This window comes from Salmo salar, chromosome ssa11 (assembly GCF_905237065.1).
Source record: "Salmo salar chromosome ssa11, Ssal_v3.1, whole genome shotgun sequence".
NCBI lineage: Eukaryota > Metazoa > Chordata > Actinopteri > Salmoniformes > Salmonidae > Salmo > Salmo salar.
Window position 1 is genome coordinate 94,822,889 of NC_059452.1, and position 144,179 is coordinate 94,967,067.

A 144,179-nucleotide genomic window follows, 5' to 3' on the forward strand; every position below is an offset into this window, starting at 1 on the left:
TTGCACTGAGAGTAAAGATGTCTATATCCTGGACCCTGAGGCCTTCACCATCCTCTCCAAGGTATGTTCAATACATAAAGAGGAATTTACAATGACAGATCAATCATTGGTTCGATGTGATATGGGAGGAAGAGCGTGACAGTTGCTAGTGTAAGAGGGGCATTTGCTTCAATTCCATATGCAGATTTGTATGAGACTTAACTTTTTTGTTGTTGAATTATCCAGGTTCAGTCATGTTGTTGAATTCATATGGTTTACTCTCCCAAGTCCCTCTGTTGACATCCATGTTCTTGTTGCCACAGATGTCCGTCCCTAGTGCTCCCACTCAAATGGATGTGACTGGTCAGTTTGATGTGGAGTTCCGGATCACTGTGGCCTGTCGCAATGGGAATATCTACATCCTCCGCAGGTATGGCAACCACTGACCAAAAAATACCTTTGTCTCTATCCTTTACAGACAGACTTTACAGTATGTTGCCTGTAAAAATTAATCTGGCAATGTTTTGTTTAGAATCCAATTAATACAGTCCCATTTTACCACATTCTTGCCAGGATAAGCCTTTTATATATCCTGTGCACATGCCAGCAAGTTTAGGAGTGGGAGCATGTGGGAAGTAGGGGTGCTGGGGCACCCCTGAAAAATCTGGAGAATATAATATATACAATACATTTAAAAAATCCTCACAAAGTAGTGGGTCTTTACTAGTCCAATATTAGTGGAAGGATATAGCTGTCTGTAGCACGGGTCATTTCTCATTTTTTACTACACTTAGAGTATCTTCATTATGATACCGATAGAAATAATAGCAATATATATTTTCAAAAACATGTGAGTCTTGTGTTCATATTTCACAACCTCCGCAGGTTTTTGGAGTTGCTTATACGCAATCGAGCAAAATAATAGGCCTACACTTGATTTAGGCTGCATTGTTGCATGCTGAATGTTTCTGATCGCTGATAGATCAACACTTGATTTAGGCTGCATTGTTGCATGCTGAATGTTTCTGATCGCTGATAGATCAACACTTGATTTAGGCTGTATTGCTGAATGTTTCTGATCGATGATAGATCAACACTTGATTTAGGCTGCATTGTTGCATGCTGAATGTTTCTGATCGATGATAGATCAACACTTGATTTAGGCTGCATTGTTGCATGCTGAATGTTTCTGATCGATGATAGATCAACACTTGATTTAGGCTGTATTGCTGAATGTTTCTGATCGATGATAGATCAACACTTGATTTAGGCTGCATTGTTGCATGCTGAATGTTTCTGATCGATGATAGAGCAACACTTGATTTAGGTTGCATGCTGAATGTTTCTGATCGATGATAGATGACCCAACTAATAGATGAACTACCACATCTACTTATTTGTCCAGTCAGAGAATTAACCAAATATCCACATGGAGATTCAGTGAAACAACCACATTGATTGATTAAGACAAGTCACAGGCTTTTTGGTTGGGAGTAGGCCTAGGTTACTAAGTGGCTACAAGTGAAAGGCAAAATAATCCACTTGTTAATTAAACTACATACAGTAACATGCTGGCAAAATGTTCTGCTCAGTGTTATTAAATGAGTCAACTAGACAAGAGGATCATGAGCAGCACTCATCTCAGCTAACATTTCAACAGTCTAATTGTAGCCTAATATCCAAACAGAGATTTAGTGAAAAGAAAAATGTGACAAATGTTTATCAAGAGTCCCCACACTTGTCTCAAAGCAACGCAAAACGGTGCTAAAATTGTTGAACACACGTTGGGTTAGCCTACTTTATTCCAATATTTTAGTCATTCAGTTATATTTATTCCCACACTAATTATTTCTGGAGCCATCCAGTTGTGGTTCAGAAAACGGTGCATGCGGTGGGCAATCCAAAGAGATGGGTGAAGTGACATGCCTCACAAAGTTTACAACTGCCAGGATGGTAATAACGGGCGCTGCCTAGCAACCATCAAGAGCTCAAGAGCGTAATGCATGCCAATTCCACCTCAGCATTACTAAGTTGTAGGCAGAACTTTACCTCAATCATGACTAGGTCGGTTTGCGGAAATAAAAGTTTCTGCTTTGATACCGACAATACTTTTGAGATGTAAAGAAAAGGTGGGAAAATGTCTTGGTTTGAAAGTTGTATATGTTTTGAGGATGAAATCACACATTGGCCTGTCATAGGGACGGTCCTCCCCAAGAACTTGAAGTTTAAAAGCATTACATCTGGCCTGAGTGTATTACTGCCAGCCAATGTTTCTTTTCAGAGGAAATAGCTGTGTTTGTGCTCTGTGTTTGCAGGGACTCCCCCAAGCCCAAGTACTGTATTGAGCTGTCTTCTCACCCTGTGGGGCTGGTGAGGATGGGGAAGAGTGTGGTGGTGGGATGTGCCCAGGAGACACTGCAGGGCTTCACACAGAAGGTAGGTAGCACCCTCTCTCACCTACACTCAGTCAATTCAGTAGAAACTACAGCTGTGTGACGTGATAGTTGGAAGAGGCCTGTGTGTGTGTCTTGTCCTGTCCTCTGTGTCCAGGGGAAGAAGCTGTGGACGGCTTGCCTGCCAGCCCCTGTCACTACCATGGGTGTGATGGACCTCCCCACCAGGGGCTTCCAGGCAGTGTTAGTGGGCCTGGCTAACTGTGAGGTCCACCTCTACAGAGACAAAAACCTCATCAGCACCATCAAGACTCCGGTAAGACACCATGGCTAGACAGGCCAATAGGTTACCAATAGGTTAGTATCTACTTGGTTCTGATGAAACACTCTTTAGAAACAGGTTCCCATGCTTATTTCCTGCTTGTTTTAGTTTTGTCTGGACTTGGCACACACAGAAAAATATGGCAATGTTTTTGGAAAGATGATTTAGGTTTGTACGCCACTGCCATGATTAGTTGTGACTGTCAGTCCTCTGTGTTCCAGGATGTAGTGACCAGCATTTGTTTTGGGAGATATGGACGAGAAGACGGAACCCTTATAATGACCACCAAAGGTACAGATCACCTGTTCATTTAGGATGGAATCTTGGGATTGGAGGTCTTGTTTAAAAGAGAGTCCTCTAGTCTAGGATGCTCAGTACAATGGACAGATGTTGAAATGAAGTCCCCTGCCTGATTTCAGTGTGTGTCCCTGTGTTTTGTAGGAGGTGGTCTGATAGTAAAGATCCTGAAGAGGACAGCTGTGTTTGATGACAGGGACTCTGCCCCAGGTCCCCCTCTGGCACAAAGCATCCGTCTCAATATCCCCAAGAAGACCAAGCTGTACGTGGACCAAACTATGAGGGAACGGGAGAATGCTGTGGGTACGTATGTCCAACCAGAACTGTAGTCTAGCCTGGCCAGTGGCCACCACCTCCAGACTAAACAATGGTTTGCTTGTTTCTCTGCAGTTTTGGAGAGAGTTTTGAGGTCTTGGGTTCGTGGGTCAGTTTTTTTAAATGTTTGGTTTGGGCCATGTGTTTTCCAGCAATGCACAGGGCCTTCCAGATGGACCTGAGTCGTCTGCGTCTGGCTGCAGCGAGGGCCTACGTAAAAGCCCTGGAGTCCAGCCTTACACCCATGTCCTCCAGCCTGTCTGAGCCTCTCAAGATGAACGCAGTGGTGAGTCTGATGTCCTGGTGTCTGAGGGAATGTCAGTGTCTCGAGTAGAATCACAGCCACGGTTTAGCACACAGTCAGAACTCCTGGTTGGGTCTATCATCCTGTCTGTGTTTTAGGTGCAGGGCCTGGGCCCATCCTTCAAGCTAACTCTGAACATCCAGAACACAGCCGCATGCCGTCCTGTCATGAACTTGGCCATCAGCTTTCTGTATGACGAGAGCCTGTATAGTATGAGGACAGCCTTCTTCAAGGTGACCTTCCTTTTAACCCATCATATATCGTCACATGACCAGTGATATTTACTGTACACCTCACTAATGTCGCTGGGTAGTTTCTATACATTTTATATACAGGTATATCTCACTGGTCACCCCCAAAGCCAATTTCTCCTTTAGCCGCCTTTCCTTCCAGTTCTCTGCTGCCAATGACTGGAACGAACTGCAAAAATCACTGAAGCTGGAGACTCATATCTCCCTCACTAACTTTAAGCATCAGCTGTCAGAGCAGCTCACAGATCACTGCACCTGTACATAGCCCATCTGTAAATAGCCCATCCCCATACTTTATTTATTTATCTTGCTCTTTTGCACCCCAGTATCTCTACTTGCACATCAATCATTCCAGTGTTTAATTGCTATATTGTAATTACTTCGCCACCATGGCCTATTTATTGCCTTACCTCTCTTATCTTACCTCATTTGCACACACTGTGTATATATACTTTTTCTACTGTATTATTGATTGTATGTTTGTTTACTCCATGTGTAACTCTGTTGTATGTGTTGAACTGCTTTGCTTTATTCTTGGCCAGGTCGCAGTTGTAAATGAGAACTTGTTCTCAACTGGCCTACCTGGTTAAATAAATAAAATGTTTTTTGTTCACTTTGGCGTGTAGCCTGAATATTATTGAATGTGTTCACTCTCCACAGATCCCCCTACTGGTTCCTGGGCTCAACTATCCTATTGACACATTTGTGGAGTGCCTGAGTGATAAAGGAATCTCTGACATCATTAAAGTAGGCATTTTATTTCTCTGTTACTCTATTTTTCCATTAGGGGACTTCACTGTGTAGCCATTTCAGTGCCTCCTTGAACATAAAACCTGTGAAAGTAGAAGGTAAGCTGTTGTTGACACACGTTGTGTAATTACAGGTATTTGTGCTGCGAGAGGGCAAGAGTGCACCTCTGCTGACTGCCCATATCAACATGCCCGTCAGTGAGGGACTGGCACTCAACTGAGAGGGAGAGAGAGCGAGCAGCATCTTTAGGCCCTGGGCTGGCCTCTATGTTCGCACCCTGTGCTTCTAGCGCCCTCTAGTGGCAGGGCTGACTCAAGGTTACTGGGACGTTAACAGGATCAGCTTGTGTTGGCCCCAGAGGTGGTTAAAAGCCATGTGTAGCATACGTACTGTAGGACAGGAAGTAGGGCTATTTGTCCTTAGAGGGAACTCCATAGAGAAATGGGTTTACAATCACAGGATTTAAAATCCAAACATAAGTGAAATGGTAAGCTGTGTGTTGGTGGATAGAGATGTCAGGACCATTATGGTAGTTATGAATACAAGTGTATAAAGTCATTCTATTTATATATAAATCAGTATTATTTATTGCTCTTTAAAGTTTGTTAAACAATTGCTGGAAAAAAACAAGATGTGCTGCTAATTTGTTAATGTTCAGATCATGACAGATGTTCAGATCATTCATTGCACTTTATTTTCAAAAATGAAAGATACCAAAAATCCATACATTCCTGAGAAGTGCAGCAGTATCCAGAAAGAGTTGGCTTTTCAAACACTTTTTAAATGTCTTATTTTCACTCCACATTTCAAGGCATTTTTGTTATTGAGGTTAGAAATCTGTTTATTATTCTCTTCAAACTAAGGCTTTACATTTATTGACTTGTCAGAATATAAATCCAACAACTTGTTTAAAAATTAAAATCACTAATCACTGTTTATTTAATTTTTTTTATAAAATGAAAGTCAAGCACCGGCAACATTCAAAAGCATTTGTGTTCTCCTCTACCTGTTTTAGAACCACAACAAGTCACATTTAAGACAATATTCTATGGCCGTTGTGATGCGTAGTTGGAGTCGGGGTGACGCCACCAACACAAGCAGTAGCAGGCCAGCGCCATCCATCTGTCTAGGCAAACATGGTGAGGGAGATCCACTGAAGGAAAGAGAGCAAAGACTTCAACACGTTTAACAGCTTAAAGTAGTCACACTTTGATGACACCACTAAAACATTGATAAAGAAAGGAACTGTTGTGTCTGGGCTCAAAAGCAGTGTTTGATGTTAACACTCCACAAGCTGCTCTCCCTCAAAAGAAGGCCGTGTTTCTGATAGTGGTGACATACCTGGAAGAAGCTGAAGGAAACCACCCCATCTACATCAGTGTCCATTTCTTTAAAGGTCTCTAGAATGGTGAACAGAGAGCGGTTTGTTCAGTCTACTGGTGTTAGTAGCATGATGACATTATCACTGCTGTATTCAAGGTGAAATCCACTCACTGAACATGGTCTCCAGACGGATGAGACAGTTGACAAAGTTATCAAAGTCCACGTTCAGGTCTTCCTTTGCGTAGCGTAGGATGATGAGTTGGAATAAGTGGTTTGTCAATTTGAAGCCTGATGTAGAGAAAAGGAGAGTGGGTGAACAGCACATCAAACAGCTCTTATGATCTCTCACCTAGACAACTAGTCTTGTCAGCAAAACTATTTTAGGCTTTTTGCCTGCTTACAACAAAGGGGTAGCTTGTCATGGTAGTACTAGGTAGAGACTGGTCTCCTGTTGGATGAAGTGTCCAGGGGCTGAGCTGGTCATGTTATTGTGCACTTAAAAGGCCTCTAGTCAATACGTGTTGCAGAAGTTCAACGTTACAGTTTGATTTAAATGCAATGTTCTCACGTTAGAGGAGACTGCATTCACAGTAAACGCACAGTAAACTGCACTGGTTATATTATTGTGCTTTATACATTTTGTGAGGATGCTACTAGAACAGGAATAAAATGGTACCAGATGATTCCAGTGCCATCCGCATTTCATAAGAGCTCATGGTGCCAGATTTATCCAGGTCAAACTTCCTAAACACAGTCTGACGTGGTGGAGGAGAGGGAGAGAAGAGTGGAGAGATGTTATTTACAAATGTTGGCAACAGCAAGCATGGTGTGGAAATCATACCCAACAATAGCTTGGAAATCTCAGAGGTCTATTTAGAAGAGTAGGACATGTTTGACTCACCAGGTACCGTTTGATCTTCTCCCACAGCACATGGAACTCTGTCAAGCCCAGCTTCCCGGTGCCGGTGGTCTGTCAAATAAATGTCAAGGACAGACAGGGGAATAAAGAGGAAGCACAGTGATAGTTGACACACATCAGGGTGGGTATGAAGAAGGTGTAATTAAGGATACATCCATGAGAGTTATCATGCAACGACACGCCTCCTTCCCAAAGCCGTCTGTCTTCAGGTCCTTATCTGTGACACAAAAAGTGACAGTGAACACACCATACAAGTCTTACCTCACATGCCTTTTCCCTTTAACCAAAAGAGATGCCAGTATAACAGACTCACGCTTGCTGATGATTCTGTTTAGGATGGTTTGAAGCTTGGAGGCACTGATCTCTGCTTCCTGTGAGAATAAAATAAAGTAAGAAAGGACTACAAGTACCATGTATCCCGTCAAAAATGTAGTTCTCTCACCGCTCCAGCGAGCTGTCTGAAGAGACCCTTGAAGCCTGCATCAATCTGGCTCTCGTCCAGCTCTACCTGCAGCAGACACACAGAGACACTTTGGCTTTTCTGTCATCATTAAAACTGTGGTATACTGATGAGTCAATAGATTAATATTGGTTTGAATTAGTTCAAAATCATTTCTCACCTCCTCAGGCAGATCAGCTGTGATGTCATCATCCAATTCCCTGTTAGGAGAGGATCAAGTCTTTAGCCAGTTTCATTGACTTGAGCTTTTCATATGTCTCTCTCCCTCTGTCGTACCCACCCCACACCACCATTCACTCACTGGGAGTCAGCTGGCTTTTCAGAGAACACCCTGAGCACAAAGTCTCCGTCCTTCTGGGGCTCGAAGGTGGAGGGGACGACGATATACTCTCCCTGGGGCAGGCAGAAGCGGGTGCTGACCTCTCTCAGGTTGATGAAGAGCTCCGACCGGGCACTGGAGCTATGGGTCAGGAAGAAGTCCCTCTTTAGATGCACCCCGGCCTGACCTGTAAACTGTCCAGGAGAGAGGAGGAGAGGAAAGGAACAGCAAAAGGAGAGAAGGAAAGAGGATCATAGGAGATAGTACAGAAATGAGAGGACCAATATTTGTGGGTAGAGATTGCTGTTATGGTCTCATGCAGAGATGGACTCCTAGCATTACCAGAATATGTCATACCTCTTCTGGAACCTAGAAGAGAGAAAGAAAGGTATTTAAGTCACAGCATTTGTACAGATTCTTAACTTCACTGTTACCAAATACAAATAATTACTGAAGTAAATATCTTGCCTCATAGATGGTGAATCCAATGGTCTCCATGTCTTTCCCCTCACGCCGTTGCCGACGACGATCCTTCTGCATCAGCGCCACTAGGAAGCTGCAACCTGATTGGCCATCTGTGTCTGGGTGCTGAAGGGCCACTTTGAATTGAGGGTTGAGCCAGAACGTTGCTGTAGAAAAAACATAAAAACCCTAATCTATTACTCCTTGTCCCCCTTCTCTCTCAATTCATTATCCTAATGTACCTGGGTAGTTCCTGCAGCCCCCTGCAGTGCTGCCTCTCCTCCACTCTCCAGGGTAGAGCGCTGAGCTCCACTTCTTCACTTGGCTGGCCTGCAGGGCGTCTGCTGTCAGATTACAGATCTCCAAACGGCTGAACTCACGCAGAAAGTCACGGAATGACATCCTGTGTGGGAGGGTTTATGGGAAAGGCAGAGAGACTGGTTTTGAGGGTACTATTAGCTTAATATTGTGTTAGGATAAAAATATAAAATATTTAAAAACTCTTGACAAACTACTTACCAGAACTCGCCATCTTCACTACGGTTGTACAATCTAGCTCTGACCGATGGGTCAACTCCAGCCCACTCTCTTGAACTGAAACCACAAAGAAAGACTGACATATTTCTTAAAATACATGTCACCAGCCCAAGTTGACTCAAGATTGAACTTTTCCTGAACTAACTCTTACCCAATTTTCCTCCACCTCATTCCCCTCTAGTTATCTCACCTCTTATCTCTCCCTCCCCCTCTTCTCTCACTTGTCACTCCAGGCTCCGGTCCACTCCATCTCTCCCCAGGGGTTCCTGATCCGCAGGAGCTTGGTGGGACTTCCTTTAAACTCCACCTAGCCAATAAGCATGAGGTGCTGTCTGTTATAAAACTATATGTGTATTGTTAATCAAAACTTTAATTAGCCAGGTCATTCTCTCACCTCCTCCACACCTGTCACAGAGTAGGCATGGCCTTTAACCAGCTTCTTGAATGTCATCGCCTCCATCTCGAAAACACCAGAGATCTGAAAGAATTAGAGAATTATTTTGTACAGGATCTATATCGCACAAACAAGTTGTTTCTTAAAGAAAAGTGTGTGTTTGTGTGGTATGTGTCTGTTTATGTAGAAGGCCAGCATCCCGGAGTCGCCTCTTCACTGTTGACGTTGAGACTGGTGTTTTGCGGGTACTATTTAATGAAGATGCCAATTGAGGACTTGTGAGGCATCTGTTTCTCAAACTAGACACTCTAATGTACTTGTCCTCTTGCTCAGTTGTGCACCGGGGCCTCCCACTCCTCTTTCTATTCTGGTTAGAGCCAGTTTGCTCTGTTCTGTGAAGGGAGTAGTATGCAGCGTTGTACGAGATCTTTAGTTTCTTGGCAATTTCTCGCATGGAATAGCCTTCATTTCTCAGAACAAGAATAGGCTGACGAGTTTCAGAAGAAAGTTCTTTGTTTCTGGCCATTTTGAGCCTGTAATCAAACCCACAAATCCTGATGCTCCAGATCTCAACTAGTCTAAAGGCCAGTTTTGTTGCTTCTTTTCTTTAATCAGAACAACAGTTTTCATCTGTGCTCACATCATTGCAAAAGGGTTTTCTTATGATCAATTAGCATTTTATAATGATAAACTTGAATTAGCTAACACAACGTGCCATTGGAACACAGGAGTGATGGTTGCTGATAATGGGCCTCTGTACGCCTATGTAGATATTCCATAAAAAATCTGCCGTTTCTAGCTACAATAGTCATTTACAACATTACCAATGTCTACACTGTATTTCTGATCAATCTGATATTATTTTAGTGGCCAATTTTTTTTTGCTTTTCTTTCAAAAACAAGGACATTTCTAAGTGACCCCAAACTCTTGAATGGTAGTGTATGTGAATGCGTTTTAACTATACTTGTGGGGATCAGAAGTCCCCACAAGAATAATAAACAAACACAAATTTGACCATCTGGGGACATTTTGTTAGTCCCCACAAGGTCAAATGCTATTTCTAGGGGGTTAAGGTTAGAATTAGGGTTAGGGTTAGAATTAGGTTTAGGGTTAGAAGCTAGGGTTAAGGTTAGTTTTTCAGTTTAGGGTTAGGTTTAGGGGTTAGGGAAAATAGGATTTTGAATGGGACTGAATTGTGTGTCCCCACAAGGTTAGTTATACTGTGCGTGCGTGCGTGCGTGTGGTGTGTGTTGCTAACATCTATGGAGCATCCCAGCAGGGAACCTCGCTCCACTGCTCTACTGATTATGCTGAACAGGTCTGGATGGGCCTTCTTCAGCTCAAACATCTCTGTCACGCCCCCTGTGAAGTCCTCAAACCCCTCCGATGTACTGCCCCCTGAGAGGGCCTCGTAACAGCCATTGAGCCTGCAACACAGAGAGACAGTTGCATCTCGTAGCAGCCATACAGTTCTGTTATAACAATTTGCTATGTTGTGTCTGTACAGTAAATTGTCTTTCTCTCGCCATCCATTGTCCTTACTTTGCGTAGGCCTTCTCCAGCAGGGCGCTCCAGAACTCAGCCCCCTCTGCTGAGTGGAGAAACAGCAGCTTCCCATCCTTCACTGGCAGCCTGTCATCAATCACCACATCCACCCACTCCCCAAACTGCCAGAACTACACACCAGGTGCACATGGGAAACGAGCAAAACTGCTACAAAATACTATTTGCCATACACACCATATAAATGCAGTAATGTACAACTTCTGTGATTTAAGGATGGTTGTGTTTATTATGCTGCATTCAATGCTGGGAGAGGCTCTGCTGCAGAACTTTCTGCATACTGCAGTGCACAGAGTCAGGTTGCCAGGGACAGAGAAGATTGCTTGGCAACAAGACAATTGCAGTTCAACTGACTCCCCAGAGTGTTTGTCCAAAACCAAAGAGGTAAAACAACCGCTGTGCTCTTTCAGTTATGAGTGTATTGCCTCTGGTGCTAAGTGAGTGCCCCAGATCTTTATCCCTTGTCCCTCTCTTTGGGTGGCATGCTAAAGGGCTAGGCTGGCTGGTGGGCTGTGGGACTGGCCTGGTGCTCCCTGTAGGAATCTGGCAGCAGGGTCCTTCAGCAGCCCTTCCCTGCTTTTCTGAGTGACACGCTTTTTACGTCCACCTATAAATACTGGCAGTAAATATAGCAGCATGCATGCAGCCTGTGGGGACAAGACTGACTGGAGGAGTTGGGGGATGTGGGGCAGTGGCACTCCCAACACTGTGCTGGGTAGTGGGGAATTTAGGGTGGAGGGCCAGATCAGTTACAGTAGCTAGTGTATTGTAAAGGTCTGTGCATTTGGGTGTACTGTCTACTGAAATAAAGGGCATTAAGTCACAGCAGACAAACTGGATATTGAGCTGGAGATGGGTCAAATATTTCAATATGTAGGAAAACAGGAGTAGCTCTGGACAGGACAGATATAGCCGGGTAAAAGTGGCAAGGACTGATAGGAGTGGTACGGTGGAAGGTAGTGAAGTGTAGAAGTACCTGGAAGTGAAAGATCCCAGCATACTGTTGGTGGAAGCTCTGCCCATGGGGCACCACCCGATGTAGTAGAGTCTCATTCAGTGTGAGTGAAGCAATCGCTGCCAGCAGCCAACAGTCACCTGGCCCACAAAATATACCACATGACATTACTTTAGGTGTGCCTAAATAACTTAGCTATGATAATCAAATCATGGTTTGAGAAAAGTAGGGGTATTGTCATCATGCAAGTCTCCGTCTCTCTGTTTATCTATCAGTTCATGTCCTTTCGTCACCATTGCATATAAGAGTCCCAAAGCCCAGCTTAATAGCACAGTAGGGCAGAGGTTGGGCACATTGTGGGCAATCTGAACTCACCCAGAGCTCCCTGGCAGACGTCTGTGCGCGTGGCTCCGTCTACGATGAAGTGAGGGTCAGAGCAGAACTCCTGAGGAACACAGAGAGAGTTTCTACGGGTGAGACAAGTATCAAGATGGATAGGAGCATCTCTGCCGTAGAAAGTCAAACCTGCAGATGTATCTTTCCCTCACCGTGGGGCGCATCCATCGGACCCCCTGTGTCTTTGTCGAGCGTGACCCCAGCTCCTTGAAGCCCAGCGACGAGATCTGAGCAGGGAATGCATCATCCTCAAACAGCCGTCTGCTCTGCAGACTGTGGGACCGGAGATATTCAAAGTCTTGGCCTAAGAACTTCAGGGCCTTGTCATTCTGACCGATGCCCTCATTGCGGTCCCACTGGCTCCTCAAACGAGCAGCCACTCCAGAGGCAAACACACGTTCAATAACCTGCTCCCTCACCTGCTCCATAGCCTGCTCCCCAACTCCACTCAACAAACAGCTGAATAAGGCAAACATGTATAATATGTTATAATTGATGAGACAGTGCTTACACACACTCACACACACACACACATTCACACAGAGAGAGAGAGTAACAAAACAGTTATACTCATATTATAGTTAATGTATTTTTTAATTAACACGTTGGGTAAATCTCAGGCAAATCCTATAAAGAAGTGTTCACCACTTATTGACTGAATGCATCAGATTATTGATAACAAAAGCGACTCAATGCATTTTTGCGAGTGTACGAACACAAATGCATCCATCCATTCCTATTTGTCATATATTACAAAAACAATATATATTTTTTAAATACCTTACAGACGTGTTTACGCCGAGATTTTTTGACCGCCACTGTTAAATGCCTCGCCGTGCTTCATTGAACTAAAAGCTGGGTTGGTTTTCTGGCTGCCACTCAGATTCTCCCACCGACTGTCCCATGGAAGATTCCTCTAGGCCTGCGCAAAGCATTTTGCATTACTCAGCACATATCTTTCGAATTCAACAAAAGAAAACGTGTTTGATGAGAGGTACTTTTCCATACACACACCAAATTATATTATATAGCCCAAGTATATTGTAAGATATGAGGTGCAATTTAGCAGGTGGCCTAACTTGATTTGAAACGCATTTGTCAGTCGAATTAATCTAATTAAGGACACTGAATAAGCATGGACCATGTAAAGATATGAAGTCGTTTTAATGTACACGTTTCTGTGAATCCCCTCTTTGCTGTTTACAACAGAACTTCACAAATAGTCTGGCATCAGCTGAGTTGTTTTACTGGAACAATGCCTCCATCTAGTGGCAATAGATCAGTCATACAGTAACACGAAAAACCAAGTAGGATCTACACTGTAAAATGTTATTGTTATTTTGACACAATAAATCTAACAGTAAAGTACCATATTAATTATTTACAGTAAATTGCTCTAAATAGCAATGTACTCTGTGTGATTTTAGCCGTAAATAGTGCATGACAACGTACATTCTAAAGATGTACACTCCTACTCATATAGGCCTACTGGTTGAAAATGGCAAATTTGGGCCTAATTTGGAATATTTCTTTTATTTTACTTGGCAAGTCAGTTAAGAACAAATTCTTATTTTCAAGGACGGCCTAGGAACGACAGATTTTTACCTTGTCAGCTGGGGGATTGGATCTTGCAACCTTTTGGTTACTAGTCCAACGCTGTAACCACTAGGCTACCTGCCCCCCCAAGCAGCGTGTCTGAACAGTAACGTACTATAAATGACGTCAGAGCTCAGGCAGTGTTTCACAACTCTATGGGTTTTGACTGACTGACAGCAGTTCTGAATTTGTGCAGCGCGCGATAAGAAGATCTCTCCTATCCCTTCTGGTAATTGGACAACTTTTGCAAACGTTTTCTTGTCTGAGTGAGGGAAATGCTGTAAATTAAAATGACTTGATATATTTTGAAAGATGAGACGTTGAAGAATAATAACTAACGCTTTGATGTCATACAAGCAAGCCTTCACATTTCCATATCATAAAACCCATGTCATATACAGTGTCAACGTTTATGATCACTATGTTTGATGCACAGTTACAAGACGACATGGTATCACCCTGGGTTGTTATGAACAAATTAACAAATAAGCCTATGATTGTTTATTGTGAAGAACATTTGCAGCAGCACACGCACCTGAATGCACTCATGACTCCTTTCTGTGCGCACCATAATTACGATTTTTTTCTTTGAATTGCCTTGTGAAAGCCCAAAACTGTAAGATCTTATTTTATAACTTAGCTAGTGATGTTGCCAATAGAAGAACATTTAAAAGCATGCCCACCTGACCCAGGTTGATTTATAATGGAACGGTTTTGGATTGCGTAAACAACAACAGTAATTGTGTGATGGCGGGGATGCAGGGCTGTGTTGTAAACAAAACAACTACAAGTGTGTTTGCTCTAGTTCCTCAACAGCACAGCTAGGAGAACTCCTTATAGTTGAAGACTCTTCTTTGAGTCATAAAAGTGCATTGAAATGACCTAGGAACTGTGCACACTGTGGAGAGGTGTGTGACCACTTGGAGACACCAGTTAGTCTTCTCACTCAAACCCTTGTATTTGTTTTGTTTTATGTTGCCCTACCCCATATTTTCCAGGAATAGTATTATCATGTTGCTGAATGTATCCAGAGTATTTTGTTATCAACAAATGCGTTGAAAAGTACAGTAAATGCACATAAAAACATAAAAACAACAGTGTAATGTTTGGATTCAGTCTTGTGTCAGGTGAACTGTTGTGTCATCACCTTTGGTCTAATAATTTCCCCATTAGCTCCAAACGGTTCCCTTTCAATTGCTACCATGGTTATGCATATTCTTTAAATATTTCTTCTATAAGAAACATTTCAATTTAGCCCTATCCATATAGGCCAATTCCAACAAGTGTAAAGGGAAGTACAGTACATTACTGTAACCACACATCATTATGGGATGGGCAACTGGCAACTTTTTCAACATTCTGAGTGATTGGATGGAGTGACATCAAGGTCTGAAGTGAACAAACCAAACAAGGTGTGTCCATTTATTTATATGATTTACAAAACGAATTACACTGAATATTACTCTGTTATGGAAAATTGTGATTTATACAGTAAATGTGTACATTTATCAACACTAAAATACTGTAAAGCATTATTCTGCAGCATACTCAAAATGATGGTGCACTGTGGGAAAATGAAATAATTGCTGTATTTCGAAAAATACTGTAATTCCACCCCACAGTACCGTACCCTATTTTTGGAGTGCCAATGACCTTTTGAACACTAGTTATTGTGTGGTATTGTTGTGTCTGGCTTATTAACATATTTTGAGGCGTGCGTTGTAACAGGCTACATTTGTGCCACCCGTTACTGAGAGTGCTATACCAATTTACTGTAGGTGTACTGTAGCTGTGCCACAACAATTACATGTGTATAGGGGACAGATTGGAGTGGCAGCAAGTCTCAAACCATTAGGGATAGTTCACCCAAATTACACAATTATCCTGTAAGCAGTCTATGGACAAGGTATGACAGCAATCCATGCTTTGGTTTACTTTCTCTGGCACTGTTTCCAAATCATCAAAAAGTATCTAAAATTGATTGTGAAGTGCACCAAAGTAACTTATAGATGATTTGAACATGATGTGCAGAAAATGCTAATATCGGTCCCATGACTTGAATGGGATTTGTGCCAACAAATGCTAAAACATTAGCATTTGGAAACAGTGCCAAGGAAACTAAACCAAAGCATGGATTGCTGTCATACCTTGTACATAGACTGCTTACAGGGTAAGGAAACCAATGTGTCATCTTGTAATTTGGGTGAACTATTCCTTTAATGGATCAGTATTTGCCATGTCTTTTGGTCTGTTTTACCCTGTAGTCACTGCCAGTTTTTAAGCCTTTGTTAAGGCCTCTCGAAGTGTGTTAGAGACCTCAGCAAAGGCTTCCAAACTGGCATTCATTGATATTCTGTAATATGTAAAAACATGACCTACAAGCCAACCTGCTTGCACCAAACAGGCTTATATTTTGGGTTCTAGTGGGGTATGACAGTTGAACTAAGCTCATGAACAGTTATAAGTTATATTCTTCAAGAATCAATGGGTTTATATCATCAATTTAAAAGTTAAAAAATGCATGTAGCAATCGCAGATTGCCCCTTATATAGGAAGAGAACATTCAACTCTATAAGGAAAAACAACATTTGGAGGACCATGGTCATGAAGAAGCATCATGAGGTGCAAAATCACGACTGACCAGGATGTAAAGGCTCCAAATCAACATATCCCTGAGCAGTTGGGCAGGCAGGGTGCCATAGACAGCTGCTCCTAAACCCCACAGGAAGACAACATGCTGTCAGAATAAATAATTATACAGCACATACTGAGTAGAAGCAACATAAACGATTGGCTAATTATTACTTCTGCCTACGTGCGCCTACAGAGTACAGACTGCTGCTGAGCCGGGCCTACACTTCCATTATGAATAACAGATTATGGCAATGTTACATTTATGAATATTGTTAAATGTATTACTCTTCTTTTTAAAATAGCAGTTTGTATTGATTTGGGTGAATTCACTATTCTAAAACCTTGACCTTGTGTAACCTCCTATACCAAGACATGATGTACTCAGGGATACGTCCTCTGCTGATACCTACTAAGCCTCCTGATGTATTCACTACAGTGCTACAAACAACACTAGTGTGACTGTCACATAGCTAGCCTGTCAAACTAAAGATTACTTTACCATCTAGTTAAATCTCTCTTACTACACTGTAAGATCCATTACAAGTTTAAGGTAAGCAATAGCTGAAGGAACCCAGAGTAATCAGGTTTGTCATTCCAGTACATATTGTCTGCAGATGTGTTCTCTTGCATCTCCCAGTATCAGGTTACACTGAATGTAACAGAGATCTACCATCGGATGCACAATGAGAACCAAGTAGAACAAAAGGCATGTAACTCAATAGAAGCTAGGCTACTCTTGGTGGCAGTTCATTACAATCCAGGTTACTACCACATTCATCCCTGTCACTCTGAACATGCTACAGCTTATTCTGTCGGTGCTTGTAGAAGCTTGTAGTTCTTAGCTCACATTATATTATTTTTATCGTCTGTATATTCTATTTATCGTCTGTATAGTCTATTTATCGTCTGTATATCCTATTTATCGTCTGTCTGTATATCCTGTTTATCGTCTTTATATCCTATTTATCGTTTGTATATCCTATTTATTGTCTGTATATCATGTTTATCGTCTGTATATCCTATTTATCGTTTGTATATCCTATTTATTGTCTGTATATCATGTTTATCGTCTGTATATTCTGTTTATCAACTCAAATTGTATTAATCACATGCGCCGAATACAACAGTGAAATGCTTACTTACAAGCCCCTAACCAACAATGTAGTTTAAAAAATACAAATAAGAATAAAAAATGAAAGGAAAAAGTAATTAAAGAGCAGCAGTAAAATAACAATAGCGAGACTATATACAGGGGGTAACGGTACAGAGTCAATATGCGGGGGCACTGGTTAGTCGGGGTAATTGAGGTAATATGTACATGTAGGTAGAGTTATTAAAGTGACTCTACATAGATAACAGAGAGTAGCAGCGGGGTAAAAGTAAAGTGTGTGTGTGTGTGGGGGGGGGGGTAATGAAAATAGTCTGTGTAGCCATTTGATTAGATGGGGGTAGAAGCTGTTTAGAAGCCTCTTGGATCTAGACTTGGTGCTCCGATACCGCTTGCCATGCAGTAGCAGAGAGAACAGTCTAAGACTAGGGTAGCTGGAGTCTTTCACAATTTTTAGGGCCTTCCTCTGACACCGCCTGGTATAGAGGTCCTGGATGGCAGGAAGCTTGGCCCCAGTGATGTACTGGGCCGTACGCACTACCCTCTGTAGTGCCTTGCGGTCAGAGGCCGAGCAGTTGCCATACCAGGCAGGATGCTCTCAATGGTGCAGCTGAAGAACCTTTTGAGGATCTGAGGATCTATGCCAAATCTTTTCAATCTCCTGAGAGGGAATAGGTTTTGTCGTGCTCTCTTGACGACTGTCTTGGTGTACTTGGACCATGTTAGTTTGTTGGTGATTTGGACACCAAGGAACTTGAAGCTCTCAACCTGCTCCACTACAGCCCCGTCGATGAGAATGGGGGTGTGCTCGGACTTCCTTTTCCTGTAGTCCACAATCATCTTCTTTGTCTTGATTACGCTGAGGCTTTGTTCTTGTCCTGGTACCACATGGCCAGGTCTCTGACCTCCTCCCTATAGGCTGTCTCGTCTTTGTTTGTGATCAAGCCTACCACTGTTGTGTCATCAGCAAACTTAATGATGGTGTTGGAGTCATGCCTGGCTGTGCAGTCATGAGTGAACAGGGAGTACAGGAGGGGACTGAGCACGCACCCCTGAGGGGCCCCTGTGTTGAGGAGCCGCGTGGCGGATGTGTGGTTGCCTACCCTTACCACCTGGGGGCGGCCCATCCGGAAGTCCAGGATCCAGTTGCAGAGGGAGGTGTTTAGTCCCAGGGTCTTTAGCTTATTGATGAGTTTTGACGGCACAATGGTGTTGAACGCTGAGCTGTAGTCAATAAATAGCATTCTCACGTAGGTGTACCTTTTGTCAAGGTGGGAAAGGGCAGTGTGGAGTGCAATAGAGATTGCATCATCTGTGGATCTGTTAGGGCGGTATGCAAATTGGAGTGGGTCTAGGGTTTCTGGGATAATGGTGTTGATGTGAGCCATTACCAGCCTTTCAAAGCACTTCATGGCTACGGACGTGAGTGCTACGGGTCGGTAGTCATTTAGGCAGGTTACCTTAGTGTTCTTGGGCACAAGGACTATGGTGGTCTGCTTAAAACATGTTGGTATTACAGACTTGGACAGGGAGAGGTTGAAAATATCAGTGAAGACACTTGCCAGTTGGTCAGCGCATGCTTACAGTACACATTTTTACATTACATTTTAGTCATTTAGCAGACGCTCTTATCCAGAGCGACTTACAGTAGTGAATGCATACATTTCATACATTTTTTTTTTTTTTTCCTGTGCTGGTCCTGGTGCACGTCCTGGTAATCTGTCTGGCCCTGCGGCCTTGTGAATGTTGACCTGTTTAAAGGTCTTACTCACATTGGCTAAGGAGAGCGTGATCACACAGTCTGCATATCCTGTTTATCGTCTGGATATCCTGTTTATCGTCTGTATATTCTGTTTATTGTCAGTATATCCTGTTTATCGTTTGTATATCCTGTTTATCGTCTGTCTGTATATCCTGTTTATTGTCTGTATATCCTGTTTATCGTCTGTCTGTATATCCTGTTTATCGTCTGTATATCCTGTTTATCGTCTGTCTGTGTATCCTATTTATCGTCTGTATATCGTGTTTATCGTCTGTCTGTATATCCTTTTTATCATCTGTATATCCTTGTTATCATCTGTATATCCTGTTTATCATCTGTCTGTATATCTTATTTGTCGTCTGTCTGTATAACCTGTTTATCGTTTGTGTATCCTGTTTATCGTCTGCATATCCTGTTTATCGTCTGTCTGTATATCCTGTTTTTCGTCTGTATATCCTGTTTATCGTCTGTCTGTATATCCTTTTTATCATCTGTATATCCTGTTTATTGTCTGTGTTTATATCATGTTTATCATCTGTATATCCTATTGTCAGTACATCCTGTTTATCATCAGTATATCCTGTTTATCATATGTCTGTATATCCTATTTATCATCTGGATATCGTGTTTTTTGTCTATATATCCTGTTTATCGTCTGTATGTCCTATTTATCGTCTGTATATCCTGTTTATTGTCTGTATATCCTGTTTATCGTCTGTATATCCTGTTTATCGTCTGTATATCCTATTTATCGTCTGTATATCCTATTTATCGTCTGTATGTCCTATTTATCGTCTGTATATCCTGTTTATCGTCTGTATGTCCTATTTATCGTCTGTATATACTGTTTATCGTCTGTATATCCAGTTTATCATCTGTACATCCTGTTTATTGTCTGTATATCCTGTTTATCGTCCGTCTGTATATTCTGTTTATTGTGGCAGCACCATTTCAACAAGTCAAATTCATATATGCAAATGTGTTTGGCAAATAAAGGTGATTCTGATCAGATAAAGTAAGTTTTGCGTTTCCGGATCATTCATTTTCTTAATCTAACACAGCCACTGCTTTAAAGTTCCACAATCACATACATGTTGGCTATCTCAACCTTATAACCAATAAATATCCTAATCAGATTTGTAGGTTTCTGTATGCATATTTATTCAGTCTATTGGGTGAAACCATGTTTTATTAAAATGACATGAAACATGAGACAACAAGATGTCTACGGGGTCATAATGAGCATTGTAAGATGTAGGCTATAATGAACGAGTAGGATACACTGATGTTCCAATGGGATGACTCTGCTGGCATCATGCCTCCTCTCCTTTCCCTAGTTTGGGTGGCTGCTCTGAGACGCTGGCGTTACGATAATAGCTCTCTGTGCGGGCGTGTGAGAGAGAGAGAACGCACGCACGCAAACCATTTGCACCTGCTCTGACGCCCTAACTCTCACATTATTATTCTTGAGAGGAACTGTTGTCAGGACTGGAGTGCATCTTTAACGAGAGGCGTAGCTATTCAGTTGTGCTCCCCGGAGGACAAATTTCCGCTTCCTGCTATGAAAAACATCGAACTTGTGACCTAATCGCATCAAATGTGGGCTGCAGAACAGAAAAGCAAGCAAGGAGTAATGGAATTCTGTATATGAAAGCGCAATTTAAAGCATCCGAGTGTGCTGAAAATATCGGTATGCACAAGTCGGGAAGCTGAATGAAAGCAGGTATTTTTCAACCACATCTAAAACACCTTCAGTATGTCGGAGAGAGGGGGTCTCCCGCGGACTGGGGGCACACCATCTCCACATATGCAGCCGCCCAAGACAGTAACGATCTCCCCGAACCGTCCGGTTCAAATGAACCTGTATGCAACCTGGGAAATTGATCGCTCATCTCCAAGCTGTGTGCCCAGGTATGGCCGCCTTAAAACTATGGCTAGACGTTTTGAAGTGCCCTGATAACATCTGATTCTGACAGTCAAGGTTTTCAATCGTAATCAGATGACATTATTATAAAGAAGTTGCTACAGAGTATCGGCTTCTGCGGTCAGATGTAGTCTAGGTTTAGGTTTACTGTTGAATCAGTGAGACGAGGACACCTGTTTCCCCACCATGAGAGAAGTTATGTAGACCTAGGTAGAATACAAGTACAACAAATTAATGAGTTAATGAAAATAACATCAAATAATAATATTATTAAAGTTTAAGTAACAGCCGAGGCCTATTTCTGTATTTGCTTTTGAATAATGCAACTTGCAGTGCTGCAATTGACTGTAAATATGAATATTCAGGTGACTTGCCTGGTTAAATAAAAATGACTGCAAAGTGTAGTAGTCACATTGATATATTTCGCCTGTAGTGGTAGGCTGCTGGTAGGGAATATTAGGGAGTGTCTTTAAAGGGGAAATCCGAAGTTGAAACCATAACAAAGTGAACATTGTAACGCCATTGTTTTGGAAAACAGCAAATTCATAGACCGCTATGGATGCAAGGACTATATCATCCATGAGAACACAATTCTAGGTTTAAATATGTTTTGAGGCTATACAGTGTTTGTTCACAATTACATTGTTTACAAACAATAGAATAAACAGGCTTATATTTTGGGTTCTGATAGAATATGACAGTTGAGATAAGCTCACGAGGAATTTAAGTTATATTCTTCAAAACAAGAATCAATGGGTATATACTGTACAGTGCATTTGTAAAGTATTCAGACCCCTTGACTTTTTTCACATTTTGTTTCTCTTACAGCCTTATTCTAAAATTGATGAGGGATTTTTTTTATCAATCTACACGCAATACCCCATAATGACATAGCAAAAATTTATTTTTTTAGAAATGTTTGCTAATTTTATTACAAAAAAAAAAACTTTCTTACATAAGTATTCAGACCCTTTGGTATGAGACTCGAAACTGAGCTCAGGTGCATCCTGTTTGCATTGATCATCCTTGATGTTTCTACAACTTGATTGGAGTCCACCTGTGGTAAATTCAGTTGCTTGGACATGATTTGGAAAGGCAGACACCTGTCTATCTATATAAGGTCCCTCCAGTTGACAGTGCATGTCAGCAAAAACCAAGCCATGAGGTCGAAGGAAATGCTAAACAGGATTGTGTCAAGGCATAGATCTGGGAAAAGGTACCAAAACATTTCTGCAGCATTGAATGTCTTCAAGAACATTAGTGGCCTCCATCATTCTTAAATGGAAGAAGTTTGGACCCACCGAGACTCTTCCTAGAGCTGGCGCCTGGCCAAATTGAGCAATCGGGGGAGAAAGGCCTTGGTCAGGGAGGTGACCAAGAACCCAATGGTCACTCTGAGAGAGCTCCAGAGTTCCTCTGTGGAGATGGGAGAACCTTCCAGAAGGACAACCATCTCTGCAGCACTCCACCAATCAGGACTTTATGGTAGAGTGGTCAGACGGAAGCCACTCCTCAGTAAAAGGCACATGATAGCCCGCTTGGAGTTTGCCAAAAAGCACCTAAAGGACTCTCAGACCACGAGAAACAAGATTCTCTGGTCGGATGAAACCAAGATTGAACTCTTTGGCCTGAATGCCAAGTGTCACGTCTGGAGGAAACCTGGCACCATCCCTACTGTGAAGTATGGTAGTGGCAGCATCATGCTGTGGGGATGTTTTTCAGCGGGAGGGACTGGGATACTAGTCAGGATAGAGGGAAAGATGAACGGAGCAAAGTACAGAGAGATACTTGATGAAAATCTGCTCCAGAGCGTTCAGTACCTCAGACTGGGGCGAAGGTTCACCTTCCAATAGGAGTTATGACCCTAAGCTCACAGCCAGACAACACAGGAGTGGCTTCGGGACAAGTCTCGGGACAAGTCTCTGAATGTCCTTGAGTGGCCCTAACCCTAGCCCAGACATCTCTGGAAAGACCTGAAAATAGCTGTGCAGCGACGCTCCCCATCCAACCTGACAGAACTTGAGAGGATCTGCAGAGAAGAATGGGAGAAACTCCCCAAAAGCAGGTGTTCTAAGCTTCATACTGTGGTTGTTAATTTCTTTACTATCAAACGAGGAGAGACAAACTTATCACACCAGTCAGAGTTATACTTAAACTAAATCTTTAATAATAAGAGCTTTACAATAGCAATGACTTGTCAACGATTCACCATTTTCTAATGATCCGTTGAGAGTGACAACACAATGGCTACTGAGATCTTTTATAGCAAAGATCCACCCCCTAGTCGACATAACAAACCACAGATATTCGGAACAGTTCACAAAGTGAGACTTTATAAATGAGAAAGGAGTATCTCGTAGCCAGATAGCATTCGCTATAAATTATCGTTCAGTTTGGTCCCTAAGACGAGGTTCTAATCTCGTTCCTGGTACTTCATAGCACAAAAACACCAACTCATCCAATGGCAAAACTCAATTGTCAACTCTAGATACTCCCATTTCAAGTAAAACCCCTTCTTGACTCCACTCCTGGACATGCTCACTAAGGGGAGTGAGCCTGTAGGTCATACACTATCCCAGGATAAGTGCAACATCAGAGAGGACATACAATGGTTCCAGACACTGCCATACCCCCCCCCCCCAATGCCAAAGGAGGGAGTGACTTGCGCACAGACATTGTGGAGACAAGTAATTGGTTTCCCATTAATCACGCCATCCCTACACATGGTTTAAGAATAGGTAAAGACACATTCACATATGAAGACAATGTTCCATCCTGTCCTCTTCCCTTTCTGATATTCTGCATAGCACCAGAGACATGTAAAAGACAAGCCTGACCTCTCCCCTCTCTGGGCCCCAGGTGAGGGAAAAACTGCAACTGCCAACACCAGAGTCCGAAGGGATACATTCTAATAACAAGTATATCACATAAGCATATTATGCAGATAAGACATCTTAATTATATGTTACCCAACTAATTCTGATTCATCCACCACAATACCCAAGAACACTTGAGGCTGTAATCGCTGCCAAATGTGCTTCAACAAAGTACTGAGTATAGGGTCTGAATACTTATGTAAATGTGATTTATTTCTAATAAATTAGCAAACATTTCTAAACCTGTTTTTGCTTTGTCATTGTGGGCTATTGTGTGTAGATTGATGAGAGAAAAAAAACGATTGAGAATTTGTCTTTGGCATGGTAATCCATTTTAGAGTAAGGCTGTAACGTAACCAAATGTGGAAAAGGTCAAGGGGTCTGAATGCACTGTATATCGTTGATTTAAAAGGCTAGAAGTGTATATAGAAATGGCAGATCAACCCTTTTTAAAGGAAGAGGACATTCAACTGTGTAATGAAAAACAATGTTTGGAGGACCATGAAGAAGGAGTCCAAGATCGTAACTGACCAGGATGTAAAGGCTCCAAATCAACATATCCCTGAGCAGTTGGGCAGGCAGGGTGCCATAGACAGCTGCTCCTAAACCGCACAGGAAGACAACATGCTGTCAGAATAAATAATTATACAGCACATACTGAGTAGAAGCAACATAAACGATTGGCTAATTATTACTTCTGCCTACATGTATACGCCTACAGACTGTTGCTAAGCAGGGCCTACGCGTCCATTACGACGTCTAACAGATTATTTAAATGTTACCAATGCTACAAATTTCTCTGATACTGCTTTTTGTCTTGTAGCAATAGAGAAGAGGGGGTAGGAGTGGGGGTTGTGTGTGGATTGTAGAAGGACCCCTCTGAAGGGTCAATGCTGTCTGCGGGGTTGCTCTCTGGCAGGGAAAATGGAGAGAGGATGTGGGTGGATTTGAAGAAGAGCTGGATGAAAATGATTTGTTTCTCTTAAAGTGGTCCATACACTCTGTATAGTATGTTGAAATGTTTTTCTTTCTTTCATGTATAGAACCTTGAAGCTGGGCTTTTGGCCAAGACTTGATGCTGGGGTAACTCTTGTTTCCTCCCTAGTTCTGATTCTCAGTAAAGTCTGAATTTAAAGGAGAATGCACCTCATCATATGTTATCTATTTGTACAAATGCAATTAAGAAGGAGCCTGGGTGGCGTATCACTTTTGAGCTATTTCTATTTAGCCTCCAGTGCCATGTCTTTGGCATGGTTTTTAGTAAATATATCAATTATTACCCAGACATCTCCTAACCCAATCAGCTGTTCACTGGTAACCCTCACCAGTCTCTCGTCTGTCTGTCTCTCTCGTCTGTCTCTCTCTCTCTCTAATGTTTTAGGGAGTGGATAGGCCTGGGCTTCTAATGCATTTAAAATATAATTAGGGAGGAACAGCAGATCCTGTAAGGGTTTTGATGAAGGGTCAAAGCGTAGTCTATTTTTAACACAAGTCACCCGCTCCTATTATCTAATCCCAATCTGTGTGAAGTCCGGTCAAGTTCTGCACCTAGGACCCAAGTTAAAAAAAACATGTTTCATTGTCAAAGACTAGACTGATACTTTCTTCCCTCATGTAGTTGGTTCAGACTAAACAGATAAAGATGAATATCCCCTTTTCTCCAAACCCAGGCTCTTCACTGTTACCCTGAAGAAGCTGCTGATGCTTCAGGAGCTGGACAGAGACCTAACCTCTGTTGTCATAGCAGTCAAACTCCAGGTGATGCTCTTCACATTCCCCCTTTCCTTCCACAAAGTATACATAGATGTACAGTAGTAGGATGTTTTGCAGAAGTACTTTCTTTAGTGTTTATCACTCTACACAAGTGACTAGTCAGAACTTGTTGATCCATGGGTAATATATGCAGGAGATGTGTAACGTGTATGGAATATCCTCTTAGGGATCAAAGCGCATTTTACGTTCCAATGAGATCCTGTTGGCATCGGCTGGACTTACTGAGACTGATCTTCAGCTGACGTTCTCCTTGCAAGTGAGTTACCCTGGGGGTTTTGCACAGACCGTTATGCAAATGGTGTGTGGACAAGAGGCAGATGCTTTTTAAAATTTCCAAAGACTATATTTCCAGTGCCTCTCTGATTCTGTCAACCTCACCATCTTTACTTCCTCCAGTATCCACATTTTTTGAAACGAGATGCCAACAGACTGCAGATCATGTTGCAGAGGAGGAAGAGGTACAAGAACCGCACCATCCTGGGCTATAAGACACTGGCACTGGGCCTCATCAACATGGCAGAGGTAAGAGGGCTTCACCTCACCCCAGCTGTTAGCTGCCATGATTATGATCATTCAGGCTTTTGTTTGTATAAAACGCCATCCTGCATCTACTCCACTGTCTCTTTCATCTCCTGTCGTTTCCCTCTCTCCCCCTCTTTTGCAATTGTTACCCCCCATTGTCTCTCTCTCTTCTCCCCCCACCTCCTCCCCAGGTGATGCAGCATCCCAGTGAGGGAGCCCGTGTGTTGGCTCTCCACACCACAGTGAAGGACACAGCTGTGACTGTGGCTGAGATAAGGGTCTACTCGCTCTCCAGCCAGCCCATCGACCATGAGGTGTCCAAGGCCAAACTGTCAGGTAAGGTAAGGGAGACCCAAAGAGAGCATAGGGGACAAACTGTAGGGAAGTAAGGCCTTCAACATGGACCCAGAAATGTTTTTAACATTGGGCAATGTGCTTGTATAGAATTGTTTGTATCCACAATGTCAGTGTATTGAACAGTTCAACATGTAGGTACCAGTACCACACCATGGACAGTCAGTGGAATCATCCAATCAGCCACTGCCTTACCCGCGTAACACCAGGTTTAACCATCCAATCAGCCACTGCCTTACTCGCGTAACACCAGGTTTAACCATCCAATCAGCCACTGCCTTACCCGCGTAACACCAGGTTTAACCATCTAATCAGCCACTGCCTTACCCGCGTAACACCAGGTTTAACCATCCAATCAGCCACTGCCTTACTCGCGTAACACCAGGTTTAACCATCCAATCAGCCACTGCCTTACCCGCGTAACACCAGGTTTAACCATCTAATCAGCCACTGCCTTACCCGCGTAACACCAGGTTTAACCATCTAATCAGCCACTGCCTTACCCGCGTAACACCAGGTTTAACCATCCAATCAGCCACTGCCTTACCCGCGTAACACCAGGTTTAACCATCTAATCAGCCACTGCCTTACCCGCGTAACACCAGGTTTAACCATCTAATCAGCCACTGCCTTACCCGCGTAACACCAGGTTTAACCATCCAATCAGCCACTGCCTTACTCGCGTAACACCAGGTTTAACCATCCAATCAGCCACTGCCTTACCCGCGTAACACCAGGTTTAACCATCTAATCAGCCACTGCCTTACCCGCGTAACACCAGGTTTAACCATCCAATCAGCCACTGCCTTACCCGCGTAACACCAGGTTTACATACTATTCTCATCATAATGTATTCACGTCCCCTCCCCCTTCCCCTCATCTCCTTATCCTACACCTATACATTACGTACCTCTTCTCTGGCTCCCTGTAACTCACAGACCGCTCCCCTGACATTGACAACTACTCGGAGGAAGAGAGCTATTCATCAGAGCAGGACGGGAGTGATGACCCTGCTCACATCCAGGTGAGGAAGAGAGGAGGAGGGAGAGGAGGAAGCGAAGGAGAGGGCAGGGACGGGTTTGGATGGGGTGTCTGTCCAGTTTGATGGAGTGTCTGTCCAGTTTGAGCACTAAGTTGATCCTCCCTCTGTTTCAGTATCTGTTCGACGAAGAAGATGACATGAGGAAGAAGAAGCACAGACGCAAACTCACCTCTGCAGCCTCCATCACCAGAGGTCATGTAAGCATTCAGTCTACTGATCTGTCTGTCTCTGCTGATGTGACTACCTGGCACTCTTCTAGTCTCACCGTTTCATATCTACGTGTTCCTTTAACCCGGCAGCCCAACATCAAGCAGAAGTTTGTGGCCTTGTTGAAGAGGTTTAAAGTGTCTGATGAGGTGGACTTTGGCCTGAAGCACGTGTCCCAAGAGCACATCCGTGATGTGGAGGAGGACCTGGATGAGCTCTATGACAGTCTAGAGATGTACAACCCCAGTGACAGCGGCCCAGAGATGGAGGAGACAGACAGCATCCTCAGCACACCCAAACCCAAGCTCAGGTTATGATACACTGGACTTATCTGTAGCTAACAGATGTATGTTCTCACAAACATCCACCTAACAGAACTCTGGTGACCTCTACTCTCTCTGACCGTCCAGGCCCTTCTTTGAGGGCATATCCCAGTCCAGCTCGCAGACCGAGTTTGGCAGTCTGAACAGCAGGTGCAGTCTGCCCAAAGACACCCTGAGCCCAGTGAGTACAGTTGGAGCATGAGTACAGTTGGAGCATGAGTACAGTTGGAGCATGAGTACAGTTGGAGCATGAGCACAGTTGGAGCATGAGCACAGTTGGAGCATGAGCACAGTTGGAGCATGAGCACAGTTGGAGCATGAGCACAGTTGGAGCATGAGCACAGTTGGAGCATGAGCACAGTTGGAGCATGAGCACAGTTGGAGCGGAGCATGAGCACAGTTGGAGCAGAGCATGAGCACAGTTGGAGCAGAGTTAGAGCACAGGTAGAGTTGGAGCACAGTTGGAGCACGAGTACAGTATAGTTGGAGCGGAGTAGGGTAGAGTACAGGTAGAGTACAGTATAGTTGGAGCGGAATACAGGTAGAGTACAGGTAGAGTTGGAGTACAGGTAGAGTACGGGTAGAGTACAGGTAGAGTACGAGTAGAGTACAGGTAGAGTAGAGCACAGTTAGAGTTGGAGTACAAGTAGAGTACAGGTAGAGTACAGGTAGAGTAGAGCACAGTTAGAGTTGGAGTACAGGTAGAGTACGAGTAGAGTAGAGTACAGGTAGTTAGAGTACAGTTAGAGTTGGAGTACAGGTAGAGTACGAGTAGAGTACAGGTAGAGTAGAGCACAGTTAGTTGGAGCAGAGTAGGGTAGAGTACAGGTAGTTGGAGTACAGTTAGAGTTGGAGTACAGGTAGAGTACGAGTAGAGTACATGTAGAGTAGAGGTAGAGTTGGAGCGGAATACAGGTAGAGTACAGTTGGAGTGGAGTACAGTTAGCTGGCCATCTAAGTCCACTCCCAATGACCACTGTTTTCCTGCTGTCTGACCACTGTTTTCCTGCTGTCTGACCACTGTTTTCCTGCTGTCTGACCACTGTTTCCCTGCTGTCTGACCACTGTTTCCCTGCTGTCTGACCACTGTTTCCCTGCTGTCTGACTTGCAGCAAGGAGATCAGCCCCAATCAGGCAGGATGAACCGCACTCGCTCCCGCAACCTGGATGACTCTAAGACAGACACCCAGGTGAGACCCTCCAACTTCCCACACACACACTCTTTTTATCTGCTCTCTTATTCTCCCTCTCTCATTGGTGTCCTGTGCATTTCAGTTTTATGTGTTGCTGGCTGGCTGGCTGGCTGGCTGGCTGGCTGGCTGTCTTGGTTGTCTGTCTGGCTATCTGTTGTAGTGATGTGCAGTTCGCAAACAATTTTTTTTTTTTTTCTACTGGACTCTTGTCATGATTCATTTTTTTGGAGTGACTTTCATTATAGTAGTTTGATTTTCTAGTCGTACAGCAGGGTTAATACACGCTCCTCCGGCAGCGGCTCCAGAGACCTGCTCATACCACCAGCTGTCTGGCATAGACGCGCAGGAAAAGAGATCATGAGCATAGAGAAGAAAAATCCATGTTTAGAACTGATCATTGATCGCATGGTGCAAGAATGACTTCAAAGAATTGATTATTGAATGTTATGATGGACACAGCTTTGTAAAACCGAAACATACACAGCCTCTGCTCAACGAGAACGTGATAACAAATCTTTTGGGGGGCTGCAATTTGCATTCCACCAGGAGTCTAGACCTTGTTTTAAATGCATCTAGAAATAATCTGATCTGAATGCCTTACAATCAACAAATGTACATTGTTTAAAGTCTCCGTCACAAATGACAGCTCCGATAAAGCCCCCTATGGTGAACAACGTGAACGAGAGGCTCGTAGTTCATGGTTCGCCGGTAGGGGTCCTACATGCTCTGGATGTTAATGACTCAAATAAACGAAATGAGTCGAAAAGACCTGAGTCAGTAACGAGAGCCGAACTTCCCATCACTAGTCTGTTGGTTTGTTTAGGAGCTGATTGATCCGAAGGAGTTACTGGAGACAACCGCCTGCATCACGGTCTCTGTCCCAGAGAAGCTACCCAGGACCCCGACGAGGGAACTGAGGAGCAGCAACAGTGAGAGCCACACCACCATGCCCTCCCCCAGGTCAGTCTAAAAGCTTCCACATGCTTCGGTTCGCTGGCGCCTAAAACCCAACGAGTGGGCTCGCATACTCCCTTAAAAGACCTTCGCTTGAAAAATGTGAAAAAAGTGTCAATAGTACTGTTTGTCCATCAAGAAATCTGTCATTCATTTTGAAGTTTTTGCAGAGGACATCGTAGTCGCACAATTTTACATCTAACTAAGATGTTTGGTGCAGTATTTCTTAAAAATGTGCATGAAAACGAGTCGTCTCTCGTTGAATGACAACAAAGACTTTATTGAAGAATCCCTACTGTTGACCAATGACTGATGGAGGGGCGTAGACTTTGGTTACTGAAAAACCCTTGCCGAAGACCAAAACAAACAAAGTCACAAAATGTCATCTTAATATATGCACCAAACTGTTCCAAACTGTTTTGGATGGGAAGCATGTGGAGACACACACACACACACACACACACACACACACACACACACACTACCTGTCAGTGCCACACATGCACTCCACACTTTCTGTCATAGTGTCTGTGTGGGCACTGACTGTTCATGTGCATTTCACCTGTGTGTGTGTGTGTGTGTGTGTGTGTGTGTGTGTTTCGTTCCAGGTTGGATGGTGGGCACACACCCAGGCAGAGACGTGGGACGCCAATGAAGGAGAGGCGAGCGCTGTCCAAACCACTGAGCGAACGCACCAACAGCTCTGACAGCGAGAGGTCACCAGAGCTCAGTCGCACCCCACAGGTGACTCCTAATCAGAGCCAGTTCACTAGTCCGTACCCATACTCACCCTGGAGCTAAGTCTTTTTAAATGGAGATTCTCTGTTTGCAGGGGGTGATTCTGACTGATAGTGATTCTGTTGTGTTGATAAATTTCATTGAAGCATGTGTGCGCCCAGTATGACTTGTGTGTGTGTTGGTAGGTGCCCAGGAAGGCTGTGTATGACCAGCTGAATCAGGTCTTCTCCTCAGACACTGCCCTCCCAGACAGCCTGGTCCTGGTCAACACCAGCGAATGGCAGGGACAGGTATTCTCCATTCACTCCTTCATTTCTTTCTTCAGCATTGTCCCTCACTTCTCCACTCCCTGTGGACATATTTACTTGCACATGTGTGTTAATGTGTGTCTGTATGTTTGTGTCCTGTGGTAAACGTGTGCAGTATGTGTCCGAGGTGCTACTGGCCCAGAAGCAGCCAGTAGTGTGTACCTGCTGTGGGGTGGAAATTCAGGCTGCCCTCACCACCCTCCTCACACGCATCCAGAAGTTGTGAGTAGCCAAAGAATCAATACTCGCCGGTTAAATTTCGACACACTTTTTGTGTGTTGAATTCATTGTGTAGTAATGGTGACCTATGATGAGCCTCTTCTATACATGTTCTCCAGTAACCTGACCCCTTCCTGCAGCTGTAACTGTAACTCGTCCACACCGCCGCCAGTCAAGGTGGTGGTGGCAGGGGGACAGAGCTACCTGGGGGCCATCCTACACTTCTTTGTCAGTCAGCTGGCCAACAAAACATCTGATTGGCTCAGCCTCATCCACTTCCTGGTTGTCCCCCTGGGTAAGAGAGAGACGTGTTCATCTCCTGAGAGGAGCAATATATACCATTTAACACATTGCTTGGGTCTTGAAGATCTACAATGTGACTGCTGTGAGACACGTATGGTAAATATCTAGAGTTATGTTTATGTAATGCTTATTTATAAGCCTATTCATCTGACGCATAAACAAAGATTTACAAAAACACCCACTCTCATGTTCTGATAACTCCTCCTGACAGTGAGTTGCTTCACTCATTATGCCCCATGCAGCTGAAGCGCAGTACAGTGGGCTGCTCAGTGCTTCAGTACAGTGGGCTGCTCAGTGCTGCAGTACAGTGGGCTGCTCAGTGCTGCAGTACAGTGGGCTGCTCAGTGCTGCAGTACAGTGGGCTGCTCAGTGCTGCAGTACAGTGGGCTGCTCAGTGCTGCAGTACAGTGGGCTGCTCAGTGCTGCAGTACTGAGAGGGTTGGATGTATGAACCGTGACTCACTGTGTGGCTACCTCTACTCTGCCTCCAGGCTGTCACCCTGTAGCCAAGCACCTGGCCTCCCTGGACCCTCGCTACAGCTCTGTGTTCCTGGACAATGCCTGGAAAGATCTGTTCAGCGGCCTGGAGCCTCCTCACTCCAGTAAATCTCTCTCTCTGTCTCTCTCTGTGTACAACACTTGTCCTACTGAGCTGGTAGTATTCAAGCATGTGCCTTTGGGATCTTGATCAACATATAAATTAGACTAGAAAACAAGTGCAAGCTGCCCCATATCTCCTTTAGCTTGGGGACAGTTGAGGTCCAGTCAGGCTTGCTCTCCCTACAGATTGACTCAGCCTTACTGTCTGTTCTCCTCCCGTTGGCTCCAGCTGCAGGCGGAGTGGACGTGGCTGGGAGGATCAGGCAGTACATCAGCAGCGTCTCTGTCACACACCAGTTGCCTATCGCTGAGGCCATGCTCACCTGCGAGTACAAGAGGTGGGTGGACTGTCCTGCGTATTTATATGGCCTTAATGTTAACCAGGAATAACATATTTTATTGGCCATTGTTTTCACCCTACCAGATATGACGAAGACTCTTACCAGAAGTTTGTTCCCTTCGTTGGGGTAAGTAAATCAGTACTGATGGGTTTTCATCGATACTGATGTTGTGAGACAGTCTATTTGGCAAATAATGCCTGTAGTCAGATTTTTTTTTTTAAGCAATGTAAAGCAACACATAATGGATATCCAAACTATTCCCAAGTCATCCCTGGAGTGTTAGGCTGATACTAACTAACTGGTCCCTGTGTGTGAGACAGGTGGTGAAAGTAGGGTTGATTGAACCGACTCTGGCGTATTCAGGTGGGTTCATATTTCTGGACAACCTATTTAAGTAAAAAGGCTTGAGGGCCAATATACCACGGCTAAGAGCTGTTCTTACACACAACACAATGCGTCGTCCCTGGATACAGTCCTTAGCCGTGGTATATTGGCCATATACCACAAACCCCCGAGGTGCCTTATTGCTATTATAAACTGGTTACCAATGTAAAAATACATGTTTTGTCATACCCGTGGTATACAGTCTGATATACCACAGCTGTCAGCCAATCAGCACTCAGGGCTCGAACCACCCAGTTTATAATGTCTGTTAATGTTTAACTTTCTCTCCCCAGACTGTCCCTGGGCAGTTTTAAGGACCGTGTTGATTTGGGCCTACAGGTGGAGACACTGAGGAGGCTGTTAGTGTTAGCTTGGCTGTTCCCTCCACCTCCCCACAATCTCATGGATCTCCCACAGGGATGACCAGAGAGGCTGTCACCCCACCCCCATCTCCCTCCCTGAGCAGCGGACTGGTGTAAGACAACCACAGCGTACAACAGTCAGACATGAACAGTTCATTACCATCCCTGCAGTAAAACCCACGTTTTTAGTACATTGTTGAACGAGTTGTTTCTTACACTCTTCCCCACTCTCTGCCTCTCGCTCTCTCTCAACCAGGAGCCCTAATATGTCCCATGGGGTGGACACCATTGGGCTGACGGTGGATTATTGGGTAGCAACATGCTCAGAGCGGAAGAAGGATGGGGAGCGGTGTGACAAGGGCTCCAAGAACACGCTGAAGAGTGCCTTCTGCTCCCTACAGGTCAGCAGGCTGCCAGGTGGGGGCTCCACTGAGAACCCGCCCCAGGCCAACACCATGGCCATGACCATGGTCACCAAGGAGAAGAACAAGAAAGGTGAGGAGAACGGCTGGACTAGGAGTAGGGAAATAGCAGTTTGTCCAGCACCTTATGTAGTGTAGAAAATGTAATAACTAACTACAATGTGAACCTTGCAATTGATACATGCTGTTAAATGTTTTGGTTTGACCCCCCCCCCCACTGTGTGTTAATCTCTTCCATATCCACAGTCTCCACCATATTCCTGGGCAAGAAGCCCAAAGAGAGGGATGTAGACTGTAAAAGCCAGGTGGTTGAGGGCATCACCAGACTCATCTGTTCTACCAAGCAGCAGCAGACCAGCCTAAAAGGTACGCTGAACCCGTCTAGGGTCAGCTTCAACATGATTGGTTGTTTTTAGGTGCTTGTAGATGGGAGTCGTGGAACTATTGGTTATTTTTCAGTGTCTGTTGACGGTGTGGAGTGGACTGATGTCAAGTTCTTCCAGCTGGCTGCCCAGTGGCCCACCCATGTGAAGTACCTACCAGTGGGGCTGTTTGGCTACAACAAGACATCCAACTAGAGGCCAACCCAGACAAGACCTCTACCTGGAGGCCAACCCAGACAAGACCTCTACCTGGAGGCCAACCCAGACAAGACCTCTACCTGGAGGCCAACCCAGACAAGACCTCTACCTGGAGGCCAACCCAGACAAGACCTCTACCTGGAGGCCAACCCAGACAAGACCTCTACCTGGAGGCCAACCCAGACAAGACCTCTACCTGGAGGCCAACCCAGACAAGACCTCTACCTGGAGGCCAACCCAGACAAGACCTCTACCTGGAGGCCAACCCAGACAAGACCTCTACCTGGAGGCCAACCCAGACAAGACCTCTACCTGGAGGCCAACCCAGACAAGACCTCTACCTGGAGGCCAACCCAGACAAGACCTCTACCTGGAGGCCAACCCAGACAAGACCTCTACCTGGAGGCCAACCCAGACAAGACCTCTACCTGGAGGCCAACCCAGACAAGACCTCTACCTGGAGGCCAGACACTTATTCTTCCTGGGCATCATATTATCAGCTGTCTAAACTGGAGGGCGCTGGACAGAAAGCCATTGACTAAGGAGAGTTGTTACATGACTACTGAGAGTTGTTACATGACTACTGAGAGTTGTTACATGACTACTGAGAGTTGTTACATGACTACTGAGAGTTGTTACATGACTAAGGAAAGTTGTTACATGACTACATGGATTGACGCCACTAAGAAGAAGCCATAATCTTTGTTATTTATTTGATGCTGGAGGGATGAGAGTTTCTCTTCTTCCTCTTGCCATGATCCTAATAGTTGGACCTGTTTTCAGAAAGCCTTACTTTCTACATTGATTCATCATTTTTCTGTGAGATACTGATACTTTTGTGTGTTTGTGTGTGTGGCACAAGCGTGTGTGTGAGAACCCCAAACTCTTGTGAATTTGTGTGCATATAGGCATGGGTTGTCATAGAAGTAAACACTTAAAACACTACAGAAATCTAAAATATTTGCAGAATTGTCTACATCAAAGCTTGTGGTGGGCAAACACGTATTTTTTATAATGGTACATGTACTATAGTGTGAGCACTGCAGATGTCCTTTTGTTACTGATATGCTTGAAATGGAGCTTTGGTGTCGTCCATCATTTTGAGGTAATCTTTAAAAAAATAATTGTCCTTTTGACCAGAATAAATAAATGATCACGACTTATACACTTGTTTTCCTATTGTTTCTTGGACTAATGGATTATTGTTTAACGATGACTCATTGTTAGAGATGGAAGACTGTCTAGTCATTTAAAGCGTACAAGACGGAAACTTGCAAGAAGTTCAAGACAAGACAATAAATGAAATGCATCCTTGTATCTACTAGTCGAAAACGTGTCTGGTGACAAGTGGGTCTTACACTGTGGGTCGAGGACACGGATGGGGTCGGATGATATCTTCAGAGCCAAACACTTCATGCTCTTGTTGAAGCCTTGCACCAGAGGCAATCCCATGACCTTTCCTTCCCACGTTATCTTCAGAAGACTAAGGGGGTGGGCTCGTTTTTTCATTTATTTTAAAAACAGGTAACCTGTTGTACCAAAGATTCAAACTACCACCAAGGATCAATGTCAAGTATCTGTTAAAGAGGAATGAGTACTGCAAAAGAGGTAGAGAAGTGTGTACGATGCATGGGTTGGGAAAATGGAAGCTATTGTATAGGTGGGAGATTATGGGCAAGCATAGCATGACCGCAACTAACAATAAGGACATCAACTCAGAACCAGGAGAACATGAGGACAGTTGAGATGCCTGTCTAGTATCCATCTGTACATTTCTCCAACTTCCTGCTCCTCACAACCAGAGCATATATTCCACATGCTACTTGGCATGCATATGACACTAACGTGATGGATTGAGCTTTTTCTCATTGTCGCTCTATATCCCATATGTCCTAATAAGGTAATGTTCTACTGGATGCTGAACCTCTCCTACAGCCTACTCTATTCTTCTCCACAGTTGGACTTGACCAGGAAGAACAATATCTAATGTAGAACTTCATCCTTTATTCTCCTCTAGCCTCAGTTCCCCCCCACGCTGTCTTGACCAGAACACACTAATACATTCATTTATCCTCCTCTAGCCTCAGTTCCCCCCACGCTGTCTTGACCAGAACACACTAATACATTCATTTATTCTCCTCTAGCCTCAGTTCCCCCCCACTGTCAAAATAATTTTCAATCTCAATTATGATAACTAACAATTTTTTTAAGCTTTGACCAATCCCCGAGGTTTGTAAGACCCTGGGTTTAATAATAATTAGGCAAAGACTGAGCTTCTGCAGAAGGTCCGTAAAGTTTATTCAGAGAACGTTCTAAAGTAAAAAAAATCTAAGATATGACATTTTATAACTCCTATTTCCCCCACCTCCTTACACACAAACAGTAGGTGGGCTGTGTCTTTCCCCACAGTCCGCAGGTCTATCCTCCCGAGATTACAGGGACCTTGACACGACTCCCTTTCCTGTCGTGAGTTCTAACCAGGTCAGGTCATGAATAGTTTAATTGCCCTCTGTATTTTCTTAGTCTCGACCAAACCTTATTGGACCTAAGTTTATCACTCTAATAATTACGTTTGAGTGGAATTCTTTAGTCATTACCTTAAACATATAAATTCCCTTATCAATCCACCCCATGACTAAATATTACACACTGATACTTCAACCGTCATATGGAATCATAAATGTTACACAAAAGCAAACAAAACCAATGCATGTATTTACATCAGATACTCATCAATGACTGTTCTAGGCCTATATCCAATTATAACTCTTCTTTTTAGGATTTTCATTATATGAACAGTCTGTCTAAACATTGAAGATAGTCTCATCCAAGATGGGCTCCTCGTGGTTGAAAGAAATGGAACCATCTACAAGGCCTGGAGGCATGAAGTTATCATCCCACTGGTCGGAGCTTGGAACCGGTCCATACCTCATCATTTGTTGCGTAATTGATGTCTCTAGAGTCCTGGTGGTTAAAACAGCATCCACACAACACCAGAACTCTCATACAGGTGAAAGCAGCTCATTACACGGTAATCATGACATTTTTCCATTTTCCAAACATACTATCGAACCACCCAGTCAGGGAGGTATCCACCCCAGAGTTCTCTGCTAACTCATGAGCTAATGTGGTTAAACCAGCCAGGGCCTTGGTCACTGATCCATATGGCGCTGTGTTATTAGGAATAAACGTACAACAATGAACCCCTATCATTCTACATACCCCGTCCTTTTCTGCCAATAACATATCGAGAGCCAGCCTATTTTGCCAGGTCATGAGGGAGGTGGCGGATAATTGGTCAGAGAACCCCTTTACTGCATCCCCGGTTTCATTCATGAATCTCTGTTGATTATAATAAATGTAATTAATCCAATCCACATTTTTTTTTATTGTCAACCACCAAAAGAACGTAGTGGTAAAGCCTTCACCTATTTGATTCATAGCTTTGTATTCATCTGGAACTTCCCTGCCAATAGCATCCATCTAGACAAAGCTACTCCCATCCTGGTCAAAACACCTCCTGTGCCTACTTTAGCCTCCTATAACTGGCCTCTGATGACTAACTCGAGCTGGTTGGACCAATAACACCGGCATGCAATTTCCTAACCCCCCTTTTGGGAGTGTATCGTATGCGTCCTTTGCTGGTACAAGCCTACCATACATCAGTTATAGGTGCTGTGAGGTTAAGAATTGAACGATTGCCTTACAGCCATTAAAATCACCTAAGTTCTCGGTGCCCTTCTTGTATCTATAACACTCAGGATTTGAGGTGGGTTGGCCAAGTACTCCAATCTGGCCAACCCAATCCCTGTAAAGTTATTTGCTTTCCGAGGGAATTGTTTCATGTTTACCTAAATCCTACATCTTGACCTTCTTTGACTCCTATTCTGTAAGTCACTCATCCTTGATGGTCAGTATTTTATATTGTTTGTCTTTTACTTCTTATCAATCATAACGGCATCATATAATTAGTACCGGTGGATCTGGATGTATCAGAAAGATTACCAAGACTATGATGCAGCTCAGAGTCCCTAATATTCCCCAAAACCGCCAACCCTCTCTTGCCCTTAGTTGGTCTGCTAGGTACCACCCCATACTCACACTTCTAGGAGCACCCACAGTGAGGAAGGGTCGGGATAGGGAATCTTCGTTAACTTTTGAAGGTATAGGGGGCAGTATTTTCATTTTCGGATGAAAAGCGTGCCCAGAGTCAAATATTTGGATAGAAAACACTGAAGTTTCTAAAACTGTTTGAATGATGTCTGTGAGTATAACAGAACTCATATGGCAGGCAAAAACCTGAGAAAAAATCCAACCAGGAAGTGACTTGTAGTTTTTCTATCTAATCCCTGTTCAAACTACAGTGTCTGTGGGGTCATTTTGCACTTCCTAATGCTTCCATTGGCTGTCAACAGCCTTTAGAAACTTGTTTCATCCGTCTACTGTTACTGGGCAGAGAATAGGAGCTCAGTCAATCAGTGGACTGCCTGGGAGCAGTGAGTTGTTTACTGCGCGGGCACGCTTGGCGTGCCGCTCCTTTTTCTTCTGTAATGAATACGCTATTGTCCGGTTGGAATATTATCGACGTTTTATGTTAAAAAGACCCTAAGAATTGATTGTAAACATCATTTGACATGTTTCTACGAACGGTAATGGAACTATTTGACTTTTTGTCTCTGGTTTTACGCTCACGCGTTATGCCTTTGGATAGTGATCTGAACGTGCGAACAAAACGGAGGTATTTGGACATAAATATGGAGTATTTCGAACAAAAATAACATTTCTTGTGGGAGTCCTGGGAGTTCATTCCGACGAAGATCAGCAAAGGTAAGGGAAGATTTATAATACTAATTCTGAGTTTAGTTGACTGCAGAACTTGGCAGGTAACTGTATAGCTTGCTTTGATGGCTGAGCTCTGTACTCAGAATATTGAAAAATGTGCTTTCGCCGTAAAGCTATTTTAAAATCTGACACAGCGGTTGCATTAAACTTCCTGCTCAAATTCACCAAGCAACAATCATCAGAAACTTAACTTTTCCTTCCAAGACTTTAAAAATAACATGTAAATCGCCAAATTTATAAAATGCATCAGTCAACTCTTTTAGAATAAAAAATATTTTTCGGTGGGCACAACTCAATCGCAATTACCTATCCGCTTATTATTAGAATTCATTAGATTTAGGTAACTGTCTCTTCTTTGATTCAGTTATTTAAATCCGACTCCATATGTTATTTCAGCAGACCATTTAGGCAACAGACAACGTATTACATCGAAATCGCCTCGCTATTATTTTGAATGAATTAGTCTTTCAATTTAAACTAAACGTTCAGTTTATATCTTAAACACTAACGACTGTATCTTTCCAGGCAAAACATACCAATAGTTGAATTACAATCAGAAACCCAGATTTTAGTCCATTGGTGCATAGGCCGGGATACGAACCCGATCCTCCCATGTGGCAGGCAAGAATTCTACCACTGAACCACCAAAGCTATTTAAATAATGAAGACTCCCCGCAAATAACCCTTTTTATAGTTGTCTGTAGTCGTAAAATCAGGCACGTACAACCGAGACAATTCCCAGAAATAGCCCAAGCGTTACTCCAGCGATGATTCTCATTACTCTCGCTCTCGTTGTCTCTGTCATTAATTCTAGTTTTTCTATATTTAAACGTCCATCAAATTCGTACTTCTTTCTCCATTTCGGGCCAAAATAAATGTTTATTTTATCCTTGCCCTCCATATATCTCTCATCTCCGGTTAATTCCGGAATCCCCTTAGAGGATTTACTACCCATGTTTATTCTATTATTATTGTTGTTATTATGCTTTTTCTCACAATCTATGTGTGTGTCTCTATAATCTGTTATTCTCCTTAATGTGTGTGTACTTTTATTTTCTATGATTATAAATACCTCCCGTTAATTTCTTCTAGGATCTTCAGAATAATTATTGGTATGACTTTTGATATATTATTTAGTTCTCACACGTATACAACAATAAGTTCCTACTTTTGTTTGTTTTTCCTTATTACTTTTGACTGATCAATATATCTATCTCACACCCAAATAATTATCTTAATTTAAAACTTTCTATGTGTGTGCTTTTTAAAATCTGATTCAATTATTTCTCACAATCTATGTGTCTCTCCGTCCTGTGTGTGTGCTTTTCCTTTCTTGAAACTTTATCTATAGAGGTGTCTTTCGATCGGACATTAGGTCTCACATGTATACAACTATAAGCTATTTCCCAGGGGTTGTAAGGTCCTAGTTAACCTCTCTGGGAAATGTGGGACGCTAGCGTCACCAACAGCCAGTGAAATAGCAGAGCGCCAAATTCAAAACAACAAAAATTTCATAATTCAAATTTCTCACACATACAAGTATTATACACCATTTTAAAGATAGACTTCTCGTTAATCCAACCACAGTGTCTGATTTCAAAAAGGCTTTACGGCGAAAGCATAGCATTAGATTATGTTAGGACAGCACCTAGACAAGAAAAACCACACAGCCATTTTCCAAGCAAGGAGAGGCGCCACAAAAACCAGAAATATAGCTAAAATGAATCACTAACCTTTGATGTCCTTCATCAGATGGCACTCATGACTTCATGTTACACAATACATGTATGTTTTGCTCGATAAAGTTCATATTTATATCCAAAAAAACCATTTTACATTGGCGTGTAATGTTCAGAAATATTTTGCCTCCAAAACTTCCGGTGAATGAGCACATCAATTTACAGAAATACTCATCATAAACTTTGATAAAAGATACAAGTGTTATGCAGAGAATTATAGATAAACTTCTCCTTAATGCAACCGCTGTGTCAGATTTCAAAAAAGCTTTACGGCGAAAGCACACTTTGCTGAGTACAGCGCACAATCTGAGTACAGCGCTCAGACACCAAAACAAGCCATAAAGATACCCGCAATGTTGTGGAGTCAACAAAAGTCAGAAATAGCATTATAAATATTCACTTACCTTTGATGATCTTCATCGGAATGCACTCCCAGGAATCCCAGTTCCACAATAAATGTTTGTTTTGTTCGATAAAGTTCATCTTTATGTCCAAATACCTCCATTTTGTTTGCGCGTTTAGTCCAGCATTCCAAATTCACTAAGCGCGCGAGTTTAGTCTAGACGAAAAGTCAAAATAGTTACATTACAGTTCGTAGAAACATGTCAAACGATGTATAGAATCAATCTTTAGGATGTTTTTATCATAAATATTCGATAATATTCCAACCGGACAATTCCTTTGTCTTTAGAATTGAAAGGAAAGGCAGCTCGCTCTCACGGCTGCGCGCATGATTGAGCTCATGCCAATTTTCCAGACACCTGATACAATCAGCTCTTATTCTCTCCCCATTCACAGTAGAAGCCTTAGGAAGTGCAATATGACCCCACAGACACTGTATATTGGAGAGGCAATCACTTGAAAAACTACAAACCTCAGATTTCCCACTTCCTGGTTGGATTTTTTCTCAGGTTTTTGCCTGCCATATGAGTTCTGTTATACTCAGACATCATTCAAACAGTTTTAGAAACGTCAGAGTGTTTTCTATCCAAATCTACTAATTATATGCATATTCTAGCTTTTTGGCCTGAGTAGCAGGCATTTTACTTTGGTCACGCTTTTCATCCAAGCTACTCAATACTGCCCCCATTTCCCAAAGTAGTTAACAGCCCATTTTTCCGTTGTTCCTTGTGACTCGATTAATATCTCGTATCTCACACCGCTATATTAGGTTTCCCTTCTTCACTGGATAATCAGACCTAGATGTGCACCTCCGAAAGATCTGACTATCCCCATCCAAGCGTATTTAGACAGGCGACCTATATTAATATAATCATGTCTCTGACCTCCTCTCTTATAATTCTATTATTATTTTTCTGCCTACATCTTTTGACCCTATTATATGCTTTAGGTCTCACCATTAGCTATTTTAAATCAGCAGTGGCCACAGATGCCTAGGGTCATTTCGGACCCTACTTCATTGTTGAATTTACACCTAATTCCTATCTTCCATTTGCACAGAATACTTGGTTCCCTTTAAAACATTTTTCTCCACACAAAATTCTAAAGACAGGTCACCAGATATAAACTCCGTCGGATATTCCAGTGTCTAACACCCAGAGTACATTAAAATCCATTAATCATTTAATGCAATCATACAGATATTATCCCGTGAATAAAGAGCACTGACCTTATTTTTTGCAGCTGAGGTTTCAATGTTGGTTGGATCTCGTCACCGTTTCTGTCGTATACCAGTTTGCCACCGGCCTGTAAAGAACCCTCCAACTGGGGCCAGGTCTTTGATCTACGGATATTTAATCCGCCCTTGCACGGTTTCGGTGTCTCCATGGACCGACAGAAGCAGATATTGAGATCCGGCTCGAAGGACCAAGCTGTCACAAATTTTCAAACCCAATGATGATAACTAACAATTATTTAAGCTTTGACCAATCCCTGAGGTTTGTAAGACCCTGGGTTTAATAATAATTAGGCAAAGACTCAGCTTCTGCAAAAGGTCCGTAAAGTTTATTCAGAGAACGTTCAAAAGTCAAAAAATGCAAAGACATGACATTTTATAACTCCCATTTCCCCCACCTCCTTACACGCACATACAGACAGTAGGTGGGCTGTATCTTTCCCCACAGTCCGCATTCCTCGTCTATCACTACCAAACTGGCAGTTCTATCCTCCCGAGATTAGAGGGACCTTGACAGGACTCCCTTTCCTGTCGTAAGTTTCTTAGAGTTCTAACCAGGTCAGGTCATGAATAGTTTAATTGTCCTCTGCATTTTCTTAGTCACACACACACACACACATTTCTCTGCCTTACTAGTCTCGACCAAACCTTATTGGACTTAAGTTTCTCACTCTAATTATACATGTTACGTTTGTCTAATTATTCATAATACATGTTACATAATCTAATAATTACGTTTCAGAGTGGAATTCTTTAGTCATTACCTTAAACATATAAATTCCCTTATCACCCACTCTGTCTTGGCCAGAACACACTAATACATTAATTTATTCTCCTCTAGCCTCAGTTCCCCCCCACGCTGTCTTGGCCAGAACACACTAATACATTCATTTATCCTCCTCTAGCCTCAGTTCCCCCCCACGCTGTCTTGACCAGAACACACTAATACATTCATTTATCCTCCTCTAGCCTCAGTTCCCCCCCACTCTGTCTTGGCCAGAACACACTAATATATTCTCCTCTAGCCTCAGTTCCCCCCCACGCTGTCTTGGCCAGAACACACTAATATATTCTCCTCTAGCCTCAGTTCCCCCCCACGCTGTCTTGACCAGAACACACTAATATATTCTCCTCTAGCCTCAGTTCCCCCCCCACGCTGTCTTGGCCAGAACACACTAATATATTCTCCTCTAGCCTCAGTTCCCCCCCACGCTGTCTTGACCAGAACACACTAATACATTCATTTATTCTCCTCTAGCCTCAGTTCCCCCCACGCTGTCTTGGCCAGAACACACTAATACATTCATTTATCCTCCTCTAGCCTCAGTTCCCCCCCACGCTGTCTTGGCCAGAACACACTAATACATTCATTTATCCTCCTCTAGCCTCAGTTCCCCCCCACGCTGTCTTGGCCAGAACACACTAATACATTCATTTATCCTTCTCTAGCCTCAGTTCCCCCCCACGCTGTCTTGGCCAGAACACACTAATACATTCATTTATCCTCCTCTAGCCTCAGTTCCCCCCCACGCTGTCTTGGCCAGAACACACTAATACATTCATTTATCCTCCTCTAGCCTCAGTTCCCCCCACGCTGTCTTGGCCAGAACACACTAATACATTCATTTATCCGCCTCTAGCCTCAGTTCCCCCCCACGCTGTCTTGGCCAGAACACACTAATACATTCCGGACGATACCCCCAAGATACTTTACATCTGCAAGTAGTGAAATTGGATGTAGTAACTTGACCCCAAAACCTGACATTGACAGCGATGATCACACAGCTCGGGAGACAAGAGAGTTGGGTGGAATTAGTGACATAAAATAGATGGCATCTGCCACATTCACAATCAGCAACATCTGACACCAAATCCTACTTTATTTTCTTTTTCCAAAACAAAAGTTGCCTGAGTGGGTATGAGAGGTAGGCTTTGCTCCTTGTGCCCTAGTCAATGAGAATAAAAAGCACTTTTTAAAAGTCCTGATACGAGTGCTTTAGTTGAACTACTCTCAGTGTAGTGGAACTAGTGACCTTGTTTGACCTTATTGGGTCAAACATTGCAAAAAAATAAACGTCCCTTTTTCAGGACCCTGTCTTTCAAAGATAATTCGTAAAAATCCAAATAACTTCACAGATCTTCATTGTAAAGGGTTTAAACAATTAATGAATATGCACCTGTGGAAAGGTCGTTAAGACACTAACAGCTTACAGACGTAGGCAATTAAGGTCACAGAAAACTTAGGACACTAAAGAGGTCTTTCTACTGACTCTGAAAAACACCAACAGAAAGATGCCCAGGGTTCCTGCTCATCTGCGTGTACATGCCTTAGGCATGCTGCAAGGAGGCATGAGGACTGCAGATGTGGCAAAGGCAATAAATTGCTATGTCCGTACTGTGAGACACCTAAGACAGTGCTACAGGGAGAAAGGACGGACAGCTGATCGTCCTCGCAGTGGCAGACCACGTGTAACAACACCTGCACAGGATCGGTACATCCGAACATCACACCTGTGGGACAGGTAGAGGATGGCAACAACAACTGCCTGAGTTCCATCAAGAACGCACAATCCCTCCATCAATGCTCAGACTGTCTGCAATAGGCTGAGAGAGGCTGGACTGAGGACTTGTAGGCCTGTTGTAAGGCAGGTCCTCACCAGACATCACCGGCAACAACGTCGCCTATGGGCACAAACCCACCGTTGCTGGATCAGACAGGACTGGCAAAAAGTGCTCTTCACTGACGAGTTGCGGTTTTGTCTCACCAGGGGTGATGGTTGTATTCGCGTTTATCATCAAAGGAATGAGCGTTACACCGAGGCCTGTACTCTGGAGCGGGATCGATTTGGAGGGTCCATCATGGTCTGGGGCGGTGTGTCAGAGCATCATCGGACTGAGCTTGTTGTCATTGCAGGCAATCTTAACGCTGTGCGTTACAGGGAAGACATCCTCCTCCCTCATGTGTTACCCTTCCTGCAGGCTCATCCTGATATGACCCTCCAGCATGACAATGCCAACAGCCATACTGCTCGTTCTGTGTGTGATTTCCTGCAAGACAGGAATGTCAGTGTTCTGCCATGGCCAGCGACGAGCCCGGATCTCAATCCCATTGAGCACGTCTGGGACCTGTTGGATCGGAGGGTGAGGGTTAGGGCCATTCCCCCCAGAAATGTCCGGGAACTTGTAGGTGCCCTGGTGGAAGAGTGGGGTAACATCTCACAGCAAGAACTGGCAAATCTGTTGCAGTCCATGAGGAGGAGATGCACTGCAGTACTTAATACAGCTGGTGGCCACACCAGACACTGACTGTTACTTTGATTTTGACCCCCCCTTTGTTCAGGGACACATTATTCAATTTCTGTTAGTCACATGTCTGTGGAACTTGTTCAGTTTATGTCTCAGTTGTTGAATCTTATGTTCATACAAATATTTACACATGTTAAGTTCGCTGAAAATAAACGCAGTTGACAGTGAGAGGACATTTCTTTTTTTGCTGAGTTTCAGAATCCTTACAATTGTGAGAGATCTTGGTTGACATGACCAGACACAGTCACTAATGATGTCCAGGGGATCAGAGAAAAACCTCCCAGTGAGTTGTGCTGGAGTTGGGTGGGGATTTTGGGGGAGACGTGTGTGTACTGTATGTAGGTATTGACAGGAGAGGGTCTGAGTTGTGTTTATAAGTCGCTCATGCCGTACAGGGCACTGGAGAAGGAGATGTAGTCCAGGGCGCCTGGGGGCGCGTCACTGCCAATGTACCTGGTCATGAGGCTGACACAGTCGTCGGCCTGCTCTGGGGGCAGCTCCCTGCGCAGTTCTTCCACAGTAATGTATGTCTGGGAGGGGAGGACACAGGTCAACAAAGGTCATCAGGGGATATCAAAGGCACAGACACCACAAAATAACCTAAACCAATGGCTCAAATGAGCTGTTACTTCATGTGACCGACGGAGTTTACAGAAGAATAAGTGCAATAATGGTTCCGCTAAACTCACCTTGTCGGAGGCCAGGATCTTGAAGGAGGCCATGACCTGGTCAGCGGTGTCTGTCTCGGCTGTCTCACGGGTCATGAAGTCGATGAAGGCCTGGAAGGTGACCACGCCTGTGTTGTTGGAATCCACCAGGGTCATGATGTGGGCAAACTCCACCTCACCCTGAGGGTCACACACAGACAGACATAGGCCGAGAGAGGAAGGAAGACAGGGTTATTTGAGTACAACAAATAATGACTCACACAGAAACCAACATATGTCCATTGCCCCAAATGACTGGGTCCTAAAGCAGTCCCACTCACCAGATCAAAGCCCATGGAGATGAGACAGGCTCGGAAGTCGTCTGGATCCATCATGCCATTTCTCTTCTACAAAGGAAAAACAAAGATCACTAAACCACATGGACTGGAAAGATGACTGACAGGTGAGCTCAAGCTCCGTCTTACCCTGTCAAAGTGGTTGAAGGAGGCTCTGAACTCGTTGAGCTGCTCCTGGCTGGTGCCGTTAGCGTCACAGGTCAGGATCTGGTTCTCCACCTCGTTGATGGTGCGGACGATGGTGGTCAGGAGCTGCTCCCAGCCCACACGCACATGCTGAGATGAGGAGAATACAGGATTAGAATCTGAAGACTTTACAGACAGAGAGAGACAGACCGAGAGAGAAACAGAGAGACCGAGAAAGAGAGGGGAACCCTGTGGCAGTACCTCCATGGTAAAGTTGGTGTGCTTGTTGTCGAAGAGGAGTCTTCCTGGCTGAGCTGGTGGTCTCCCTCCAGTTTGTCGATGTTACACTTGTAGTTGATGATGTTCTGCTCGTACTGCTTCAGGTTGCTCATCTGTTCCTCCAGGGAGCCGGCGATGTCCACCATCACATAGCTGATCTCCGACAGGAGGAGACAGGGGCTGTGTTAGTGGGACATGTACAGAGTACAATGACACTTCATCAATAATATCATGTTAATAGATGCCATTTAGCAGACACTTTTATCCAAAGCAACAGTCATGCATGCATACATTTTACGTATGAGTGGTCCCCGGAATCAAACCCACTATCCTTGCATTGCAAATGCCATGCTCAACCAACGAAGCTACAGAGGAACACCATTCATTCATTTAATTGTATTTATTTAGCCAGGATGATCCACTCATTAAGCATTGCCACTGTTTTCCAGGGAGCCCTGGGTTCCATAAAATCAATAAAAACATTTATGCACATCACATAAAAGTTGTGTTAATACCAGGATTCATTGACTGTCTTGAGAGGATATGCTTGAACAGTTATAAACAACTCTGGAATAATCTAATGAAGAGTGAGTTTGAGTGGGAGCTGTTGAGCGTTACTGTACCTCCATCTTGGTCTGAATCCAGGGTCCAATGATGTTGGCCTGGGCAGCAAACTGGCGCCTCAGCCTCTCGTTGGACTGCTGCCTGGCCACCTCCTCCTGCAGCATCAGGGCTCTGAGGGGCACCAAGTGTTTCACCTGCACACCACAGATAAAGGACGGGCAAAGCTGATCAAATCTCCACAAAGTTTAACAAAGGAGGTACAAAGTTGGACCTGGAGCTTGATGTATCCTAATGGTTCAGTGTTACAGACTGAATGATAACCAAAGCACTGTTGCATTGAGTTGTTCAATGTTCGTCCTTAGAATGAGAAGGGTCATCTCACTCCGTGAGTAGACAATATCTAAGAGATGGACATGTACTCACAGCATCCCACTTGTTGGTGATGTCCTGGGGGGAGAGGACGGTGTAGGGGTTGACTGACAGCTTGATACCGTAGGTCTGAGCGATCTTCACAATCTCACTCTGGATGCCCATGGTGGCCATGTGCTCCTTATCAGCCTCTGGTAGGGTGGCCTTGAACTGGTAATCAGACTCTGAGGAAGAGGAGGAGGAGAACAAGAGAGGAAGAATAGGATCAGCCAATAATAAATGAATGAAATGAGGATATGACAAACTAGCTACCCTCCTATCATGTCTCCTACCTGGATCTCCTCAATGCTGTGCACAATGAACATATCCTGTAAGTCCTCCATGGCTCCATCCATCCAGTTGTTGAAGGGAGCTGCTCTCTTGGCGAACTCCAGGTATAGCTGATCAATGGTTTCCCACAGCTTCTCCACACGCTGAAAAAACATGCATTTAATGTTATCAACTGGAAACTAAAGACTTGTATGGAAGCTGAATAAAAGGACATAACATCTGAAGCCTATTTGTGTAAGTAGGGTAAGTTATGTAGAGGTCAGGAAGTCATGGTGTTATGTGGAGGTTTGAAATAGGGTCATGTCTGTCTGTCTCCAGGGTACCTCAAGTGAGTCTCTCCTCTTTTGGTTGTCCCACTGGTCACAGATGCAGTGGGCGTTGATGGTGACAGTGTCATGATAGTCCAGCTCACTAGGACATGAAGAATATGAGATTGGAGGTAGCATTCCCTCAGAGAGTGATTTTAGACCATTAGAAAGAAGGGTGATTATTTTCTATTTCTCACTCTCTCTTTCATTCTATCTATCTTTATCATTCCATCAATCTCTCTTTCATTATCATTCCATCAGTCTTTCTTTCATTCTATCTATATCATTCCACCAGTCCTTCTTTCAGTCTCTGTCACTCTCCATCTAATTTCTTTCTCTGGCTCTCTCTTTCTTTCGCACTCTCTCCATCTCTCTCCTTACTTGAGCTCCTGGGCGATGGCAGCGATCTGTTCCACTGTGTCCTGGTGGGCGGCCAGGTCAGACTCAAACGCCTCGTGTTTCCTCATCAGACCCTGATCTCCATCAGAGAGGCCGACTCATAGTCCTTCATGGACAGCAGCTCCACCTTACCTGAAGACCACAGGGACACACACTGACATAAAGTAGAAATACCTTAGATCTATTATTACACAAACTAAGTTTAAAGGAGGGTTTTTACAACCTTCTTAACACAAACCCTCCACTTGATTTGAGATAATTGAGAGTCTCCGTCCTCATCTCCCACACCTGAGGTCCAGGACTCATGCAGGACTCATGCAGGACTCATGCAGGGAACACTTCAATTTAACCTTGCGCAATACCCTAGATGCAGTTGCACCCCTAAAAACTAAAAACATCTGTCATAAGAAACTAGCTCCCTGGTATACAGAAAATACACGAGCTCTGAAGCAAGCTTCCAGAAAATTGGAACGGAAATGGCGCCACACCAAACTGGAAGTCTTCCGACTAGCTTGGAAAGACAGTACCGTGCAGTATCGAAGAGCCCTCACTGCTGCTCGATCATCCTATTTTTCCAACTTGAGGAAAATAAGAACAATCCGAAATTTCTTTTTGATACTGTTGCAAAGCTAACTAAAAAGCAGCCTTCGCAAATGGAGGATGGCTTTCACTTCAGCAGTAATAATTTTATGAACTTCTTTGAGGAAAAGATCATGATCATTAGAAAGCAAATTACAGACTCCTCTTTAAATCTGGGTATTCCTCCAAAGCTCCATTGTCCTGAGTCTACACAACTCTGCCAGGACCTAGGATCAAGGGAGATACTAAAGTGTTTTAGTACTATATCTCTTGACGCAATGATGAAAATAATCATGGCCTCCAAACCCTCAAGCTGCATACTGGACCCTATTCCAACTAAACTACTGAAAGAGCTGCTTCCTGTGCTTGGCCCTCCTATGTTGAACATAATAAACGGCTCTCTATCCACCGGATGTGTACCAAGCTCACTAAAAGTGGCAGTAATAAAGCCTCTCTTGAAAAAGCCGAATCTTGATCCAGAAATTATAAAAAACTATCGGCCTATATCGAATCTTCCATTCCACTCAAAAATTTTAGAAAAAGCTGTTGCACAGCAACTCACTGCCTTCCTGAAGACAAACAATGTATACGAAACGCTTCAGTCTGGTTTTAGACCCCATCATAGCACTGAGACTGCACTTTTGAAGGTGGTAAATGACCTTTTAATGACGTCAGACCGAGGCTCTGCATCTGTCCTCGTGCTCCTAGATCTTAGTGCCGCTTTTGATACCATCGATCACCACATTCTTTTGGAGAGATTGGAAACCCAAATTGGTCTACATGGACAAGTTCTGGCCTGGTTTAGATCTTATCTGTCGGAAAGATATCAGTTTGTCTCTGTGAATGGTTTGTCCTCTGACAAATCAATTGTACATTTCGGTGTTCCTCAAGGTTCTGTTTTAGGACCACTATTGTTTTCACTATATATTTTACCTCTTGGGGATGTTATTCGAAAACATAATGTTACATTTCACTGCTACGCGGACGACACACAGCTGTACATTTCAATGAAACATGGTGAAGCCCCAAAATTGCCCTCGCTAGAAGCCTGTGTTTCAGACATAAAGAAGTGGATGGCTGCAAACTTTCTACTTTTAAACTCGGACAAAACAGAGATGCTTGTTCTAGGTCCCAAGAAACAAAGAGATCTTCTGTTGAATCTGACAATTAATCTGGATGGTTGTACAGTCGTCTCAAATAAAACTGTGAAGGACCTCGGCGTTACTCTGGACCCTGATCTCTCTTTTGAAGAACATATCAAGACTGTTTCAAGGACAGCTTTTTTCCATCTACGTAACATTGCAAAAATCTGAAATTTTCTGTCCAAAAATGACGCAGAAAAATTAATCCATGCTTTTGTTACTTCTAGGCTGGACTACTGCAATGCTCTACTTTCCGGCTACCCGGATAAAGCACTAAATAAACTTCAGTTAGTGCTAAATACGGCTGCTAGAATCCTGACTAGAACCAAAAAATTTGATCATATTACTCCAGTGCTAGCCTCCCTACACTGGCTTCCTGTTAAGGCAAGGGCTGATTTCAAGGTTTTACTGCTAACCTACAAAGCATTACATGGGCTTGCTCCTACCTATCTTTCCGATTTGGTCCTGCCGTACATACCTACACGTACGCTACGGTCACAAGACGCAGGCCTCCTAATTGTCCCTAGAATTTCTAAGCAAACGGCTGGAGGTAGGGCTTTCTCCTATAGAGCTCCATTTTTATGGAATGGTCTGCCTACCAATGTGAGAGACGCAGACTCAGTCTCAACCTTTAAGTATTTACTGAAGACTTATCTCTTCAGTAGGTCCTATGATTAAGTATAGTCTGGCCCAGGAGTGTGAAGGTGAACGGAAAGGCTGGAGCAACGAACCGCCCTTGCTGTCTCTGCCTTGCCGGTTCCCCTCTTTCCACTGGGATTCTCTGCCTCTAACCCATTTACAGGGGCTGAGTCACTGGCCTACTGGTGTTCTTCCATGCCGTCCATGGGAGGGGTGCGTCACTTGAGTGGGTTGAGTCACTGATGTGGTCTTCCTGTCTGGGTTGGCGCCCCCCCCCTTGGGTTGTGCCATGGCGGAGATCGTTGTGGGCTATACTCGGCCTTGTCTTAGGACGGTAAGTTGGTGGTTGGAGACATCCCTCTAGTGGTGTGGGGGCTGTGCTTTGGCAAAGTGGGTGGGCTTATATCCTGCCTGTTTGGCCCTGTCCGGGGGTATCATCGGATGGGGCCACAGTGTCTTCTGATCCCTCCTGTCTCAGCCTCCAGTATTTATGCTGCAGTAGTTTATGTGTCGGGGGCTAGGGTCAGTCTGTTACATCTGGAGTATTTCTCTTGTCTTATCCGGTGTCCTGTGTGTATTTAAATATGCTCTCTCTAATTCTCTCTTTCTCTCTTTCTGTCTTTCTCTCGGAGGACCTGAGCCCTAGGACCATGCCTCAGGACTACCTGGTATGATGACTCCTTGCTGTCCCCAGTCCACCTGGCCGTGCTGCTGCTCCAGTTTCAACTGTTCTGCCTGCGGCTATGGAACCCTGACCTGTTCACCGGACGTGCTTGTTGCACCCTCGACAACTACTATGATTATTATTATTTGACCATGCTGGTCATTTATGAACATTTTAACATCTTGACCATGTTCTGTTATAATATCCACCCTGCACAGCCAGAAGAGGACTGGCCACCCCTCATAGCCTGGTTCCTCTCTAGGTTTCTTCCTAGGTTTTTGGCCTTTCTAGGGAGTTTTTCCTAGGGAGTTTTTCCTAGCCACCGTGCTTCTTTCACATGCTTTGCTTGCTGTTTGGGGTTTTAGGCTGGGTTTCTGTACAGCACTTTGAGAATATCAGCTGATGTACGAAGGGCTATATAAAAATAAATTTGATTTGATTTGATTTGAAATTTGATTCTGCTTGAACTTCTCAGCAAGGTGGTCCAGTCTCTCCAGGCGTCTGATCTCAGTGAGCAGCCATTCCTCATAGCCCTTCTCTACCTGCTCCAGACCCTTCCAGGCATTGGCAATGTCCTGAGAAGAGACAGATATCCAAGAGAAACCAGGGACTCAGTCAATAGAGAACATAACAGACTTGACCAGATTATGGTAATGAGAGTGAAAGTCAGAATCACTGGGGTGGCTGTGGGGAACATACCGAGACCATCTTTTCCTCAGAAGGCATGAAGGCGGGCCTGTTGCTCAGCCTCAGCTTGGTCTGCAGGGTGTTGAAGTTGATCTCCAAGTCATTGGGAGGCTTGTGGACGCAACGGTAGTCACGGAAGTCCTCCAGCTTCTTCTGCATGGCGCGCATGGTCTGCTCCGCCACGCGGTTCTCCAGCCAGGGGATGGTGTGACGGATCCATTCCAGCAGCTAGGTGGAGGGGGAGTACAGATATGTTACGCACTGAAGCCATCGTAACACAGAGACATTATTTTGAATGGATCCAGAACAGGGCAAACTAAAGGGTGCCCACCTCACTGGCCAGCGTCTCATACTCCTCCATCAGCTTCTCGTTCTCTTGGTTCACAGCCAGCACCTTGCAGATCCTATTGGCAGCTGTCTCGGCCTAGGACACAAGAACATTGATCAGAGGGGAAAGGCTACGTAGAATGGTGGTCAGTGGGGAAGCCTCACCTGCTCTGCTCCAGCAAAGGCGTGATAGAAGCAGGACACATAGGTCATGATGGCTTTCTCATCGGGCTTTGGCGTGTTCACAATATCTAAAATGTAGAGAAAAAGTTAAAAAGATTGCCAAAGATATGCAGAGAAATATTTACTCTTATTTGGTTCAGACAATAAAACAACTTCATAGTTAAGAATACTATAACAATATGGAAGAAAATGAAACATTCTACAAGAACCAATATCACTCCCTAAAAACAATAACCTTATGGAACAATCCTTGGATAGCTGTTCAGAATTCATCGATAAATTGGTCCACATGGAAACCTGAAGGCATAGAACCCGTAAATGACTTGGTTACAGAAAATACATTCATTTCCAATAAATCATTAAAAAGTAATTTTGGACTGATCAATGTAGATAGTTTCAAATACATGCAACTTAAAACCTCTTACATCTAGATGTTCCGCTAGCGGAACACCGCTCCAATATCCAATGAAAGGGCGTGGCGCGAATTACAAACTCCTCAAAAATCCCCAAACTTCCATTTTTCAAACATATGACTATTTTACACCATTTTAAAGACAAGACTCTTCTTTACCACATTGTCCGATTCCAAAAAGGCTTTACAACTAAAGCAAAACATTAGATTATGTAATGGTTAAATAAAAAAAAATACAAGTATAGACCATATATTGTGTTCCCTGTGGTTATAAAAAAAGAGCAGAAGCTCTGAATTATCATTTCAGACCACAGTCTTACCTACCTACAGGTAGGTAAGACTGTTCCTCATGGAAAAAGCCTCCACTTATATGTCAAAGATAATAAAACAAAAACACTACAGTAGATATTACAGTATACTACAGTCTGCAAAAACACTACATTATTTACTATAGTATATACTACCAGTTCTTTTAATACAGTATTTACACTATAGTAAACTGTAAATACTACAGTAAAGTCAGCAAAAACACTACAGTGAATACTATAGTATTTATACCACAATATACTACAGTATTTTTTATTATGTGGGTATCTTTAATTGTTGTAGTGCTGTAAGATAGGTTGTTCACCTTCTGCATCCAACATCTTGGGGATGTCCAGGTACTTCTCTTCCACCTCGAAGGCAATGTAGAGGTTTCCCATGGGGTCATCCTAGAGACATACAAGACATGTCTCAGTGAATAAGAGACTAGTACCTGTAGGAGCAGACAGGATACGCTCATAGCCATGCTGAACTGTAGAGGCAGCTTTCTTTATATTCACCACTAAATGAATACTGATTTAAAGATGTTGCTTCAGAATAACTGTTCACTTTACAATAGAACTAAGATACTGAATTAGATTAGTTATCATCATACTCCATCACATTGTAATCACAATTATTGCTATTTCTGAAATTCTATCCTGAAGAAGATGATGCTGGAACAGCTACTGTATGTTTTGTACAGGCCTAAGGTTCCATTCAATTCAAAACGAAACATCATTGTTTTTAAGAATAGAAAACTGAACCAACTCGAACAGGTGTGAGATTGTTATTTCAAACCAGTGTCTTAACGGAAATGGACTGTCAGTAATGTTAGCCACAGCACAGTTCAGTTCTCTATGCCAGTTCCTCCATCCTCACCACTGTTCATTTACAAAACAAAGAAGAATCATAAATACCATGAAATACATCACAGAATAGACATAGAGTGGCAGGTAGCTTAATGGTTAAGAGCGTTAGGCTATTAACCAAAAGGTTGTGGGTTGAATCCCTGAACCGACTACGTAAAAATATGACGATGTGCCCTTGAGCAAGGCACTTAACCCTAATTGCTCCTGTAAGTCGCTCTGGATAAGAGCATCTGCTAAATGACGTCACTATGGGCGAGACGCTGATGTGGGCTGTTTGAGTGATGTTTGTGTGGGCCAATGGAGAGACTGGCTGAGTGTAGATCAGGGAAATGAGGACCAATCATGCAGGGATGTGGTAGGGTGGGGCCAGAGACAGCACCTTGCGCAGTTTGGAGTAATCAATGAGGTCAGGTCTGTGTCTGTAGATGAAAGCACACAGTGCCAGGCCATCCTTCCAACTGAGACACAGACCCTGGAATAGGGGGAGAAGGATGGAGAGAATGATATACAAATCAATCAAAGATGAAAAGGAGGAACAAAAGAGATTGATATGGAAAAAGAGGTAAACAATGAGATGAGGAAAATATCCTGTAACAATTGAGCAGATTGAGATGATTCAGAATTAAAACCATGATTTAAAGCCATATCAGTGAGCCAGCGTGGTGACCAGAAGAGGGTAGTGGCTGCTCACCTGATGTGGAAGTTCTGCACATTGACATTCCTGTAGGGGTCTGTCTTTTTCTGGCACCAGAGCAACAGACCCTCCTTAGCAGAGGTCTCTGAACACACACAATGATGTAAGGATGATCATTTGTTTAAAAGAAGCCCTTGGTAGCATAGAAATAACCCTAACCATTAGACATGCCTATTCAATTTGTTGCATAGTTGAATGAGGCCTTAACTGTACTGTTAGAGACTTTTGCTGTGTGTCTTTGAAGAGTTCTCACCCTCTACAGAGATGTCCTGGATGGCGAAACGCAGGATGATGGTCCAGATCATCCCCAGGGTCATCTTTACATTACCATCCACAATCTCTGCAAAGGTCAAGGGTCAGTTAGATAGGAGGATAGAGACAATAAGATGTGAAAATACATTTACAGGAAACTCCATACATCAAGTAGATGAATGCTATGAGAATATAAGCCGGAGAAGGGTTTGGAAGGGTATAGAAGGGTTTGGAAGTATTTGAACGTATTTGGAAGGGTATAGAAGGGTTTGGAAGGATTTAGAAGGGTATAGAAGGGTTTAGAAGGGTATAGAAGGATTTGGAAGGGTATAGAAAGATTTGGATGGGTATAGAAGGACTTGGAAGGATTTGGAAGGCTATAGAAGGGTTTGGAAGGGTTTAGGGTTTGGAAGGGTTTTGGGGTGCGAGGCCCACCCTCAGCACCAATGGACACCAGCTTGACTCCCTTGCTGCAGATGAAATCCAGTGCCTTGTTCACATTGGCGATCTTGTGGAAACGCATTTTACCTTTGTCTGGCTTGGGAAGCCTTTCACCTGCACATCCAAACAAACACGACATGGACCCATTAGTTAGCATTAGGGAATGGCAATAGTGAACTGTACTTAGAATTTGACCATGCAGAAAAGAGAAAAGGGTGTCCAACTACCTGAGATGACTTCAAGCAGCAACATGAGTTTGAGTCCATTCCTGAAGTCCTCCTCAATGTTCTCAATCTCTGTACCCGCTTTACGCAAGTGAGAGTTGCACCAGGCAGTGAAGGTCTGAGAGAGAAAGAGCGTATTACAATAATGCATAAAAATGATCCTAAAATGCGTGATGCGTCACTTATGAAACACCTTTATATCTAGCTCCATATGTTTTTCAGGGATTATGGGTCAATATATCTACGTTACCACTGATCCTGCTTTGGTTAATACAAATTCTAGAAAACAATCAACTTGAAAGCTGCAGTGCACAATGATCTCATGTCATCTGCCACATCCACTGTATAACAGCTTGTGGAAAAACACCTTTCAGTATCATCATGTATGCAGCATTAGGTTTTCAAGCTACAACTAACCGTCTGAATAGTTAGTTCAGTATCAAGACATAGGTAAATACCATACTCAAAAATGTACATTTACCCTATTTTCAAATACTGAGAAATAGCAGTAGCAATACAAAGCAGAGAGAGAGGAGAGTCTGAGGGAAGGACTGAACCTAGACAGACGAGAGTCTGAGGGAAGGACTGAACCTAGAGAGACGAGAGTCTGAGGGAAGGACTGAACCTAGACAGACGAGAGTCTGAGGGAAGGACTGAACCTAGAGAGAGGAGAGTCTGAGGGAAGGACTGAACCTAGAGAGAGGAGAGTCTGAGGGAAGGACTGAACCTAGAGAGAGGAGAGTCTGAGGGAAGGACTGAACCTAGACAGACGAGAGTCTGAGGGAAGGACTGAACCTAGAGAGAGGAGAGTCTGAGGGAAGGACTGAACCTAGAGAGACGAGAGTCTGAGGGAAGGACTGAACCTAGACAGACGAGAGTCTGAGGGAAGGACTGAACCTAGAGAGAGGAGAGTCTGAGGGAAGGACTGAACCTAGAGAGAGGAGAGTCTGAGGGAAGGACTGAACCTAGAGAGACGAGAGTGAGGGAAGGAATGGACCTAGAGAGAGGAGAGTCTGAGGGAAGGAGAGATAGTGAAAGGGAAAGAGGGCAAAATGGAGAGAGAGAGAGAGAGAGATTGAAGAATGTTCAGGTCCAATGTCATTTAATGTAAGTAAGGCTAGAAGAGGAGACTCTTCCGCAGCAGGTGCCTAACCCTCAAATCAACCCCTACTGCCATAGATGCCCAAATTTAGACTGGGTGGGGGGGGGGGCTAAGGAGGAGAAAGGAGGAGGTGGGGGTTGAAGGAGGCTATATCGGGTAGCCATAGGACACCAGGGGACAGCCGACAGCAGAGTATTCCTGCAGCAGACACTCTCAACCAACAGTGTGTGAAAAGGGAATGCTGGGAAAAGGAGAGGGGGCGTGTTTTTTTTTTTACCACTCTAGATGTTAGCTTTACAGTAATACCTTTACCCTGCCTACTGGTGATTTGGGATGGGATAATATCATACAATCAATCACCTTTTATCCTTCTTACTAAGAGAAAGGCAGTGACCACACAGTGAATTAATAAAAATGAAATAACTTCATGTGTTAAACTGAGACTTGAGAATGATAGATCAACTCATATGATCGATCATAATGATCGTCATAATGTTTTATTTACTTTGTAAATTGAATAACATAAAACTGGTGCTACAAAATGCCCAAGAACTCTGGAAAGAATGTTAATATGGAATGTATGTCTTGTGCATGACAGAGGTGAAAAGCATAACAGCAATAATTCTTCGAGAAATTAACAAGAAACAGATTTAGACCAAAGAGGCATTCATACTGGTACAGCAATGCCCTACCCCTACCTAACACCAACTTTATTGTTGAGAAAACTCAAGGCAAAAGCATAACAAATGGTGAACTACTATTTTTCTGAGTAACTCATTTCCAGATATCTCTTGCACTTAAAGCCACAATAACAAACAAGGCCTCGCCACAAAACTCATGTCTCAATGAACATTGTCTGAAGGTCAAACACTAACATTACATTAACTCACATAAGACAATGTTCCACGGCAGCACACAACACCATTCAGTAACTGAGCAACTCTTTCTCTAGATGAGAGTTACTGTATTAAACGATGATCATATAACTATCAGAACTAAGGTGTTAATACAACTTCCAGGCTAAAACATAATTTACAAAAAGGCTAAACTCCACCTGAAACTACGTCTGTTGCTGTCACTGAGGACTATATAGCTTCTCCAATGTATTAGCTCAAACCAGAGTGAACTATGAGACAAATACAGTGGCTATTATTATGGAGCCCTGTTGGCTTCAGGTTGTATAGCAGGTCTGAAGCTAAAGTTGTCCCATGTCATCCTTCCAAGTCTCATTTATCACTTGAACGTAAGGAAGCCTGGGAAACAGAGCTACATTTGGGGGTTAAGGTCAGTGAGAGACTGTGGCCCAGAGCCTGGCACTCCCAGTTGGCTGTAGGAGACAGTGGCCTGGGCCTGGGACTTCCAGGAGACTGTGGGCTGGGCATGGGACTTCCAGGGGACTGTAGGAGACTGTGGCCTGGGCCTTCCAGGGGACTATAGGACAGTGGCCTGGACCTGGGACTTCAAGGGGACTGTAGGAGACAGTGGGCTGGGCCTGGGACTTCCAGGGGACTGTAGGAGACAGTGGCCTGGACCCGGGACTTCCAGGGGACTGTAGGAGACAGTGGCCTGGACCTGGGACTTCAAGGGGACTGTAGGAGACTGTGGGCTGGGCATGGGACTTCAAGGGGACTGTGGGCTGTGCATGGGACTTCGATGGGACTGTAGGAGACTGTGGGCTGGGCATGGGACTTCAAGGGGACTGTGGGCTGGGCATGGGACTTCAAGGGGACTGTGGGCTGGGCATGGGACTTCCATGGGACTGTAGGAGACTGTGGGCTGGGCATGGGACTTCCAGGGGACCGTAGGAGACAGTGGCCTGGGACTTCCAGGGGACTGTAGGAGACTGTGGCCTGGGCCTTCCAGGGGACTGTAGGAGACTGCGGCATGGGACTTCCAGGGGACTGTAGGAGACTGTGGCATAGGAATTCCAGGGGACTGTAGGAGACTGTGGGCTGGGTCTGGCACTCCTTAGTAGTGCTTCCCTTCCTCCTCTTTCTACTAGTTTTCTTTCATTATTTGTTGTTTTTATGCATGAATACAATTGCTCACTGTTCGTTGTTGGCTTTTCCTGCCTAAGTTTGCCCACTTTGCCTGGGTCTGGGACTCCCAGAGAGTTGTGGGAGACTGTGGCCTGGGCTGGCACTCCCAGGAGGTTGTGGGAGACTTTGGCCCTGGGCTGGCACTCCTATGGGGGCTGTGCTGGCGCTGGGATTAGCACCCTCCACAGACACGCAGGACTGAGTCACTGGAACATCAGGCAGGAGCCCACCAGCTCTCTACTAACCATTGATGTTAGTTGGCAAGAATGTGGGGCCTGCTCCCTTAACATAGTGGTATGGAACACGCAAGCCCAAGGGCTCAGACAGAAGAAATAGACAGGCATCTGCACGTGGACGCACACACACAAGAAAATTGTGATTTATGCTTACATTTCAACCAAAACACTTTAACAATGTTTTATATCTTATAAAGAGCAACACAATATACTTTTGTGTCTGGCATTAAGCCAAAAAACACAGATGTCACCACATACATAAAATGCATAGCTCCCATCATGCAACAAATGTACTGCGACCATTTCCATGACTACCAGTTACCTTTGAGTTGGCAGCATAGACTTCTATAGCAAACAGTTGGTTGCCAGTCCCTTTCTGCTTGAATTGAATACCAAATACAATGCTCTTAGTTTTAGAGATGTTCAGGACCAGTTTATTACTAGCCACCCATTCCAAAACAGACTGCAACTTAGAGGTTTCAATGACTTCATTAGCTGTGGTTGATGATGCATATATGGTTGAATCATCAGCATACATGGACAGACATGCTTTGTTTAATGCCAGTGGCAGGTCATTGGTAAAAATAGAAAATAGTAGCAGGCCTAGAGAGCTGCCCTGCGGTACACCACACTTTACATGTTTGACATTAGAGAAGCTTTCATTAAAGCTTGTATTATTTCTTTGTACTCCCTGACGAAGGCCATGCAGCCAAAACGCGTCGGATTTTTTTAAAACCTTGTTTCTATTGAACATGCCATTCAAATAAAGGCATTTTAATTAATTATATCAAGGGTGTCTTGGTCCTCCTTTCTTTTTGATGACCAATTCACCCCTTTTACCAAAGAGCACCTTCTGTCTACCAAAATGTACTATTGTGTACCTCAGTAGCACTTCCCTTCCTCCTCTTTCTACTAGTTTTCTTTCATTATTTGTTTTTTTTTATGCATGAATACAATTGCTCACTGTTCGTTGTTGGCTTTTCCTGCCTAAGTTTGCCCACTTTGCCAATTAAGTAATCATTAAAATAATTGGCAACATCAAATGGTTTTGTGATGAAAAAGCCATCTGATTCAATGAAAGATGGAGTTAAATTTGTCTTTCTGCCCATCATTTAAACTACTCAAGTTTTTTTCCATCATTCTTTATATCATTGATCTTGGCTTCATAATACAGTTTCTTCTTCTTTTTGTCGAGGTGGAAGAGAAGTACCTGGACATCCCCAAGATGTTGGATGCAGAAGGTGAACAACCTATCTTACAGCACTACAACAATTAAAGATACCCACATAATAAAAAATACTGTAGTATATTGTGGTATAAATACTATAGTATTCACTGTAGTGTTTTTGCTGACTTTACTGTAGTATTTACAGTTTACTATAGTGTAAATACTGTATTAAAAGAACTGGTAGTATATACTATAGTAAATAATGTAGTGTTTTTGCAGACTGTAGTATACTGTAATATCTACTGTAGTGTTTTTGTTTTATTATCTTTGACATATAAGTGGAGGCTTTTTCCATGAGGAACAGTCTTACCTACCTGTAGGTAGGTAAGACTGTGGTCTGAAATGATAATTCAGAGCTTCTGCTCTTTTTTATAACCACAGGGAACACAATATATGGTCTATACTTGTATTTTTTTTATTTAACCATTACATAATCTAATGTTTTGCTTTAGTTGTAAAGCCTTTTTCGAATCGGACAATGTGGTAAAGAAGAGTCTTGTCTTTAAAATGGTGTAAAATAGTCATATGTTTGAAAAATGGAAGTTTGGGGATTTTTGAGGAGTTTGTAATTCGCGCCACGCCCTTTCATTGGATATTGGAGCGGTGTTCCGCTAGCTCACTTGAGTGGGTTGAGTCACTGACGTGGTCTTCCTGTCTGGGTTGGCGCCCCCCCCTTGGGTTGTGCCGTGGCGGAGATCTTTGTGGGCTATACTCGGCCTTGTCTCGGGATGGTATGTTGGTGGTTGGAGATTTCCCTCCAGTGGTGTGGGGGCTGTGCATTGGCAAAGTGGGTGGGGTTATATCCTACCTGTTTGGCCCTGTCCGGGGATTTCATCGGATGGGGCCACAGTGTCTCCTGACCCTTCCTGTCTCAGCCTCCAGTATTTATGCTGCAGTAGTTTATGTGTCGGGGGGCTAGGGTCAGTCTGTCACATCTGGAGTATTTCTCTTGTCTTTTCCGGTGTCCTGTGTGAATTTAAATATGCTCTCTCTAATTCTCTCTTTTTCTCTTTCTTTCTTTCTCTCTCTCGGAGGACCTGAGCCCTAGGACCATGCCTCAGGACTACCTGGCTTGATGACTCCTTGCTGTCCCCAGTTCACCTGGCCGTGCTGCTGCTCCAGTTCCAACTGTTCTGCCTGCGGCTATGGAACCCTGACCTGTTCACCGGACGTGCTACCTGTCCCAGACCTGCTGTCCCAGACCTGCTGGAACCCTGACCTGTTCACCGGACGTGCTACCTGTCCCAGACCTGCTGTTTTCAACTCTCTAGAGACAGCAGGAGCGGTAGAGATACTCTCAAAGATTGGCTATGAAAAAGCCAACTGACACTTACTCTTGTGTTACTGACTTGTTGCACCCTCGACAACTACTATAATTAATATTATTTGACCATGCTGGTCATTTATGAACATTTGAACATCTTGGCCATGTTCTGTTATAATCTCCACCCGGCACAGCCAGAAGAGGACTGGCCACCCCTCATAGCCTGGTTCCTCTCTAGGTTTCTTCCTAGGTTTTGGCCTTTCTAGGGAGTTTTTCCTAGCCACCGTGCTTCTACACCTGCATTGCTTGCTGTTTGGGGTTTTAGGCTGGGTTTCTGTACAGCACTTTGAGATATCAGCTGATGTAAGAAGGGCTATATAAATACATTTGATTTGATTTGATATATCCTTGTATTGCTACTGCTGTATCATCAAATTAGTTATCTAAGTGAGTCTCAGAAATGGCTAATATATGAATGTTATCTGATAATAGCAAGTTACTGATTTCATGAACCTTATTTCTAAGGCTACATATATTCATATGGGCTATTTTCAGGCCTTTCCTGGGTAGCCTATTAGAGATAGACATAATACTGAAAAGAGCAAACAAAGCAAGAGAAAAAAATATACATTCAGCAGTCCATTAATCAATTGGTGTGTGTGTGTGTGTGTGTGTGTGTGTGTGTGTGCTGCGGGGTTGAAGCTACGAACCTTGTCCACCCTCCCTGCTTCTGGGAGGGAGGGTGGACAATGAGTCTGTCATAGCGGATGTAAGCAATGTCCCCATGTGCTCTGGCAGCTTTCATGGCTGGGATAAGTTCTTTCCTCTTCTGGCGCACAGCTTCAGGATAGTCCTCGTTGAGGAAGATATACGTTCCTCTCAAGTTCTTGGGTCTCTCCAGAACAGCTATCTTGTCCTTGAACCTCAGGAACTTGACCACTATTGGCCAGGGCCTATCACCTGGGCCGGTGGTGGGTTTTCCAGTCCTGTGGGCGCACTCCACCTCAATCTTCCTGTGGTCCATCTTCAATTTCTGAGAGATCATTTTCCTCTCTTTGTCCTCAGACTCCGTCCAGGTCTCATGTGGAGATTCTGAAATTTCGTCCACAACCATGTTGTTTGCCTTGATTATCCCTTGAGTCTGATTTATCCGTCATTGTTATCATGGATTCACACAAAGAACTGAAGCCCTCTCTCAATGACTTGCATATTGCTGTCATCTTGCCGTTCTCCTGTTTCAACTCATCGAGCTGACCCTGGTAGAATAGCACACTGTTCTTCAGGTCCTGGACCTCTCTGGACAGGTCATCCATTCTTTTAGTTGAATCCATCAGTATTTGTACAAAACACTTGAAGCTATTTTTTTGTTGTTGTAACAACTGCTTGTAGAACTATTTTTGTTCATTTAAAAGATCCTTCACGTGTGATAGAGAGACACCACTGCCCTCAACGGTACTCCCACTGGCTTTGGTCTTTGTCATGGTAGCTAGCAACGTAGGTTACGCTGTTACTCCTCGCAGTTCCAGACAGGGCAGATCACAGGGAACATTGAAAACAACAAACAGCAGGGATCTAGACAGCCACAAACCCAGGACAATCCACGGTCCCAGCCACAATGCCTAACCGAGTCGCAGACTGAGATCAAGCCTTCAAGAAAACCCTGCTAGTTTGATATGCAGCTAGCTAGCAGCTAGGCTTGCTGCAACGCCAAATAGCTCCTCAGACCCGTCCTTTGTTGGCAGGATCACTGGACAGAGACTAGCCGTCCCAGCAACTGACGCCAACTGCATCGCAGGATCCAAACTAAGCTAGCTACTAAGAACTTTTCAATACACTTTCAAAACAACAAACTTTTCAAAACAACAAAATCAATCTGTTCCACATTCAACAGGAAGTGACGGGTTACAACATGGCCAAGGAGCAGCTATGGATGTCCACACAGACCCAACTGCACAGCCCAGATCAGTTTTAATTATTGTTTAGGTTATTTTTACAATAAGAATGATTCTTCAGTGCCTCTCGAGTGGCACAGTGGTTTAAGGCACTGCATTGCAGTGCTAGTTGTGCCACTAGAGATCCTGGGTTCAATTCCAGGCTCTGTTGCAGCCGTACGCATGGGGCAGCGCACAGTTGTCCGGGTTAGGGGAGGGTTTGGACGGCAGGGATGTTCTTGTTCCATCGTGCACTAGTGACTCCTGTGGTGGGCCGGGCACAATGCATATAACATTTGGAGTGTCTAGTTTGAGAAACAGACGCCACACAAGTCCTCAACTGGCAGCTTCATTAAACAGTACCTGCAAAACACCAGTCTCAACGTCAACAGTGAAGAGGCGACTCCGGGATGCTGGCCGTCTAGACAGAGTTCCTCTGTCCAGTGACTGTGTTCTTTTGCCCATCTTAATCTTTTATTTTTATTGGCCAGTCTGAGATATGGCTTTTTCTTTGCAACTCTGCCTAGAAGGTCAGCATTCCGGAGTCGCCTCTTCACTGTTGACATTGAGACTGGTGTTTTGCGGGTACTATTTAATGAAGATGCCAGTTGAGGACTTGTGAGGCATCCGCTTCTCAAACTAGACACTCTAATGTACTTGTCCTCTTGCTCAGTTGTGCACCGGGGCCTCCCACCCCTCTTTTTATTCTGGTTAGAGACAGTTTGCACTGTTCTGTGAAGGAAGTAGTACACAGCGTTGTAAAAGATCTTCAGTTTCTTGGCAATTTCTCTCATGGAATAGCTTTCATTTCTCAGAACAAGAATAGACTGACGAGTTTCAGAAGAAAGTTATTTGTTTCTGGCCATTTTGAGTCTGTAATCAAACCCACAAATGCTGATGCTCCAGATACTCAATTAGTCTAAAGAAGGCCAGTTTTATTGCTTCTTTAATCAGAACTACAGTTTTCAGCTGTGCTAACATAATTGCAAAAGGGTTTTCTAATGATCAATTAGCATTTTAAAATGATAAACTTGGATTGGCTAATTAAGTGATGGTTGCTGATAATGGGCCTCTGTACGCCTATGTAGATATTCCATAAAAAAAATATACCGTTTCCAGCTACAATAGTCATTTACAATATTAACAATGTCTACACTGTACTTCTGATCAATTTGATGTTATTTTAATGGACCAAAAATGTGCTTTTCTTTCAAAAACAAGGACATTTCTAGGTGACACCAAACTTTTGAACAGTAGTGTATGCTGAGCACTTGTTGGCTGCTTTTCCTTCACTCTTCGGTCCAACTCATCCAAAACTATCTCAATTGGGTTGTCGGGTGATTGTGGCCGGGTCATCTGATGCAGCACTCCATCACTCTTCTTGGTCAAAGAGCCCTTACATTGTCCTGTTAAAAAACAAATGATAGTCCCACTAAGCCCAAACCAGATGGGATGGCGTATCGCTGCAGAATGCTGTGGTAGCCATGCTGGTTAAGTGTGCCTTGAATTCTAAATAAATCAGACAGTGTCACCAGCAAATCACCCCCACACCATCACACCTCCTCCTCCATGCTTTACATTGGGAACCACACATGCAGAGATCATCCATCCACCAACTCTGCGTCTCACAAAGACACGGCGGTTGGAACCAAAAATCTAAAGTTTGGACTCATCAGACCAAAGGACAGATTTCCATCGGTCTAATGTCCATTGCTCATGTTTCTTGGCCCAAGCAAGTCTCTTCTTCTTATTGGTGTCCTTTAGTAGTGGTTTCTTTGCAGAAATTCGACCATGAAGGCCTGATTCACGCAGTCTCCTCTGAACAGTTGATGTTGAGATGTGTTTGTTACTTAAACTCTTTTTTGGGGGGCTGCAATCTGAGGTGCAGTTAACTCTAATGAACTTATCCTCTGCAGCAGAGGTAACTCTGGGACTTCCTTTCCTGTGGCGGTTCTAATGAGAGCCAGTTTCATCATAGCACTTGATGGTTTTTGCGACTGCACTTATTGAAATGTTCAGTATTGACTGACCTTCATGTCTTAAAGTAATGATGGACTGTTGTTTTTCTTTGCTTATTTGAGCTATTCTTGCCATAATATGGACTTGGATTTTTACCAAATAGGGCTATCTTCTGTATACCTTGTCACAAAACAACTGATTCGCTCAAACGCATTAAGAAGGAAAGAAGTTCCACTAATTAACTTTTAACAAGACACACCTGTTAATTGAAATGCATTCCAGGTGACTACCTCATGAAGCTGGTTGAGAGAATGGCAAGTGTGTGCAAAGCTGTCATCAAGACAAAGGGTGACTACTTTGAAGAATCTAAAATACATTTAGATTTGTTTAACAGTTTTTTGGTTACTACATGATTCCATGTGTTATTTCATAGTTTTGATTTCTTCACTATTATTGCACAATGTAGAAAATAGTAACAATAAAGAAAAACCCTGGAATGAGTAGGTTTCCAAACGTTTGACTGGTGCTGTATGTCTGCCAGCATTTGGGAGGGCTGCAGAAACCCCAATGACTATTTATAACTGCTAAAGGGCTAACATCATCAGCATAATTATTAGCCTTCTGGTGTCCAAAGTACAGTGAGTCTTCTAAGACTGTACAGACAGACTGAGGCTTCCATCCAGTGATGGATGACGCTTCATGGTGTCTACTGAAAGGTACACAAGGATTTATAAATGCTGCTTACAATGTCATCCATTTCGTATAGAATTTTTTGTTTATTATTATAATAATTTTCTTGCAATTCGTATGATATGTTACAAATTCCAATTCACACAATATGTTACAAATTGGTATGTGCTTCTTAAGATCCTGTTCAATCTCTTTACGTCACCTAGACACTTGCCCAACATAAAGTAAGGCCTTTGCCATGTACAGTCTGCTGTTGAAAGGCTGAACCTTACTGGAGAGGAGAAATTGACATAAATGTGGTCAATGACATTATTTGCAGGGATTAACTGCATCGGTCTCCATGACCTAAACAACCCTTACCCTCCAATCTCTCTCTCTTGAGATTCAGCTCCAATGCTCCACTTAGACGGATCCTGAATTTAGCTGATCAGAAATACCTGCATGACCTTGAGTCCTGACACCGATAACCCCCCACACCAGGCAGTTGATAGAAGCTGCCGTACAAGGACACATCTTCTGGAATAGCAACTGCCATTTGATCATACTGATGGCTTTCTCAGCCCCCTCCCTCCATCTACAGCCTGTAAAAGGCTCCCCAGCTTGCTCTCTCTCCCGACCTATTCAGCCGCCATAATTCCCTGATTTCCAAAACCTACGATTTGTACCTTAATTTAAGATTGCTAATCTTTCAGCGTGTAGGTGCAGATGGAAACCCCTTAAAAAACTGCTTGTATTAAAGTATTGAATGACTTCAGTCGCATAGTTTTAGTTAACATTAGGAGAAAATGGATGGATAGGAAAGGTCAAACAGGTGATGCAAAATACACCTGCTGTTTTTAATAAGTTAATACATAATGTTTACCATAGGAAGTTGTATTTGGAGTGTGTGGCTGTAATTCATTGCTAACCAGGCTTTAGTTCATTGCTAGTGGTGGTGCAACTGGTTCAGGACCGCCTGCATTTAGCCATACTGTATTAGGGTGTTAACGTTTTCAATGACTATGCAGTGGAGGCATGGATGGCCAATGGATAACTACGCAATAAGACATTGAGATGTTTTACAGGCTGGTATTTTAGCACAGCAATTAGTGGACTAGAATACACACACCACACTGGTTCATGTGCTGGAAAAGTATCAAAGCGATAGAAACATGACAAGAACATTTAAGCTGTTGTGGTTTCATCACTCACTTAGTCTGACAAACATCCATACAGCAAAATGTGTCCAGAGATGCTTAATTGGGAACAATACATAACAATCCACCAATCCCTCTGTGAAATTGAGCATGTCACCTGTGAGCCGGATGCATGTGGACTGGTGTAAAACTGGTTCCTTTCCTGGACAGCTGCATCCAACAATCTAACTAGCAACTAATGGAGGCCAACAGAGAGCTAACAGGTGGTAGACAAACACAGACAGTCCTGCAGCTGTCAGGATCCAGAGACCACAGGCAGGATCAGACAGTGCTCCATAAACATTGACTAGGCCTAATCCCTAGACTACACCACTGAGCCAGGGGAACACCCAACTACGTGTTACATCATCAAACATAAGTCTAAAATAGATAAACGTCTACAGAACATACATAGTGGAGTGGGCTCCAACAGGTAAAAAAATAATGCCCAGAATTATTTTTACAGGTAAATAGCACGCACATACCATTGCAAAAGGTTACCATACTCAACGCAATGAATTCTCAAAAGCCACAAAATAGGGGGCCCTAAGTGTTTACTAAGTGCAGTGTAACAGTCTCTGACGATCACAGTCTCTGACAATCATAGCTGATTTGGTTCTGGGTGCTGAGATTAATGCATTTCTATCCGAGCATCCTGACTATACAACTGGCAGCAACAACAAACAAGGATATTATAAGGCCCTCTGTGACAAGAATTTCCCTCGGCTTATGTGGAGTAAGTTAGTAAGCACATTTGTTCTTGAGCGTTTGGCAAACACCGTCGCTTAGTACTTGAAGAGGAACTTCTAGTCTTTCTGGTCAGATGCCTGCACTCCAAAATCAGGATTTCAGGCAGCTGTTCTAGAGTACTAAAGCCGTATTTGTTGTCATACCGACAAATGAAAAATAAATAAAAATAAAACTAAGAACGGTAAGAATCTAGAGGTTATTACCTCAGAAGATTTAGGTCCCTTATTGGATAAGACTAGTCTACCATGGTGTACTCTCATAAAACCCCAGAGAACAATGAAGAGGCAAAACACTTGCAGTAGCAATGGGATTGATGGGCTGTAGGAATATGATATAGGGGGTGTGGTGGGCGGGTTAAGCATGTATATTTCATTAGTCTATTTGGGGGTCTGAAATACAGTAAGCTCTCTTGCCACTCTACGTCTCCCTGTCTTGGTGTTGTCATCTGCTGCAGTTTCTGCAATATAGGAATTGAGCGACTTGCATTTGGCTCAACTACCCTCACACTGATGGGAAACCAATGTAGGCTAGCCTACCCCTGTCAATGACCACTATAAGACAAACAGTTGAAAATAGGTTGAAGTTCATATAAACTGGTATGTGCAATGAATCTTTACAAATCAAGCAGGTGAATGGCCAGTATTCAATTAGATCAGCCGACTTTAAATGTGATTCAGGCATCCTCCTCCCTACCTGTAGCTGGTCTAATGACCATTATACCCATCCCCAAAATGGTATTGTACAAGCAATCATTTAATCAATAAGTTCACTGGCAACTCATTCAAATTGTTATCAGGGACCTTAAGCGGTACAACAGACATACACAGTGTACAAAACAACAGAAACACCTTGACTGATTGACCAGGTGAACCCAGGTGAAAGCTATGATCCCTTATGTCACTTGTTAAATCCACTTCAATCAGTGTAGATAACATGAGGTTAAGGATTTTTAAGCCTTGAGACAATTGAGACATGGATTGTGTGTGTGCCATTCAGAGGGGGAAAGGGCAAGACAAAATATTTAAGTGCCTTTGAATGGGGTATGGTAATAGGTGCCAGGCGCACTGGTTTGTGTGTCAAGAATTGCAAAAACTGCAACTCTGCTGGGGTTTTCAGGCTCAACAGTTTCCCCTGTGTATCAAGAATGGTCCACCACCCAAAGGACATCCAGCCAACTTGACACAGCTGTGGAAAGCGTTGAAGTCCACATGGGTCAGAATCCCGGAGGACGGCTTTCAACACCTTGTAGAGTCCATATCCCGTAGTTCAGTTGGTAGATTACGGCGCTTCCAATGCCAAACTAGTGGATTCGATTCCCGGTAACACTTAAAATGCATACATTACTAAGTTGCTTTGGATAAAAGTGTCTGGTAAATGGCATATAATGTATATATTATTAAAGCAATATGGCACATCGGGGGTTTGTGGTATATGGCCAATATCCCAGGCTCAGGGCTGTTCTTATACACGACGCAACGTGGCGTGCCAAGATACAGCCCTTCGTCTTGCTATATTGGCCATATACCACAACCCCCCGAGGTGCCTTATTGCTATTATAAACTAGTTACAAACGTAATTAGAGCAGTAAAAATAAGTTGTCACATCCTTGGTATATGGTCTGATATGCCACGGCTTTCAGCCAATCAGCATTCAGGGCTCGAACCCGTTTATAATATAATATTAGGAAAGTGTTTCTAATGTTTTGTCCACTCAGTTTATATCCAGAGGGTACATATCCTGCACGCTACATAGGTACCAATCATTCATTTTGTAAATAGTAACGCCATGCAAAATTTGTAGGCCATATACTTGTGGGCCAAATCACCTTGCGCTGCTGTTTTTCCCAGGCGGGGTCCAATAGAAGGTCCCTGTCCCAATCATCCTCTTGGTTCATGTAGACGTGCTCCGAGTCCGAAGTCATCATGTAGGAACCACATTGCACCTGCGTTTCAATTGCTGTCATTTCGATGTCTCCTTTGGGAGATGCTTATCCCCTCGACCTACTCAATTTCATTTGCACTTTTCAATTAAACATACACGCGCTGAGCCGTCAACTCTTAAGCCCGCAAAATTGTAGGAACACTTTCTGTGGCAGAGACAACTGCACCCGATTACAGATTCCTTCCTATAGGTTAGAGCTAGATGGTGCTCCCACCGCACGAAGTAGACTGAGCTCAAACCCCTGGTCAGTGGACACACGTAACAGCATCCCGTTACATATGACTGGCTTGACCTGGTACTATAAGTGACACTAAAAAGACTAGGCAGAACTAGTGGATTTGCATGTATGCCTCTTGCAGATGCATCGATCTAGAATGCAAGAGTTCTCATCGACAGATCAATATGGGTCACAAAAAAACATGTGTAAGATATACATTCCAATCAAGTCCTCGATATGTCGCCAATTGTGACAGGTCTTGGTGGGCACTGCCACTAACCAGAGGTCGCAGGTTCAGGATATGTGAGAAATGATCAAAACCAATGTGAAAGGCTTTATGCCACATTCACATAATGCAGAGCATTGTGTCATACTTCTTAGTTCAGTAAACATGTCCCTTCATGCCCATAAAAAAGTAGGCTATCCAAAACAAATGAGTTGTTTCAATGTCATTTATTGAGACTTACAAAGAACAACGTGTCTTAATTGAAATGAATTTAACAGCTACAAATTAAAACAAAGTCTCAATTAAGCATCAGGTGATTCATTTATATATCTTTCAATAAATGGTTCTGCAATCAGCAACCTGTCTTTCATTTTCTGTAATGGACAAATAACAGTAATCTACAGATGTACAGTATTTTCCCTGATTTCTCATAAAGCTTGGTTTTAAATATACTTTTCAGTCCTAATCCACATGCGGTCAAACAAGTCTCTGTAAAAATGTTGTCAGGAATTCCAATGGACGAAAGATTGGGAAACTGGAGGAAAAACTGTTTAGTAGTGATATTAGTGCCAATTTGAAACTATAACGTGACAGATAGGTAAGGGAACTTTGATTGAAACCGTGCACGGTGTATCGTAGGCCGATAGTCCAGCTCTCATTCACTGAGGGAGGCCACTGAAGTCCTCAATAAACACAGCAATACAAACTTAACAAAAAAAAAAAAATATGGTGGAATTTTGGTGTTTGGCTGCATTTACACAGGCAGCCCAATTTTGATCTTCTGCCCAATTATTGGCAAAAGATCTAATCTGATTGGTCAAAAGCCCAATTACTGGCAAAAGATCCGAATTGGGCTGCCTGCGTAAAAACAGCCTAATATATCTTAAATCAACCAGATGATTACATTAAGGTTCCCAATCAATGTTTGCAAATTGTAATCAGACAATTTAACAGGGTGATTGGGATATGTAGAATTTACTTAACTAGACAGGGAACGTAGAATACTGAATGTTGTCCTCTTGACATCCATATCTAACGCAGCTGTGGAATGTTCTCTAGGTGACGGTGTTGTAAGCCTGTAGATATACTGGTTATGGGATCAGAGTGAGAGGGTTGGCGTTGTGCTGCAGATTGAAGGGGGGGGGTAGGTGAATTTGAGCGGGGCAGTGGTGCATTGGTTACTCACCCAGCATGCGTGGGACAGAGGTCGATAGCCCTACCTCCCTCCCTCCGTTCATCTGGCCTTTTGCGTACCACTGCGTCCTTAGCCGTTCAAAGCACAGCTGGAACGCCTCAGTTTTGAGCGTGAATGCACATCTTGTCTCACTGGAAATACCTCAGAAAAATATGCCACAACACAAGCATACGCAACAACTCCAGCATTCCCCAATCTGATCACCCTCAATTACAATAACATAAGTTTCTTAAATCTGTTTTGAGTACAGGTTTAAAACACATCTGTGATTAATTGAAGATTCATTTAATGACATTATACAGTGTGATTCATTTCAATTTGGCAAAATGATTCCTTTAAAAACATCAATAGAATCAAAGAAAATAAGAAAAATCCATGACTACTGTTGATGGGGGTCGTCTAATTTCGGAAAGGAAGATGGCATCAGATAGAGCCATGACTGGACTATTTTACAGCCACATCTAACGTCAACCCAGATCAGTTGGGTCTGCAAAAGGCTAAATAGTGTATGTGCCTTGTGGAGATTACCCTTATCAACCATACTAGTAGCAGTACTACAACTACAATGAGGGGAGTGTGGCCTCACTAACCCACTGGACATGCCCAGACATTCAGGCCCTGGGTTCTTGTGAACTGGTTGTCTTGTGATAGTTTGTTGGGCTTCCAGCATCAGACCTCAAATAAATAATAAAATGGGGTGCCTCGTTGTGAAGGAAGAGGAGTGGGGTCAATGAGGGAAGTGTATGGTCGAAGTGCAGGCGTGGTCGGGGGCAGAGGGCTTTACCTTTGTGGGGACTGCGTCCACGGCATTGCGCGACTAATTTTCTTCCCCCGTCACACACAACATGGCGTCCAGGGACCCAGGAGCCATTTTAGCTGTAATAATTAGCGAGAAGGGAAAACGTAGCTGGAAGAGCAATAACAGTAACAATGTCATGCACTACAGTTTTAAAACAACACAGAAAGCCATATCAAGGAATATACGTGCAATAAGCAGGTGCATGTTATCATGGTAACCAGAAAGAATGAGATAACAATTTAAAATGTTCCTATCAGAAATGAAAACCAATCCATAACCAACTGTAGTCTACAGCTCACTTCTACATCCAAAAACTGTGACGCAGCAAGGCTACAAACATTTTTCATTCTAATGATAGGATTGCCTTCAACTGTTCTTCTGACACCCACAGCGACAAACTCTAACAAACATTGCCATGAGGTTTGTCGCATGTTCTGAGGTAGGTGTAATGAAGACCTAGGCTGAGACCAAGTGGTAGAGCCCAATTGAGAACAGTTTGAAATGATCTTGTCATAGTTCATAGGAATGGGATAATCAAGAATGTTTAAAGTGTTTCCCTTCAGACGTGAAAGGTTGAAATAATTTGTAAATCCTTTGAAAAAAAACATGGAAACGATTTAATATCATGTTTAATCGCATGTCTAATAATTAACCCGATATGGAAAACATTTCCTATTTTAAATTATAAAAAAATACAGCCGCATGTTTTATTCTCAAACCAAATCACTCCTACTTTTATTACTTAAGCTTGAGGCTTAAGGTTTTAATAGGTTACATACTGAATAATAGAAACCAATATGTCTCCATCAAACCTGGACAGCCTAATGGCTCCCTTTAAGATAACTAATGAATTTGATGGTCCAATTGAAGTAAATACGCTCACAGAATATTATGATCAGGATCGCACAGGAAGTTCACTTAAACCAAAAGAAAACAAAGAAAAGGAAAATGTTTGTCCTGTACACGGTCAAACCACACAATGTACTGTGTGTGAAAAGCCCACTAGTTTTTGTCCTTTGGAGAAAAGGTGAGGCCCAAAATGGCAGTTGATTACCCTCAGATCCTGAAAGGCATGCTTAAAGGAAGCCCTCTGCATGCACTTGCCACCAGCAGGGCTTTCCACATTTCCATTTAAACCAAACAGAGGTGAAACCAGTTAAGTCACTAGGCTAGAATTCATGGTATAATAATAGAAAGCATTCATGCATCACTGTCTGCAAATAAAAAAACGAGTTCCCCAGAAAATGCGAGTTTAAAGCTAGCCTGTCTAATCTTAAAGTGGTTTGCTTAGTTGGATTTCTATTTGATGCATTTGATCAGTTCCAACGGGAGGTCATGTGAGACGTGGGGAGGGACTACATTCCCAGAGAAAAGTGAGTTTTGCTTATCACTCCAGCAGAGACGTGTAATGTTGTTGCAGCAAAGCGCTCGGGTCTCTCTCCCAAAGCCCCAGACATTATGGAGAGAAAGTTTGATGACTGAGGTGTGAATGTGTATTCCTGTGATTGTTATAAAAAGTGAAGGCATCATGCTTAAATTGATCCCCTAGAATGTTTACAAGTGTCCACACATACAGTCACACTGGTCCTCATGTCCAAATTAGCCTATATGTAAAGATACTTTGCCCCTTGCTTTCCATATTTAAAAAAAAAAAAGCTCTAAAACCTATAACCATTTTATTAACCAAAGATCTACATACGCTGGAACATATCGGAACAGTGACTTTTCATATCAAGGTCTTCAATGAAGGCAATATAAATTTAAAAAACGAAATCTGGCCAATGGAAAAATTAAGCTCGAAACTATATACACAACATGGCCAAAAGTATGTGGACACATGCTCGTCAAACATCTTATTCCAAAATCATGGGTATTAATATGGAGTTGGTCCCCCCTTTGCTGCTATAACAGCCTCCACTGTTCTGGGAAGGATTTCCACTAGATGTTGCTTCTATTCAGCCACAAGACATTAGTGAGGTCTAGCACTGATGTTGGGCGATTAGGCCAACATCCCAAAGGGATGGGTTAAGGTCAGGGCTCTGTGCAGGCCAAGTTCTTCCACACAGATCTCGACAAACCATTACTGTATGGACCTCGCTTTGTCATGCTGAAACAGGAAAGGGCCTTCCCCAAACTTTTGCCACAAAGTTGGAAGCACAGAATCGTCTACAATGTCATTGTATGCTGTAGCATTAAGATGTCACTGGAACTAAGGGACCTAGCCGTGAAAAACAGCCCCAGACTATTATTCCTCCTCCACCATTTGAGTAGGTAGCGTTCTCCTGGCATCCGCCAAACCCAGATACGTCCGTCAGACTGCCAGATGGTGAAGCCTGATTCATCACTCCAGACGTGTTTCCACTGCTCCAGAGTCCAATGGCGGTGAGCTTTACACCACTCAAGCCAACGCTTGGAATTGCGCATGGTGATCTTAGGCTTGTGTGCGGCTGCTCGGTCATGGAAACTCATTTCATGAAGCTCCCGACAAACAGTTCTTGTGCTGATGTTGCTTCCAGAGGCAGTTTGGAACTCGGTAGTGAGTGTTGCAACCGAGGACAGATGATTTTTACGCGCTTCAGCACTCGGCGGTCCTATTCTGTGAGCTTGCGTGGACTACCACTTCGCGGCTGAGCCATTGTGCGCGCAATTTTATACACCTGTCCACAACGGTGTGGCTAAAATAGCTGACTCCACTAATTTGAAGGGCTGTCCATATACTTTTGGCCATGTAGTGTATGTGAACTAATGGCTAATTTGGATGAGCTAAAGTCACCTTGAGGACAGAGGCAAGGCTCTGATTTTAAAAAAATGCATGGATCGATTTGGGTGCTTCCTTCATTGCTCAAAAATATACACATTTATTTTACACAATATATTTCAACTAGGCTTTTAACAAGGCACTCCTCTGGTATGGATTAATATTCTCGCATATTTGACAGTTTCTGGGACGGGGATGTGTAAGGAAGAGCTGTCATTACAGAGCCCCAGTACGCATCACAACCATACACTTCCTTAAAACCATAACGACTTCACAATACAGATTACTGCATTATGGGGCAGCGTTCTTATCAAAGCAAAACCAGGCATACTATAAAGTGAAAAATCAACTAGTCAGAATTGTGTTTAGAAAAGAGATGCAAAACAGGGGAATTATAAATGGGCAAACTTGCAGTGATGCACATTTGGACCACAACTACATCACTCAAAACCCACACATTCACACACACACACACACACACACACACACACATTCACACTGCAATGTAAAGGGTTATCGGTGCTCTGGCATGTGGGAGTAGTCAGGGCGGCGGAGGAGGGGCTCCTTGTGTGATGGAGGCGGTTCATACGCTCTAGCTGGGGCGTAGGTAGCAGGCGCTTCCAGGTTGTGGGCCTCCGTCGGGGGCGGGGCCTGCATGGGCATCTGGTAGTTGGGCATTGTGGGGGGCATCTGGGTCGGGGCTGGAGGAGGGTAGCCATATTGGTACTGCTGGTACTGTTGTTGGTACTGCTGGTACTGTTGGTACTGCTGGACCTGCTGATAGTACTCTGCATAGCATCTGAAGTTGAGAAAAGAGAAAGGCTGTTGAACATGTTTGATCTGCTTCAAAATAACAAAACTGCCCCAAACGTGCATCATGTACCTGGCAATGGGGTCTCTATCAGCAGCCGGGTCCTCTGGTCGGCCGGGTGGCGTTGGGAGGAGGGCGCGGCGTTTGGGGCGTGGCTGGGGGAAGGGCTGGGGCACAGGGTCAGGCAGCAGTGGGGTGGAGCGGCGTACTGGGCTGCGGTCCCTGTCCCCTGACTTAGTCCCCATCTGCTGCTCAGCTAGAACCTGCTGGCCCTGCTGGAAGAAGCGGGCCCGTGCTGCCTCAAAGATGGCCTGGGCAGTGGGTTCTGCACCCCCCATGGAGCCATAGGCTGAGCTGGCGTTGTAGAGGGCCGAGGCTCCACCGTAGGCCGGGTTGACAGCAGCCTGGGCTGACGGTGCCTCTCCAGCTGTGGGGTCGTACTGGTTACTGTAGCCTTCTGCGTCCGGTGTGGCTGAATTCTGATAGCTGGCGGCCTGGTTGGCTATAGAGTCGTATACCTGATCCGCTACAGAGCCGTACACCTGGCTGGCGAGGGCACCGTAGACCGCAGGGCTCACTGGAGTACCATCTGTGGCGCTGGCTGCCGTCATGCCCTTTAGTGCAGCGTATGTGGGATCAAAGCTCGTTGTGTTGTAGACAGAGTTGTGCAAGCTCTGCTGCACCTGAAGAGGCAGACCTGCAGCTGCAGCAACGGCAGCAGCCAGTACAGCAGCCTGACTCTGGTGGTGCTCCATATGAGGGTTGATGGAGGGGCTTTCAGTGGCATAGTGACTCATGACGGGGGCCTTGGCTGTAGTTGTGGTGGGATTACTGGGCTGCACATTGGAGAGCTCCACAGAGAGCGGTCGGCCTTTGAAGGTGGTCCCATGGAGAGCCTCAATAGCCTGCACTGCATCCTCCTTCCGCTCCATGTGTACAAAGGCATAGCCCGCAGAGGAGGAGAGCCTCGCTGTAACCAAGCACAGGATGACAAGACAGTCAGCTAATGAAAGTAACCACTAACCATGTTTACCATCCAACCATTCTGATGAGTAAAGTACCGGTCTGATAAAACTCACCATAGGCCTGATGGAAACGGCAAAATTGTCTTAACTTCCCTAAATGTTGACAAAACACATTCGACAGGATTGTATAAAAGCTATTTTATGGTGAAATATAATGTGACAAACTGTGGTGGATATGCTTTTTTTTGCATAGTTGTTGCTAGAATAACCATCATATGGAAGTAAACTTGCACTCATGCTATGTTGTGCGGTCTTCCTACTACGAGGCGAAAAAAATTCAGTTTATTAACAGACAAAATAAGTTATGATGAACCTGATGAGCTTGATGCTTATTTCCAATACATTTCAAAAGGTCTTAATTTGGATGCTGGTGACAAAGTGATCAGTGCTTGGCTGTCAATTACATTTAATTGACCAATAAATATTATCTTCCTCTTAGCCATATTCTCATGTACCCTGTGTGTTGTATCTGCGAGCAATAGGCTAGAGTGCACGTTCCAAGACCACCATGGACAAATGTACTGTTTATCCGAAGAGTTTGTGCCAAAACCATTGACAGAGTTAAGATACAGAACAAAGTGTTTATATGCATGACGTCATTACACACAGTTTTGTATCCTCAACAGACCAATTTGATAAAAACACCCGTATCAGTATAATTTGAATACCGGTATTTGCTTAAAAATCTTTTGACAAGTGGATGGGGGGGTAGAGACTCACCTTTGACCTTATCACACTCCAGAACTTTCCCAAAGGTCTGAAAGAGCTCTTGCAGGTCCTCAGCAGAACACATGGCACTGAGGTTCCCCACAAACACCTTGGTGGAATGCATGGGCCTTCCGCGGGACTCTTCAACCACCAGGTTGCGGCCACGGAACTCCCGTCCATTCAGTTCTCTTATGGCTAGATCAGCAGCACCATCTCCCTGGAGATGGATGAAGGCAAACTGCCTGAGTACACTGCAGGTGACCACCTGTCCATATGGCGCAAAGAGCTGTGTCAGGTCCTCCTGAGAGGTGTCCAAAGCCAGGTTCCCCACAAAGAGCTTTATAGCTTCGTTCTTATCCGTTGACTCCATGGTTGGGTACACCTGGGGAAGGAGCAGGGTGTCAGTGACCTAGCTAGCTAATTTAAGTTTATATTTTAGCTGATGAAATAACTGTAAAGGGACGTCTAAGAAAAACCGCATGCAACCACTATAGGCAAATCATGAATATAGTAGTTTAATAAAACGTGACATGTAACTAAGAATAGTTTAACGCATAAAGCTAAAACTAGTCCATGGTCAACATTAGAAAACCTAGCTAGCAAGCTAACGTTAGTTTCCCCCTCCCTTCTCGAGTCGAGGTGGCATCAATTCGGTGATGCTTGGCAACACCCGATCGGGAAACACGAGATGTTCATATAGTTACACGAAATTGCTGTACTATACAAACATTAGTTGGTCGTGGTGTGATCAGATTTATTCTGGCTCGCTAGCTGGCTGGCTGGCTGGCTAGCTAGCTAGCTAAATGATCAATTCGGCGCGGATTAGAGTTAGCTTACTGGCTAGCTAAACTAGCCATTTTGCAGTGTTGAAAAATAATGTTCAGAAGCAGTTTAACTAATTACATCTATTTGCAACTATTTAGAGCATTATGCAAATGTTTATATCACACTGTGCATTCATAAAAGTTGCCGAGTTAAACTAAAATTACTAAAGTTTACACAGACAAAAAATAAGCACACTGTGCATCCATCTTACCTAACGCGGTGCAATATTTCCTATGACCACCTCCGGTTCCGCGCTTTGAGAGAGTGACGTATGATATTTTCAACAAATCACCAGAGCAGAACTCTGGTTACATGTAAACGTTCATGGTAGGCGGATTACACAATGTTGGCTACAGTCTTTTTCTACAATGTAAATGACCATGTTGTTTGAGTGACGTGTACAAGGCTACCACTGAGTGTTACAACCATAGTGATCCTTGTACTCGAATTCCTAATGTTACGCTTTCAACCATTACTTCTTGTTGTTGCATTTGCCTGGCCAGTGATGTCAATCCTTGTCTCTATAGTATCAAATTAAACAGACATTTACATTTCAATAAATAGGCTGTTGTATGTCTGTAAAATATGTTAATAATTGCAACCTAATTTGGTTGCAATGGTGGTGACCACTCGGAAGTTTAAAAATAATTGATGCAGATTAATTGTCTAGCCCTCCTTCACAAAGTACAGAATACAGATAGATTGTAATTGTTTTCTAGAGGTGAATTTCCCTTTCACAATACTGTATTTAGGGAATACATTGTAATTGTGTTTAAGAGGCGAAATTCCCTTTGAAAATACTGTATCAATTGAATTTCCGCAACGTGGTGACGGGCGCACGCGTATTTAACCTTGGTTCAGGTTTGTTTCTCCCAAGTGTGAATAGAAAATATAAGGAAGACAGCAGAGGAGTGCCAGGAACTTCTGAAGCACAGCTTCACAGAGATCTCTGCCTGGAGAGTCCCAGACAGACAACATGGCATATCCAGAGATCTAGGACTATTACATGTCTCTATACTTTTGAAGTTTTAATGGCATTCTGAAATTCAGGGATCAAGTGGGATTTACAGTAGGCTATTCAGAATAATCTCTGTCACATTTAAGGACGACAGGGGATCGGGAGATGAAGGTAAATTATGTCATGTTCCCATTTATTTGAAAGTGTAAAACGAGAAACAGTTGTGAATATTTGTATGATTAGTGAAATCACGAGACCTGGCACTCATTAACTGAAGGTATGCAAGAAGACCGCAGATCAAGGAGGTGCCGCGCACAGAGTGGTACAGACCGAGAAGCACGCAAGGCAAAAGATAAGACGTGGAAACAAGTATGTTGGAAGTCCATACAATGTCCACAAATAGGATGCTGTAATGTTATTATTTATACAAATTAAATACAAAATACATTTGTTCAATTTACTGAATGAAGTACCCTTTGATATCATGGTCAGTTATTACAATATAGTAAACTGTTATTTATGGAAGAAAAGAAAATCACCACTGGTTCCACAACATAAGAGCAAAATAACGCCATTAATTAACTCATTTTAAACTACTTGTTTGGCACTACACCTCATGTTATTCTAGCATTTCGCTACACCCTCAATAACATTTGGTAAACACGTGTATGTGACTAATAAAATTCGATTTTGATTTGATATTGTTTATTCAGATCCTGGCAGGTCATTACACCTTCATGTTATTCTAGTGATACTGTATATTCAGATCCTGGCAGGTCATTACACCTTCATGTTATTCTAGTGATACTGTATATTCAGATCCTGGCAGGTCATTACACCTTCATGTTATTCTAGTGATACTGTATATTCAGATCCTGGCAGGTCATTACACCTTCATGTTATTCTAGTGATACTGTATATTCAGATCCTGGCAGGTCATTACACCTTCATGTTATTCTAGTGATACTGTATATTCAGATCCTGGCAGGTCATTACACCTTCATGTTATTCTAGTGATACTGTATATTCAGATCCTGGCAGGTCATTACACCTTCATGTTATTCTAGTGATACTGTATATTCAGATCCTGGCAGGTCATTACACCTTCATGTTATTCTAGTGATACTGTATATTCAGATCCTGGCAGGTCATTACACCTTCATGTTATTCTAGTGATACTGTATATTCAGATCCTGGCAGGTCATTACACCTTCATGTTATTCTAGTGATACTGTATATTCAGATCCTGGCAGGTCATTACACCTTCATGTTATTCTAGTGATACTGTATATTCAGATCCTGGCAGGTCATTACACCTTCATGTTATTCTAGTGATACTGTATATTCAGATCCTGGCAGGTCATTACACCTTCATGTTATTCTAGTGATACTGTATATTCAGATCCTGGCAGGTCATTACACCTTCATGTTATTCTAGTGATACTGTATATTCAGATCCTGGCAGGTCATTACACCTTCATGTTATTCTAGTGATACTGTATATTCAGATCCTGGCAGGTCATTACACCTTCATGTTATTCTAGTGATACTGTATATTCAGATCCTGGCAGGTCATTACACCTTCATGTTATTCTAGTGATACTGTATATTCAGATCCTGGCAGGTCATTACACCTTCATGTTATTCTAGTGATACTGTATATTCAGATCCTGGCAGGTCATTACACCTTCATGTTATTCTAGTGATACTGTATATTCAGATCCTGGCAGGTCATTACACCTTCATGTTATTCTAGTGATACTGTATATTCAGATCCTGGCAGGTCATTACACCTTCATGTTATTCTAGTGATACTGTATATTCAGATCCTGGCAGGTCATTACACCTTCATGTTATTCTAGTGATACTGTATATTCAGATCCTGGCAGGTCATTACACCTTCATGTTATTCTAGTGATACTGTATATTCAGATCCTGGCAGGTCATTACACCTTCATGTTATTCTAGTGATACTGTATATTCAGATCCTGGCAGGTCATTACACCTTCATGTTATTCTAGTGATACTGTATATTCAGATCCTGGCAGGTCATTACACCTTCATGTTATTCTAGTGATACTGTATATTCAGATCCTGGCAGGTCATTACACCTTCATGTTATTCTAGTGATACTGTATATTCAGATCCTGGCAGGTCATTACACCTTCATGTTATTCTAGTGATACTGTATATTCAGATCCTGGCAGGTCATTACACCTTCATGTTATTCTAGTGATACTGTATATTCAGATCCTGGCAGGTCATTACACCTTCATGTTATTCTAGTGATACTGTATATTCAGATCCTGGCAGGTCATTACACCTTCATGTTATTCTAGTGATACTGTATATTCAGATCCTGGCAGGTCATTACACCTTCATGTTATTCTAGTGATACTGTATATTCAGATCCTGGCAGGTCATTACACCTTCATGTTATTCTAGTGATACTGTATATTCAGATCCTGGCAGGTCATTACACCTTCATGTTATTCTAGTGATACTGTATATTCAGATCCTGGCAGGTCATTACACCTTCATGTTATTCTAGTGATACTGTATATTCAGATCCTGGCAGGTCATTACACCTTCATGTTATTCTAGTGATACTGTATATTCAGATCCTGGCAGGTCATTACACCTTCATGTTATTCTAGTGATACTGTATATTCAGATCCTGGCAGGTCATTACACCTTCATGTTATTCTAGTGATACTGTATATTCAGATCCTGGCAGGTCATTACACCTTCATGTTATTCTAGTGATACTGTATATTCAGATCCTGGCAGGTCATTACACCTTCATGTTATTCTAGTGATACTGTATATTCAGATCCTGGCAGGTCATTACACCTTCATGTTATTCTAGTGATACTGTATATTCAGATCCTGGCAGGTCATTACACCTTCATGTTATTCTAGTGATACTGTATATTCAGATCCTGGCAGGTCATTACACCTTCATGTTATTCTAGTGATACTGTATATTCAGATCCTGGCAGGTCATTACACCTTCATGTTATTCTAGTGATACTGTATATTCAGATCCTGGCAGGTCATTACACCTTCATGTTATTCTAGTGATACTGTATATTCAGATCCTGGCAGGTCATTACACCTTCATGTTATTCTAGTGATACTGTATATTCAGATCCTGGCAGGTCATTACACCTTCATGTTATTCTAGTGATACTGTATATTCAGATCCTGGCAGGTCATTACACCTTCATGTTATTCTAGTGATACTGTATATTCAGATCCTGGCAGGTCATTACACCTTCATGTTATTCTAGTGATACTGTATATTCAGATCCTGGCAGGTCATTACACCTTCATGTTATTCTAGTGATACTGTATATTCAGATCCTGGCAGGTCATTACACCTTCATGTTATTCTAGTGATACTGTATATTCAGATCCTGGCAGGTCATTACACCTTCATGTTATTCTAGTGATACTGTATATTCAGATCCTGGCAGGTCATTACACCTTCATGTTATTCTAGTGATACTGTATATTCAGATCCTGGCAGGTCATTACACCTTCATGTTATTCTAGTGATACTGTATATTCAGATCCTGGCAGGTCATTACACCTTCATGTTATTCTAGTGATACTGTATATTCAGATCCTGGCAGGTCATTACACCTTCATGTTATTCTAGTGATACTGTATATTCAGATCCTGGCAGGTCATTACACCTTCATGTTATTCTAGTGATACTGTATATTCAGATCCTGGCAGGTCATTACACCTTCATGTTATTCTAGTGATACTGTATATTCAGATCCTGGCAGGTCATTACACCTTCATGTTATTCTAGTGATACTGTATATTCAGATCCTGGCAGGTCATTACACCTTCATGTTATTCTAGTGATACTGTATATTCAGATCCTGGCAGGTCATTACACCTTCATGTTATTCTAGTGATACTGTATATTCAGATCCTGGCAGGTCATTACACCTTCATGTTATTCTAGTGATACTGTATATTCAGATCCTGGCAGGTCATTACACCTTCATGTTATTCTAGTGATACTGTATATTCAGATCCTGGCAGGTCATTACACCTTCATGTTATTCTAGTGATACTGTATATTCAGATCCTGGCAGGTCATTACACCTTCATGTTATTCTAGTGATACTGTATATTCAGATCCTGGCAGGTCATTACACCTTCATGTTATTCTAGTGATACTGTATATTCAGATCCTGGCAGGTCATTACACCTTCATGTTATTCTAGTGATACTGTATATTCAGATCCTGGCAGGTCATTACACCTTCATGTTATTCTAGTGATACTGTATATTCAGATCCTGGCAGGTCATTACACCTTCATGTTATTCTAGTGATACTGTATATTCAGATCCTGGCAGGTCATTACACCTTCATGTTATTCTAGTGATACTGTATATTCAGATCCTGGCAGGTCATTACACCTTCATGTTATTCTAGTGATACTGTATATTCAGATCCTGGCAGGTCATTACACCTTCATGTTATTCTAGTGATACTGTATATTCAGATCCTGGCAGGTCATTACACCTTCATGTTATTCTAGTGATACTGTATATTCAGATCCTGGCAGGTCATTACACCTTCATGTTATTCTAGTGATACTGTATATTCAGATCCTGGCAGGTCATTACACCTTCATGTTATTCTAGTGATACTGTATATTCAGATCCTGGCAGGTCATTACACCTTCATGTTATTCTAGTGATACTGTATATTCAGATCCTGGCAGGTCATTACACCTTCATGTTATTCTAGTGATACTGTATATTCAGATCCTGGCAGGTCATTACACCTTCATGTTATTCTAGTGATACTGTATATTCAGATCCTGGCAGGTCATTACACCTTCATGTTATTCTAGTGATACTGTATATTCAGATCCTGGCAGGTCATTACACCTTCATGTTATTCTAGTGATACTGTATATTCAGATCCTGGCAGGTCATTACACCTTCATGTTATTCTAGTGATACTGTATATTCAGATCCTGGCAGGTCATTACACCTTCATGTTATTCTAGTGATACTGTATATTCAGATCCTGGCAGGTCATTACACCTTCATGTTATTCTAGTGATACTGTATATTCAGATCCTGGCAGGTCATTACACCTTCATGTTATTCTAGTGATACTGTATATTCAGATCCTGGCAGGTCATTACACCTTCATGTTATTCTAGTGATACTGTATATTCAGATCCTGGCAGGTCATTACACCTTCATGTTATTCTAGTGATACTGTATATTCAGATCCTGGCAGGTCATTACACCTTCATGTTATTCTAGTGATACTGTATATTCAGATCCTGGCAGGTCATTACACCTTCATGTTATTCTAGTGATACTGTATATTCAGATCCTGGCAGGTCATTACACCTTCATGTTATTCTAGTGATACTGTATATTCAGATCCTGGCAGGTCATTACACCTTCATGTTATTCTAGTGATACTGTATATTCAGATCCTGGCAGGTCATTACACCTTCATGTTATTCTAGTGATACTGTATATTCAGATCCTGGCAGGTCATTACACCTTCATGTTATTCTAGTGATACTGTATATTCAGATCCTGGCAGGTCATTACACCTTCATGTTATTCTAGTGATACTGTATATTCAGATCCTGGCAGGTCATTACACCTTCATGTTATTCTAGTGATACTGTATATTCAGATCCTAGCAGGTCATTACACCTTCATGTTATTCTAGTGATACTGTATATTCAGATCCTGGCAGGTCATTACACCTTCATGTTATTCTAGTGATACTGTATATTCAGATCCTGGCAGGTCATTACACCTTCATGTTATTCTAGTGATACTGTATATTCAGATCCTGGCAGGTCATTACACCTTCATGTTATTCTAGTGATACTGTATATTCAGATCCTGGCAGGTCATTACACCTTCATGTTATTCTAGTGATACTGTATATTCCAGTCCTGGCAGGTCATTACACCTTCATGTTATTCTAGTGATACTGTATATTCAGATCCTGGCAGGTCATTACACCTTCATGTTATTCTAGTGATACTGTATATTCAGATCCTGGCAGGTCATTACACCTTCATGTTATTCTAGTGATACTGTATATTCAGATCCTAGCAGGTCATTACACCTTCATGTTATTCTAGTGATACTGTATATTCAGATCCTGGCAGGTCATTACACCTTCATGTTATTCTAGTGATACTGTATATTCAGATCCTGGCAGGTCATTACACCTTCATGTTATTCTAGTGATACTGTATATTCAGATCCTGGCAGGTCATTACACCTTCATGTTATTCTAGTGATACTGTATATTCAGATCCTGGCAGGTCATTACACCTTCATGTTATTCTAGTGATACTGTATATTCAGATCCTGGCAGGTCATTACACCTTCATGTTATTCTAGTGATACTGTATATTCAGATCCTGGCAGGTCACAGTTGTTTTTTTGTCAGTTATACAATAGTCTCATTGGGTCAGTCGTATGAGGTTCAATAGCAGGCTTCAGAATAGGCTATTCATTCTGGACATGTTTTATTGCATTAAAAATATGAATACACATTTAAGCTACTGGTTTAAATTTTAGACCTGTACCTCTCAATTGTTTGCTGGGTTAGATTAGCATTTTCACACACTTCTCTGTAGGTTTGGAGAGTGTTTTCACCAAGTCTCACCAAGTCTAAACTTGCCAGGCTTCTATGGTGTTTTAGGCTGAGGGGCATATATACAGCAGCAGCCAATCCCTGGAAGGAAGTTGGAGGTGATAACAGCCTGTGCACATAACTACCTCTGTCAAAATATAGCCACACCTTCTCATATTCAAAGGGTTTAAAAAGCTAAGACAAAATTATACTTCAAGTTCACTGTTTAGGGTAGGATCCTTAGGATATGTGCACACACTAGAGCCACACACACTAAACACCCTCCCGTGTGGTGAGTCGTACTCAGTTGATGACATACTCAGTGAGATTACTCAGTGAGAGGAAGGAATAGGGTTTGGGAGTTTCCCAAAAGGACAGAGAAGTAGTGGTCAGCACAGAACCGAGAACATATGACATGATGCATGCTGGTGTTACCAGAACGGAACAGGAAGGGTACTGATTATGAAGCATTAGTCTGAGGAAGAGCAGAACCACAAAGAATGTGTATTCTCTTGCTGGTGTTTTACCTTCAATGGGAAGCATCATTGTGGCAACATAAAGCATAACCACATGGTGTACAGATACCATATAGTACCCGTGCTATATACTGTATGTCTCTGTTCCCCAGATGCAGGAGGACCCAGTGTATGATTTCCCTGAGCCGGTAGGGAAGCCGGTAGGAGAGAGGCGAGCTTGTACTCAGCGTAGCTCCCTGAAGAGCATCAGTGTGCTGGACCGTCTGCTTCTCACACACCCTGTCTGGCTGCAGCTGTCCATCAACTCTGCTACCGCTCTGCACATCCTACAGAGGGAGCCACCTGGGGTGAGACCAGTGGAGGCTGCTGACGGGAGGATGGCTCATAGTAATGGCTGCAATGGAGCAAATGAAATGGCATAATTTTGTTTGATGTATTTGATACCATTCCACCTATTCCACTCCAGCCATTACCACGAGCCTGTCCTCCCCAATTAAGGTGCCACCAACCTCCTGTGAGAGGGACGCACACCGCACACAAACCACAACCTAAGTTTGCATATATCTGTCTCTCTGCAGACCTTTCTAGTGCGCAGGTCCAACACCTCGCAGAAGAAAGTGCTGTGTGTCAGGCTTGCAGACGACTACCTCCCCTCCTTTTTCAAACAATTTGTCATCCAGGAATTGGACTCCAGTGAGTGTTGAAAGAGAAAGCCAGAGATGTTCCATATCCAGCCCGTTGCAGTGAACGATGAGGGTCTTACTAATGATCTTATCCTTGCTTCCCCATCTCCCTTCCATTCACAGCTTTCTCCTTGGAGAGAGCTGCTATCAGTTTCCCTGACCTCTGCAGGCTCATCGCCTTCTACTGTGTTAGCCGGTATGTTCTACATCACAGTAGAATAGGTTCAGGACCTTTAGACCAATCAGACCTGTCTATAAAACCTACTGTATGTGCTGTCTATTTCAGGGATGTGTTGCCCTTCCCCCTGGAGCTCCCTGAGGCCATAGTCAAGGCTTCATCCCACAAACAGCTGGAGTCCATCTCCCACATGGGAGTGGGTAGGTACCACAGAGTGGCTCAGAGGTCTGATGATCCACCAAGGTCTTGCCCATTGTTGAAATGCTAGCTGCCATTGTGTGCTGTACACAACTTCTCGACAACTCATCTCTAAGTTTCTTCCTAGGTTTCTGCCTTCTATGGAGTTTTTCATAACCACTGTGCTTCTGCCTCCGCGTTCCTTGCTCTTTGGGGTTTTAGGCTGGGTATCTATCTGTGACAACTGCTGATGGAAAAAGGACATTCGATTGATTGATCAAGGATAGCCTTGAAGAATAATGCTGACATAGTTTTGCTTCGTTTTCATTCAGAGTTCTGGAGCTCCCAGCTGAACTTCAGAGGTCCACGCAATGGGCCCCCACCAGTGGAGGAGGCACCACTGCCCCCTAGCCCCACCCCTGAGGATTGTGCCACACCCGAGGAGAGCCCCACCCTGTTTCAAGAGTTCTGCTCCATCCAAACACGCAGCCCCCGGGAGCTGAACTGTGGGGCAGCAGGCCAAGGGGCTCTCTGTTTCATCAACCCACTCTTCCTGCAGTTCCAGACTACACTGCACAGACGCCGCCACCAGTTCAAACGCAGCCTCAAGGTGCGTGTCTCCACTGAGAACTCTAGCCCCTTGTCCCCACCATTTGCTCCTCCCCCTCCCCCACCTCTGCTGGCCAAGAAAAAGAGCAAGAAGGTCCATCAGGCCAGTGGAGCAGTGGAGGCCAGAGTGGAGGGTGAGGGAGGGACAGCACCTGTCCAGGAGGATTCAGACTACTTGCAGCCATGCTTGGTTCTTCCAGTTCTTCCGAAAAAGACCAGGGTCACACCCACACTGTCTCCCACTGCAGAGGAGGATGACTACCATGTGCCCATAGGTCTCCTGCAGGGACTGGGCCAGGAGAAAGGAGGTGAGGGGGTGGATCTCTTGCTGGAGCAGAGATATGCTCCCTCCCTGAGTGAGCTGGACAGCAGCAGTTCCCTCAGCAGCTTGGAGGAGGCAGAGGAGAACTCAGAGAGACCTCCCCTCACCAGGGGAACAAGTAACCCCTCACCCCCATGCACCTCTCCCGCTCGTCAGCACGTCTCAGCCCTGCGCAAGCTTAGTGCAGCCTTTGTGTCGTCCTTTGTGCCTGAGAAGCGCGTGGCGAGGCTGGTGGAGGACCTGTCCCGTGACAAGACGACTGTGTTTGGTGTCCTGGTGCAGGACTTCCTCAGGCAGCAGCGCGAGGTGATCAAGCCTCAGTGCCAGAGATCTGGCATAGAGCTACTGCAGGGCATCCGTCTCTTCCTCTCCCAGGCCAAGACCTTCCTGCTGGACTGTGGAGACCTACAGCCCCCCATTGAGACCATGGTGCATGATGATGAGAAAGGTACAGCAGACATTAGTCAAATAAACTGTCAAAATATGCTCAGTCACTTTAAATACAACCAGTACTAGCATGTTTCCCTAGTGATGATGACATGTGACATTTTATGAATGTGCTTGTTTGTGTGCAGACCTGGTGCTGGAGAAAGCCATGTTCCGCTGTGTGCTGAAACCTTTGAAAGGACAGATAGATGGGACACTGCAAACTTTGCATGAGCGAGACAGCTCCACCCAAAGCATGGCAGAGAGCCTGGCTAAGGCCAGGGGAAAGACCCCGTTGGAGTGTTTTGGAGTGCGGGTGAGAGTGCCGGATGCTGCTGATGTGGAGAAGGTGCGGCAGAAGGTTGCTCTCATGAGGCGGGCCTACTCTCCCATTGACAAGGTTGTGCTGCTCCTGCAGGTGTGCAAGCTCATCTATAAAGCCATGAAGGACAATTCAGGTGAGGGCTTTTCTTTGAGTGAATGTGATAGAGAAATAAACATTACAGAACCAACAGCTGCTATCCCTACCATCGTTGGTCTTGTAATGTCTTGTGTCAACATGGTTGCTTTGTCTTGTCTCCATGAGCAGGCCAGGAGTTCGGTGCAGATGACTTCCTGCTAGCCCTGTCCTATGTCTTAGTACAGTGTAACATGCCTGAGCTGTCTGTGGAGGTGGAGTACATGATGGAACTGCTGGAGTCATCATGGCTCAAAGGGGAGGGTAAGGCTTTAAATGTGAAGTATTTATACTTTAAATGTGAAAATATTTTGAATAGTATGTGATGCCAAATAGCCATTTTGTAATGCTTGTACCAGGTGGGTACTACCTGACCAGTGTGTATGCCAGCCTGTGCCTGATCCAGAGCAAGCCTGAAGTAGTACCCTCCAGTGGGCTGACCCGCGAGGCCAGAGACTCTTTGAAAGACTGGAGCCGGCGCCGGAGCCTCCAGGCGCAAAGCCAGAAAAACTTACGACAGCAACTGGTACGGCTCAATTCATTGATTTATTAGCCCCAATAGTGTATAGCAGGGGTAGGCAACTATACTGAACAAAAATATAAATGCAACAAGCAAACAAATTCAAAGATTTTACTGAGTTACAGTTCATATAAAGAAATCAGTCAATCTAAATACATTTATTAGGCCCTAAACTATGGATTGCACATGACTGGGAACACAGATATGCATCTGTTGGTCACAGATACCTTAAAAAAAAGGTAGATACATGGATCAGAAAACCAGTCAGTATCTGGTGTGACCACCATTTGCCTCATGCAGCGCAACACATCTATCTCCTTCACATAGAGTTGATCAGGCTGTTGATTGTGGCCTGTGGAATTTTGTCCCACTCCTCTTCAATGGCTGTGCAAAGTTGCTGGATATTGGCAGGAACTGGAACACGCTGTCGTACCGTTGATCCAGAGCATCCCAAACATGCTCAATGGGTAACATGTCTGGTAAGTATGCAGGCAAATGGAAGAACAGGGACATTTTCAGCTTGCAGGAACTGTGTACAGATCCTTGCGACATGGAGCCGTGCTGAAACATGAGGTGATGACAGCAGATGAATGGCATGACAATGGGCCTTAGGATCTCGTCACGGTATCTCTGTGCATTCAAATTTCCATCGATAAAATGCAATTATGTTCATTGTCCGTAGCTTATGCCAGCCCATACCATAACCCCACCCACCATGGGGCATTCTGTTCACAACGTTGACATCAGCAAACCGCTCGCCCACACGATGCTATACACATGGTCTGCAGTTGTGAGGTTGGGTCTACGTACTACAACATTTTCTAAAACAATGTTGGAGGCAGTTTATGGGACATTCCTGCAGTCAGCATTCCAACTGCACGCTCCCTCAAAACTTAAGTCATCCCTGGCGACAAAATTGCACATTTTAGAGTGGCCTTTCATTGTCCCAACCCAAGGTGCACCTGTGTAATGATCATTCTGTTTAATCAGCTTCTTGATATTCCACACCTGTCAGGTAGATGCATTATCTTGGCAAAGGAGAAATGCTCACTAAAACGGATGTAAACACGTTTGTGCACAACATTTTAGAGAAATAAGCTTTTTGTGAGTATGGAACATTTCTGGGATCTTTTATTTCAGCTATGAAACCAACACTTTACATGGTGCGTTTATATTTTTGTTCCGTGTAGAATCAGCCACGGGATGATTTTTGTCAGCGGAACAGTTATAATTTGTACACTGCAAATTGACCACAACTAAGCTCAAAAAGAGATTCATTTGGCATATTTTCAAATACAAACTCATTTTTAGCTTAATTCCTTTTGACTTTACTGTCCTTTTTTTAAACCAAAAAACTGAAATATCCCTTTACCCCCTTGCAGGCTAATTTCTGCCTGTTGCCGACCCCCACTGTATAGAATCCCACATTTAGCAGTAATACTGAACAGAAATTAACACACACTCGTCATAACTAATAGATGAGGAATAATATGCCACGGTAGAATATCTCTGTACCCCAAAGCAACAGTAAGGAATGCTTGATACTGTTCTCCTGGGTACATACCTTCTTTTCATTCTATTGCAGAGGTGTGTCAGGGTTCTGTTTCAAGATGGAGAGAACAGCTGGATGAAAACCCTGCAGTGGAGGGCAGGAGTTAGTGAGGGGGCCCTGACCCAGCTCTGTGCTGCTAAATTTGGGGTGGACAACCCAGAACTGTTCAAACTGTACTGGCGGAGTGAGGGGGAGATCAAAGCCCTCCCAGCACAGGCCCAGATCCAGGACCTACAGGGCCAAGGCAGCAGTGGGACACCCCTCATATACCAGCAAGCCAACCAGGATGAACTCAAGGCTCGCAAACTAAATAGAGAGGAGGCGGTGGACTTTATGGGATTACCTTGAGAGGTCCACTTTGGTATCCACACATTATTGACCGATTTTCTTAAACCACTCAACTGCAAGAAATAATTGCTTTGTACTTTATTACTAAACTATTTAACTGAACATTTTTCTGAATGGAGATTGCAGACCAGCCACCCTGTCCAACTTTTCAGATTACCAGACTCGCGCGGCAAATTGGATTGATCTCGCAAATCTAGTGCGAAGGCATTTTAGGAGCATTGCCTCTATAGCTAATACTGGACACGCATTCATTCTTCATCGCGCAGTCTTCCAAACTCCCGACTCCATTTAATGCCAAGATGTTTATATTTATTTGTGATTATACTTTTTATGATGTGTATCATACTTAGTTAGTCTTTGGTTGCGTGAACCTCGTAATGTTATGTGGAAAATACAACTAATGGGACGCAGAATTAAATGTCGATCACACTCGCACAAATGCGACGTTATTTTTCATATTTGCATTTAATTTCTTTCACGAGCAAATGCGAGTGAACTGCTGGCACTTTAGAGCCCACTGAATATCCATTTTATGTTCGCTAACGTTAGCTTGAAACAAATAGTGTTTACCTTTCCACAACACACGGAGTCGAAAAGGGATTTGTCCATGTTTACGTACAACTGACAGTCAACAAACAGAAAGGGCAGACACCGGGTAGCTACGTCCAATAATGATTTATTCATCTCCATGTCCGTTGACACAAACTCCGTACATGTCTGTGTTGCAGCTCGAGAATCGGAATGTTAGATTTACTCTGTGGATTTATGTTTTCTTAAAATGTAACAAAAACCAGGCCCTATTCATTTCTACGTACTTTTAACTCGGATATTGTACATGGACAATGGTGTCGTTGGTACGCAAAATGCAAAGTAATGAGAAATAAATGCAAAGGTCTGTATAAATTATATTCCAATGTGTACCAGTTTAGTATGCAGCTGATTACGCAAGTTATCTGAGATATTTTTCATAACAAAAAACAGACATAGGTCTTGTTTTTTTAATCAAATTTATTTTTGTCTAGGTTGTTTCTCAACAACCTAACCAAGAGAGACTTACAGTACTGTGGACCCTTTGACAATGCCTTGCCTTTGACCATGTCACAGTGGTGGCTTCAAGTGCCCTGGACACAAGGGACGAAAAGCTTATCATATGATTCATATTATTTGGAAGGAGTTCTATAAAAAGAACATTGTCAAGACAAACAGCAATTGAAATGTGTCAACAAAAGTTTAATAAGACTTTGGGATTTGATTGACACAGTTGATGGTGAAGCGTGTATAGTCACTTAGCTTTTTTTATACTCTGGCCTTGTTTCAAACTGACTTCAAGCTCCTACCACTAGGTCCTTTCAACACCAGATTGTTTACACTGTTCCTGTCCTTCCTGATATTGGAAGTGGGAAATAACTGCATAATGACAGGGGCTTAACGTAGTTTGAAACTGTGCCTCGGGGGTGAATGTCTCTCGTCTCCCAATCACAGCCATAACCACATGTGCATTCCACCCTTAACTGATTTAGGCATTTGACAGTGAAAGATCCTTTCTTATGGCAGGGCCACACAGACCAGGCATGTTTCAGTCAGAAGCAGGCATGGGCAGGGCAGTAGCATGTCTGGGTCTTAGCAGTGCTTTGACTGTGTATCTGCACTGTTCACTCAGCACCAGCAGGAGGCATCCCTCTTGTTGAGCTCTAGCAGGTGGGCCTCCACCTCCTCGGCGTCGTCTGAAAACCGTTCTGTGAAGGAGCGGATCAGTCCGGCTGCACTACCCTCGTATTCCACCAGCTCCACACTTTCACCTGCATCACACAATACATCAAGTCTTAGAACAACAATGGCGTATGTGCCAGTAGAATGGTTTAGGCCGGGTGATAAAAAAGTCTTACTATCAAGAAGGTTGACCACTTAGTAGGAAGTTATATGAAGGGCCATTTAAAATGTAGACGTGTCTTGGCATTAGGACAGGGGGAAAAAGACTGACCTTTGACCCTTGTGTTGGCCTGAACAAACATCTTGCGAGCCTCTTTGCGCAGGAGAACAGTCTCCCGCAGGTGCAGGAAGTTGTGAGAACCAGTGTCTGACACAGCTGAGTAGCCCTCATACAGAGCTCTGCCTCCCTCCACATCAGCTGTGGATTTAATGACCTTCAGGGACATGGATTATAATGGGTCAAATAGGAGACTTGATTAGATTTTTAAATTGAATATTGATGGCTGGTAATTTAGCCCTGTAATCCCAGCCATGACCAAGACATTTTCTATGCTTCTACAGCTGTACCTGTAGTTTGCATAGGAACCTCTCGATGGCAGCTTTGCCCACAGTGTGGACCTTGCTGCGGTCCAGTGTTATGAGGGCGTCTGGGCGCCCATCCTTTCCGATGCTCTCCTTCAGGGTCACCAGCCCCTCGCCAGCCTCCAGGAGCACCCGTAGGATCACAAAGCGAGCCTGCATGTGGGCCTGAGACAGAGACAACAGGAGGTTCAGTCAAACAGACACAAGGGGTCACATATAGCCTCATACTACCAGACTGATTACCACTGCAGCGAACCATTCATGTAAGCACACGAGATCATGCTGGCTCGTGGGGCTAGCGCTCAGTCAGTGGGAAAGCAATTCAAAAGAGCTTTAGGGAAAGAAAGACAGCATGATAGGCTGTAGTATACAAAGGACTGAACTTCAGCTGACCTGTCTCCAGCTCTTGCTCTCGGGGGTAAAGAACTCCAGGCCCAGCAGGCCAGCTCGCACCATGTTGAGCCAGTTGATGTACACCACCTCCTCTGCATCCTCGTCCTCATGGCCAAAGATACTGCAAACCCACAGGGACATCATCCTCGTTAGAGCATCCTGACCCACATAAGATCACTGTTTATATATTCATGTAGCTTCAGTGAGTAACAGAGTATGTGTGTGTGTGTGTGTGTGTGTGCGTAGAGGTACCTCAGCACGTGTTTGTTGAGGCAGAGGTAAAGCCCCACACACTCGGCCCTGCACTCTTCATAGGAGCAAGAAATTGTGGAAAATTTGCTGTCCCATGTTTCATTGCCTTTGTACCAGGTGGTGATCTGAAGCACATAAACCATACTTTAGAAAATACTTAAACCAGAAATGTCAAGACTTAAATCAAGATCATAGATACACTAGATATACAAAAGTATGTGGACACTCCTTCAAATGAGTGGATTCGGCTATTTGCTGGCAGGTGTATAAAATCGAGCACACAGCCATGCAATCTCCATAGACAAACATTGGCAGTAGAATGGCCTTACGGAAGAACTCAGTGACTTTCAACGTGGCACCGTGATAGGATGCCACATTTCCAACAAGTAAGTTTGTTAAATTTCTGCCCTGCTAGAGCTGCCCGGTCAACCGTAAGTGATGTTATTGTGAAGTGGAAACGTCTGCGAGCAACAACGGCTCAGCCACGAAGTGGTTTGCGACACAAGCTCACATAACGGAACCGCCGAGTGCTGAAGCGCATAAAAGCGTCGGTCCTCAGTTGCAACACTCAGTACTGAGTCCAAACCGCCCCTGGAAGAAGCATGGGGAGCTTCACCCAAACGTTGGGTGGAATGGTGTAAAGCTCGCCACCATTAGACTCTGGAGCAGTAGAAACGCGTTATCTGGAGTGATGAATCACGCTTCACCATCTGGCAATCCGATGAAGGCATCTGGGTTTGGCGGAGGCCAGGAAAATGCTACCTGCCCCAATGCATAGTGCCAACTGTAAAGTTTGGTGGAGGAGGGATAATGGTCTGGGGCTGTTTTTCATGGTTTGGGCTAGACCCCTTAGTTCCAGTGAAGGGAAATCTTAATGCTACAGCATTCAATGATATTCTAGACGATTCTATGCTTCCAACTTTGTGGCAACAGTTGAGGGAAGGCCCTTTCCTGTTTCAGCAAGACAATGCCCCTGTGCATAAAGCGAGGTCCATACAGAAATGGTTAGTCACGATCGATGTGGAAGAACTTGACTGGCCTTCACAAAGCCCTGACCTCAACACCATCGAAAACCTTCGGGATGAATTGGAACGCCGACTGCGAGCCAGGCCTAATCGCCCAAGGTGCCCGACCTCACTAATGCTCTTGTGGCTGAATGGAAGCAAGTCCCTGTAGCAATGTTCCAACATCTAGTGGAAACCTTCCCAAAAGAGTGGAGGCTGTTGTAGTAGGGGGGGGCGCAACTCCATATTAATGCACATGATACTGGAATGAGATGTTTGACGAGCAGGTGTCCACATTTTTCTGGTCATGTACTTTACCCCGACAATAAATTATGCTCTCTCAGAATCAGTCCAAAGCAAAGAATTAAGAAAACTTATGATACAAACAACTGCTGTATAGACTCACCTGTTCTCCAGTCTCAGGATTGCGAACATTATCCTGCTCGAAGTTGAAAGTCCCCTTCTCATCCTGTACACGTGACAGCACATAATGATACACTTAATCATTCACAATGGCTGTAACTGAAAACCAGACATTTAGATATTAAAGGAGCAATCTGCAGTTCAATCAACAGCAAAGCGGTCACCTGGCCACTTATGGTAAACAGCCTGGGGGGGTTGAGCTGGAGAAATGAAAACACTCAAATGCATAGACTAGGCTATGGATGCAAAGACTGACCATGCATGACATTGTCGCTCACCTGGACAAAGAGCTTCCCACTGCCATGGCCCAGCAGCTCATGGAGGCCAACCTGCACCTCGAAAGAGGGTCCCTTCCACTTAATGTACATATCCTGAAAGACAGAGAGCGACCATAGGAAGGAACTAAAAAAGATCCGACTGAGACATAAATTGTATCTTTGATAGGGCCCTGTGTTTTGTGCAATAATGCCACATGACCTGGATTTTAACATTTATTTAATGCTTTTCGATAAATTTATCCCGCTTTTTTTCATGTCAGATAGTCCAGAACCATTCTACGACAATTGCTTTCAGTTTCGGTCTAAATCTAATTTCTGGATAAGGCAAAAAAATGCAGGATAAAACCTTGCTATGACACATGATTGCCCAAATCACAGGGCCCTACACATGGTACTGAGGAGATCATAGTGAGCTTGTTGTTTACCCAGCCTTCCTCATCCAGGAAGGTGAGCTTGTCATTACCTTGTCTTCCTCATCCAGGAAGGTGAGCTTGTCCTTCTGGGTAGCGTAGGCCACAGCCAGCACATTGCCCAGGGAGACATTCTTAAAGCCCTCCGACTGTCTGATGTCATCATCTGGACACAGATCAGACACACAGAGTTAACGTCTAGCTGAAGTCATTAAGAGATCCTTCCAAGACCATAAGAAACTGTGGATCAGTCCTGTCAATATTAAAGAGATAAAGAGTCCGTTGGAAGTGGCACTCACAGTTGGGAATGTTAATGCCAGCTGGGATGCCACTGCCAGCGAACGTCAGTACGTCGAGGGAGGTGAAGTCTGGCAGGAGGAAACGGTCCTTCTCAAAGTCTTTTGGCCATGGCAGCTCTGGCAGCAGCACCTCGGCTGAGCTCACCAGCTTAGCAAAGCGTTCACTCATGGCCTTGTTCACCACAGCCACAAAGCCTGAGGGAAGCAAAGACAAACCCCATTTAGATCACCAAGGAGTCTTCCAAAACATGTTGTGATAATAGGGGTGATATTGATAACACATGCTTTGCCTCTTCATTTGTACCTTCAAACTCTCCCCTGGAACCAAAGGGATCCCTGTAACTCTCGATAAAGCCAATATAACTAGGAGAGAAATGGGAAAAGGAAGAACAGAAAATGAAGGGATTGCAACTTCTATTTCATCCTGAGTGGAAGGCCAAACGTGGAGGGCAGTGCTCTCTCACCTCTCAACGATGGGTCCCTTGTCTTTGATCCAGAAACGAGAGCCCTCCTTGTGCGCCTCTATGGACCCAAAGGTGAAACTATGTGCATATTCCTCCAGCATTCGCTTCTGGTTCTCATTGGCAGCATGGTCCTGTCATCAAGGAGAAGATGTTGACATGAGACCTAAGATGCACTAGTAGTTATGAAACACTTTTTAATTGATGAAGGGACAAAAAACAGTGCATTCGGAAAGTATTCAGACCCTTTGACTTTGTCCACATTTTGTTACATTACAACCTTATTCTAAAATATATATATTTTTTATTGATTCTTTTCATCAATCTACACACAATACCCATAATAACAAAGCGAGAATAGGTTTTTAGAAAATTTTGCAAATGTATTAAAAATAAAAACAGAATTACCTTATTTACATAAGTATTCAGACCCCTTGTTATGAGACTTCGAAATTGATCTCAGGTGCATCCTGTTTCCATTGATCATCCTTGAGATGCTTCTACAAATTGATTGGAGTCCACCTGTGGTAAATGTTATTGATTGGACATGATTTGGAAAGGCACACACCCGTCTATATAAAAAGGTCCCACAGTTGACAGTGCATGTCAGAGCAAAAACCAAGCCATGAGCTTGAAGGAATTGTCCGTAGAGCTCTGAGACAGGACTGTGTCGAGGCACAGATCTGAGGAAGGGTAACAAAAAAATGTCTGCAGCATTGAAGGTCCCCAAGAACAGCGGTCTCCATCATTCTTAAAATGGAAGAAATTTGGAACCACCAAGACTTTTCCTAGAGCTGGCCACCCGTCCAAACTGAGCAGTCGAGGGAGAAGGGCCTTGGTCAGGGAGGTGACCAAGAACCCGATGGTCACTTTGACAGAGCTATAGAGTTCATCTGTAGAGATGGGAGAACATTCCAGAAGGACAACCATCTCTGCAGCACTCCATTAATCAGGGCTTTATGGTAGAGTGGCCAGACAGAAACCACTCCTCAGTAAAAGGCACATGACAGCCCGCTTGGAGTTTGCCAAAAGGCACCTAAAGGACTCTCAGACCATGAGAAACAAGAATCTCTGGTCTGATGAAACCAAGATTGAACTCTTTGGCCTGAATGCCAAGCATCACGTCTGGAGGAAACCTGGCACCATCCCTACGGTGAAGCATGGTGGTTGCAGCATCATGCTGTGGGGATGTTTTTCAGGGACTGGGAGGCTAGTCAGGATCGAGGGACAGATGAACAGAGCAAAGTACAGAGAGATCCTTGATGAAAATCTGTTCCAGATCGCTCAGGACCTCAGACTGGGATGAAGGTTCACCTTCCACTAGGACAACGACACTAAGCACACAGCAAAGACAACGCAGGAGTGGCTTCGGGACAAGTCTCAATGTCCTTGAGTGGCCCAGCCAGAGCCTGGAGAGACCTAAAAATAGCTGTGCAGCGACACTCCACATCCAACCTGACAGAGCTTGAGAGGATCTGCAGAGAAGAATGGGAGAAACTCCCCAAATACAGGTGTGCCAAGCTTGTAGCGTCATATCCAAGAAGACTCGAGGCTGTAATCGCTGCTAAAGGTGCTTCAACAAAGTACTGAGTAAAGGGTCTGAATGCTTATATACATTTATTTGTATTTTTTTGCAAGAATGTCTAAAAACCTGTTTTTGCTTTGTCATTATGGGGTAGTATGTAGATTGAGGGGGGGAAAAACAATATGATCCATTTTAGAATAAGGCTGTAACGTAACAAAATGTGGAAAAAGTCAATGGGTCTGAATACTTTCCGAATGAACTGTACATTTGAATTAGAATATTGTCTTTGAACTCACCTTTGCTTTCTCCAGATTTTCACTCACTTTCTTCATAAGGTAAGCATAGTCTCCCCTGGACACCGTGAAGACACAGTCCTCAAAGTCATATCTGCCACACCTGGTCTCCCCCTCCCCCTCCACTGCACAGTCTACAGCAATGACAGATACAGGGGATTTAATAAAGACAATGCATTACTGACATTAACAGAAAAATAACCAGTGTTTCCTCAATTAGCATAGCTTTTTAAAAAGGACATGGCACTCTCACCCTTCTGCACAGCTGACGCCAGGCGCACCTCATAGCTGGCCTTCCCTTCTGATTTGTTCTTGAACAGTCGTGTGTTGTAGGCACTCAGGTTCTGTAAGGGAGACACTTATATAAATGTACATTTTAGTCATTTAGCAGACGCTCTCATCCAGAGTGACTTACAGGAGCATTCAGGGTGAAGTGCCTTGGTCAAGGGCCCATCTACAGATTATTCAGCTAGTCGGATTGGGGATTCGAACCAGAGACCTTTCTGTTACTAGCCCAACGTTCTAAACCGCTAGGCTACCTGCCGCCTAAATCCTACAATACTAATAACACAGACATAAGACAAACTTGAATACACACCTTTGAATCCAGGAATTTCTGGGCCAACTCTGCATCCTCCAAGCAACAGTTCCCTGAGAAGTATGTGGTGACTCCCTGAGAACAAGAAATAAAGCAACATCATTATCAACACCTAGGCTACAGTATATAGGATTTATTCAGACAACTAAGGCTGGCAATAAGGGAACCCGTCACCACATAAGGTGAGGTGAGATGAGAGCTTGGCATCATGGAGTCTCTCACCTTGTCCCCCAAGCCCAGCTGTTTCTGTTGGTCCTCCAGGGAGAAGAGGAGGGTGGAGCAGCTGTCCCACAGGGCCTCCATCTCACTGGGGCTGTCCTGGAATGCCTGGCTCTGCCACACAAGGGCCTTCAGCTTCTCCTATACCGCAATGAGTGGTTATTAAAGGCCACCGCCGTGATTATGTCAAGGTTTTTTTTATAATACATTCAGTTATAAAAGTGAGGATGATCTACCTGGGGGAGGTTGGGAATGAACTTGGTGTCTCCAAATGACTTGTAGTTTCCCATGTTGGCATAGAGACCAGCAGCATAAACAAGAAAGGCCTGTAAATACAGAAGAAAAATAGCTATTATTATCTAGTCAGGCCGAGTTACAGAAGACATGTTTATTACAACAGGCTGAGTGGCTGGGAGTCTGAGCAGGTGGAGTGTATGTGTGACATATTCAACACACGGTGTACTTTGTACTCTGAAGCCTATATTCTGATAGAACTCTAAGCCTCTACCATCACTTTGTGTGTGTGTGTGTGTATACACAAATTCGAATTCTATGGTGTATACATTGTTTGACTCAGTTTTTCTCTCAAGGCTCTGTAGGCAGGTGCATTACTTGACCTGGTACTCTTCAGGACTAAGTCCAGCTGCAGTGGCCATGCTCTCCAGCTGTGCTGCTGGCTGCTTGCGGAACAGCCTCTGTAAGAGAACGAAGATGGAGGCAGACTCAGGCGAGGTCTGCAGCAGCACAGCCAGTCCTCCGTACCAGGCAGACCGGGAGAGGTAGTGCGCATAGAGCTTTTCTCTAGGGGACAGCAGGCGAAAGGCTTCAGTACAGTCCAGCGCAGAGATCCCAATGTCATTGGGGAGGAAGTACTGAGAGTCCACCATGGTGAACAACAATCTGGACGCTTGCAGCTGCCTCTTCAACACAATACTCACTGTTGAGAATCTGTAGATGTAAACAAAATGCATATTATTATCTCCAAGAAATGTTTCTAGATGTATGGTTACATTTCCACACTAACATTATGTCTCAAGTCATCAGGTGAGTTCTGAGAACCCTTCCTAGCTGTAACTTTAACTAAATACATTGCATGATAAAGCAATCAAAACTAGCTAGACAGCTACATCACGTTTAACAACGAAGGAGCGGATTGGCTGACATTGCCATTCCATGGCTGCTGTGGCTTCTGCTACCTAGCATGAGGACGAAAAGGACAGTTTTACGGAAAGACTAGCAGTTGTTCAATCTTCTCGGTGTAACAGTTGGGAAAATGGGACAATTAGGAGGTACGTTTTCCGAACCATATCTCGCACCGGCTCCGCGGTATCTAAGGCCATGTCTACACTTGACAGTTCATGCAGCTTTTGATTCTAATCATGTGAGTTGTGATCATGAAATTCCGAACACGTCATGCGTCAGCTACATTTAAATGTCCACATTGTGTCCAGATTCCCTTTTCCAATGCCTGTATGCATTCTGCAAATGGTGGAACATGCTAAATCTGATAACACAACTTGATGGCAACTACTTTATCCAGCTAACAGGTTAGCATAACACTAGCCAAACAATATATATATATATTTTCGAAATAATTTCATTTATGAAGCAAACACGTTCCTCACACACTAGGAACGTATTTCATCCAACATTTAATGAAAAGGTGCCTCTTGCTCCCAAAACCACGTTTTATGGAGACTTGTGTGCAGATCGCTGCTGACGTCGCCCACTGTATGTGCTTTCGGTAGCCTGAGTGTGTCCAGACTGAGGAGAAAGCTGGACACAATGTGTCCCTGACCACTACCTGAAGTTGTCAACCAGATCTGAAACATTTTTTTTTTTTTTTTACATTTAACTAGGGAAGTCAGTTAAGAACAAATTCTTATTTACAATGATACATACATACACACACACTCAGTAAAAAAAGAAACGTCCCCTTTTCAGGACCCTGTCTTTCAAAGATAATTCGTAAAAATCCATATAACTTCACAGATCTTCATTGTAAAGGGTTTAAACCCCGTTTCCCATGCTTGTTCAATGAACCATAAACAATTAATGAACATGCACCTGTGGAATGGTCATTAAGACACTAACAGACGGTAGGCAATTAAGGTCACAGTTATGAAAACTTAGGACACTAAAAGAAGCCTTTCTACTGACTCTGAAAAACACCAAAAGAAAGATACCCAGGGTCCCTGCTCATCTGCGTGAACGTGCCTTTGGCATGCTGCAAGGAGGCATGAGGACTGCAGATGTGACCAGGGCAATAAATTGCAATGTCCGTACTGTGAGACACCTAAGACCGCGCTACAGGGAGACAGGACGGACAGCTGATCGTCCTCGCAGTGGCAGACCACGTGTAACAACACCTGCACAGGATCGGTACATCCGAACATCACACCTGTGGGACAGGTAGAGGATGGCAACAACAACTGCCCGAGTTACACCAGGAACGCACAATCCCTCCATCAATGCTCAGACTGTCCGCAATAGGCTCAGTGAGGCTGGACTGAGGACTTGTAGGCCTGTTGTAAGGCAGGTCCTCACCAGATATCAACTGCAACAAACGTCGCCTATGGGTACAAACCCACCGTCGCTGGACCAGACAGGACTGGCAAAAAGTGCTCTTCACTGACGAGTCGCGGTTTTGTCTCACCAGGGGTGATGGTCGGATTCGCGTTTATTGTCGAAGGAATGAGCATTACACCGAGGCCTGTACTCTGGAGCGGGATCGATTTGGAGGTGGAGGGTCCGTCATGTCTGGGGCGGTGTGTCACAGCATCATCGGACTGAGCTTGTTGTCATTGCAGGCAATCTCAATGCTGTGCGTTACAGGGAAGACATCCTCCTCCCTCATGTGGTACCCTTCCTGCAGGCTCATCCTGACATGACCCTCCAGCATGACAATGCCACCAGCCATACTGCTCGTTCTACGCGTGATTTCCTGCAAGACAGGAATGTCAGTGTTCTGCCATGGCCAGCGAAGAGCCCGGATCTCAATCCCATTGAGCACGTCTGGGACATGTTGGATCGGAGGGTGAGGGCTAGGGCCATTCCTCCCAGAAATGTCCGGGAACTTGCAGGTGCCTTGGTGGAAGAGTGGTGTAACATCTCACAGCAAGAACTGGCAAATCTGGTGCAGTCCATGAGGAGGAGATGCACTGCAGTACTTAATGCAGCTGGTGGCCACACCAGATACTGACTGTTACTTTTGACTTTGACCGCCCCTTTGTTCAGGGACACATTATTCCATTTCTGTTAGTCACATGTCTGTGGCACTTGCTCAGTTTATGTCTCAGTTGTTGAATCTTGTTATGTTCATACAAATATTTACACGTTAAATTTGCTGAAAATAAACGCAGTTGACAGTGAGAGGACGTTTCTTTTTTTTGCTGAGTTTATATACACTGAACAAAAATATAAACATGACATTTTTGGTCCCATGTTTCATGAGCTGAAATATCCCAGAAATTGTCTATACAAACAAAAAGCTTATTTCTCTCAAATGTTGTGCACATCCCTGTTAGTGAGCATTTCTCCTTTGCCAAGATAATCCATCCACCTGATAGGTGTGGCATATCAAGAAGCTGATTAAACAGCATGATCATTACACAGGTGCACCTTGTGCTGGGGACAATAAAACACTAAAACAACACAATGCCACAGATGACTCAAGTTCAGGGAGCGTGCAATTGGCATGCTGACCGCAGGAATGTCCACCAGAGCTGTTGCTAGAGAATTGAATGTTCATTTGTCTACCATAAGCCACCTCCAACATCATTTTAGAAAATTTGGCAGTATGTCCAACTGGCCTCACAACCGCAGACCACATGTATGGCGTTGTGTGGGAGAGCGGTTTGCTGATGTCAACGTTTTGAACAGAGTGCCCCATGGTGCCAGTGGGGTTATGGAATGGGCTGGCATAAGCTACGGACAACGAACACAATTGCATTTTATCGATGGCAATTTGAATGCACAGAGATACTGTGACGAGATCCCGAGTCCCATCGTCATGCCATTCATCCGCCGCTATCACCTCATGTTTCAGCATGATAATGCACAGCCCCATGCCGCAAGGATCTGTACACAATTCCTGGAAGCTGAAAATGTCCCAGTTCTTCCATGGCCTCCATACTAACCAGAAGTCACCCTTCCAGCAAGTACTCACAGTCATTGAAGAGGAGTGGGACAACATCCCACAGGCCACAATCAACACCCTGATCAACTCTATGTGAAGGAGATGTGTCACGCTGCATCAGGCAAATGGTGATCACACCAGATACTGACTGGTTTTCTGATACTTTTTAAAAACCTTTTTTTTTAAAGGTATCTGTGATCAACATATCCATATCTGTATTCCCAGTCATGTGAAAACCATAGGTTAGGGCCTAATAAATGTATTTAAATTGACTGATTTCTTTATGAACTGTAACTCAGTAAAATCTTTGAAATTGTTGCATGTTACATTTATAGTTTTTGTTCAGTATATATACTTTTTTTTATTTTGGCCTACAAAAGGTCCACGGGTCACAAAATGTAATCATAATATATCCACAAACTGTTTCGGATGGGGAGCCTGCTGTGGCCTTCAACCTAAATAGAAAGTCTGTCTGACCCTAGTGCAACTGTAATAAAGCGGGTCGGATCTGCTGGCTACTAGCCATTTAGCTAGGTTAGCCAGTGGGAGCGAATGGGTTGGTTCAATAAAATATTAAGATACAAGCTAGCTAGGATAAATTCCAGATTTTGCTATATAGATTGCCGCGAATAGAAAATTTGTAACGCTATGGTTCATTCGAAACCATACTTTTAACTTATATAACGTCATATTAATAGTAGAACATGGTAGCAGCCGGTAGCTAGTTATCCAACTACCTCTATGCACTGGGGTGTAATCATTATGCCGATTCTGTTGCAAACGTTTCGTCTATTAACAAAACGCTTTGTGAATGCAAACGAGAGTTTAGGTCCCTCTCCGTTTCGTTCCATTTTCTGTTTGGTTCTTAAACAGTAAACGGTTTCCGTAATGAATACACCCCTGGCTAACAGCTAACTAGTAAGCCGGCTAGCTAACGTTGAGTGAGTAAATCCTCTGTCGCTTGCTACTGTAAATTTACAATACGCAAGCCTTTAATCAGGTTACAACGAATCATCCAGCAGTGATTATGGTGTATTTATGTTGCCGTTAAATCAAGTTTGTATTAGGCTACACTACCTGATTATTTGTGGACACGTCTGAACGTCAAATTGCAATCTCACTCTGAAATTCACTTCCTATGTTCGTTCAATGCCAAGCCCGCCTGTCACCAAAGTTATGGTGCATTACCGCCACCTACTGTACTGGAGTGTCGGACTAGAGACATGGATAAACTATTTTTTATTTAACTAGGCAAGTCAGTTAAGAACAAATTCTTATTTACAATGACATGCTACCCTGGCCAGACAACACTGGGCCAATTGTGCACAGCCCTATGGGACTCCCGATCATGGCCGGTTGTGATACAGCCCGGGATTGAAGCCAGGTCAGTAGTGACGCCTCTAGCACTGTGATACAGTGTCTTAAATCGCTGATACTGCCCACACTGTAGCAATACATGCTTCACAGTCTCTATTTCCTGACATTAATCACACTTTCCTGTTGGATGCTTTCCTATCACATTTAAAGTCTTATTCAACCAGCTTGTCCCACCTTCTTGTAAAAATAGCCTCCTCTCTTCTGTCCCTTCCTGCCGTCCTCCCCAACTTTCCTCTGTACTTGAAATAAATGCCTGCTCTTAGTATCTCTATTCCACTGCTCCTGCCATCTCTGCACCATCACTGTCCATATCAGGCTTCTTGCCTCTGCATTGCTCATTGAAACTACAACAACATCTCCACTACTAAGTGCTTGTTTAAAAAGTACATCAACTGCCTCGTTCCCGTCTAACCCACATGGGCCGGGACCCATCTGTCTAATACTGCCATGGATTTGTAGCACCTCAAAGCAGGTTGTGTCTGCTATGTGAGCTAAAAGACTGGAGACTCATCAACACTGTACATGAATCAGAGCAAATAACTACTCTGTCTGGCTTGACTTCCTCCACCCACTGCAAGGCCAACAGTATGGCCATCAGCTCCGCCGCATATACAGCCAGATGATCTGTAATACGTTTCCTGACTGCCACCGCACATTCCTGCACTACAAATAATGACCCAGTATGTCCTGTCCTTTGATATTTTGAACCATCTGTGTAATGGCCACAAAATCCTGATACACTGTATCCAGATGTCTCTTAAACCAATCAGATGGATCAACACCCTCCCTATCCTTCTGCAGTCTCTATAACACTTCTAGATCAAATACTGGAGGCGGGAGTAGCCATGGTGGATTTACAGGAGTAGTTACTGTTGGGACTGTATGGAAGGGAGTTTAATCCATCTCCTTTGCTTGGGTATTACCCACCCACCCAAAGCTTGTTTTCTGTCCTTACTTATCATCCCAACATGCCTGTAAAATCACTTTCGCAGGATGAGACACCCCATGTTCCTGTAGGTATACCCAATAATTAATTGCCAGCTGTTGTCTCCTAATCTGCAAAGGCATATCCCCCATCTCCACCTGTAGTGCAGCCACGAGGGACGTTCGAAACGCCCCACTACATATTCTGTCACACCCTGATCTGGTTCACCTGTCCTCGTGATTGTCTCCACCGCCTCCAGGTGTCGCTTATTATCCCCGGTGTATATATCCCTGTGTTTCCTGTCTCTCTGTGCCAGTGTATATGTCTCTGTGTTTCCTGTCTCTCTGTGCCAGTTTGTCTTGTTTTGCCAAGTCAACCAGTGGTTTTCCTTGTTCCTATTTTTCCCAGTCTCTGTTTGTTTCCAGTCCTCCTGGTGTCAACCCTTGCCTGTCCTGACTCCGAACCCACCTGCCTGACCACTCTGCCTGTTCTGACTACCAGCCTGCCTATCCCCTTGTACTGTTTTTGGACTCAGATTTGGTTTCTGACCCCTGCCTGGCCTGACCTCGAAACAACCTATCGTCTGGTACTGTTTGGACTCTGACCTGGTTTATGAACTCTCACCTGTCCCTGACCTACCTTTGCCTACTCCCTTTGTTATAATAGATATCGGCGCTCTACCTCCTGTGTCTGCATTTGAGTCTCGCCTTGTGCACTTATATATTCTGAGTCCTTGCCCCTGTATGACAATGAGGTCTGGGCTGCCAAACCATACGGTATACTGCCATAGTCTATTACAGATCAGATTCCCTGTAGCTCAGTTGGTAGAGCATGGTGTTTGCAACACCAGGGTTGTGGGTTCGATTCCCACGGGGGGCCAGCACAGGAAAAAAAAAAAATGTATGAAATGTATGCATTCACTACTGTAAGTCGCTCTGGATAAGAGCGTCTGCTAAATGACTAAAAATGTAAAAAAAAAAAATAAAATAAAAATCTGATCAATGCAACATACATGGTCCTCAATGAGGAACGTCCAGCCCCACACTCCTTCCCCGTCAGATAGCGCATCACATTTAGCACCTTCTTACACTTTCCCACCACTCTCTCAATGTGTTCTGCCCAGGTCAGTTTAGTGTCAAAGTATACCCCAAGGAACCTGAAGCTCCCCATCCTCTCCAAGTTTCTCCCATATAACCTCAAGCATACCTCATCTCCCACCTTCCTTCTGGAAAAGAACACTGAGTTTTCTCTACAGAGAACCTGAATCCCCACTGCTCTACCTCATCAATTGCTTCCTGTACCTTCCTGACTATGTATGGCACATTTCTTCCCCTCTCCCATAAGGCCCCATCATCTGCAAATAACAACCTCCCAATATCCGTCCGTCCCTGAGAGTAAACATCATTGATCATGATTGAGAACAACAGAGGACTAATCACGCTCCCCTGTGGTGTACCGTTATCCACCAGGTAGCTGCCTGATAAAGACTTCCCCACCCTCACCTGGATAGACCTTCCAACAGGAAATCCTTTATCCAGTTGTACGTTCTTCCTCCTACCCCCATAATTTCAAGCTTGATTAACATATCATATGCCTTCTCCACATCAAAGACAGCTACAACAGTCTCCTTGTTCACCTGAGCCTTCCTGACCTTCCTGACCCCCTTCCTGAACCCACTCTGATGATACTAGCCCCCTGCTCTCCAGGAAGTAAGTTAGCCTCTCTGTAATCATAATGTACGTTCCATAATCTTACATACATGTGATGTTAAAGTTACTGTCCGATAGCTTGTTGGCCTAGTTGGATCCTTCCCTGGCTTCCGGATTGGTACCACTACTGCCTCCTTCCAGCTGTCTGGTAGTTTCTCCTCCTCCCACACTCTGTTGTACACCAATACCTTATCCAGTGCCTCATCACTAAGATGGTCCAGCATAACATAGCACACCTCATCTTTCCCACGTGAAGTTAACCCAGCCTTACCTATTGCCCTTTTCATCTCTGTCATTGTAAATGGTGCATTCAACGCATCATTTACATCCTCTCTCCTATCCAGCACTCCAGGGTGCTCCTCTCTCATTCACCCTCTCCCCCTCTGCCCCTCCTATGACCATTTTTCAGAGCTATGCATTTGGACAAATGCTTTGACCATCATCTCTGCCTTCTCCTTATCTGTTACTGCCACATCCTTCCCACTCGTCAACACTGGATAATCCCACTTCCTTGTGACCCCACTCATCCTCTTAATAATCCCCCATAAGTGTTGCCCTTCCAATGGTGTCACAGAACCTGATGCCAACATGACCTCATTGCCTGACGGATAGTTCTCCTCACCAGGGCCTGGGCCTGCTTATACTGAATCAGATGTTGGAAGTTATGTGTCCTTTTCAGTACTCTAAATGCCCTGTACCTACTCCTCCCCGCTGCCCCACACTCCTCCGTCCACCATGGGACTGCTTTCCTCCTCCTCCTTGAACTCTTAGGTATAGCATCAGTAGTTGCCCCCACTAACGCTGTTCTCACCCAGTTATTCATACTATCCACATCCCCTCTCATATCCACCCATCACCTGCTCACTCAGCTCCTGAAACTCATCCCACTTTGCCCTAACAAACAACCACCTGCCTACTCCATCCACTGACACCTCCTCCTCCCTCTGGCCTACTGTGCATACTATGGGGTAATAATCACTCCCTGCTGTCGACTCCTCCCTTACCTACCACTCAGATTCCTGCCATTGCACTAGATACCAGAGCGAGGTTCAAGGCAGACTCTTTCCCTGTGGCTACATCATTCCTGGTCCCTCGGCTGTCCTTCAGGCTCACCAGAGCTTTCATTTCTATCCGATTTTCCATCACTTTGCCATTTTCATCCATCTGTTGATATGTGACGTTTATTTTATATAATAGAAGTTTCGTAATGCTTAGGTTTTTACGAGTGTACTGATCTAAGTGTGATGCACGTGACATCCTGGCAACTTTGAGAAAAAACATTTTATACCGGAGTTGTCCCTGTTGATATTCAAGAGGGTCTAAATCAAATCGCATGCTATTTGTCACAATGTGCCGAATACAACAGGTATAGTAGACCTTACCGTGAAATGCTGACTTACGAGCCCTTTCCCAACAATGCAGAGTTACCCGTACTGAGTAAATGTGCAGGTGTACGAGGTAGTTGAAGTAATTGAGGAAATATGTAGATGTAGGTTAGGGGTAAAAGTGACTAGGTAATCATGATATATAATAAACAGAGTAGCAGCAGCGTATGCGAAGAGTGTGAAAGTCTGTCTATGTGTGAGTGTGTGTGTGGCATCAATATGCGTGTGTGTGTATGTGTGTGTATGTGTGAGTGGGTAGAGTCTAGTGAGTGTGCACAAAGCCAGTGTAAGAGAGTTCAAAATTAAAGGGGTCAATGCAAATAGTCTGGGTAGCCACTTGATTAACCTGTTAGGGCTAGGGGGCAGTATTTACACGGCCGGATAAAAAACGTACCCGATTTAATCTGGTTATTACTACTGCCCAGAAACTAGAATATGCATATAATTATTGGCTTTGGATAGAAAACACCCTAAAGTTTCTAAAACTGTTTGAATGGTGTCTGTGAGTATAACAGAACTCAAATGGCAGGCCAAAACCTGAGAAGATTCTGTACAGGAAGTACCCTGTCTGACCATTCCTTGGGCTTCTTGACTCTTTTTATTGAAAACTTAGGATCTTTGCTGTAACGTGACACTTCCTACGGCTCCCATAGGCTCTCAGAACCCGGGAAAAAGCTGAATGATGTCGAGGCAGCCCCTGGCTGAAAAACATTAGTGCCTTTGGTAAGTGGTCTATCAGAGGACAATTAGACTGAGGCGCGTGCACGAGGCGACCCCATGTTTTTATTTTCTCTCTCTTTGTACTAAAACACAGATTCCCGGTCAGAATATTATCGCTTTTTTACGAGAAAAATTGCATAAAAATTGATTTTAAACAGCGGTTGACATGCTTCGAAGTACGGTAATGGAATATTTAGAATTTTTTTGTCACGAAACACGTCGGGCGCATCACCCTTCTTTACACTTCGGATAGTGTCTTGAACGCACGAACAAAACAGAGGATATTTGAACATAACTATGGATTATTTTGAACCAAACCAACATTTGTTATTGAAGTAGAAGTCCTGGGAGTGCATTCTGACGAAGAACAGCAAAGGTAATAACATTTTTCTTATAGTAAATCTGATTTTGGTGAGGGCTAAACTTGGTGGGTGTCTAAATAGCTAGCCCTGTGATGCCGGGCTATCTACTTAGAATATTGCAAAATGTGCTTTCACCGAAAAGCTATTTTAAAATCGGACATAGTGAGTGCATAGAGGAGTTCTGTATCTATAATTCTTAAAATAATTGTTATGTTTTTTGTGAACGTTTATCGTGAGTAATTTAGTAAATTCACCGGAAGTTTGCGGGGGGTATGCTAGTTCTGAACGTCACATGCTAATGTAAAAAGCTGGTTTTTGATATAAATATGAACTTGATTGAACAAAACATGCATGTATTGTATAACATAATGTCCTAAGATTGTCATCTGATGAAGATCATCAAAGGTTAGTGCTGCATTTAGCTGTGGTTTGGGTTTATGTGACATTATATGCTAGCTTGAAAAATGGGTGTCTGATTATTTCTGGCTGCGTACTCTGCTGACATAATCTAATGTTTTGCTTTCGTTGTAAAGCCTTTTTGAAATCGGACAGTGTGGTTAGATTAACGAGAGTCATGTCTTTAAAATGGTGTAAAATAGTCATATGTTTGAGAAATTGAAGTAATAGCATTTCTAAGGTATTTGAATAACACGCCACAGGATTCCACTGGCTGTTACGTAGGTGGGACGACCGAGCCCAGAGAGGTTAACTGTTAAGCGGTCTCATGGCTTGGGGGTAGAAGCTGTGCAGGAGTCTTTTGGTCCCAGACTTGGCGCTCTGGTACCGCTCCGGTACCGCTATGACTTGGGTGGCTGGGCCTTCCTCTGACACCGCCTGGTATAGAGGTCCTGGATGGCAGGGAGCTCTGCACCAGTGATGTACTGGGCCATACGCAAAACGCTCTGTAGTGCCTTACGGGCAGATGCCAAGCAGTTGCCATACCAAGAGGTGATGCAGCCAGTCAAGATGCTCTCGTTGGTGCAGCTGTATAACTTTGAGGATCTGAGGCCCATGCCAAACCTTTTTTGGGCCTCCTGAGAGGGAAGACGTGTTCTCTTAACAACTGTGTTGGTGTATTTGGACCATGATAGGTCCTTAGTGATGTGGACACAGAGGAACTTGAAGCTGTCGATTCACTCCACTACAGCCCTGTCGGTGTAAATGGGTGCATGCTCAGCTCCTTTGTTTTCCTGACGTTGAGGGAGAGGTTGTTGTCGTAGCACCACACTGCCAGGTCTCTGTGTCACGCGGAATGACGCTGGAGAGACAAAGCAGGTACGGGGAGTAACATTTAATAAATGACGGACATATAACGAGACAGGCACAGCGTCAGCAAACTTAAACTAAGACAAGAAACAATCAATGCAGCAGCAGGGAACAGAGCAAGGGAACAGACAAATATAGGGGAGGAAATGAACATGTGATAAGTGAGTCCAGGTGAGTGCAATAACGCTGAAGCGAGTGACGAGGGAGGGCAGGTGTGAGTGATGATGGCAGGAGCGTTTGATGCAGGGTAATCTGGTGCCCTCAAGCGCCAGGGGAAGGGAAGAGCGGGAGCAGACGAGACAGTACCGGCGAGACATGGGTGCTGGGCAAACCGGTTGGGGCGTGAAAACAAGATGAACCGGCAGGAGTGTGAGAGCCTGGTGAGCCGGCCGAGGCAAGACACCTGTCGATCCCGCTGAGGAAGCCCGAAGATCCAGTGGAGCGTGACGTGGGATGGAAACCTGCCGAGCCAACCGAGGCAACGAAACCTCTCGAACCAGCTAGGGCGTGGAAGCCCGATGAGCTGGCTAGGCATCCCTGGTTCCATCGATGGCGACCCAGAGCCGCTGCCACCATTCCAACCGGAACGCCAGTACTCCCCGATGCTTCGTATATGTTGGCTGCTGCATTCTGTCACGCGGAATGATGCTGGAGAGACGAAGCAGGTACGGGGAGTAACATTTAATAAATGACAGACATATAACGAGACAGGCACAGCGTCAGCAAACAGAAACTAAGACAAGAAACAATCAATGCAGCAGCAGGGAACAGAGCAAGGGAACAGACAAATATAGGGGAGGAAATTAACATGTGATAAGTGAGTCCAATAACGCTGAAGCGAGTGACGAGGGAGGGCAGGTGTGAATGATGATGGCAGGAGCGTGTGATGCAGGGTAATCTGGCGCCCTCAAGCGCCAGGGGAAGGGAAGAGCGGGAGCAGACGTGACACTCTGACCCCCTCCCAATAGGCTGTCTCATCGTTGTGTCGTCGGCAAACTTAATGATGGTGTTGGAGTCGTTCACAGCCACGCAGTCAAGGGTGAACAAGGAGTACAGGAGAGGACTAAGCACTCACCCCTGAGGGGCCCCCATGTTGAAGGTAACCATGGCGGATGTGTTTTTGCCTACCCTCACCACCTGGGGGCGGCCCTTCAGGAAGTGGAAGAGGGGGGACCGCAAGAGCTTGACAGTCCGCCGTTCTGCTCTGTGGACAACAAATCCCATAGTTAGAGTGGAAACACAAGCGTCTCATCATTCCATTCAGTGACTCTGGTGATGGGTACGCCCAGAGTCTATATGACTCTGGGTCTGGGTATGCCCATTCTGGATTCAAACACCTCAAACTTTAGATTAACATTTTTCTACTGTAGTCTACTGGTATTTTTGTCTTTGTCAGAGCCCAGTCTAGTCTGACATTCTCACCCCTGGGGAGCCTCAGAGAGCTGGGATAATGGATAAAACTAACTAAATATCAAATAAATTACACAGTTTGAACTCAAACACAATTCACAGAGAAATGTATTGAAATGTAGGAGTAAAGTAACCAAACAAATTAAGCCCAGTGAAACTTATAATAGTTTGAAAAAGTATGAAAATGTATGCATTCGCTCTTGATCTGAGGTTGATAGCTGGTGTCAAACTCATTCCACAGAGGGCAAAGTGTCTGCAGGTTTTTGTTTTTTTCTTTCAATTAAGACCTTGACTATGGAGGTCCAAGATGGCCAAAATAGATTTATTTATGTATTTTTGATTTTGGCCATCTTGGTCCTCCATACAAGACACCAAACAGCAACATCACGCGCTCAGATCATGTTCGAGCCTAGGATTGGACAGTGAAACCCACTTACATATGCCATCATGGCTGAAGCCAGCCAAATAAATACAAATTGTGTCCAGGTTAAACGTGCAACGTCCCTCATTATAAAACAAACATTCGGTTAATGCAGAATTTTCTGATCTTTTAGAAATGATTAATAGACGAAACAACAATGTCATTGAACCAATTGACTGGCCAGAGATCAGGACATTCATCAGCAAAGACGCAGTGCAAGCTGGTCGTATTTGTGACAACCAAAGTGAAGTCAAAATGATTGATGAAATCGAAGTGTGTCAGCTGTATGGTGATTTGCGATTCATAACTTACATTTTACCGGTACTACCAGTAGAAGTAGACAAACCGATAACCCCAAAAAGGAATGCGTTTGAAGTGATGATGCCGGGCCGAGAACAGCTAGCATGTCCAGCAAAGTACATCGCCAGTTGCACGCACACACTTCGTGCAGATCAGCAGCTCCACAATGATGTTATCGACTGTCTCCAAGGTGGGAGCTTTTCGTGGCAGGCAGACGAGACAATCAAAGGAGGATGCGGTGAGCAAAGTTACTGGGCTCGAAATTAGTTAAGCTTGCTCTATTTGTGTTTGAGTTCTAATTGTGCATGTTAAAACAACATTTTAATTTTGATGATGATAGGCTATACTCTATAGCTTGATGTATGTCTTTTTTTATTTGGCTGACCTGAAAGATTGGCCCTCTTTCTTTGTCCTAGGTGCTTGTGCAGGTTCTAGGCCTAATGTACGCTTCAAGAGTTATTCCATGCGAAAGAATTCAGATGTTACAATGTTGTTATAACCATGAGAAATGAAACACAACGGGAAGAGAAGCTTGTGACGGTTTCTTTATTCCTGGAAAATAAAAGTGCAATCCAATCTCGTAATTTAATGTGATGTAGTGGGTAATGTCAATCAAGAATGCTTGACAATTGTAATCAAATTAAATATGTTTTTGTATAATTAATTCATTACCTGAATGCATCTCTATAGCCTATAGGCGTTAACAAAATGTTCATACAAATATGATTAGGCCTCTCAGACTATTACGCCTAGTAGGACAATGTGATAAAGTACTGTTATTTCTTATCCACCAGTTTATTTTATTTTTTGCTCGCTTGCCTCACTTTTCTGGGGGGAAAATCCATTAAACAGCGAATCAATTTTGTCTGGCCTAACAATTTATTAAGTAGCCCAGGAGTAGGCAACCCTGGTCCTGGATCATGTCTTTGATTTAACCGAGCTGGAAGATCAGGTATGTTGAATTTGGGCAATCATTGAACTAATCAATTAGCTCAGTTGGTCAGGCTTAGTGCCTAGTTGGAACAAAATCCTGCAGTACCTATGGCATTCCAGGAACAGGGTTGCCTACACAGGGTTTCCCAAACTCGGTCCTGGGGCCCCCCCTGGCTGCACGTTTTGGTTTTTGTCCTTGAACTATACAGCTGGTTTAAATAATCAAAGGTCGATGATGAGTTGGCTGTTTGAATCAGCTGTGTAGTGCTAGGGCCAAAAAACAAAACATGCACCCAGGTGGGGCCCCAGGACCGAGTTTGGGAAATCCTGGCCTAAAGCAGTAGCCACTTGCTTGTAAACAAAAATGCAACAAGATACTATTACAAGCATGATAATATTCAAAGAGTCAGCTGTTCCACTCGATTCCACAAGATACAATAGCCTATAATTTAAACATTACAAGAGATTGTCGTTTTGGTCTGTTGGGATGGAGAGGTTACTCTCAGATTCACTGACACTGCCAGTTTGGGGAACCAGACTGTACTCACGAACAGGACAGGCAAGCTCAGTGAAGTTAGGCTGGAAGCAAACATCTTCGGAGATGTGAAGCCAGGCCTTCAAAGATAGAGGTTATGTAATAAGAGATTTGATTTACACTGTAGATAACAGTACCACTTATAAAATACAAAGATTATAATGAAGTGCAGTGAATGGTAAAGAGCAACCAGTGATAAATAGTACCTCTACAGTGTCCTTGTGAAGAAGGTCCTCCAGGTTCTTGCCTGGATTAGGCACAATGAGGATGAATCTCAGTCGTTCTCTACAAAGAGAGAGGTTCAGTTCAGAATCAGAGTATCACTTTTTTTCAGAGGAAGAATGGAGGAGACTTAGATTTTTTATAATGTAAACTATACCCCTTGATTTTAGTCTTTATTAGGGGCCTAAGTGTGGTGTTAACTTCTGTTGGCAAACCCACCTTTCCCTGTAGACCAGCATGCAGGCCAATATCAAGAGTGTCATGGTACCCACTAATGACAGCACTGGCTTCCACACAGACATTGAGCTGCCAGATATGTCTAGGCCAAAGAGAAAAGTTGACATGACAAAGTCCTGACAGAAGTCTGAGCACAACTTTATAACCATAAAGCAAAGCAGAGATTTTGTATGTATTTACCTGTGATGTTATTTCCATTCATGGAATCCCATTGAATGGGCTGACTCCATTCACTCCAGAAGTTGGACTCGCCACACATGTTGTTTACTCGTGCTCTCACTTGAAACTCATATCGACTGCTCTTTAAGGGGAAAGCCACAGCATACTTCTGTTCCTTGCTTGGAGTAGATGTCTGAAGAAAGGAACAAAGAGAGAGTGGAGAGAGAGAGTTTTTTCAAACATTTGTCCAGTATTTTGTTGAAAAATGACCAGTAGGCTACAGTGTCCAAACAGTGGTCCAACTCCTGAGTCCTGACCCATGCCCACCTTCCACTTGTCGCTGTTTATTCTGTAGCGAACTTCACTCTCAATGCAGGCGGTGTTCTTGCTGTTGTTCCAGTACAGATTCAGCTCTGGGTCTTTGTTCATCTCAACTGACAGGTTGACAGGCGGGTAAAGCTTCACTAGAAAAAGCGTTAAGGAGGGTCAAATGTTAACGACACATCAAATGAAGATTGAAATAGGAAAAACACACGTTAAAAAGCCTAAAGTAAGACGACTATTGCTCTTCATGTTACATGCTGTTCTGTATGTAGGGTTCTGATTTGATTGAGAAAAAGAACATACCCATGCTTTTCAGGTTATGCTTCTGCACATAACTGTTGTTCTGATGGACCAGCTTGGTTGTCAGTGTTCTAAACCTGTCAGACTCGTCATAGGACAGTCTACATCCCACAGCATAACTCTTCTCCTGGAGATATGTTGTGCACTCCTCCATATTCCCTTTGATGAACCTAAACAAATACCATGTGAAAATGATGGATGAGAATTAGTACCAAAGATTTGACAGTCACTATCACATCTCTCTAGGTCTCGAAATCCCTTTCAAGGAGGAAACTCACTCACCTCAACCACAAGCAATGTGTAGCATCCATCACATTGATGCACGGCAAGCATTTTGTATGAAAGAGCTCAACACCCATCGCCCAACACATATGTTGAAAGTAAGACAAGGTACTGCCATTGCACTAACCTTTTGTGGAAGAAGGTGTAGTTGACCTCTGGACTCCCCTGTTCACTCCAGGTGCAGTTGACATAATCCAGGTTAATGAACAGGCAGTTTACATCTGCAAAAGCAACAGAAATGTGCTATTTTTCCATTAACACCTCCTAAGGTCGATTTCTGCACCCGCGAGCACATCTAATTAGCATAACACAAACATCCCCAATATAAATATCTCTCAATTTAAGCTAGAGATATCTGTTTTCTTTTCATTGGATACATTAAAATCCACCGCATCTGCCTATATAACACTTCCGCTGTCATGACTTCCGCCGGAGTCGGTCCCTCTCCTTGTTCGAGCGGCATTCGACGTCACCGGCCTTCTAACCATCACCGATCCACTTTTCATTTTCCATTTGTTTTGTCTTTGTTTTCTACACACCTGGTTTCAATTCCCTCATTACATGTTCATTATTTAACCCTCTGGTTTCCCCCATGTTTGTGTGCGTGTTTGTTTTATTGTGAAGGCTGTATCTGACGGCTGGTAACTTGTTGCCGGGTTTTGTGATTATGCCCGTTTATTTTCGTGGTACCGGTATTGTTCCAGCACCATAGTATTGTGTGTATACTGGTGTTATCTTAAATGAAATACCTTGTCCACACATCTCAGCTCTCCTGCGCCTGACTCCTTTCACCAGTTACCCACAGCCTTGACATCCGCGTCTTCGGTGAAAGGTGACAGAGCTAGAGCGGTGTTTGTCAGACCTTGAGACATCCTGAAAATCAGTCTTCTCACAAAATCGTCTGTAGCGTCCGAACGGAAAGATGACTCCCACAAGTGTCTTGGGACTCTTCTGAAGTCAGTACAGCCGATATGCCAACTTCTATTAATATGACCCCTATGTGTAAAGGTTAGACTCTCACGAACATGTACATGCTTCTAGGACGCCCACAGGTCTCACAAGACTTGTCTGAAGGTCCCCTTGTACCAGTCAAAACATTTATCGAAGTATACATATTGAGACTGTTATGTGCCAAAAATAAGAGGTTAAATACATGTAAAAAACAACATAAGAAATGTTTCCTGGTCTTTCTTATATCTCTCAGATATAGGACAGACACTTCAGAACAAATTTCCTTTCCATTTTTTTGTTGTTGAGGGACTGTTGTTCCATGTAGAAAATCTGTTATTCAATGTGTTTGTATGGGCTAATAGCAGTAAGGCCCCAAATAATTATCTGAGTTTTTTTGCCCCTGCCTACTGGAGTCCTTGCTAGCTAGCTGGAGCGACATGGGTAGAGAATGTCCTTCGCGCCCACCTGACCTCAGCGTCGTTAACAGAACTGCGGGAAAACAGTGCCCGACAGGCGGGGGTGAATAACACTGTCGACCGTTGTACGGCTAGCTAGCTACAGTTGTCGCCCTTGCCCCTTCTGTGGGATTTATCGGCGGCTGGCATCCAACATTACTGTGCATTAACGCCACCTACTGTACTGGAGCACCCCAACCTCCCGCCTGTCCTAACTTAAACATTGACCAATAGATTAATAAAGAGGGGTTCCTGCACCTGCAGGAATGCTCACATGCATGAACGCCCCGAATTACATGCCACAGTTGCACCCTTCTCTTAAAAAAAACTGGATGTAATGAGGTCACAAAATAAACGTTTTTTTTCTCTCGCAAAAACCAGCTTCAGTAACCATGTTTCCATCTAACCATTTCATGCGGAGGGGTTGATGGAAACAGGAAATGCGGGTACAATTTTAAAATGCCGACAGACAATTTGTCAGTTCGACATGGTAGAATCTTTGTGTGTCTGGAAAATGAATTATGTGAGAAACGGTTGTGGAGACGCGTTTATGCGCAAATATTGATATAATAACTATCATATCGAAGTAAAATTGAGAGTCACAAGATTATATGTTCTGTGATCCTCCTACTACGGCTCGGGAAAGCATGCAATTTATAAAGATACAGATTAATTAAATTATGATAAACTTCACAAGGTGGTGAATGTGCAAGGTGATGAGCTTGATACTCCTTTCCAATAAATATCTAGGGTCTTATTCTGGTGACATGATTGATGCTTGGCTGCCGTTTGACAAATATCGTTCTTATCCATAATAATCTCATGTATCTACGAGCTGTTGGCTAAAGCGCATGTGTCAAGACCAGAGTGGGCACATTTGCTAGGTAACGTGTGGCTCAGTTGGTAGAGCATGGTGTTTGCAACGCCAGGGTTGTGGGTTTGATTCCCACGGGGGACCAGTACGTAGAAAAAAAAAATGTATGCACTCTGCTAAATGACGAAAAAAATATAATGTAACGCAACTGTTTTTGTGACAAAACCATCAGAGTTGACAATGTGATGGATACCCATTTAACTTGTATTTTTCAATCGGGACATGTGAATATAAAGGCAAAAGTCATGTTTACGTGCACTACATCAGACTTTAATCTGCAAACATTCAGTTTGATGGAAACACATATCTGGTGTGAAAAGGCACATATTTTTTTATGCAGATTTTTGAATATTCACATGAAGACCTGTTGCAAATTGGAAACATAGCTCGTTTCGAATAAAATTGTAGTGGTTGAAGTGTTTCCATGACCCATTTAGTTAAATTGTGCGTTAATAAATTGGCGAAAGCCTATATTCCCTCCCACATCTGTTTCATGTCTCAGGTATATCCCATGTCTCAAAATTCACCCCTGTTGAACAGATAAAAATGTTGATCTTTAGATCGTTTCTCCTATATCTGCCATTTTTTATATTGCTTTAGTCAAATAAACCTGGGTAAATGGAAACCTGCCTATTGAAAACCAGTTTAATGATATTACTCTGAATCCTTTAAATGGGAGCTGTGGTATGATAAAGATGAGTTGCATAATTACATTGGATGTTACCAGATGATTTTTAAGAGGCAAATCAGATAGCATTAAGGGGTCTATACATTCATGTATATCATGACTAAACTCTTAGAAAAAAAAGGTGCTATCTAGAACCTAAAGGGGTTCTTCAGCTATCCCCATAGGAGAACACTTGGCTCCAGGTAGAACCCTTTACACAGAGGGTTCAACATGGAACCCAAATGTGTTCTACCTGGAGCCAAAAAGGGTTCTCCTATGTGGACAGCCAAATAACCTTTTTCTAAGATTGCAGAGTACTTTTCCACCATCACATTGAGTTAAATGAATCATTTTATCAGTATGTGAATGTATACAGTGGGGCAAAAAAGTATTTAGTCAGCCACCAATTGTGCAAGTTCTCCCACTTAAAAAGATGAGAGGCCTGTAATTTTCATCATAGGTACACTTCAACTATGACAGACAAAATGAGAAAACAAAATCCAGAAAATCACATTGTAGGATTTTTTATGAATTTATTTGCAAATTATGGTGGAAAATAAGTATTTGGTCAATAACAAAAGTTTATCTCAATTCTTTGTTATATACCCTTTGTTGGCAATGACACAGGTCAAACGTTTTCTGTAAGTCTTCACACACTGTTGCTGGTATTTTGGCCCATTCTCCATGCAGATCTCCTCTAGAGCAGTGATGTTTTGGGGCTGTCGCTGGGCAACACGGACTTTCAACTCCTTCCAAAGATTTTCTATGGGGATGAGATCTGGAGACTGGCTTGGCCACTCCAGGACCTTGAAATGCTTCTTACGAAGCCACTCCTTCGTTGCCCGGGCGGTGTGTTTGGGATCATTGTCATGCTGAAAGACCCAGCCACGTTTCATCTTCAATGCCCTTGCTGATGGAAGGAGGTTTTCACTCAAAATCTCACGATACATGGCCCCATTCATTCTTTCCTTTACACGTATCAGTCGTCCTGGTCCCTTTGCAGAAAAACAGCCCCAAAGCATGATGTTTCCACCCCCATGCTTCACAGTAGGTATGGTGTTCTTTGGATGCAACTCAGCATTCTTTGTCCTCCAAACACGACGAGTTGCGTTTTTACCAAAAGTTCTATTTTGGTTTCATCTGACCATATGACATTCTCCCAATCCTCTTCTGGATCATCCAAATGCTCTCTAGCAAACTTCAGACGGGCCTGGACATGTACTGGCTTAAGCAGGGGGACACGTCTGGCACTGCAGGATTTGAGTCCCTGGCGGCGTAGTGTGTTACTGATGGTAGACTTTGTTACTTTGGTCCCAGCTCTCCGCAGGTCATTCACTAGATCCCCCCGTGTGGTTCTGGGATTTTTGCTCACCGTTCTTGTGATCATTTTGACCCCACGGGGTGAGATCTTGCGTGGAACCCCAGATCGAGGGAGATTATCAGTGGTCTTGTATGTCTTCCATTTCCTAATAATTGCTCCCACAGTTGATTTCTTCAAACCAAGCTGCTTACCTATTGCAGATTCAGTCTTCCCAGCCTGGTGCAGGTCTACAATTTTGTTTCTGGTGTCCTTTGACAGCTCTTTGGTCTTGGCCATAGTGGAGTTTGGAGTGTGACTGTTTGAGGTTGTGGACAGGTGTCTTTTATACTGATAACAAGTTCAAACAGGTGCCATTAATACAGGTAACGAGTGGAGGACAGAGGAGCCTCTTAAAGAAGTTACAGGTCTGTGAGAGCCAGAAATTTTGTTTGTAGGTGACCAAATACTTATTTTCCACCATAATTTGCAAATAAATTCATTAAAAATCCTACAAATGTGATTTTCTGGATTTTTTTTCTCATTTTGTCTGTCATAGTTGACATGTACCTATGATAAATTACAGGCCTCTCATCTTAAGTGGGAGAACTTGTACAATTTGTGGCTGACTAAATACTTTTTTGCCCCACTGTATGACAAGATGGATGGCCATGTTACAGGAAACAAAAGCAGTTGATGTCAATCTCAGACTAGCAGGGGACATTTGGTGTCACAGCAGCAATAGAAATGGCACATGACAGTCTTTAGTTCCCGTTTCTTAGTATTTTGTGTTTCCAAGAAGAGGCCATTGAAAAAAACACTTCCGTTTCCATATATAGGTTATGTAATAGTTTGATCACATTAATTGCTAGAGTACCTGGTATGAAATGGCATTGGCCTATAAAAGAGTAGGCCTATAATTACTAAACTTATGTTGCCATTTTACTATGTAATTCAGAAGTTAACAGCAGGTAAATAGTAATAAACTAAATAAATATAAAGTTGAACCAAAAACATGACAAAAAACTACAAATACAATAACAAATAATTGCGAACTGAGAGCATGAAACCACCAACTCACAATGAGAGTAGGTCTACACAAAATCAAGGGACAAACTAAAACTCATTCCCTGATTAACACAATAAATCCTCTTATGACAAGATCAAAAACAGTATCAAAAGTTGAGGGCACATTGGCCGGATGTGTTGCCGTAGCACAAGGTCTTAAACAAGTTGAATAAATTAACATTAAAATAAATGGCACAGGCATCATTATTCCAACAAGACAATCTTACTGGGGGTGGAGGGAGCCTCATATCCTTGGAGAAAGATGAGGAGAAACAACCAGCTTCCAACCATCTTCATGTCAAAATGTGTCTTCCTCTTCACTCCCCTTTACTTCCCCTCTTTTATACAGCTACGGTTGGCCTACATGTGTGCTACATTTCCTGTGGCAGTGGCCGCATCTACTATATAAAAAAATACATTTTTACATTGACATTTTAGTCATTTAGCAGACGCTCTTATCCAGAGCGACTTACAGTAGTGAATACATACATTTCATTTTGATTTCATGCATTTATTTTATTTTATTTTATTTTTTATTTTTTTGTACTGGCCCCCCGTGGGAATCGAACCCACAACCCTGGCGTTGCACACACCATGCTCTACCAACTGAGCCACAGGGAACAGTCTGAAAATCAAAAAAGCTAAATAACAAGCAAACAATGTTAACACATTAACTATCTACAAACGTATAATCTGATCCTTCAATTAAAGTGCTTTAAAGGGTTACCCATAATTGTTTGACAGTTTTAAAGAACGAGTGGAACACCTTGCATTCTGGACAGGGTATGCATTGATCCATAAAGCAATTTATGACATCAATTGTGGATATTGAGTGAGAAAGTATTTCACCTTTAGCTTCCCTATGTCACGGATGTCGTATGAAGGAGCGGACCAAAGTGCAGCGTGATTATCGTTCCACATTTTTATTGAACTGTGAAACTATGCAATACATACACAAAACTAAACGAACAAAAACAACAAACCGTGACGCAGAGTTGAAACATACACTACTCAAAAACAATCTCCCCCTAAACCCAGGTGGAAAGAAACGAGGACCAGCTGCCTCTAATTGGAGATTATCCCAAACAAACCCAACATAGAAATACAAAACTAGAACATAACAACATAGAAAAACTAAACTACAAAACCCCCCTGTCACGCCCTGACCTACTCTACCATAGAAAATAACAGCTTTCCATGGTCAGGACGTGACACCCTATCAAATTAAAAAACAGAAAACAGAAAACCAAAGAAAATGAACAACAATTACAAATGGTTTGATGAAGAATGTAAAAACCTAAACAAACAACAACACGAAGAGTTATCTATCCAAAATGGAGATGTATGGTTAAATCACTTCTCCAATCTTTTTGACTCTATAACAAAGAACAAACAGCAAAAACATATACACGATCAAATGCAAATCTTAGAATCAACTATTAAAGACTACCAGAACCCACTGTATTCTCCAATTACCTTGAATGAATTACATGACAAAATAAAAACCCTCCAACCCAAAAAGGCCTGTGGTGTTGATGGTATCCTCAATGAAATTATAAAATATACAGATAACAAATTTCAATTGACTATACTTAAACTATTTAACATCATCCTCTACTGGCATCTTCCCCAATATTTGGAACCAAGGACTGATCACTCCAATCCGCAAAAGTGGAGACAAATTTGACCCCAATAACTACCATGGGATATGCGTCAACAGCAACCTTGGGAAAATCCACTGCATTATCATTAACAGCAGACTTGTACATTTCCTCAGTGAAAACAATGTACTGTGCAAATGTCAAATTGGCTTTTTAACAAAGTATCGTACGACAGACCACATATTCACCCTGCACACCCTAATTGACAAACAAACAAACCAAAACAAAGGCAAAGTCTTCTCATGCTTTGTTGATTTAAAAAACGACTTTGACTCAATTTGGCATGAGGATCTGCTATACCAATTGATGGAAAGTGGAGTTGGGGGGGAAAAACATACTACATTATAAAATTAATGTACACAAACAACAAGTCTGCGGTTAAAATTGGCAAGAAACACACATTTCTTACCACAGGGCCGGGGGGTGAGACAGGGAGGCAGCTTAAGCCCTACCCCCTTCAACATATATACATTTGATATCGGAAGTTTACATACACATAGGTTGAAGTCATTAAAACTCGCTTTTCAACCACTCCACAAATTTCTTGTTAACAAACTATAGTTTTGTCAAGTCGGTTAGGACACCTACTTTGTGCATGACACAAGTCATTTTTCCAACAATTGTTTACAGACAGATCATTTTACATATAACTCACTGTATCACAAATCCAGTGGGTCAGAAGTTTACATACACTCAGTTGAATGTGCCTTTAAACAGCTTGGAAAATTCCAGAAAATGATGTCATGGATTTAGAAGCTTCTGATAGGCTAATTGACATCATTTGAGTCAATTGGAGGTTTACCTTCGGATGTATTTCAAGGCCTACCTTCAAACTCAGTGCCTCTTTGCTTGACATCATGGAAAATCAAAAGAAATCAGCCAAAACCTCAGAAAAAATATTGTAGACCTCCACAACAATAGTACACAAGTATAAACACCATGGGACCACGCAGCCGTCATACCGCTCAGGAAGGAGACGCATTCTGTCTCCTAGAGATGAACGGACTTTTGTGTGAAAAGTGAAAATCAATCCCAGAACAACAGCAAAGGACCTTGTGAAGATGCTGGAGGAAGCAGGTACAAAAGTATCTATATCCACAGTAAAACGAGTCCTATATCGACATAACCTGAAAGGCCGCTCAGCAAGGAAGAAGCCACATCTCCAAAACCGGCATAAATAAAGCCAGACTACGGATTGCAACTGCACATGGGTACAAATATCGTAATTTTTGGAGAAATGTCCTCTGGTCTGATAGAACTGTTTGGCCATAATGACCATCGTTATGTTTGGATGAAAAAGGGGGATGCTGCAAGCCGAAGAACACCATCCCAACCGTAAAGCACAGGGGTAGCGGCATCATGTTGTGGGGGTGCTTTGCTGCAGGAGGGACGGGTGCACTTCACAAAATAGATGGCACCATCAGGAAGAAAATTATGTGGATATATTAAAGAAACAGCTCAAGACATCAGTCAGGAAGTTAAAGCTTGGTCGCAAATGGGTCTTCCAAATGGACAATGACCCCAAGAAAACTTCCAAAGTTGTGGCAAAATGGCTTAAGGACAGCAAAGTCAAGGTATTGGAGTGGCCATCACAAAGTCCTGACCTCAATCCTATAGAAGATTTGTGGGCAGAACTGAAAAAGCGTGTGCCTACAAGGAGGCCTGCAAATCTGACTCAGTTACACCAGCTCTGTCAGGAGGAATGGGCCAAAATTCACCCAACTTATTGTGGAAGAATGTGGAAGGCTACCTGAAACGTTTGACCCAAGTTAAACAATTTAAAGGCAATGCTACCAAATACTAATTGAGTGTATGCAAACTTCTGACCCACTGGGAATGTGATGAAAGAAATAAAAGCTGAAATAAATCATTCTCTCTACTATTATTCTGACATTTCACATTCTTAAAATAAAGTGGTGATCCTAACTGACCCAAGACAGGGAATTTTTATTAGGATTAAATGTCAGGAATTGTGAAAAACTGAGTTTAAATGTATTTGGCTAAGGTGTATGTAAACTTCCGACTTCAACTGTATCAACGAATTGACGAGGGCACTAGAACAGTCTGCAGCACCCAGCCTCTCCCTGCTAGAATCTGAAGTCAAATGTCTACTGTTTGCTAATGATCTGGTGCTTCTGTCACCAACCAAGGAGGGCCAACAGCAGCTCCTAGATCTTCTGCACAGATTCTGCCAGACCTGGGCCCTGACAGTAAATCTCAGTAAGACCAAAATAATGGTCTTCCAAAAAAGGGCCAGTCACCAGGAACACAAATACAAATTCCATCTAGACACTGTTGCCCTAGAGCACACAAAAAAACGATACATACCAATTAGGATCTGGCTAAAAATACTTGAATCAGTTATAGAACCCATTGCCCTTTATGGTTGTGAGGTCTGGGGTCCACTCACCAACCAAGAATTCACAAAATGGGAAAAACACAAAATTGAGACTCTGCATGCAGAATTCTGCAAAAATATCCTCCGTGTACAACGTAAAACACCAAATAATGAGAGCATAGCAGAATTAGGCTGATACCCACTAATTATTAAAATCCAGAAAAGAGATGTTAAATTCTACAACCACCTAAAAGTAAGCATCTCCCAAACCTTCCATAACAAACCCACCACCTACAGAGAGATGAACCTGGAGAAGAGTCCCCTAAGCAAGCTGGTCCTGGTGCTCTGTTCACAAACAGACACCACAGAGCTCCAAGACAGCAACACAATTAGAACCAACAAAATCATGAGAAAACAAAAATAATTACTTGACACATTGGAAAGAATTCACAAAAAAACTGAGCAAACTAGAATGCTATTTAGCCCTAAACAGAGTACACAGTTGGCAGAATACCTGACAACTGTGACTGACCCAAATTTAAGGAAAGGTTTGACTATGTACAGACTCAGTGAGCATAGCCTTGCTATTGAGAAAGGCCGCCGTAGGCAGACCTGGCTCTCAAGACAAGACAGGCTATGTGCACACTGCATACAAAATGAGGTGGGAATTGAGCTGCACTTCCTAACCTCCTGCCAAATGTATGACCATATTAGAGACACATATTTCCCTCAGATTACACAGATCCACAAATAATTCAAAAACAAACTCCCTTATCGACTGGGTGAAATACCACAGTGTGCCATCACAGCAGCAAGATTTGTGACCTGTTGCCACAAGGGCAACCAGTGAAGAACAAACACCATTGTAACTGCAACCCATATTTATGTTTATTTATTTTCCCTTTTGTACTTTAACCATTTGCACATCGTTACAACACTGTATACTGTATATATGTATACATATGACATTTGAAATGTATTTATTATTTTGGAACTTCTGTGAGTGCAATTTTTATAGTTTATTTCACTTTTGTTTATCTACTTCACTTGCTTTGGCAATGGCTTGCTAGGCTATTTTCATAGTCCTTTAAGTAATTTATTATTTTTAAATTGTTTTTATGACGAGCAAAACACATTTTTTTGTTCAATAATTAGATGGGCACATCATGGAACTTTTATTTAGAAGAATTCAAAGATGCTGCTATCAAGTTTGTTTTACTGGCAGAAAGACACGAACCTGCAAGCTAATAGCCAACTAGCGTTACCAAAGACAGTGGCCTTTTCTCAATTAACTTTGCTCAACTCCTGCATACTCTCTCGCCTCCTTTTGAAACATGTCAAAGGTTTCAAGAAGTTGTGAGAAGAAATGTGGACGAAAATGCGCTTTTATGAAACAAGGCTCCTCTCCACTCACGCATTATCAGGCAAATAAAGTTTACTGTGGAATCACAAAATACATTTGTAAAGTGACAAAACACATTTAGCTTGTGCAAGACATTTTATAGATAAAAGGATAATTAGTATATAATTTTAAATGTTTGCTTGTTTTTCCCCGTCGAGAAAACAACAACCACTTCAAAGGGGGTGTGGCAAATATATATATAAACTATTCTGCGAAGGACTCGGGCAGAAGGATAAACATGACTATCCTCGATGAAAGGTGACCATTGAGGGGAGGACTCCGGTTTACCGACTACAAATTGACACTCTCTTCGACCACTTATCTGGTCCTGGAGAAGGGACTTCTCGATTTTATCCAAATTACTGAGAAAAGGGCAGTGAAACCACTGGCCATGTTCAGAACATTCATGTATAATAAGAACGGTTCAAGAGCATCAAATACATGATGCATTGTGGGTAAATAGTGACTGATTTAAAAATAATACTAGTTATTTATGATGCAAGGTTTGATTTGTAGATCAGTCAGGCTGTGGCTTGCACTGTCAGCTCCAATGTCGAACAAGCCCTGCGGCATTACACTTCCGCCCAAATGCGCAATAGCCGAGAAGCCAGAGATACTAAGCCTGGGGACAAGATTACTGGTCTTTTAGTAGAAGGATATTATGCTGGCAGCACGATTGAGGATATTTATTCTTCAAAATAAGAGTCACCCTGCAAAGACATGCTACATTTTGGGAATATCGATTTGTTCTAGCACTCTAGTGCAGTACAACTTTTTTTCACAGCATTGCAACAACTTTATGTGACGTGTATAATACCCAGCAGCACTTTATATTCCACCTATTCCATTGGTCCCAATGTAATACACTGGAGGCCTATAAATCACATATTGGCTAATAGAGGGAAAAAAAATTGTGCCAAGGTTAAAAGTGGGGTTGGGATTACTCAGTAGGGTCTGTACTTAGACTGTCTTAATATCCAGCAGGATTTTCTACTCCAATAATTCAATAGGCCTACTGTGTAATGCATTGGGACGATTGGAATGGGTGGAGTAGAAAGTGCTGCTGGCTATTATATACCTCAAATTAGGTGGTTGCAATGCTGTGAAAAACGAATTCAAGGCACTCTTACAGCATTCTGCAGCGATACGCCATCCCATCTGGTTTGCGGTTAATGGGACTATCATTTGTTTTTCAACAGGACAATGACCCAACACACCTCCAGGCTGTGTAAGGGCTATTTGACCAAGAAGGAAAGTGATGGAGTGCTGCATCAGATGACCTGACCTCCACAATCACCTGATCTCAACCCAATTGAGATGGTTTGGGATGAGTTGGACCGCAGAGTGAAGGAAAATCAGCTAACAAGTGCTCAGCATATGTGGGAACTCCTTCAAGACTGTTGGAAAAGCATTGCAGGTGAAGCTGGTTGACAGAATGCCAAGAGTGTGCAAAGCTGTCATGTGTAACCTTTATTTAACTAGGCAAGTCAGAACAAATTCTTATTTACAATGACGGCCTACACCGGCCAAACCCAGATGACGCTGGGCCAACTGCATGCCGCCCTATGGGACTCCCAATCACGGTCAGTTGTGATACAGCCTGGATTCAAACCAGGGAGTCTGTAGTGACACTTCAAGCACTGAGATGCTGTGCCTTAGACCGCTGCGCTACTCAGGAGCCCCTGCCATCAATTATAAAATATATCTTGATTTGTTTAACACTTTTTTAGTTACTACATGATTCCATATGTATTATTTCATAGTTGTGATGTCTTTCTTCACTATTATTATACAATGTAGGAAATAGTCAAAATAAAGAAAGACCCTTGAATGAGTAGGTGCGTCCAAACATTTGACTGGTACTGTATATATTTCTAATTCTTTTCCTAAATTCCTTTTTGCATATGCTTATAGGCACCATAAAAATGGACATTGATTAAAATTGAATGAGTTGTTCACATTGCAATGTTTTGAAATGTGGGCATGTATTTTGAAGGTTTCCTTATTACCATACGAACGTGACGTCATATATATTTTTTCTGCTGTCCGAATACTAGTCCAGCTAGCTAGCTACCAACTCAGCTATCTGGTGTCTGATAGTCATCACTGTCTAATCATGGGACTGAAACCAAATTCTGCTCTAAAGGCGTCGAAGACATTGTTTGTTTTACTTTCTCTGTTTACATTTCTTTTAGTGGGTAGTCAAGGCGAGAATACTGCTATGGACAATGTTGCTACTGAGAGGAGGGCTGAGGAAAGCCATAGACAAGACAGTGCCAACCTTCTTATTTTCATAATGCTCTTAACTCTCACTATTTTAACCATTTGGCTGTTTAAACACCGTCGCTTCAGGTTTCTACACGAAACAGGACTGGCTATGATCTATGGTGAGGACCTTCGTGAACTCTGTAGCTAGCTAGCTAACGTTAGCTATATAATGCAGAATGACAACACTGAGTGAGCTACATCCTCCAGTTCATGTCACATCGTTGCAAGATGGAAATGAAATAGCATGCCTTGGCTTGCATGCATTATGCCCATATTAACTTGTACTTGCTATTTCTTGATAAGATGTATTTGACAACACTTTGTATCTGTATGTCTGCCTGACCTGTATCTGACTGGCCTCTCTGTCCACTCCTCAGGTCTGCTGGTGGGGGTGATCCTTCGTTTTGGGGTTCATGTGCCACGAAATATGAACAATGTGACTATGAACTGCAGTGTGAATGCCAGCCCAGCAACTCTTCTGGTCAACGTCAGCGGACGCTTTTATGAGTACACACTGAAGGGTGAAGTCAGCACCGTCAAGGGGCATGACGTGCAGGATGATGAGATGCTCAGGAAGGTACAGTACTCTTTCACTCACTGTCAATTTACACACACATTACCAGCAGACTGGATGGTCCTAGACCTGGATGGTAGTCTACTCTGAAATGGTCTCCTTTCACTGTCTCCCAATCATGACCACTGATGGCTGAAAATACTTCATAGTCATCATATTACTTTTTTCCAGATCAGTGGTGTAATGAACGAAGAGTAGGGAAGGGAGCTATTTAATACTTTTGTGACAAAGTCTACAATCATTAACACGGGCTGGATGTTGTCTGATAAGCTTTGAGCTGCCTGCAGAGGAGCGATTCGGCATAGATTGTGTATAGATTGTTACAGTATGGGTTGATTAGTTCTCTAACTTTTCATTATTTTCTGCAAGGTGACCTTTGACCCTGAAGTATTTTTCAACATTTTGCTGCCTCCAATCATCTTCCATGCTGGCTACAGCTTGAAGCGGGTAAGATACTTCATGGATTGAAGACTGTGTGCTGGCACCATAGAAAAGTCTTCTGTATACTAAACTGGAATACTATTTTGTTGTCTCCCCTACACCTCCATTGTGTTTCAGCGACACTTCTTCAGGAACCTGGGGTCCATCCTTGCCTATGCTTTCATGGGGACAGTCATATCATCTTTTGTCATTGGGTGAGCCCATTTCTTTAAAACGGTCAAAAAGGTGGTTCAGTGTTTTAACTAGTATTTTTTTTTTTTGCAGCGGTCGCAAAGTTGGCATGGGGGGGGCTTAGTAGTGGGCGTGGCCTATGACAGTCTTTGTTTTAGAGCTAATTTCCTGCTATTCTACACATTTTGCCATGGGGCAGAGGGAAAATGTTACTGTTTTAAAGCTAGTTTCCTGCAATTCTACACATTTTGCCATGGGACTGAGGGAAAATGTTACTGTTTTAAAGCTAATTTCCTACAATTCTACACATTTTGCCATGGGACTGAGGGAAAATGTTACTGTTTTAAAGCTAATTTCCTACAATTCTACACATTTTGCCATGGGGCTGAGGGAAAATGTTACTGTTTTAAAGCTAATTTCCTACAATTCTACACATTTTGCCATGGGGCTGAGGGACAATTAGCAATTTTAAAGCAAATTTCATGCAATTCCACACTTTATCTTTGGTTATGCTGTGTTCTTCTATCTGAGTGACTCAGACATTATAACAAAATCAATAGGGGCCCCATGCCATGACTATGCCATGTATACTGCAATTCAGCTTTTACAGTGCCTTTAGAAAGCATTCACACCCTTGATGTGGAATTATGTTTAGCACATTTTTACAAATTAGTTAAAAATAAAAAGCTGAAATGTCTTGTCAAGTATTCAACCCTTTTGTTATGACATGCCTAAATAAGTTCAGGTGTAGAAAGTCACAAAGTAAGTTGCATGTGCTCACTCTGTGTGCAATAATAGTGTTTTAACATGGTTTTTGAATGACTACCTCATCTCTGTACCCCACACATACAATTCTGTAAGGTCCCTCAGTTGAGCAGTGAATTTCAAACACGGGTTCAACCACAAAGACCAGGGATGTTTTCAATGCCTGGCAAAGAAGGGCACGTATTGGTAGATGGGTAAAAATAAAAAGCAGACGTTGAATATTCCTATGAGCACGGTGTAGTTATTAATTACACTTTGGATGGTGTATCAATACACCCAGTCACTACAAAGATACAGGTGTCCTTTCTAACTCCGTTGTCACTGCTAAATGAATATAGGGGAAAAACAGGTTATTTTGGAGTGGTTTCAGCTTTGTGTTATAGCACAGTGGTTCCCAACCTTTTTTGGTTACTGAACCACCAACTGAATTTTGCTCTGCCCGGAATACCCCTGAAGTACCCTCTCATGCATTTTGGGAACCTCTGTTGTAGCAGACGGAAGTAGACACACATTTGTGGGTGATTTCCCATCAACTAAAAGATTCAAACCTGTTGAAATGATGAACTAATAACGGTCTTGGGTGAAACATTATGGAGTCTTAAAGGAGGCCTGGGTAAAGTCAAAATGTCATAAATATGCCAACTTTGATAAATTATTTCTTAATTATGCTTTTAGATACACATTTCAAATATATGTCGACAATCCTTTCTACAATGGACCTTTCTATGGATTACATTTTGCGAAATTCCCCCTAATAGTGGTATTTTTTTGTTCTGTTTACGTGATTAATCACTATCTTTTCTCTTACAGGCTGGTTATGTATGGCTGTGTGACATTAATGAAGGCGGTTGGGCAGTTGGGAGGGGACTTTTTCTTTACTGACTGCCTCTTTTTTGGTGCCATTGTCTCAGCCACAGACCCAGGTAATCATCCTCACCCTGACTAGCATAGCCTATACCAGGGCTATTCAACTCTTACCCTACGAGGTCCGGAGCCTGATGGTTTTCTGTTCTACCTAATAAATAATTATGCCCACCTGGTGTCCCAGGTCTAAATCAGTGCCTGATTTTAAAGACATCCGCATGCTTCCCATCCAAATCAGTTCGGAACAGTTTGTGCGTATATTGTGACGACATTTTGTGAAGTTTTTGGTCTTCAGCAAGGGTTTTTCCAGCTGTTCATGCACACAACATTTTTTATCGAGGCAAGCCGAAGTTTGTAGCCAAAGTTGGTAGTCGAAGTCTACGCCCCTTCGTTTGTGATTGGTCAGCAGTAGGAATTATTCAAGTGTTTGTTGTCATTCAATGAGAGACGACTCATTTTCATGCACATTTTTTCACTTGTGAATTACTGCACCAGACATCTCAGTTATATGTAAAATTGCGCCACTAAGATCTCCTCGGCACAAACGTCAAAATTATTGACAGCTTTCTTGAGTTATTTTAGATTAATTCTGACTCTTGAGGAAGTGTATACTGGCTACGGCATCTCAAGATGGACAAACAGTACTATTGCCACTTTTTCAAATTTTTCAAGCGAAGGTCTTTTTAAGGGGGTATGCGAGCACATGTTCGCCTAGCCGAGTCGAAGCATGCTGAATCCTTTAGAGGGGAACAATGGAAAAAAATCAATGCAACTGGCTTCGAGGTCTAGAGTTGAGTTTGAGGGGCCTATTCTGTACACAGTGCTACAATATGCTTTAGCTGTAAACTCCATTGAACAGTTTTATTAACTACTTTAGCCTTTGTGTTAGCGATTTTAAGCATTCGGATTAGCCCACATTGCAATCATATGGAGTGTATGTATGTGACGTTCCTGCTGTTGCTCCCACAGTGACAGTACTTGCCATATTTAACGAGCTGAAGGTGGATGTGGACCTGTACGCCCTGATGTTTGGAGAGAGTGTACTCAACGACGCTGTGGCCATAGTCCTGTCTTCGTAAGTCTCCGTCCTTTTCAACATTTCAATGAGCACCGCACACACAGTAACATCACATTGAGCACCTCTCCTCATCTTCTTGTCTATGTTGTCCAATCCTGTCACTTTCATTGGTGTTTGGAGATGTGTTGACTTTGTGCAGACACTAACCCCACCCCCTCACATTTTACTGGCCACCTGTATACAGAGTTCTTCTGCATTACGAAAAGCAGAGCAGGCAGGCCCGGCATGGCCATGGAGAGACCACAGCATTGGTAGAGGAACAGGGGATCCCCCCTAGGTGGGCTATGGTTATAGTCTGCCTCACCCAGCTTTACTATACCACATCCCCCCCTGCTACTTTAGGTTACTGTAGGCTCAGCAAATTACCAGCTAATGAAAACAGGTCCTTGAGTAAGGCCTAAGTGGTTACAACAACGGACTGTTCTTATGTTGTGACCCCTACTGAAGACCTGCTCAGCACTGCAGATGGCGTTGTTTTTGGTACCTTGTGTACTTATTGATAGTAAATACCAGGCTTAAAAGTGGGCGTTGTGGAAAACATCATTCCTCTTCTAATGGAGTATGCGCTGGTGATTTGCTGTTCAGGTAGAACGGGTGTAGCTTTCGTGTTGGTTGATGACCTTTTTTCAGTGTGTGTAGTTCTCTGTTAAGTTTCTCCATATTGCTCTTGTTTGCTGTGCAGGTTATTCGCTGTTGTGGTCGTTAAGAGTGTGTGGAACCCAACTGTAGTCCTTGTAGGGTTTACAATCAGCGTCTTTCTTAATTCTAGATTAGAAATTGAATTAGCCTATGCCAAGTCAGACCTTTTAGTCAATCTGTTCTCACACCATTCAATGATCAAGAGACCTGTGTGGAGTGGAGTTGGGTTCCTATAGGTTGGGATTTATTTGACAAATGATAATTTCCCCCTCAGTTTTGGAAGGAGAGGCTCTTATAACTGTGTTGTAGGCATAGCTGCTAGCTATGTAGACATGGTAAGCACCTCCCAGACTTTTGTGCTGTAAATACAAAAGATGTGGGTCGTTCCACGAAATGAGTCCCTTTTGGGTAGTGTGACTTGGTTGAGAGAGAAAAAAACTATAATAAGTGCCAAATAAAGTAACAGGGTTGATGATTTCATCTTACATTGTCAATAAATCCACTTGTTACAGGGGAATGGAAGCTTGTTGTGTGCAACAGGAGAGGCAATGGAATGTAACCTTCACAAAAAACGTTACATTGCTAAGAAAATGTCTTGCCTGACTATCTATGGGTAACAAGGTTGACGTGTTATGCTTGACTCACTCAGTTTTTCACTACAAAACACCAGAAAATGGCCAAAAAGATTATAACCAGCTCACCTGCTTTTACACTATGATTTGACTATTATTTCAGTGTTTCACCACATCAAAATGAGAGTTCTATTTCATATAATCGCTGAGTCACCCCGTATGGGTAACGCATTCGTTGGGCGTGATCATTAAGGAACTCCTATCACACAACGTCTGTCATAGACAGACAGGAGCGACAGCCAATGGGGGGACTCCGCACCTTTAAGGCGCTGTCGCTCCCTCATCTCACTTCCGTTCTTCCTTATGAGGTCGTAATACTTCTTCATACTCTCCTTAGCATCGACTTTGGGCTACTGCTTTCCTGCTAAACTGTTCATAGGCGAACCCGTGAGGATTCACTGCCGAGCGTAGGAATTCAGCTACTTTTTTGGGGGATCATTCCCTTTCTTTGCTCTTTTCCAGAGGCTCTCTGCTTCTACAGGTCCTTTTGGACAAGGGAAAAGCTTTTTCCACTATACAGGTGTATTTGGCTGCCATCTCTGCCTGCCATATGAAGGGTGCACATCGCCTACGCCCAGTACCCAAACAGCTAGTCCCACCCTGGGAACTTTCTGTTGTACTTTAGGTACTTTTACAGCCACCGTTGGGGCCTCTGGAAAGCGAGGACATTTTCTTAGTCATTACATCCACAAAGCGGGTGAGTGAGCCGCACGCTCTGTCAGTTTCACCACTCATGCCTGTACCTTGCCCTGGGATTATCCAAGGTTACGTCAACCTAAACCCTTTTTTGTGCCTACCGCTGTTTTTCCCCATGAAGGAACAGTGTTTCCACTGCTTGTGTCCTGTGCTTGTTTTGCGCTTCTTCATGGACAGGAAGAGAGACCAGCTTTTTGTGTGTTTGGCGCCTCCCCACGTAGGGAGACCCATTTCTCGCCAAGTGTTTACCCTTTTGGATCAGTGTAGGCTATTATAGGGCATATAATAGCAAGGGTTGACCACCTCTGGAGGGCTTCAGAGCTCATTCTACCAGAGGTGTGGTTGCGTCATGGGCATAGTTTATGGAATCTCTGTTCAAACAGATTCATGCAACATTTAGAGGAACTCCCCCTTATTCCTCCATAGGTTTTACCGATCTTGCCGGCACAGGTGTGCAGGGAGTCGGGACCTCTGAGAGTTGAGTTGAGTCTGTCTAGACTTCCTGGCTTCGGAGAGTATGCGAGTGCTATGGGAGTTGGCAATGTCCCATACTGAGTGACTAAATGATTATTTGAAATAAAACGTAAGGTTACTTAACCCCAGTTCTATGATTAATATGAGTGAGGTCACACGGCGCGTTGCCCTTCACGCTCTGCGTAAGGAAGAATGTATACCTGTAAAAGTGAGGTGAGCGGGAGCAACAGCTCGACTGACATTGTATGATAGAAGTTCCTTATTGACGTCCACACCATTCTAACACAGAAAATATGCTGGGGAGCCAGGCCCAGCCAATCGGAATGAGTTTATCTCCACAAAAGGGCTTTTATTAGAGACAGAAATTGTCCTTTGTGTGTATGGAACATTTTGGGGATCTTGTATTTCAGCTCATGAAACATGGGACCAACACTTTAAATGTTGTGTTTATATTTTTGTTTAGTATCATTTTTTGGATTTTTTATTTTTTAAGGGAACTATTTCACTCATTGTCATTTAATTAAAGGTCATATTTCATGTAAATCTGGAAACACTGGACAGTTACTTTCAAATGAATCACTTATCAGATTAAATAAATAATTTTATGAAATGACTTTGTCAAAGCAACAAAATAACTAGGGCTTTACAATGATGGTGAAAACTTGGAGAAATGTTTGGGTTAAGTGGGCTAAAATCTTCCTAGAAGTCAGAGGATGCACAGAGAGATATGTCAAAATGCAGAATTTTGGCACTTTAGCAAGACTTTATTCAGATTTATTGGAAATTCCATATATTAAATGGCACTTCATTTAAAGGGACACAAAAGGGACTTATTTTGTGGAATGACCCATATACAGATGTTGCAGAGATACTGTATCTTACTGATGTCTTCACATTTTCCCTTTTGCATTGTAAACATGTGAGTTGTTAGTAGTAGAGCCTCCTAACGCTTACACCTGTCTTTGGCTCCATGTGTCTGCACTGGTTACAGCTCCATAGGTGCCTATCAGCCAGCCGGGGACAACAGCCACACATTCGACGCAACAGCCATGATCAAGTCTTTTGGTGTGTTCCTCGGGGTCTTCAGTGGATCCCTCGCCCTTGGTGTGGCCACCGGAGTCATGACTGCACTGATATCCTTTTGTCACCTTCGTGCCAGAGGATGGCATTCATTCAAAAGAAAAGCCTGTGAATTTTATAGATTAAAATAATTGAAAGTCTGCTAATCTGCTTTATCTAGGCAATTTGCCGTTTTTTAAAGGCATTACAGCTTCTATTCTCCAGGAGTAACGTGTTTGCTATGTTATTGTATTATCTCCTCCTTGAATGTTGGGATGTTTCTGTGATGGATTGAAGTTCTCGATCTGTTCCTTGACCTGTCGCTCGTCACGTCACCAAGTTCACTAAACTGCGTGATTTCCCCCTGCTGGAGACGGCCCTCTTCTTCCTCATGTCCTGGAGCACTTTCCTGCTGGCCGAGGCCTGTGAAATGACTGGTAACTAATGCAGTGTTTACACACACACGTACACACACACGGTTTCAAGCTTACATAGGTGAGTCCCATGTCACATGCTGATCTGTGTGGACTTTCTCGTGCAGGTGTGGTGGCCGTGTTGTTCTGTGGGATGACCCAGGCTCACTACACTTTCAACAACCTTTCTCCTGACTCCCAGGACAGGACCAAACAGGTACTGGAACACATACCGGTCTATTTGCCTTAAACCATGCTGTAGGTATTTGTTAGACAATGCCTGGCCCAACATTTGAATTTACATTTACGCTATTAAATTGTTTATTTTGGTTGATATTGTTTTTGTCTCTCGTCCCAAAGCTATTTGAGCTCCTGAACTTTCTGGCGGAGAATTTCATATTTTCCTATATGGGCCTGACACTGTTCTCCTTCCAGTCCCATGTGTTCAACCCCTTGTTCATCATTGGAGCATTTGTATCCTAAAAAACAGAGAGAGAGAGGCAAAATGTTTTTGTTGTTTTTTATACAGCCAATGTAATATCTTTAATTGTAACTGCATGTAGTTTCCCCATCCAGAAGCCACTTTCCTTAACTGCTGTCCCCTACCAGATTGCAGTATTCCTTGGCAGGGCAGCCAACATCTACCCCCTCTCTTTCTTGCTCAATTTGGGCCGTAAAAACAAAATTGGATCTAACTTCCAACATGTTATGATGTTTGCAGGTAGGAGGCTGTCTGTAGTTGTCCTGTACTAGAAGGAGTTGAATGATTGATGATGTCTGTAGATCATGTTTGCGGTGTAGTTTTCTCTCATTTCACTGTCCTCTGATATCTGTTGATCAGGCCTGCGGGGGGCTATGACCTTTGCCCTCTCCATCCGGGACACAGCCACGTACGCCCGGCAGATGATGTTCTCCACCACCCTCCTGATCGTCTTCTTCACTGTGTGGGTGTGTGGAGGCGGCACCACCCCAATGCTCTCCTTCATGAGTATACGGTGAGTCTCACCTAGATGTCACAACTTTCACCACTAGTTTGATCATTATGCCTCAATTAGATAGATGGATGTATACCTCTACTGTATGTATTCTTACACATTCTCATCCATGTGTTTGTGCTAGTGTGGGAGTGGACTCGGACCAAGACAGCTCAGTAAGTAACCAACCATCTGATTGTCCATGATTCTGAGATTTGCTTCTAAAGGACAGCAGAAGTCGGTTTACAGGGTAGCGTTGTGTGGACAAAAGAATAGGAATAGTGCATAATTGGAGATTGTGGTTGTACCGTTATGGTATTACAAAAGTCACATGCTAACTTTTATGTCTTTGAGCAGGTGATTGTTTCGGATGGAACGCAACATAGGAACACCAAACATGAGAGTGCCTGGCCTTTTAGAATATGGTACAATTTCGACAATACGTATCCTTTATCTGCAACATGTCACACCTAAAGCCTTTAGAATGTGGTTGTGAGTCATTAGATGAAGCCATAACAATCCAGTCTTCAACTTGGACCAACCATTGAGGAAACAGTGTTCGGTGGTGATTATCTGCGGTATATTGGCCATATACCACACCCCCTCGGGCCTTATTGCTTAATTATACACTAGAGGCCACTCTTTGAATTTCCTTTGAAAAGTGAAGGCAAGTCAGTTCATGTGATACACATTCCTCAATGAAAATATGACAAGGCACTAAATGCCTTTTAAAGAGGTTATTCCTTTATTAATGGTGATTGGGTTCAGATTACTATAATTAAGCAATAAGGCCTGAGGGGGTGTGGTATATGGCCAATATACCACGGCTAAGGGTTGTTCTTATGCACGACGCAACAGGGAGTGCCTTAATACAGCCCTTAGCCATGGTATATTGGCCATAATATCACAAACCCCTGAGGTGCCTTATTGCTTTTATAAACTAGTTACCAACGTAATTAGAACAGTAACAATAAATGTTTTGTCATACCTGTGGTATACGGTCTGATATACCATGTCTGTCAGCCAATCAGCATTCAGGGCTCAAACCACCCAGTTTGTAACAGCGTTTAGAGTCCCCTGAGGATTAGATACCTTGACTGCAGCCTTCTCCAGCTACCTGAAACCCCTGTTGACTCACAGCGGCCCACCCCTCACTGCCACCCTGCCTGCTTGCTGTGGCCCCTTGGCTCGCTGTCTCACCAGCACTCAGGCATATGAGGTGAGTACACGCACGCACGCACGCACGTACGTATGTAGTGGTTCATGATTCCTTCTCTCTCTAGAATGAAGGGCACCAGCACAATGATGACTCTGACGAACTGGTCCTGAATGACGGCAATGCAACCATGTATGGTGATGTCACAGTGAGCACCGATGCATCGGGCACCCGCACCACCAACCATAAACACCTGTCTGCCTCCACCATGGGCATAACCTCGGAGGAGGCCCTGGACCAGGAGCTGGCGTTTGGGGAGCATGAACTGGTCATCAGGGGAACACGTCTGGTCCTGCCCATGGACGACCCCCCTGAACCCACTGTGACCCTGCCCCCTCCACCCACCTCCCCCCCGCCTTTCTCAGATCCCTTCTCCGATCCCTTTTCAGATCCCTTCTCCGATCCCAGACGCAACAAACTCTAGAGGCCAAGGGCTCCCTTTTTCTGTCTAGCCATTCCTTGGTCTTGAACAACCCCTGCTTTGAAAAGCAAAATGGGTTGTGTTATGTGGTGGTCTTTACCCATGCCTGCCTCTTTCTCCTCTGCCCATTCATGTATTTGTATATTTTAAAAAGTACATCCTATATTTATTTATGTATTTATATACTCTATGTATTTATATGTCAAGGTTTTCATTGTTGCCCTTACCCCACAGAGTCGTTGGGGGTTTCAAGAGCCATGCTTCCTTTCTTTTTCAAAACATGGAAACATAAATCTGAATTTCAGTGGTGATTTTTATGTCATGGGAGTAGTTTAGGGTGTACTTTAGTTGCTAGTAAGTTGTGAATAATAAGTTTCACTCAGTTCTCCTACCTGACTGCTACTGGCTGATGTGAGGGTCATTATTTAAGTCAGAGGCATCTGTATTGGGGGCTCCAGGATGCTGAACTGTTTTAAACAAGTGCCTAATTATATATATTTTTTGCAATTTATGCAGATTTGTACATATTCATTAATAATTTACAGTAAATAATTTGGATTATAATAACTTGAAACCCAGCTCAGTGTTATACCAAGACCCTACGGAATACAATGCAATATTGTACTATGAACCTTTTTCCATAAATTGTAATATTCATTAGTTGTAATTGATTGATATACATTTGCAAATGAAGCCTGGTGGAAATGATTAAGATATGTCATTACCTTAAATGAAATATTGACATTTTCATAAGCAGATTTCTAAGTCTGGAGATTCCTGTCACCTCCACTCTTGCTCTGTGAACGACAAGGCCCTTAACTATAAGCAGATGCCTTGATACTGAATCTAACGACCTGAGCAGAAAGCTGTGGCGAAGGGTTTGGTACAATACTGTACAGAGCTGCTTTCTATGGACCCAGTCCAGGCTGAATGTGTGTATGGGCTCTAAGACACCTAGCTGGAACTGTCACTCTCTGAGCTCCTGCTATGCAGGATTAGTTTTTGTTTTCAAAGAATTATACCTGCCGAACCCTTTCTTTCTCAGTCAGGTGGGCAGCAACTATGAACAGAGTTTTGCGCTTTATTACATATCATTTGTTTGCATTGTGATCTTTATTTAGATTGAGCCACTTGAACTTATGTTGAAAGACCTGACTAGAATGCAACCCTACCACCGACAGTAGCTAGAGTAACCACATGTTATGAATGCAATGGTTCATATAGTCTAAACTCTAACTGGAACTAATCTAGTCTGTAAATGGGATTGTAGTTCAGCTCAGATATTTAGCATAGTAACTAAAAGCTCAGTTGTTAAAGTAGCAGCAAATTCAACCTGAAAAGGTGAGGCAGCCTTTACTTGTTCCAACAGTATTTGGGTGTATGATATTGATGTAGCTATATTTTGTGAATAGTTTGTTTTTGTTAATGAAATGTGAATTCTACAAAATATAGTTAATTTGGATGTGGGGAGAGACAAAGTTATGAAAAGTCTCAATGTACAGTAGCCTAAATACTAAATATGTGAATCTAATGTGAATGAAAATAAATGTTTCTATTAGGCTACAAATTAATTTGGGATGTTTTTTTTCTTCCTGTTTCAAGTACCAAATCGATGTAACTTTTGTATTTATTTACAAGTATGTTATCTGTAACGTGTTGTATTTCACAAACACTTCCTTTCAGTACTCAACGTATAAAGAGTAGTGGTAGCCACATTTAAATGGACTGATCAATCAATATTTCACCCCAATAAGTGGTTCATCGTTCATTCAACCTTTTCCTGAAGACTTGGCCAATAATATTCTGCATGGAAATACAATGCAGTTGGGTTGATTGGAAGGCAGTCGTATCCTGTCCTGATTTTCCCCCTGATATCCTGCCTCGATGAGTGGTTTGTGCTTTTGTAGGGTACATTTACTGTAATTGGCTATATCCTGCTCAGAAGAAAAGTGGCGCTTGCGCAGATCAGGGAGTGCGTGCGCATGTCCCACAACTTTTTTTGACCTTTGTAAGTTGCATGGACAGATCTGAATCTTGTCGGAGTTAATTAATACAAGGACATTAGATACCATTTGTATAGCTATTGGTGTGGTATGTTTTTCGAGTATCCTGAATTGTAAATGTAAAAGCTATGTAAACACGAATGTACAGTTAAGTCATTCGATATAATACAGTTGAAATCGGAAGTAAACATACACCTTAGCCAAATACATTTAAACTCAGTTTTTCACAATTCCTGACATTTTTTATCCTAGTAAAAGTTCCATGTTTTTGGTCAGTTAGGATCACCACTTTATTTTAAG

At 43.3% G+C, this 144,179-nt stretch overlaps 8 protein-coding genes and 1 pseudogene across 9 annotated transcripts in view; 4 read left to right on the forward strand and 5 right to left on the reverse strand.

Moving 5' to 3' along the window:
- The window catches only part of bbs1 (Bardet-Biedl syndrome 1), a 7,917-nt gene extending 2,370 nt beyond the window's left edge, over positions 1–5,547 (forward strand). Inside the window, exons 8-17 of the mRNA XM_014129513.2 lie at positions 1–61; positions 303–409; positions 2,295–2,415; positions 2,530–2,688; positions 2,916–2,985; positions 3,136–3,294; positions 3,459–3,592; positions 3,709–3,843; positions 4,522–4,608; positions 4,745–5,547. The exon at positions 1–61 is cut by the window's left edge and continues 71 nt beyond it. Coding sequence (XP_013984988.1) covers positions 1–61; positions 303–409; positions 2,295–2,415; positions 2,530–2,688; positions 2,916–2,985; positions 3,136–3,294; positions 3,459–3,592; positions 3,709–3,843; positions 4,522–4,608; positions 4,745–4,831 — 1,120 coding nt within the window. The 3' untranslated portion in view covers positions 4,832–5,547. The remainder of the gene's footprint in view (positions 62–302; positions 410–2,294; positions 2,416–2,529; positions 2,689–2,915; positions 2,986–3,135; positions 3,295–3,458; positions 3,593–3,708; positions 3,844–4,521; positions 4,609–4,744) is intronic.
- LOC106563699 (calpain-1 catalytic subunit) lies at positions 5,283–13,073 on the reverse strand. Its single transcript, XM_014129512.2, has 22 exons — positions 12,721–13,073; positions 12,093–12,399; positions 11,920–11,989; positions 11,566–11,684; positions 10,569–10,702; positions 10,285–10,453; positions 9,026–9,109; positions 8,853–8,938; positions 8,614–8,688; positions 8,337–8,497; positions 8,101–8,261; positions 7,990–8,001; positions 7,615–7,826; positions 7,474–7,513; positions 7,296–7,361; positions 7,167–7,224; positions 7,006–7,070; positions 6,836–6,904; positions 6,611–6,689; positions 6,106–6,222; positions 5,953–6,011; positions 5,283–5,764 (listed from the first exon to the last, which is right to left on the reverse strand). Exons 2-22 carry the CDS (start codon positions 12,366–12,368, stop codon positions 5,738–5,740), a joined length of 2,139 nt encoding a protein of 712 aa, XP_013984987.1. The 5' UTR covers positions 12,369–12,399; positions 12,721–13,073; the 3' UTR covers positions 5,283–5,737.
- Positions 13,074–20,454: 7,381 nt separating this feature from the next.
- pacs1a (phosphofurin acidic cluster sorting protein 1a) lies at positions 20,455–35,629 on the forward strand. The gene is made up of 23 exons (XM_014129515.2): positions 20,455–20,951; positions 25,511–25,598; positions 25,780–25,869; positions 26,010–26,135; positions 26,327–26,471; positions 27,428–27,513; positions 27,645–27,728; positions 27,831–28,048; positions 28,149–28,242; positions 29,174–29,251; positions 30,078–30,214; positions 30,817–30,952; positions 31,132–31,236; positions 31,370–31,476; positions 31,614–31,768; positions 32,268–32,378; positions 32,606–32,714; positions 32,801–32,843; positions 33,038–33,080; positions 33,441–33,576; positions 33,720–33,958; positions 34,132–34,251; positions 34,345–35,629. Exons 1-23 carry the CDS (start codon positions 20,797–20,799, stop codon positions 34,461–34,463), a joined length of 2,724 nt encoding a protein of 907 aa, XP_013984990.1. The 5' UTR covers positions 20,455–20,796; the 3' UTR covers positions 34,464–35,629.
- A 10,701-nt stretch (positions 35,630–46,330) lies between these two features.
- Positions 46,331–71,354, reverse strand: LOC106563641 (alpha-actinin-3-like; annotated as a pseudogene).
- Positions 71,355–76,372: 5,018 nt separating this feature from the next.
- On the reverse strand, positions 76,373–79,956 carry rbm14a (RNA binding motif protein 14a). The gene is made up of 4 exons (XM_014129516.2): positions 79,877–79,956; positions 78,853–79,222; positions 77,180–78,077; positions 76,373–77,095 (listed from the first exon to the last, which is right to left on the reverse strand). The coding sequence occupies exons 2-4, from the start codon at positions 79,208–79,210 to the stop codon at positions 76,810–76,812; spliced, it is 1,542 nt and encodes a 513-aa protein (XP_013984991.1). The 5' UTR covers positions 79,211–79,222; positions 79,877–79,956; the 3' UTR covers positions 76,373–76,809.
- A 546-nt stretch (positions 79,957–80,502) lies between these two features.
- LOC106563703 (ras and Rab interactor 2) lies at positions 80,503–93,934 on the forward strand. 2 transcript variants are annotated; one of them, XM_014129517.2, is made up of 11 exons: positions 80,523–80,794; positions 80,901–80,992; positions 87,907–88,101; positions 88,333–88,447; positions 88,561–88,633; positions 88,724–88,815; positions 89,125–90,171; positions 90,299–90,607; positions 90,739–90,870; positions 90,966–91,132; positions 92,712–93,934. In XM_014129517.2, exons 2-11 carry the CDS (start codon positions 80,903–80,905, stop codon positions 93,024–93,026), a joined length of 2,535 nt encoding a protein of 844 aa, XP_013984992.1. In that variant the 5' UTR covers positions 80,523–80,794; positions 80,901–80,902; the 3' UTR covers positions 93,027–93,934. The 2 variants fall into 2 exon arrangements, with proteins under 2 accessions (XP_013984993.1, XP_013984992.1); XM_014129518.2 differs by lacking the exon at positions 80,901–80,992 and having other exon boundaries at positions 80,503–80,794.
- Positions 93,935–94,019: 85 nt separating this feature from the next.
- Positions 94,020–106,720, reverse strand: dpp3 (dipeptidyl-peptidase 3). Its single transcript, NM_001140404.1, is given in 18 exon segments — positions 94,020–94,825; positions 95,008–95,170; positions 95,304–95,483; positions 95,712–95,832; positions 95,964–96,088; positions 97,374–97,436; positions 97,669–97,761; positions 98,132–98,244; positions 98,378–98,572; positions 98,682–98,740; positions 98,842–98,972; positions 100,660–100,790; positions 100,910–101,000; positions 101,255–101,329; positions 101,477–101,614; positions 101,710–101,799; positions 102,091–102,421; positions 106,689–106,720. Coding segments are annotated over 17 exon segments (2,181 nt in total). The 5' UTR covers positions 102,361–102,421; positions 106,689–106,720; the 3' UTR covers positions 94,020–94,682.
- Positions 106,721–116,018: 9,298 nt separating this feature from the next.
- On the reverse strand, positions 116,019–124,145 carry LOC106563704 (cytokine receptor common subunit gamma). Its single transcript, XM_014129519.2, is given in 9 exon segments — positions 116,019–117,015; positions 117,017–117,034; positions 117,161–117,239; positions 117,396–117,495; positions 117,594–117,765; positions 117,900–118,036; positions 118,200–118,366; positions 118,606–118,699; positions 124,018–124,145. Coding segments are annotated over 9 exon segments (984 nt in total). The 5' UTR covers positions 124,088–124,145; the 3' UTR covers positions 116,019–116,868.
- A 7,072-nt stretch (positions 124,146–131,217) lies between these two features.
- On the forward strand, positions 131,218–143,447 carry LOC106563705 (sodium/hydrogen exchanger 6). The gene is made up of 16 exons (XM_014129520.2): positions 131,218–131,578; positions 131,837–132,036; positions 132,403–132,480; positions 132,592–132,668; positions 134,221–134,333; positions 135,244–135,349; positions 138,785–138,926; positions 139,184–139,289; positions 139,394–139,482; positions 139,626–139,739; positions 139,875–139,986; positions 140,107–140,260; positions 140,385–140,415; positions 140,597–140,682; positions 141,353–141,458; positions 141,523–143,447. The coding sequence occupies exons 1-16, from the start codon at positions 131,308–131,310 to the stop codon at positions 141,877–141,879; spliced, it is 2,142 nt and encodes a 713-aa protein (XP_013984995.1). The 5' UTR covers positions 131,218–131,307; the 3' UTR covers positions 141,880–143,447.
- The last annotated feature ends 732 nt before the right edge of the window (positions 143,448–144,179 follow it).

Excerpts from the sequence above, each read along its gene's own strand:
- LOC106563699 (XM_014129512.2), bottom strand. The coding sequence starts at position 12,368 with ATGGAGCAGGTGAGGGAGCAGGTTATTGAACGTGTGTTTGCCTCTGGA. Across the intron at positions 7,071-7,166 it reads AAACAGAATCATCAGCAAGC|ATAAGGACCTGAAGACAGAC; the intron begins GTGAGTCTGTTA and ends TTTGTGTCACAG. Across the intron at positions 5,765-5,952 it reads TTTCCTTCAGCTTCTTCCAG|TGGATCTCCCTCACCATGTT; the intron begins GTATGTCACCAC and ends TCTTTCCTTCAG.
- pacs1a (XM_014129515.2), top strand. The coding sequence starts at position 20,797 with ATGTCGGAGAGAGGGGGTCTCCCGCGGACTGGGGGCACACCATCTCCA. Across the intron at positions 27,514-27,644 it reads ATGACCCTGCTCACATCCAG|TATCTGTTCGACGAAGAAGA; the intron begins GTGAGGAAGAGA and ends CCTCTGTTTCAG. Across the intron at positions 31,237-31,369 it reads CCAGCGAATGGCAGGGACAG|TATGTGTCCGAGGTGCTACT; the intron begins GTATTCTCCATT and ends AAACGTGTGCAG.
- rbm14a (XM_014129516.2), bottom strand. The coding sequence starts at position 79,210 with ATGGAGTCAACGGATAAGAACGAAGCTATAAAGCTCTTTGTGGGGAAC. Across the intron at positions 78,078-78,852 it reads GGAGTGTGATAAGGTCAAAG|CGAGGCTCTCCTCCTCTGCG; the intron begins GTGAGTCTCTAC and ends GCTTGGTTACAG. Across the intron at positions 77,096-77,179 it reads GATAGAGACCCCATTGCCAG|ATGCTATGCAGAGTACTATC; the intron begins GTACATGATGCA and ends TCTCAACTTCAG.
- LOC106563703 (XM_014129517.2), top strand. The coding sequence starts at position 80,903 with ATGCAAGAAGACCGCAGATCAAGGAGGTGCCGCGCACAGAGTGGTACA. Across the intron at positions 88,816-89,124 it reads CATCTCCCACATGGGAGTGG|AGTTCTGGAGCTCCCAGCTG; the intron begins GTAGGTACCACA and ends GTTTTCATTCAG. Across the intron at positions 90,871-90,965 it reads ATCATGGCTCAAAGGGGAGG|GTGGGTACTACCTGACCAGT; the intron begins GTAAGGCTTTAA and ends TGCTTGTACCAG.
- LOC106563705 (XM_014129520.2), top strand. The coding sequence starts at position 131,308 with ATGGGACTGAAACCAAATTCTGCTCTAAAGGCGTCGAAGACATTGTTT. Across the intron at positions 135,350-138,784 it reads GTGGCCATAGTCCTGTCTTC|CTCCATAGGTGCCTATCAGC; the intron begins GTAAGTCTCCGT and ends CACTGGTTACAG. Across the intron at positions 140,416-140,596 it reads ACTCGGACCAAGACAGCTCA|GTGATTGTTTCGGATGGAAC; the intron begins GTAAGTAACCAA and ends GTCTTTGAGCAG.